Here is a 144,179-nt window from a genome sequence, read left to right as displayed (position 1 = left end):
TCTGTTCTTGCCTGTCCGCCAACCTGGGGGCTGTATTCCCAGGCCTGTCTGAACTATCTCTTAGCCTGTTTGTCCGCCTCTCTGGGGACCGTATATCCAGATACGCTCCTGTATCTTGTTGCAGTGTCAGTTCCTGTCTGAACACTCTCCTAGCCTGTTTGTCCGCCTCTCTGGGGGCTGTATACCCAGACTCGCTCCTGTATCTTGTTGCAGTGTCAGCTCCTGTCTGAACACTCTTCTAGCCTGTTTGTCTCTGTGTCCATACCTTCCCTTTTCCTGCAGTCTCTGAACCTGCACCTAACTCCTACTCATTGTCTCTGTACTTCTGTTGTGAGTTTAGAGTCCACTCGCTACTTCACTGTAAGTACCTTGTGTGTATCTGGTTCTGCTTTTCCCTTCCAGTCTGTTCAGTGTGAACAGAGCCCTGTCCTCTCTGCTTTGCCTTGTTCACCGCTCCGGCGGATCCTTCCTGCTCTGCCTTGCTCACCACTCCGGCAGTTCCTGCCTGCTCTGCCTAGCTCACCGCTCCGGCGGTTCCTGCCTGCTCTGCCTTGCTCACCGTTCCGGTGGTTCCTGCCTGCTCTGCCTTGCTCACCACTCCGGCGGTTCCTGCCTGCTCTGCCTTGCTCACCGCTCTGGCGGTTCCTGCCTGCTCTGCCTTGCTCACCGCTCCGGCAGTTCCTGCCTGCTCTGCCTTGCTCACCGCTCTGGCGGTTCCTGCCTGCTCTGCCTTGCTCACCGCTCCGGCGGTTCCTGCCTGCTCTGCCTTGCTCACCGCTCCGGCGGTTCCTGCCTGCTCTGCCTTGCTCACCACTCCGGCGGTTCCTGCCTGCTCTGCCTTGCTCACCGCTCCGGTGGTTTCTACCTGCTCTGCTTGCTCACCGCTCCGGGGGTACCTGTCTGCTCCGCCTTGCCCACTGCTCCAGCGGTTACTCTCTGCTCTGCTGGTCTACCGCATCTGCGGTTCTGTTCCTGAATCCCAGCCTGTACTGGACCCTATCAAGCCTGTGCTCCAACCTGCTAGTACCTCCCCGTCTGCACGCCAGCTGTACTTGTCAGTACCCCCCTGTCTGCATACCAGAAGTGCCTGCCAGTATCCTCCTGTCTGCACTACAGCCATGCATGCCAATACCCACCTGTCTGCATACCAACCGTGCCTGCCAATACCCACCTGTCTGTGTGCCAGCCTAACACGCCTGTTCCTGTATTCCCCGGTGTGGGTCAACAGTCGTGTCCGGGGTCTGGCCTGGAGTAGCACCTGGTCCCTCTGCTCAGTTCCTCCCTGGTGCACGGCGTCGTTAGCCATGGTGCGAGCTTGGTCGGATCAGGTTGATACTTAGTTACGCCGCTTCAGGCACTCTCCGGTTCATGGCACAGTGGAATCACTAAATCACGCACATGCCAGTCAGCCCGGGCGTGTGCATAACAGTAGTCAGGTACGGTCCGGGGTACTTGTAGGTGGTGTTCATTTCTGGTCTTGCTCCCCAGTGAGCGGGTGTAAGGCCTCCTTTCTGTATCTTCCTGTCTCTCTCCCTGGAGCTTCTGACCTGCCTGGAAAAGGGCCTAGCTCCCTTGATGTTTCTCTCACCCTTCAAGCTTGGCGGCGAGGGCTTTCCCAGTGGTTACCACGATCCCTGGACGCTGGGGCCTTCGTGGTACCTAGTCCTCTGAATGTGCGGTATTCTCGGGTGGACTGAGGGATATGAAATCCTCCTCAGTATGCCGGATTCCCTACTGGGCATAGAGATCCCAATAGGCTCGGGCCCAGTGCCCGGCTTGCATCAGGGGACGAACCCTCTGTGGTTCCTCTGTCTCTCATGGCTCTTCTCTTCTCCTTTCCTTCTAGCCCACGCTAGGCTCTCACTGGCCAGACTAGCCCGCAGCCTGGGGCCTAGCCTGGCTTTCAGCCACACAGACTTCAGCTTGTCTGGTGCTGCAGCATCATGTCACACTCACTGCTTCCCACTGACTGACTTCCTGAACTCCACCACCCAGTATATATATACCTGACAGGGCTCCATCTAGTGGACTTGGGTGGAGGAGTCTGCATGTATTGAGGCCACTGGGGAGAATCCGTCTGTGCAACACCCAGGAGTTCTGTGACAGACTGCAGCCGCAGGGCGTCACACACCACCAGTGGTCCCTCAAAACATACATACACTTCGCCCTATCGTCCAACAAAATTCTGTCACCTTCCTTCTCAGTTTGAACAGATACGGATGCAGCGACAGTGTTAAGCGTTTGGCCGGTCACCACCTCAGCTCCCTGAGCCGCTGAACTACCACCCGCTGACCAAACTGAGACTGGTGACCCCCCCCAATGTTCCTGTTATTTGAATCCAAATGCCTCAACAATTCCCTTACCTCACCAAACAAATGCCCTAGATGATCGGACCTAGGAGGAGGGTCTAGCCAGAGAGGCCCAAGACTGAAGAGAGAGAGGAGCAGGAGAAAGGCTCCAGGAACATGGAAGGGAACCCCAGGGGTACGGGTAGTGCTGTAGGCCCCCTGTACGCCCGAATCTGCCAGGAGGTGGAGGGGTCAGGTCACACAGAGGGGACCGGTCCCTAAACTAGCGGAGTTCTTTAAGACTCAACTAGGAAACCGGAGGCTGCAGTATTTCAGGTACTGCAGCCACAAGCCACATCTGTCTCACCAAGAAGGTCACTGGATTGGGACACTTGGTGTGAGGTGCAGGGAGACGGCCAGAAGGAACACACAGAAGGGGGTCCTGTTATGTACTCCGGAGGTACCTGAGGGTTGGCTGAGCCCCTGCCCGGTGAATGCAGCACAACCTGGGAAGCTATGATCTGCATTTGTAACCAGGAGCAAAGTGAGAATTGTGAGTAAATCCGGAAGACTGCACCCCACTGTCTCTGTCACTTCTTACTGCTGCGCCATCACCCCCTGCACTACACTGCACCACGAGTGCTACTTCCATAACAGCAACATCTACACTGCCCTGGAGCTAAGCTCAGCCTGTGGAGAGCTGAACCAACTCTGCTGCATTTACAACAGCTCCAGAGGTCCTGCTCCGCAGCGGCGGCTCCCTTTAGCCGCATACCACAGGTTGCGTCACAAACTGTATACAAGAACTATAAATCCCCTGTAAATAATATTCCCCTTTTGATTGACCACCCTGGGTCACGGACCGGGTCACAGCCACTTTGGCTTCACGAACAGGAAGAACGGGCGCTATTATGTGCGAGACCAAAGACAACAAGAAACCATCTCCCATCGTAGGCCGGGTTCCAGAATGGCGCCAAAAGCGGGGCCCGCCCCGAGCAGCAGTGGCCATGTATGTAGATGTGTCCATCAAGATGGGGGGGCCGCCCCTAGGTGTGGCCGACAGCAAGCTGCCATGGGACCGCCCCAGAAAGGGGAGAGGATAGAAGAAACCTGGGAGACAGGGAGGAGTCTCCAGCAGCCTAGACAGACTGCACCCGGTAGGCAGCATGGACGGGAGTCAGGACGGAGCTCCCGCCCATAGCCTGCAGCAGCCAGAGACACCCCTCACCTTGGAGGAGGTTGTCTCCAAGTTATCCCTGGAGGATGCGGAGTTCCTCCACGCCGAGATGCAAGAACTGGGTCGGCAGATGGAGAAGGCCCAGCAGGCTGCCAAAGCCAGCTGGAAGGCGGAGATGCTGGAGAAAATGGTGACTAGGCAGCAGCCAGTGCTGCGTGCTACCGGCAGCGCCCCAGCCCAGGCGGAACCTGATCAGAACCAGGAGGCAGCGTGCAGCACAGGAGCGGCCGTGGGAGCAGGTAAGAGGAGTCTCCCTGTCCCTGAAAGTGCTGACCTGCTCCTGGGCCCCCTGGCGGAACCTCCAGTCCCGGGAGCTGAAAGCGCTGACCTGCTCCTGGGCCCCCTTCTGGAACCTCCGTCCCCGGTGCCATCGACCCCCGGCGCTGCTGACGCAGACCTGCTCCTGGGTCCCCTGCAAGAGCCACCTACCCCTACACCCGATTGGGTGTACGGGCGTCTGCCCTGGGACTGGTCCGCGGAGGTGGAAGGCCAGAGCCTCCCACTGCTACCAGCTCCTGAGCCCTCAGCTCTCTACGGGAGTGAAGAGGACCAGTTCCTGTGGGATAACCCGGGGGAGGACCTCATGGGTTTTCCCCAGGAGACCCGAAGGGAAGCTGCCTGACGGGAGGAGCACTGTCGGAGGGAGCTCCGGCAGCTGGTTAAAGAGCGGCGCATCCGGCGGGTGCGCTGGGAGAAGATGGAGGCGAAAAATATGGAAGAGAAGGCCCGGGCCCGCAAGGCAAAGTCAGCCACGCCTGGGCCACGTGCAGAGGGGACCATGGCAAAGTTTGATTTAGAGGCCGGGTGGAGATTTATAAGAGAGCCCCACATGGCGCAGGACTTCTTCATCAATCGGCGGGACGTGGAGTCCCATCTCCAACAGGGACACCCCGACCGAAATTTGTACCCCGGTGAATGAGTCACTTATACCCGGCACAAGGGGGAACGGGGTTGGTACGCTCTCCGTGTACACAGGGTAATGGAGGAGGAGGAGAGTGTACCCTCGCCGTCTAAGGCTGATGACCTGGCTGGGTCAGCCTGCAGGAACCAGGTGTTCCCCAGGAGGGGGCACGACTGTTGAACTGTTTGTTTGAAAGGACTGTAAATAGTTACCTGGAAGGGTATAGCAGGAATTCTACAAGTTTGAAAAGTATAAAGTGTGTGTTTTGAAAAGTGTGTTTATTTAGAGTACCCGGTAAAGGTACAAAGACATTTAGCTTGTGGACGGTGAGCAGCTGAAAACTTTTAACTGTAAATAGTTTGCACTTATTTAAGTGCTTCTTATTGCTATTATACAACAAAATTGACCTTAGAACAAAAACCCGTTTGGCGTGGCTGAAGACGTGGTCCAACGACCGGATCACCGATGCCCTGCAGCCACGCCCAGGGCCTACGTTGAGGGTTTTCGGACGGGTCCCTCATGTTCATCAGAATTGCACCTTGTTTAGTGGAATGGACACCCGGTTACAGATGGCGCTGTAGCCTGCTAAAAATGTTTTATGTGAAAAATGTTTTATGAGTATAAAGAAAAGTGCTCTTTAAAAAGTTTTATATAGTAACCTGTAACGTTCAAGTAATGTGCCTCCCATAAAGGGAAGAAACAGTTTGTTTATGATCTTATATGTGAATGCATTCTAAAAATTTTTGTCTAAAAATGTGTTTTAGGCTATGTGCCCACGATGCAGAAATGCTCAGGATTTTTTCCTGAGCGTTTCTGCATCTCCCTGGCAGAAAAAAACGCATGTGGATTGTACATGCGTTTTCCTGCCAGGGACATGCGGAAGTGAAGTATTCTTCACATGCATTTCTGCATGCGGGTTGACAAGCGCTTTCCAAGCGATTTTAGCATTACTTGGAAAGTGCTTGTCAACTTGGTCACACTATATAAATCCATGCAAACGGCATGGATTTATATAGTGTGACCCAAAGAATGGTAAAAAATAAAAAAATAAAAATATACTTACCCTCTGATGGCCCCCGGTGTCTTGTTTCCCTCCGTCCTGGCTACCGGCAGCGGTACACTGAAGGACCTGCCGACGTCAGCGTCGCGTGACCTGTAACATGACTATGACGTCAGCGCAGGTCCTTCAGTCCATCGCGATTTGCCGGCATGAAAGGACGAGTGCAGCGGGGGCCGTCAGAAGGTAAGTATAATCTTTATTTTTTATTTTATTCTTTTTTTCACAGTTTCTATGGTACCCAGGTCCAGAGGAGAGTCTCCTCTCCTCTAGACCTGGGTACCATCCGCACATTGAACGCATGTATTCCGCATGTCCTTATCTAGTGAAGCGGAATGCATGCGATCTAATGCAAGTCAATGGCGGCAAAAACGCAGCACTTCCGCAAAATAATTGGTAGCGCTGCGTTTTTTTCCGCAATGATAATCCGCAGTGGAAATTTCCGCAGCATGTACACAGCACATGCGGATTATCATTGGGGAACATGGCAGACCTTCTACCATGCATTTTTAAGCGTTTCTGCAGCATTTTTGCCGCTGCGGAAACGCTTAAAAAACGCATCATGGGCACACAGCCTCTCTCTGTTCCAGCCCGCGGACGTGCTGTGTTTTACCAGGGGGGTATGTGGCGCCCCTGCGGGTTCAGTCGCCAGAGGTACTGCATCTCACCCAGAGGTGTGGTATCTCACTCTCAGGTGTACTGCCTGGGACCCTAACACCTGCATCCAACACTACACTACTCTAGACCAGCAGGAGGGGCAAGATGCGTCGCTTCCCTGCTGAGCCCTGTCCCTGGCTGGAGTGGGGGGAACCAAGAGAGGGGGAACCATGTAGTGGGTGTGGGTGGAGGAAGTAAATCAGGGGAGCACTTGTTAGGAATAGTATAAAGAGGGAAGCCATCTTGGGAGTTCGGTTCAGTCAAAGGAGGACAGTGAGAGGAGCAGGAGCTCTGTAGGAGCCCAGCCAGAGAGGCCCAAGACTGAAGAGAGAGAGGAGCAGGAGAAAGGCTCCAGGAACGTGTAAGGGACCCCAGGGGTATGGGTAGTGCTGGAGGCCACCCGTACGCCCGAATCTGCCAGGAGGTGGAGGGGTCAGGTCGCACAGAGGGGACCGGTCCCTAAACTAGTGGAGTTCTTTAAGCCTCAACTAGGAAACCGGAGGCTGCAGTATTTCAAGTACTGCAGCCACAAGCCACATTTGTCTCACCAAGAAGGTGGCCATAGAGGACCAAGGGGACAGAGAAGACGTCGCCTGGCAAGGTCCACGGTCACTGGATTGGGACACTAGGTGTGAGGGGCAGGGAGACAGCCAGAAGGAACACACAGAAGGGGGTCCTGTTATGTACTCCGGAGGTACCTGAGGGTTGGCTGAGCCCCTGCCTGGTGAACGCAGCACGACGTGGGAAGTTATGATCTGCATTTTTAACCAGGAGCAAAGTGAGAACTGTGAGTAAATCCGGAAGACTGCACCCCACTATCTCTGTCACTTCTTACTGCTGCGCCATCACCCCCTGCACTACACTGCACCACGAGTGCTACTTCCATAACAGCAACATCTATACTGCCCTGGAGCTAATCTCTACCTGTAGAGAGCTGAACCAACTCTGCTGCATTAACAACAGCTCCAGAGGTCCAGCTCCGCAGCGGCGGCTCCCTTTAGCCACATACCACAGGCGGCGTCACAAACTCTATACAAGAACTATAAATCCCCTGTAAATAATATTCCCCTTTTGATTGACCGCCCTGGGTCACGGACCGGGTCACCGCCACTGTTACATCTCCCCTAGCAATGACCAGCTCGGCACCGAGTACCCCACGGCCCAGGGGGCGTGTCACACATTTATACAGCTATGTATGCATCCATATACATTTAGCTCCCCCTAGTGGTGGCTGCATGTGATCTTAGTTATATTATTTGTCATGTAAAAATAGCTCCTTGTGTTGCTATCATCTGATTTACAGTGGTGGCCAAAAGTATTGGCACCCCTGCAATTCTGTCAGTTAATACTCAGTTTCTTCCTGAAAATGATTGCAATCACAAACTCTTTGGTATTATTATCTTCATTTAATTTGTCTTCAATGAAAAAACACAAAAAGAATTGTCCTAAAGTCAAATTGGATACAATTCCACACCAAACCTAAAAAAGGGGGTGGACAAAAGTATTGGCACTGTTTGAAAATTCATGTGATGCTTCTCTAATTCGTGTAATTAACAGCACCTGTAACTTACCTGTGGCACCTAACAGGTGTTGGCAATAACTAAATCACACTTGCAGCCAGTTAACATGGATTAAAGTTGACTCAACCTCTGTCCTGTGTCCTTGTGTGTACCACATTGAGCATGGAGAAAAGAAAGAAGACCAAAGAACTGTCTGAGGACTTGAGAAACCAATTTGTGAGGAAGCATGAGCAATCTCAAGGCTACAAGTCCATCTCCAAAGACCTGAATGTTCCTGTGTCTTCTGTACGCAGTGTCATCAAGAAGTTTAAAGCCCATGGCACTGTGGCTAACCTCCCTAGATGTGGACGGAAAAGAAAAATTGACGAGAGATTTCAACGCAAGATTGTGCGGATGGTGGATAAAGAACATCGACTAACATCCAAACAAGTTCAAGCTGCCCTGCAGTCCGAGGGTACAACAGTGTCAACCCGTAGTATCACTCGGCGTCTGAATGAAAAGGGACTGTATGGTAGGATACCCAGGAAGACCCCACTTCTTACCCTGAGACATAAAAAAGCCAGGCTGGAGTTTGCCAAAACTTACCTGAGAAAGCCTAAAACGTTTTGGAAGAATGTTCTCTGATCAGATGAGACAAAAGTAGAGCTTTTTGGGAAAAAGCATCAACATAGAGTGTACAGGAAATAAAAAGAGGCATTCAAAGAAAAGAACACGGTCCCTACAGTCAAACATGGCGGAGGTACCCTGATGTTTTGGGGTTGCTTTGCTCCCTCTGGCACTGGACTGCTTGACCGTATGCATGGCATTATGAAGTCTGAAGACTACCAACAAATTTTGCAGCATAATGTAGGGCCCAGTGTGAGAAAGCTGGGTCTCCCTCAGAGGTTATGGGTCTTCCAGCAGGACAATGACCCAAAACACACTTCCAAAAGCACTATAAAATGGTTTGAGAGAAAGCACTGGAGACTTCTAAGGTGGCCAGCAATGAGTACAGACCTGAATCCCATAGAACACCTGTGGAGAGATCTCAAAATGGCAGTTTGGAGAAGGCATCCTTCAAATATCAGGGACCTGGAGCAGTTTGCCAAAGAAGAATGGTCTACAATTCCAGCAGAGCATTGTAAGAAACTCATTGATGGTTACCGGAAGCGGTTGTTCGCAGTTATTTTGGCTAAAGGTTGTGCAACCAAGTATTAAGCTGAGGGTGCCAATACTTTTGTCTGGCCCATTTTTGGAGTTTTGTGTGAAATGATCAATGATTTGATTTTTGCTTCATTCTCTTTTGTGTTTTTTCCTTGCAAGCAAATTAAATTAAGATAATAATACCAAAGAATTTGTGATTGCAATCATTTTCAGGAAGAAACTGAGTATTATCTGACAGAATTGCAGGGGTGCCAATACTTTTGGCCACCACTGTATATGATACCCACAAAAAAGTACCAACTATGAGCCACAGATTTACTCAGTCTTACTTACAAACTATCTCAGAACATCCAGAAGGCTCCTTGAAAATAGAGAGATCTTCAGGGCTCTATCAACTTTCTGCATTGCTATAATCCCATGACTTTCAGAGTCACATCTAAGTGGTAGGTTTGGACATGGCTTGCCATAAAAAAAGTATACAAGTCTGCCTATAGTTCTCCCATATCCCATGATGCAAAGGTTCACGTTCATGGTCTGAGACAAGAATAATGGCACAACCAGGACAGTAGAAAAACTAACATTTAAAACTGGCACTGATGCTAACTTAACGGCACTTTTAATAACGTGCCTAGCTATTGACAAGTTGGTCATGCTCTCTGTGTGTGCTCCACCAAACATCCCAAATGTTTGACCTAAAACAGATTTTCTGGATGGGAGTGGGGAATATTCTGGAGTACTGTTATGGGGTGCTATGATATCTGTTTATGTTTCTAGCAAAGATTGTGTGAAACTGGTTCAGTGATGGGATTTAGCCATATTGTTCCAGTTTTTACAGTCCAGGTGTCAAGAACACAACTAGATCAAAGAACCAGTTGGTCTCTGAATCCTGGACCGGTGTCCAATACTGAGTTATCCATCAATGACTTACAGCTGTATAGTAAAATAGATGGTGCAACTAGCTCCTCCACTCCAATATTGTATTGTGGAAGCAGTATGTGTTAGAGTATATGTTGCGCCCCTGTGGGTCCAGTCACCACAGAGGTACTGCATCTCACCCAGAGGTGTGGTATCCCACTCTCAGGTAAGGATGGAGTACTACCCGGGACCCACACACTTGCATCTATTACACTTCAGGAGAGAAGGGTGAGATTGCTCCTAAGGGAGAGCACAGACCCAGGTCCCTGGCTGGAGGGTGGAACCATGTAGTGGGTATGGGTAGAGGAAGTAGTTTAGGGGAGCACTTCAGTGGGAGTATAAGAAGGGATGGAACTATATAGAAGGAGCCAGTCCTGCTCAGGAGGACAGTGAGGAGAGAGTGTGTGGAGCAGGAGCTCTGTAGGAGCTCTGCTAAGGAGGAGCGGGCCTGAGTTGAGAGGCCCAGGAGGAAAGGCTGAAGAGGAAGGGAGCAGAGGAAGGCTCCAGGAGTGAGGGGATCCCAGGGGCACAGGAAGTGCGGATGCCACCCGTGTGCCCGAATCTGCAGGAGCGTGGAAGGATCAGGCTGCAGAGGGGACCGACCCCTAAACTAGTGTAGAACTACAAGGCTCAGCTAGTAACCGTAGCCTGCTGTACTTGCAAGGTGCAGCTGCCGACCACCACAATTACATCGCCGAAAAGGCAGCCACAGAGGGTCCAGGGGACTGCAGGTCGCCCGACAAGATCCGGCGCTACAGGCTTGGGACACTGATTGTGAGGCGCAGGGCAGGAAGGTGAGAGCCAGCACAGGAAGACGACCGAGGAAGGAACATAGAACGGGGTCCCGTTTAAGTACTCCTGAGATACTTGAGAGATTGCTGAACCCCTTCCTTGGTGAACGCAGGACGACGTGGGAGGTTACTCTAGTACTGGTAACCTGGAGGTCAACAACTGTGAGTAAACCTTGAAGACTGCACCCCACTGTGTCCTAAAATTATTATCTGCGCCATCACCTGCACTACACTGCACAGTAACATCTACCTCATTAACCATCACTTACTGCCCTGGAGTTAAGCTCTGCCTGTGGAGAGCTGAACCAACTCTGCTGCGTCACCATCAGCTCTAGAGGATCTACACTGCAGTGGCAGCTCCATATAGCCGCATACCACAGGTGGCGTCACGAACATTATATAAAAACTATAAATCCCCTGTAAATAACCCCTTTTATCGACCGCCCTGGGTCACGGACCGGGTCACCGTCACTGTTACATCTCCCCTAGCAACGACAGCCCCGGCTACCGAGTACCCCGCGGCCCAGGGGGCAAGTCATATACAACAGCTGCAGGCTTATACTATAAAGGGACTGTCTTATGAAAACAGCCTATGCCCCTAAATCTGAAATTCTGAAACAGTAGGCATATTTTGCCAACTGTTTCAGCTGTTGCGCTGGATTCTAGACCTTTGCAAGGTTGAACTTAACATGTGCCATATTAGATGTCACACCTCCACCCAAACCTACACCTAGGGTGTGAGATTGCACACTGTGGTTCCATCTCATGAGTGAGCATACTGGCATCATGTGCAAGAAACCTTCTCTTCTCTCTGGTTTCCAAGAGGTTTCAGTGGCATCTAGGAGACTTGCCAGCTCTTCTTGTAGTCTGGGGATCTTTTTCATTTCTGGAAACCTTTTAGACACCTTGTGCGGGCTCACCTGGTGAGATGGATTCACTAAACTGCAGGTCGCGGGGGAACACATGGACCTAGGGCAATAGCATGTTGGGTTGGATTTGCCGGATGGCATTTGGAACAATGTAACAGTGCCCAGGGTGGTAGCCGTGGGCGAGTGCCTCATCTTCCACGCCTGGGTCCATCACAGAAAATTAAAGTGTTGTGAGTGTGAATTTGTGACGGTACTTCAGAGTCTGAGATCTCTGCAGTCCACTCTGATGAACTTGGTGCAAAACTGTCCCGTTTCAATCAGGAAACCAAACCAGCTTTTTCAAACAGTGTCCTTTTTATGCACGGCCAAATTGGTGAACAAAGAGTAACAGGTTACGCATTCTCCATCACTTTCCTAACAATCCACCGGCTCTTTCCCTGGAGATACAGATAGCATTTTGTTCCCAGCAACAGAGACAACAAAAGAATAGGGAGATAGTCGGAATGCCTGCATCTTCCTGGGTATAGAGTCATACGGGTCCCGGTATGTTGCTACGACTCTCATATCCCGTTTTCTTGCTTAGTCTAGTCCCAGGGACCACTCTTAACGTCAATGACTCCAATAACAGTGCCCACAGCAGGGCAATACATTCAGGGCTGGTTTTAGACAAAGTGGGGCCCTAGGCAAAAGATTAATGTGGGGCCCTAAATGCTCACACATTGCGCCATCACATTTAAACATTTTGGTTGTATTTACATTCCCTAAGTTCAGGTCGTTAAACAAGCGTGATCGACAATATTGAAGTCGTTCATCGCTTGTTTCCCGGCCTCTTTACACCGGCTGAGGAAGAATGATGGGCACAGAACGATCTAGAGCTATCTGGCCCCAGTGTCTTGTTATCAGCAGAATATCTGCAGTTTGCACCAGGCGATGTGCTGCTGAGAACAATGATTTTTGGTCTGCAATAAACAATTCAATCACCCAATGAATAGGCAGCATTTTGCTTGTTCGCTGGACAATTGCTGACATGTTTACACCTATGAGCTCTCGTCTGCACTGCCAGGATTTATAAATGTGGAAGCTACACACACACACACACACACACAGTGTGTCACATACTGCCACTGTGTGTCTATACCTGACCATGATCTACATATACTATTTACATATAGAGAAGTTAGAAAAATGCAATAAAATAAATAAACGTACACACACGTACACAGCACACACACACAAGTACAGGGCACACATGGCCCACACACACATGTACAGGACACACACAGCCCACACATATGTACAGGGCACACACGGCCCACACTTGTACACATACACGGCACACACTTGTACACATACACGGCACACACTTGTACACATACACGTACATATATGTACATAGCACACACATGCTGCACAACAACCAGCCTCACATACACACACCGCACACACATCACATAACACACTGCACACACCTCACATGCACACACTGTCCACACATCACATAACACACACTGCACATGTGACGCTCTCAGCCCTCACCCTGGGAAGTGGGGTTACTCGGAGCCGGGTCAGATGTTGGGGGGGATGCAGTCGTGGCCTAGACCCGTTCCGTGCCCAGGGCGGTCATATAAAAGATGTAATGGGCTTTCAGGGTTGAGTGGTATTTCGACTACGCCACCTACGGTTTCCGGTGATGGACACCAGTGCTGTTTCAGTCCACTGAGGCCGGTCTTGCTGACAGCTATGATGGAATGGCTCCCCGCAGGCGGAGCAGGCCTCAGGGCAGTGTGAGGAAGGATGGTGGGTGCAGTGCCGTGCAGTAAATAGCAGGCTGAAGCGGGGTGTGAAGTCATCCAGGGTTTTTACTCACATTAAGATGAACTTTAGCCGCAAAGCTTCCCTCTGCTCCTCGCGGCGTGCTGCGGCCACCAGGAAGGGGGTCCAGCACTTTCCAGATAAATCAGGAGCACCTGTCAAGACCCCGTTGGTGTGTTCCTCTCCTTCTCCCTCTCCTTCTCCTCCCGCTTGTGTCCCCCTCTGGGATCCACTAACTTAAGCCGCCGGGCTTTTCCAACAGTGACGTGAAGTACACAGTCAGACTTCGGGGGCCGGTCACCCCTCTTGCAGCAGGAATCCCTCTGACTAGGCCAAAATGAAGGTAGCAGGTGGCGTATGCCGCTCCATGCACATCCCCCGGGATCCTTTTGCCTGTGGAGCTCGTCTCCTCCGCTCCCCTCCAGGCCTTCTTAAGTAGGGACCTTGACCGGGTAGAGACAGCGGTTAACTCTTGCCCGCTCCTCGTCTCAAGGCAAGAGCACGAGGACCGTGTATCTCCAATCAGCTGCAGGTTCTAACAGAAAGCCACGTTCAGTGATGAAGATCACAATCAAAGACCCTGAATTTAAGATGGCTGAAGATTAAATATGATGCTATTAGTGCATCCTAAAAGTGTGTCCTCCACCCTCACCCACTACATGGTTCCCCCTATCTTTGGTTCCCCCCATCTCCTCTATTCCGGCTGGGGCAGCACCTTGGTGCCTTAAAGCCCCCCTCAGGACAGGAGTGGTGTAGTGTTGAATGGAGAAGTAGGGTCCTGAGAAGTGCTCCATCCTTACCTGGAAGAGGAGATACCACACCTCTAGCTGAGGTGAAGTACCCCTGTGGCGACTGAACCCTCAGGGGCGCCACACACACACATCACATACACACTGCACACACCTCACATGCACACACCTTACATAACACACTGCACACACCTCACATGCACACACTGCACACACCTCACATGCACACACATCACATAACACTCTGCACACACCTCACATGCACACACCTCACATGCACACACATCACATAACACACATCACATAACACACTGCGCACACATATCACATAACACACTGCACACACCGCAGATGCACACACCTTACATAACACACTGCACACACCTCACATGCACACACTGCACACACCTCACATGCACACACCTCACTTGCACACGCCTCACATAACACACATCACATAACACACTGCACACACCTCACATGCACACACCTCACATGCACACACCTTACATAACACACACTGCACACACCTCACATGCACACACCTCACATGCACACGCCTCACATAACACACATCACATAACACACTGCACACACCTCACATGCACACACCTCACATGCACACACCTCACATGCACACACCTTACATAACACACACTGCACACACCTCACATGCACACACTGCACACACCTCACACACACACACCTCACACACACACACTGCTTTATGCTGGAGGGAATGATGATCTTCCACACTATGTGCTGCAGCTTCTCCTGCTGACAGCAGCCCTGTCCCAGCAGACGCCTCCCTGCCTCTCCTCTGCTGGGACTGGGGACAGGAGCAAGAGGAGCAGACAGGAGCCGGAGCTCAGCATAGTACACAGGTGGACACAGGGAGACTTATCTGGCAGCTCATCAGCTCAGTAGGTGTCAGGTCTCTGGCTCTCCCTCCCCCACAGGCTCTGTGCAGGAGGACAGGAGCACTGGCCTATGAGCCCTTCTATCACTCTGATGGGGGAGGTTCAATGGCACGCTCCTCCTCTCTTAATGCCAGGCCCTCACCCAAGGTCCTGAAGTTCCCCAGAGTGCAAGGCCTGTGGTGACATGACAGGTCACATGATAATGATGTCACTACAGGTCCTTAACAAATCTCTACATCGGAAGCTTCACTGATAATGCTATGAAGGTGCTGCTGTAGAAGTTCGGAGCCCCCAAGAGGGTGGGGGCCCTAAGCAGATGCCTAGTCTGCCCTGCCCTAACGCTGGCCCTGACTACATTTTCCCTTAAGGTCCCTTTTCCACTGGCCAGCATGCTGTAAGCCCTTTCTTTGCAGGAGTCTCCACTTGCCTGTGATGCCGCCTCTATAACTTTTCCATGTTCATCCTGAGCTGAGTGTATTCCACCTCTGCTCCACCTGTCCTTTCACCTTCACTTTCTCACATAGTCTCCCAAACTCTCTTCCTATATCCCTGTACTATCCAGAGATCCCCAAAAGAAATCTCTCCACTATGGGCTGGCCTTGCAGTTAATCCTGTAGGAACCTAGCATAAACCATGGTCAGAGGGATAAAAACATTTCATAGTATATTAGCACACATAAGACACATCTATAGAAACCTATTGATGTCTTCAGGGGAGGGGGCATGACAGCTTGACCACCCCCTCACAACAGCAAGGACCTGGGCAATGCTGGATTTCAAGAAAACAAGAGAAGTATGACACACCAGAAACACAAAGCCAGGGGTGTAGACAACACATGATAACAGATGAAGGATTAAATGGCCGATTGGAACCAGGATGTAGATGCAGGTTGTTTGCAGATATGATTGCAGCATAATGTGAATAGTCTTTAGATAACAGTTTGTAATGCTTACAGCAGATAATGGGTTAATCAGCAGATCTGAGGAATAATAGCTGCAGGTTGCTGAAACTGCTACTGTTTTCAGAGATGATTGCAATTAAAGAACTCCAAAACAAATGCTGATTGACTACTCAGACACCACATGAATGTCTGATTCGACCTTAAAATGGTAAATTGGTAATGATGCTAGTGAGATAGAGTGGGGAACTTGTGAAGTCCGATGTGAAGCATAGCAAAAGATGGCAGACATTGGAACTGATCCTAACACTGAAGTTGAGACAAGTGCGTAACAAATCTATTAGTAAAACTTTTAATCCCATTCCGTTCACTGTAAAAATGAGCATCATCATAGTGAATTTACTTATTTTTACATTAAGGTTGGGAGAGGTTGAATTCTTCTTAAAATGTCTTATAACTCAGTAGTGGGACTGTGCTAACAGAGACCCAAAAGCAGCACAACAGAGATGGCGCCTGGGAAAGTTCCTTTGACCCGATTTTTGCTTATATCCAGGAGAAAGCGGCTGAGCCAGCAGTAAACACTGTATGCTACAGACCTCGTGAGATTTCACTTGTTGTAAGCCTCCAGGAAAGCTAGAGAGTGAATGCGCTGCCAGTTGTATTCCTTTTGTCCTGGGCTTTCAATTACTCCATAAACAATGCAGAACACGTGTCCTATTCACTTACTAATACGTCATGCAACAACGAGCTTCCAATACCCATAATGAATAAAATATGATATAAAAATAATCCAAGTCTTGACAAATGTTTTGGAAATTATGGAGCATTGTTTTCTTTTCACCATACATTCCTATGGTTTTCAAGATCTCTGTTTGCTGTCATTCAATAAAAACAATGTTTATCTGCATCTTGTAACATTACCATATAGCTGGTTATACAGCACACGATCGACCTGGAGGTAAAGAATAAATCCAATTCAATTTTAGGAACAGGGAAAATGAAATTCATGATTAGAGATAAGCGAACATTTCAATGTTCGGTTCGGGAAAGTTGGACGAACAAATAGACATTCGCCGAATTTATTTTCCGAATATTTGACGAACATTCCTGAACCCCATAGGAGTCAATGGGGGGACCAAAAAAATGCATATACAACACCTACAAACGTGCCCAAAAGCTGTCAAAACACATCAAATTAGGTGTAGACACCAGGGAAGTGCCATCAATTGACCCAGAGTACAAGTACTATAATTATTATTACTATGACAGCCACATTTATTCCATGGCGCTTTACATGACAAAAGGGGTCACCGACTAGTACAAGAGGAGAGAGGACCCTGCCTGCAAGGGATGGAGTAGGATACAGTAGGTCAGGGTACAGCTAGTCGTGCAGCGGTATGCTGGAGCGAGGGTTACCGCAGATTGTACGCTTGTCACAAGAAGTGGGTCTTCAGCTTCCTTTTCAAGGTTTCCACAGTAGGCGACAGTCTGATGTGTTGGGGTACAGAGTTACACAGGTGCGGAGATGCACCGGACAAATCTTTTATGCGATTGTGACAAGAAGAGATAAGAGGGAAGTAGAGAAGGAGATCTTGGAAGGAGGTTGCGTGCAGGTAACTAGTACAGGAAGACTAGGTCACACATGTATGGAGGAAACAGGTTTCTGATGGCTTGGTATGCCAAAGTTAGGCTTTTCAACTGGAGTGTCTGGGCAACAGGGAGCCCGCGCAGGGATTGACACAGGGGAGAAGCCTGGGAATAGCAGGGTGACAGGAGGATTAATTGGCCAGCACAGTTTAAGATAGATTAGAGGGGTGCGAGAGCGGTAGAAGGGAGGCCACAGAGCAGGAGCTTGTAGTAAAAGAGGCAGGAGATGATGAGGGAATGCACTGGTGTTTTTCTAGATGCATGGTTGAGGGATGTGCGGATCCCCGAGATACTTTGGCGTTGGAGTCAGTAGCAAGTGGAAAGGGCTTGGATCTGACATTTGAAGGACAGATCAGAGTCAAGCTTGCGGGACTGGGGAGAGTGGACAGCCATTCACTTTGATGGATAGGTCAGTTGGGGGGGGATGAATGAGATGGCGGAAAGACGATGCATTCCGTTTTATCCATGTTAAGTTTTACAAATCTAGCAGAGAAGAAAGATGAAATGCAGGACACACATTGTGGGATTCTTGTTAGTAAGGAGGTGATATCAGGTCCAGAGAGGTAGATCTTTGTGTTATCAGCATAGAGGTGATACTGAAAGCCGCGAGACCATGAGCTGTCCCAGGCCGAAGGTGTAGATGGAGAAGAGCCTGTGTCTCAGAACATTACCCGTGCCCACCCAAGTGCACTTACTGGGAAGGACCACCTAACCACAAATACGTGGACAAGTGAATGTGGCCAGGGACGGTACTGAGCCAGTCCACGGTTAAAAATCAGCCACAAAGTGTCGGGGAACCTTCCCACAGACTTTTCTTAGCCAGGGCTGCTTCTCGGCAGGGTTGGAAGGGCCCACCAGAGAAACGGAGAATCCCCTGGTGGGCCCTGGCTTCTCCATCAGGAGAGTAAATAGTGGAAACCTTCCAGGTTGTGATGATGATGAGGCCATCCAGCTCCCTAGTTTTCTGTTACTTGGAATGCAAGCGCAATATGCAGCTGATCTGCAATGCATTTTGAGAAATAACGTGCATAAGCAAAGCCACGGTTTAGGCCACTGAATGTCATTAAGCGAAACTCATAGAGCTTTCCCACAGACTGAAATAGGGGTATCAAGACTTCAAAGACAGGCAAGACTTCCCTGTCCTCCCCAAGAGGATGACTGTCCATGTTCTCCTCCTCATCCTCCCCCTCCTCATTATCACCCAATCCGCATTGAGATGAGGCTGGGCTGCATAGTTCCTTGCTCCGCCTGCAATGCCTCCTCTTTAACTGTGAGCAGCGAGCGTTTCAGTAGACAGAAAAGCGGGATGGTGATGCTAGTTTTGGAGTCATTGCCACTCACCATCTTGGTGGAGTCCTCAAAGTTTTGGAGGACGGCACAGACATCCATGCCCACTCATCAGCTCTTATGTGCGGAGGCTGACCTGAATGCCGATGGGCGTGTTGAAGCTGGTACTCAACAACTTCCCTCTGCTGCTCACAAATCCTTCCCAAAATGTGCAACGTTGATTACCAACATGTGGTGACATCGCACAACAGTCGGTGAGCTGGAAGCTGCAAATGCTGCTGAAGCACTACCAGGGTGGCCGAAGCTATAACTGACTTTCTCAAATGGGCACACACGCGTTGTACTTTCACAAGCAGCTGTGGCAGATCTGGGTAGGTTTTGAGAAATTGCTGAACCACTAAGTTGAGCACATTTAGTGCTCTCTCACTACTAATGTGTAACCCTGTATGGAGAACAATATCAGCACTGAAAAATTTAAAGATGAAATATAGACTGCTTTATATACCACGGTACTAAGAAAACCGATTTCGATTCTATCTTGTGTACCCCTGTGACAAAAATAACTGCACCAAAGAATTCATTTCACTAGAGTAGAACTAGTATAATGGTGACTGACAACTCTTCCACTACAGCCAAACCCGATGGAGACCCAATCAGGATACTCCACATTTACAAAACTAGTGGCAGACACCATTAAACTGGCATCGATTTCACCAGAGTAGAAGTAGTTTAATGGAGACAGAAACCTCTTCCACTACAGCCAATCCCAAGAGATAGAGATCCAATCAAGATTCTCCACATTTCCAAAAATTAGTGGCAGACACCAGCAAAGCAGCATCAATTTCACTACAGTACCAATAGTATAATTAGGACCGACGCCTCTTCCACTACAGCCAACCCAGTAGATGGAGACACAATCAGGACTGTTGACATTTAAGATAATTAGGGCTTAAGACCTTTCCATGGTCTATAGATTGGAGCTGGTGGAGTTCAACTTTTTAGCTTTATTATGTGTGGGAGTAAACAATCTTTTACGTGACCGCAACTGCGGGACCAAGGGCTGGTTGCAGTGCTGAGAGAGGACAAAGTACAGTGAAACGGACAAACTGTTGGATCGTGAGTGAGGTGCAGGAGGAGATTTTTCGGTGGATTGAGAAACATGTGGTGTGCTCAGTGACACAAACACAGCAGGCATGTCCGCTTCTGTTACAGCTGACGGACTCTCACTCAGCCTGACTGGAGCGAGCATACAACCGTAGCTTCTGTGGTCGGAGACCTGCGTTACAATACTTGGCGCGGTAACAGATGAGGAGGAAGCAGCAGATGCATTTGATGGGGCGGCTGATGGTAGTTTATTGAAAACCAATTTTGAGTTTATCATGTTTGTGTACCCCTTTGTGGAGAACAATATCTGCACCAAATAATTAATTTTACTACAGTATAACTATACAAATGGATGGAGACCAAAACCTCTTCCACTACGACCAACCCAGGAGATGGAGACCTAACCAATGGTGTTCCCATTTCCCTAAATTAGGGCCTAACACCAACAAAGTGACATCAATTTCACTAGAGTATAAGCATTGAAAAGGAGACCAAAGCTAGTAAAGGAGACCGACACCACTCCCACTACAGCCAACCCAATGGATGGAGACCCAATCAGGATTCACATTTACAAAAATTAGTGGCAGACACCAGCAAAGTGCAATCAATTTCACTACAGTAGAAATAGTGTAATTAGGACCAACACCAAATCCAATACAGCCAACCCAGGAGATGGAGACTCAGTCAGGAGTGTTCACATTTCCCTAAATGAGGGCCTAACACCACCGAAGTGGCATCAATTTCACTAAAGTATAACTATTGTAAAGGAGACCGACACCTCTCCCACTACAGCCAACCCAATGGATGGAGACCCAATCAGGATTCTCCACATTTCCAAAAATTAGTGGCAGACGCCAGCAAAGTGTAATCAATTTCACTACAGTAGAAATAGTGTAAATAAGACCCACACCTCTTCCAGTACAGACAACCCAGTAGATGGAGACCTAACCAGGACTGTTCACATTTCCCTAAATGTGGGCCTAACACCACTAAGTGGCATCAATTTCACTACAGTATAACTATTGCAAAGGAGACAAAAACCTCTTCCACTACAGCTAACCCAATAGATTGAGACCCAATCTGGATTCTCCACATTTACAAAAATGAGTGGCAGACACCAGCAAAGTGTAATCAATTTCACTACAGTAGAAAAAGTGTAAATAAGACCCACACCTCTTCCAGTACAGCCAACCCAGGAGATGGAGACCTAATCAGGAGTGTTCACATTTTCCCAAAATGAGTGCCTAGCACCACCGAAGTGGCATCAATTTCACTAGAGTAAAACTACTGTAAAGAAGACTAACACCTCTCCCACTACAGCCAACCCAATGGATGTCGACCCAATCAGGATTCTCCGCATTTCCAAAAATAATGGCAGACACCAGCAAAGTGTAATCAATTTCACTACAGTAGAAATAGTATAAATAAGACCCACACCTCTTCCTGTACAGCCAACCCGAGAGATGGAGACCTAACCAGGACTGTTCACGTTTCCCTAAATTAGGGCCTAACACCATCAAAGTGGTATCAATTTCACTACAGTATAACTATTGCAAAGGAGACCAAAACCTCTTCCACTATAGCCAACCTAATGGATGGAGACCCAATCAGGATTCTCCACATTTCCAAATATTAGTGGCAGTCACCAGCAAAGTGTAATCAATTTTACTACAGTAGAAATAGTGTAAATAAGACCACACCTCTTCCAGTACAGCCAACCCAGGAGATGGAGACCTAACCAGGACTGTTCACATTTCCCTAAATGAGGGTCTAACACTACCGAAGTGGCATCAATTTCATCAGACTACAAGTAGTTTAACGGAGACCCAAACCTCTCCCACTACAGCCAGCCCAATGGCTGGAGGCCCAAACAGGATTCTCCAATTTTCCCAAAATTAGGGCCTAAAACCTGCAGCAGCAGCAGCAGCAAGAGCAGGCACAGAAGCCATATCGCAGCCTGCAATTTCAAGAGATCAATGCAGCACACTAAAACCTACAACTTCGCCTACTCAGTACAGTCTGCAATTGGGGTGCAAAAGTCCTTGGAGATCCATGACTTGTTCATCTTGATGAAAGTTAGGCGGTCTACACTTTCATGGGACAGCCGGTTGTGCTTATCCGTCAAGACACTACCAGCAGCGCTGAAGACACGTTCTGAGAGAACGCTGGCTGCCAGACATGATAAAACCTCCAAAGCATGACAGGCGAGTTCAGGCCATTCATCCATTTTTGAAGACCAAAATGTAAAAGGGTCCAAATCCTCCCTGATGGTATTCATATTAAGTTCTAGATACTCCTCCACCATCCTCTCCAGTCGTTCACCACGTGTCAGAGTTCTACTCTGTTGTGCTGGTGCACGAGGTGGTCTAAAAAATGTATGACAGGACTCACAGGAATTGCTTCTGCCACTTACTCTGCTGCTGCTGCTAATGTTTTGGCGTTGACGAACTGACGTGCCAGAGGTTTAAAGACTAAAGCGGCGATGCACACTGTGTGCCTCACTGCTAACTTGGGAAAAAGCTCTATTAAGGTTGCTTAAAAGCTTGTTTCGATACTCCAACATAAGCGGGTCCCTTTCCAGGGAGGGAAGCATCTGGCAAACTTGACTCTTATAACGTGGATCTAACAGAGTGGCAACCCAGTAGTCAGCATTATTTTGAATCCTAACTATACCGGAATCATGTTGCAGATAGTGCATCAAGAAGGCACTCATATGTTGGGCTCTTCCAGGAGGTCCAAAGACAGTCTGTATTGTGGGCTGTGTAACACTGATGCTTGTTTCCTCCGTCCCCTCCTGCCAACCACGTTCAACCGAGAGAGGATGATTATCCTCTTCATCCTCTGACAGCTGCTCGCCCATCACCTCTTCCTCTTCCATTACTTCATCGGCTCTTGCACCTTCACTAACAGTTTGCCTGGTATCACCAAACCCCCTCGACCGCAGGAATCCACAGTCACTTGGCATCTGCCTATGTGATGAGAGTCTGGAACTTTGAGACATTCTCATCCCTTCAACATCCTCCTCTTCTTCTGGGACCATCACCTCCTGCCGCAGGTTATTCAAAGTCTGCTCCAGCATGTAGATGACCAGAATAGTGATGCTGATGATGGCATCATCAGCGCTAACCAGTTTAGTAGCCATTTCAAAACTGTGCAGAACGGTGCAGAGGTCCTTACTCTGTTCCCACTCCATAAACGTGATATGCCCCTTGTCCGTACTGCATTGGCCCAGGCTATACGACTTTGTGGAGCAGCTCATCCAGGCCAGGATAGTGGCGGAGAAATTGCTGTAGCACCAGGTTGAGGATGTAAGCCATGCAAGGCATGTGTGTGAGCTTCCCTCGGCCTAAGGGCGCTAACAGGTTTATACTGTTATCGCACACGGCCTTCCCTAGCTCTAGGTTCAGCGAAGACAGCCATTGCTCAAACTGAGCCTGGAGAGCTGCCCACAACTCTTCAACTATATGACTGCGATCTCCAAGGCATATCAATTTTAAGACTGCCTGATTGCGGTGAGCCCTGACTGCGCAGTACGGAGGTGGTGTGGATTCGCTCTGAACCCTTGGAAAGTGTGTCTCATCAAGACAGAGGTTGAGTGCACAGGTGGAGGCCCTACAGGAGGTGGAGGACGCAGAAGCAGTGGAGGAAGTGGGAAATTTAGAGGTTTCTTCTGCAAGCCTTGGGGATTCCAAGATTTGTGGAGCAGCCCCTTCACCGCCTGCCCCCACAACCAACAGATTCACCCAGTGCCCAGTCAGAAAGATGTAACACCCTTGGCCATGCTTACTCGTCCATGTGTCTGTGGTAAAATGCACCCTGGCAGACGTAGATTTAGACGAGGAACGGGTGATGCTGTCTGAGACATGCTGGTGTAGCACAGGCACAGCTTTCTTAGAGAAGTAATCAGCCTCAGGTATCTGAGTCTCATCGGGATCACCTTCCTCCCCTGTGGTTAACGTCTGGTGATGAGGGTCAGGAACCTGCTAGGACCCTATTTCATCCTGCCCCGAATCCAAACTAAATAAATTTTGGGCATCGGTGCACATGCTTTCCTCTTCTTGACTCTGTGACTGTTTGGAGTACACTTCTGATGCCCATGGTATAGAATGGGTGAACAGTTCTACAGACTCGCTACAGTCAGTTGGGCAGTTGGACTGTTGTGATTAGGAGGGAAGCATGGGTAATTGGGGTGCCACCTCTGTGGATTGTACTGCGTGTCATGTTGAGGTGGAGGAAGAAGAGGAGAGGGCACTTGAAGCTGGACAGCCAGGTCTAGGAAGACTTCTGATGGTCCCAAACTTCTTCCATTTAAGGATTATGGAGGATACTGTGCTCTTAGGAACCTTGAGTAATACAGAACTTCTTTTGTAAATTGGCCAGATCTGCGCCTTGCCACAATTCTGTCTCTGAGCTCCTTTGGCAGTTCCTTTGAGCTCATGATTCTCATTTGGTCTGACATGCACTGTGAGCTGTGAGGTCTTATATAGACAGGTGTGTGCCTTTCCAAATCAAGTCCTATCAGTTTAGTTAAACACAGCTGGACTCCAATGAAGGAGTAGAACCATCTCAAGGAGGATCACAAGGAAATGGAAAGCGTGTGACTTAAATATGAGTGTCTGAGCAAAGGGTCTGAATAGTTATGACCATGTGATATTTCAGTTTTTCTTTTTTAATAAATTTTCAAAAATTTCTACACTTCTGTTTTTTTTTCAGTCAAGATGGGGTGCAGAGTGTACTTTAATGAGAAAAAAAATTAACTTTTTAGACTTTACCAAATGGCTGCAATGAAGCAAAGAGTGAAAAATTTAAAGGGGTCTGAATACTTTCCGTACCCACTGTAAGGTACATCCAGACTATAAGACGCAACACTCACTTTCCTCCAAAATTCTGGAGAAAAAAGTGCTTTATATAGTTTGAAAAATATGGTATCTGTTCCTAAAATTATATTTCAGAATGTTCGGACATGTGAACAGGGAGGTCAATTCATTATTACATTTGCGCTTTTTTGTCTAGTTTTTGGTGCTTTTCACTTGTTTTTCATTCTTGCCTTATTCTTCATCGCCATTGTGATAAAGGTTTGAGGGTTCCAGATATTTTCGTCTGACTCTTCGAATTGCAACTTTTTAAAAAGTCACAAACTTTTTTGGAGCAAATATATTCCAGTTCCCCAGCCCCTAAAGAAATGTTCTTTTTTTGCACAATTTTTTTGACCTATTAACAAAACATGCGACTTTTTCCAATGCAAAAACGGATAAAGACAAAAATAGAAAGCATTTTTGATTTTAAGCAAAATTTCTACAACATGTGCGCCACTCATGAATAATTTGGTGCAAAAAAATATCAAGACAAGAAAAGGAAAGTGAATTAATTTCACCCTACACAAATGATAAATCGGGTCCAATCTTAGTTCCCCATTTTATACATATCATAATATAAAAACGTATAGCGTTTTTTGGCACAAGACATTGGCATAAAGCAATGCCAGCAATAGGATGACGTAAAAGAAGAGGTAAAATGTCTACCATGCCACGTGGTTTGCACCAGATATATCATTTTGCATTGTGATAAATTTGGAGCAATTTGCACCATTTTCCTTGCACTATAGACAGATGTAATTTCAGACACTGTTCGTAGATCATCTCCTTTTAAAGGCTGAAAGAGGTTTCTGCATTGGTAAAATGTCAGCTAAGTATATTAGTTCATCGATTCGGCAGGAGTAATGAAATGCAGGTTTTCGGTGGCTTTTTCAGCATTACAGCCATTCTTCTGCAGGTATACATGTACTTACATAGGAAGGATCATGTAATCCTAAGAGATCCATCTGTTCATGCTGCCAAGTGGACTAAAGCCAGGTAACTAAACATTTATGTCTCCTACGTGGACAGTTTTATACCTTATTCATGTTCGCCATCTAGTGGTCACATATATTTTTGCAATGCAGTAAAATAAAGCCGCCATCACTTAGGGCTCGTACGAGTTCCATTCTTGTTTTCCACGTACTTATGATAGTCTATGGGGCTATTCTCATGTCCGATTTTTTCCTAAAAATACACAGAGACCTGTCCGATATCGATCCGTTTGTTGGATCAAACTCGCCAATGCAAGTCTATGGGTCAGTGAAAAATTTGGACAGCACTCAGATGCCATCCATGTGCTGTCCATTTTTCATGGACTGTTTGATAGGAAAAGCTAGAGAAGCTTCCATCGGTAAGAAAAATTGACCAAATTCTGATGGTAAAAACCGTCGCTGACCAGACATTGATGCCACTCGGACCATTTTTAGTACAAAAAACCCCCACTGATGTCTGAACGAGCCCTTACAGTCACAGATTTAGGACATCCATTTTTCTATCTGTGGATTTCATGAATAGCACTTGTACCCAGTAATGTCTATGGGGCTATCCACACACATGATTTTTTGTTTTGCAGACCAAGCAGTCTAAGCAACATTGCAGAGACATTAGTGTTGGATTAAAATTGGTAATGAAGATCTATGGGTCCGTGAAAATATTGGACAACACTCAGATGCCATCCGAGTGCGTTCAATTGTCACGGACTGTTAGATAGGAGAAAGTAAAGAAATATTTTTTTTCTCATCCGAGAAAAACTGATGAAACTCAGATGAAAATCGATATAACCTATTATGGTTTTTCCAAGTAAATAAAAAACAGATGTAGGAATAAGCCCTAAGGCCACGTTCACACGTTCAGTATTTGGTCAGTATTTTACAATAGTATTTGTAAGTTCCTGAGCTGTCAGTGTCTTTAGAGACAGTTTAGCCGTCCAATCAGGACCAGGATGTGCCGGGGCTTCATCCATGTGGCTCTTGTTTAGAGTAATTACCTGGCTATTTAGCTAGCTCCCTGCCTTAGATTGCTGCCAATTGTAGCTGTGCTTAAGAGGTGTGTGTTTATTCTGTTCTCCTAGTCATATATTCTGATCTTTGCTGCTTGACTTTGTATTTGCCTTCACCATCCATTTGCCTAGTCCTTTTGTCGTGATCCGCTACGTTATTGGAATTCTGACCTCGGACTGTTACCTGACTATGTCTTTGTCTTACCCTTCTGTCTATGACGTGCCCTCCTGGCTTTTGACCTCGGACCTCTTGGCTACCCAGCCTCACAGCATGTCCATGAGTCACGCACAATAGGTCAAAGAAGAAGCTCCCAGTAGTAGGATTTATAAATGTGGAAGCTGCACACACAAACACACACACAGTGTTCATCTACATATACTATTTACATATATACAAGTTAGAATAATGCAATAAAATATATAAACATACACACTTATATACACGGCACACACTATACACACACATGTATATGGCACACACTCTACACACATGAACACGACACACACTATACACACACATGTACACGGCACACACTATGCACACACATGTACACGGCACACACTATACAAACACGTACATGGCACACACTATACACACACACATGTATATGGCACACATTCTACACACATGTACACGGCACACACTATACACACACATGTACACGGCACACACTATACATACACATGTACACGGCACATACTATACACACACAGGTACACGGCACACAAATGCTGCACAACAAATGCTCAGTAGATACACACATTACACACAGCACATGTATGTGGGACAACAAACATTCATATAAACACATACAGATATCTCACTGACAACACACACTACACACACCTCACATACACACACTGCACATACACACACTGCTTTATGCTGAAGGGAATAAAGATGTCCCCCGAAATTGTAAAGTGCTGCGGAATATGTTGGCGCTTTAAAAATAAAAATTATTATTATTATTAGATGTCCTCACTATGTGCTGCAGCTTCTCCGGCTGGCCGCAGCCCTTTCCCAGCTGACACCTCCCTGCCTCTCCTCTGCTGGGACTGCTGACAGGAGCAGGAGGAAGCTGACAGGAGCAGGAGAAGGCAGGCAGGAGCAAGAGGAGGCTGACAAGAGGAGGCTGACAGGGGCAGGAGGAGGCTGGTAGAAGCAGGAGGAGGCTGACAGGAACAGGCTGACATGAGCAGGAGGAGGCTGACAGGAGGAGACTGGCAGGGCAGGAGGCGGCTGGCAGGAGGAGGCTGGCAGGGCAGGAGGCGGCTTGCAGGAGGAGGCTGACAGGGGCAAGAAGAGGCTGGCATGAGGAGGCTGACGGAAAGGAGGAGGCTGGCAAGAGCAGGAGGCTGACAGGAGCCGGAGGAGACTGGCCGGAGGAGACTGACCGAAGCAGGAGGAGGCTGGCAGGAGGAGACTGACAGGGGCAGGAGGAGGCTGACAGGAGGAGGCTGACATGGGCAGGAGGAAGTTGACAAGGGCAGGAGGAGACTGACAGGAGGAGACTGGCAGGGGCAGGAGGAGGCTGGCATGAGGAGGCTGACAGAAGGAGGAGGCTGGCAGGAGCAGGAGGAGGCTGGCAGGAGGAGGTTGGCAAGGGCAGGAGGAGACTGACAAGAGGAGGCTTGCAGGAGGAGGAGGCTGGCAGGAGCAGGAGGAGGTTAACAGGGGCAGGAGACTGACAGGAGCAGCACAGCACACACAGGTGGACACAGGAGAATTTATCTGGCAGCTCAGCTCCATAGGTGCCAGATCTCAGACTCTCCCTCCCCTCAGGCTCTGTGCAGGAGGACAGTAGCTCTGGCCAATGAGCGCTTCTATCCCTCTGATGGGGGAGGTTCAGTGGCCGGAGCTCTTGTCTTCGCTAAGGTCTTGAAGGTCTTTATACTGCAAGGCCTGTAGTGACATCATGGTCACATGATTGTGATGTCACTACAGGTCCTCAACCAGTCTCTACATCAAAAGCTTCACTGATAATGCTATTATTAGTAAAGCTCTTGCTGTAGCCGCTGAGAGCCCCCAAGGGAGTGGGGGCCCTAGTCAGATGCCTAGTCTGCCCTGCTGTAACGCTGGCCCTGGATCCAGCCTGTCTGTGTATTACTTGCTATTTTAGGAGAAGAGCCAATTTGGATACCCTTTTCCCATGGAGCTTTGCCTGGCCTAAGAGTCTCTCTTCATCAGCTGGTGGTTTCCATCCCCTAGACGTCCATCAACCAGCGAACCAGTATTTTGCTATGCACTGATGAGGAGTAAGAATCCTGGAGCAGCTGTCTGCAGATGGGTTGCTTTTTCCTTGGAGTAGACACTGGTTTAGCTAATATTCTAAGTCATGTGACAAGTCTTGTTGAAAGTGAAACTCTTTTATAGAGTAAAGGTGCCACTAGAGAGACAGCTTTCTTTTTTCTATTGAGGAGGTATAATTTGCATATCTTTTTTTTTCACAGGATTCACTGCATGGCCTTTAAGTCTCCCTACAACATCTGTCCATCTCCACGGGGAGAAACAATGCCTCGCAGATCTTTGATTAGTCTGGAATGAAGGAAACATATGGCGACTGCTTCTCCGGCAAACCAGCTTAAACTCCTTTGATTACCTTTCCTGAGTACTCCTATATTAGTTAACCATAGCCTAAAAGGACACTGGAAAAGTTGTTTTCAAGAAGCTCACAGTGCACACGTTGTGTTTTTACTGCATTTTCCTGAGCAGATTTGTCACAAAATCTGAAGGTTTTCCTGATCCCAGCAAAGTGAATCAGACTCCTGAAGAAACTACTTAACGTGTGCATATACCTTTAAGGCCTGTTCACACACCATTTTTTGTAATGTACTTGCTGTATCCATTTGTACTGTAAAAAAAATATAAAAATATAATAAGAATTGGTTATGTTTATATTCACTTAGACTACAATACGGAAAACATAGATCAAATTGGCAGTGTTTTTTCATTCTTTAACAAATGGTTGAAAAAAATCAATTTTTTGTTGTTGTTATTATCAATAACATTGCAGTTATATTTTAGCCTCGTGGTTTTTCATTTTTATTTCCAGAAAACAAGTAACTTGATGTCCTGACTTTCCCCCTATGTCATTGAAAAAAATCATTTTTTTTTTGTTTTGTTTAAACAGATGCAAATGGATGCAACGAATATGGTAAAAATATAGTCAAGAAAATATGATAAATAAAAAAATAGCAAATAAATATAAATAAATATAATAAAATAAGCAAAATTCTAAAAATTCTTTACGATGCATCCGATTTTATCAGTTTTGTTTGTCCACAACATGTAGATATAAAAGGATTACAAAACAGGCAGCAAAGTATTAATGGCAGTCGGTGAATTAGGTCAGTCCGCCCTGGCGGTGGTGTATGTGCGGGGCGACATGGCGGGGTGACTGCAGCATGTGTCGGGGTGAATACATTAAAGTCTGTAGAACTCTTGTGAATTACAGAATCTCGGTTGGGGGGGGGGGGTGTTTATTCTCTGATAGGACACAAGTGGGATTAAGAGATCAGTCACATTGCTGCCTCCCCGTGCTGCGTCCCCCATCGCACATCTGTCTCTTTCTGTCTCTCATGGAAGATCTGATCGGAGATGGATTCGTCCCTCATACACCAAGGCTACCTCAAGAAATATGGTGAGTGGGTAGTGAGCGGACGTTGGGGGGCCGCACCGGATCAGGGGTGATAACACACAGGGATGAGGGGATTTCTGATGCAGATGTTACATAACCGAACTTTTTGTATAGTTGCATCTCTATAGTCTACATCATATATAGGGTTAGTATATGTGTGTAATATGTGTCAGTAGGTGAAAAATCTGCCTGCGGCTCTCAGGACCTGCTGGGGGTTGTAGTTCCGCAGTAACACTCTACATCCATGTAAGAGTGTACATGTACGGAGACTGCTCACTACAGCTGTCTATCTTGTGCTGTTGGGTATATGGCTTATGGGGTCTGCTTGTACTGTTGCTATTTTAAATAAGGTTTAGTTGCAATTCCGGACACAACCTACAGACACATGGTGGCGCTGTTTCGGAAAGGAAGCAGCTCTGTTTGTCTGTTCTCAAACAGCAACTTTAATTGATCACATCTGCAGATTTTACAACATATGTACATAAGATGGGAGATAGATAGATGATTGATAGATTTATAGATAAGAAATAGATAGAAAGATAATAGATAAATAGATAGATAATAGATAGAAAGATAGATAATAGATAGATAGATAGACACAGTTGAAAGTTTCCATACATTATATAAAAAGACACATATGAATGTTTTTCTCAATATCTGACATGAAATCAGAATGAACCTTTCCCGTTTTAGGTCAATTAGGATTACAATAATTTTTAATATTTGCCAAATGCCAGAATAATGAGAGAGAGAGAGAATATTTGAAGGCATTTTTATTGCTTACTGCAAAGTCAAAAGTTTACATACACTAACATTACTATGCCTTTAAACAATTCTGGACTGCCCATGTGATGATGTCATGTGTTTGGAAGCTTCAGATTTTTTGGCAACATCTGAGTTAATTAGAGACACACCTGTGGATGTATTTTAACCCCTTAAGCCCCAAGGGTGGTTTGCACGTTAATGACCAGGCCAATTTTTACAATTCTGACCACTGTCACTTTATGAGGTAATTACTCTGGAACGCTTCAACGGATCCCCCTGATTCTGAGATTGTTTTTTCGTGACATATTGTACTTCATGATTGTGGTAAAATTTCTTCGATATCACTTGCGTTTATTTGTGAAAAAAACGGAAATTTGGGGAAAATTTAGAAAATTTTGCAATTTTCAAAATTTGAATTTTTATGCCCTTAAATCAGAGCGATATGTCACACAAAAGAGTTAATAAATAACATTTCCCACATGTCTACTTTACATCAACACAATTTTGGAATCAAAATTTTTTTTGTTAGGGAGCTATAAGGGTTAAAAGTTGACCAGCGATTTCTCATTTTTCCAACAAAATTTACAAAACCATTTTTTTAGGGACCACATCACATTTGAAGTCACTTTGAGAGGTCTTTATGACAGAAAATACCCAAAAGTGACACCATTCTAAAAACTGCACCCCTCAAGGTGCTCAAAACCACATTCAAGAACTTTATTAACCCTTCAGGTGCTTCACAGGAATTTTTTGAATGTGAAAGAAAAAAACGCCTGGGGGTTGAATGTGAAACGCCTGGGGGTTCCAAGTGCTCACTATGCATCTAGATAGGTGCCTTTGGGGGTCTAGTTTCCAAAATGGGGTCAATTGTGGGGGTGCTCCAATGTTTGGGCACACAGGGGCTCTCCAAACACAACATGATGTCCGCTAACAATTTGAGCCGACAATTTGTTAGCGGATACCATGTTGCATTTGGAGAGTCCCTGTGTGCCCAAACATTGGAGCTCCCCCACAAGTGACCCCATTTTGGAAACTAGACCCCCCAAGGCACCTATCTAGATGCATAGTGAGCACTTGAAACCCCCAGGTGTTTCACAAATTGATTCATAAATATGAAAAAGTGTTTTTTTTTTTTCACTTTTTCATTTTTACAAATCAATTTGTGAAGCACCTGGGGGTTCCAAGTGCTCACTATGCATCTAGATAGGTGCCTTGGGGGGTCTAGTTTCCAAAATGGGGTCACTTGTGGGGGAGCTCCAATGTTTGTGCACGCAGTAGCTCTCCAAACGCAACATGGCGTCCGCTAACAATTTGAGCCGATTTTCCATTCAATTTGCTAGCGGACACCATGTCGCGTTTGGAGAGCCCCTGTGTGCCCAAACTTTGGAGCTCCCCCACAAGTGACCCCATTTTGGAAACTAGACCCCCCAAGGCACCTATCTAGATGCATAGTGAGCACTTGGAACCCCCAGGTGCTTCACAAATTGATTCGTAAAAATGAAAAAGTGAAAAAAAAACACTTTTTCATATTTATGAATCAATTTGTGAAACACCTGGGGGTTCCAAGTGCTCACTATGCATCTATGCATCTAGATAGGTGCCTTGGGGGGTCTAGTTTCCAAAATGGGGTCACTTGTGGGGGAGCTCCAATGTTTGGGCACACAGGGACTCTCCAAATGCTACATGGTATCCGCTAGCAAATTGTCGGCTCAAATTGTTAGCGGACATCATGTTGAGTTTGGAGAGCCCCTGTGTGCCCAAACATTGGAGCTCCCCCACAAGTGACCCCATTTTGGAAACTAGACATCCCAAGGCACCTATCTAGATGCATAGTAAGCACTTGGAACCCCCAGGTGCTTCACAAATTGATTCGTAAAAATGAAAAAGTGAAAAAAAAAACACTTTTTCATTTTTACGAATCAATTTGTGAAGCACCTGGGGGTTCCAAGTGCTCACTATGCATCTAGATAGGTGCCTTGAGGGGTCTAGTTTCCAAAATGGGGTCACTTGTGGGGGAGCTCCAATGTTTGTGCACGCAGTAGCTCTCCAAACGCCACATGGCGTCCGCTAACAATTTGAGCCGATTTTCCATTCAATTTGTTAGCGGACACCATGTCGCGTTTGGAGAGCCCGTGATGTGCCTAAACAGTGGAGCTCCCCCACAAGTGACCCCATTTGGGAAACTATACCCCTCAAGGATTTTATTAAGGTGTATAGTGAACATTTTGAACCCAGAGGTACGACACAGAATTTGTTTACATTAGGTCATCATATTGAATAAGTTGTCATTAGTCTTGAGCGCAAGTGCTCGCTACTTGAGTTTGCATCGGGTACTCAGGTATGCACCATGTACAGCGTGTGCTCGAGTGACATGCTCGAGTCCCTGCTCCGCATGTTTCACGGTTATTAGACACACAAAAAAAAACATGCGGGGATCGCTCGTGCATGGCAGGCAATCCCCGTAAAGTTTTTTTGGCCGCGAAGCATATGGGGCAGAGACTCGAGCATGTCACTCAAATACCCACGATACTCAATGCATACCAGAGCACCCAATGCTTCTCAAGTAGCGAGCACTTGCGCTCAACACTAGTCGCCATATCGTCATCTTTTTTCTTACTTTTGAAAAAAATCACAACCCTAACCCCAACCCTAACCCCAACCCCAGCCCTAACCGTAGCACAACCCTAACCGTAGCACAACCCTAACCGTAGCACAACCCTAACCGTAGCACAACCCTAACCCTAGCCCAATCCTAACCCAAGAGTTTATTTTTGACGCCGTTCCTCGTGCGGTATAAGTGATTAGACGACTTTATTCTTTGGGTCGGTGTGATTACAGCAATACCAGAATCATATGGGGTTTTTATGACTGACAGCTGTCACACACAAAAATACGCATTTTTTGTAAAATCTAGTTTTTGCATCGCCATATTTTGAGAGCTATAATTTTTCCAGATTTTGGCAGACAGTCATGTGACGGCTCGTTTTTTGCGGGATGAGTTGACGTTGTTATTGGTGCCATTTTCAGGCACGTGACATTTTTTGATCGCTTTCTATTCCGATTTTTGGGAGGCAGAATAAACAAAAACCAACAATTCAGGAATTGTTCTTTTTTTTTTTATTCTGTTCCGCGTGTGGTAAAAGTGATAAGGCAGCTTTATTCTTCGGGTCAGTACGTTTACAGCGGTACCACATTTATATCGTTTTTCTATGTTTTGCACTTTTACATAATAAAAGCAATTTTATAGAAAAAAATATTTTTTAGCATAGCTTTATTCTGAGAGCTATAACTTTTTTATTTTTCGGCTGATGGAGCTGTATGTCAGCTTGTTTTTTGCGGGACGAGATGTCGTTTTCAGCGGTACCATTTTTATTTATATTCGTCTTTTTGATCGCGTGTTATTCCATTTTTTATTTGGCGGTATGGTGATAATGCATTGTTTTTTGCTTCGTTTTTTTTTTTTTTTTTTACCGTGTTCACTGAAGGGGTTAACTAGTGGGACAGTTTTATAGGTCAGGTTGTTCCGGACGCGGCGATACCAAATATGTGTACTTTTATTGTTTTTTTTGTTTTTTTTTTATAATAATATTTATTGATGGGTACATTATATTTTTATTTTTGGTGGATTATTTTATTTTATTTTTTTTTTATATTTTTGCAATTTTTTTTTTTTTTTTTTTTCACTTACTGACAGTTTTTATACTTTATTACTTTGTCCCACTATGGGACTTTCACTTTTTTTTCTCTGATCGCCTGCATGGCACAGGAATGCAGCACCATCCCTGTGTCATACAGGCTATCAGCGCTGCACAGTGAGAAGATTGTTTGGAGATGCACTGCGCATGTCCAAACAATCTTCCTGCTGTCTGGTGACCCGGATGTTGTCATGACGACATCGGGTCGTCATGGCAACACCCGGGAAGCCTCTCCAGACAGCGCTGGAAGCTGGAAGAGGAGGTGAGTATCTGCGATCACCTCCCCTTGCCCCCGCAATGCTGCGATCGGCTGCGATCGACTTCGATCGCAGCATCGCAGGGGTTAATGTGCTGGGAGCGGTGCAGGACCGCTCCCTGCACATAGTACCGGGTGTCAGCTGTGACAATCAGCTGACACCCGGCGGCGATCGCGCCCGCACCGCCTGTGTGCGCGCGCGATCGCGATGACGTACTAATACGGGTCTGGCTCTTAAGTCCCAGGGCACAGATGCGTATTAGTACGTCAGATGTTATTAAGGGGTTAATGCACACCTGAAACATGCTGCTTCTTTGTGTAGCATCATGGGAATGTCTAAAGAAATCAGCCAAGATATCAGGAAGAGAATTGTGGACTTGCACAAGTCTGGCTCATCCTTGGGTATAATTTCAAGATACCTGTAGGTGCCTCGTTCATCTGTGCAAACAATTATACGCAAGTAGAAACAAGATGGGAATGTCCAGCCATCATACCGCTCAGGAAGGAGACAGGTTCTGTGTCCCAGAGATGAACATGCTTTGGTCCAACATGTGCATATCAACCCAAGGACAAAAGCAAAAGACCTTGTGAAGATGATGGCGGAAGTTGGTAAGATTGTGTCAATATCCACAGTGAAACAAGTACTGTATCAACATGGGCAGAAAGGCCACTCTGCCAGGAAGAAGCCATTACTCCAAAAGAAACATAAAAAAGCCAGATTAATGTTTGCAAATGGACACAGGAACAAAGACCTTCATTTTTGGAGACATGTCCCGTGGTCTGATGAAACTAAAATTGAACTTTTTGGGCATAATGACCATCGTTACGTTTCGAGGAAAAAAGGAGAAGCTTGGAAGCCTTAGAACACCATCCCAACTGTGAAACACGGGGGTGGCAGCATCATGTTGTGGGGTTGTTTTGCTGCAGGAGGGACTGGTGCACTTCACAAAATAGATGGCATCATGAGAAAAGAAGATTATGTGGCAATACTGAAGGAACATCTCAAGACATTAGCCAGGAAGTTAAAGCTTGGGTGGAAATGGGTCATACAAATGGACAATGATCCGAAGCATACTGCCAAAATTATAACAAAGTGACTTAAGGATAACAAAGTCAATGTTTTGGAGTGCCCATCACAAAGCCCTGATCTCAATCCTATTGAAAATTTATGGGCAAAGCTGAAAAGGTAGGTGCGAGCAAGGCGACCTACAAACCTGGATCAGTTACACCAGTTTTATCAGGAGGAATGGGCCCAAATTCCGACCAACTATTGTGAGAAGCTTGTGGAAGGATATCCCAAACGTTTCATCCAAGTCATTCAGTTTAAGGACAATGGCACCAAATACTAATGAAATGTATGGAAACTTTTGCCTTTGCAGTAAGTAATAAAAATGCCTTAAAACATTCTCTCTCTCTCTCTCTCTCATTATTCTAGCATTTGGAAAATATTAAAAATTATGGTAATCCTAATTGACCTAAAACAGGAAAGGTTTATTCTGATTTCATGTCAGATATTTAGAAAAACATGTATATGTGTCTTTTTATATAATGTATGTAAACTTCTGGATTCAACTGTAGATAGATAGATAGAAACAAAAAATGGAAGCAGCCCTCCACAAATAGTGAAAATGATATGACTTCAGTAGCCCATGGGGCGATGTGTCGGTAATAGTATGAACCTTTCTCACACTATGAACCGAATCATCATCACGTGGGTCATTAAATTCCTATAATTTGCGGAGAGCTGCTTCCATCTTTTGTTTCTACTATTCAGGTCAGGTTTATGCCTGGGAAGCTTTGCTCCCCCATTTGCTTTTTTTATATATATAACTGTTTTCTTTTTTCTAGCTAGATAATCAATCCTCCATTTTTGCATCTTTTAGCCCCAGCCCCTTCATATCTGTGATCCGATGTCTTATTTCAGAGAAATCAACATTTTCTTGATATGTAAATGAGCTGTTAAGATCAATGGGTTGGACATAGATCTCTCTTAGAATCTGGCTACAGAGTTTATTTTAGATTAAAGCGGACGTTACCAGCGTGAGACATGTAGATCAGGAAAGCAGACTATCAGTCATTACATGTCTCACACTGGTAACACCTCCTTCCGTTTACAATAAGCTTTGGAGGCAGATTCTCGGAGAGATCTATGTCCGGCCCAGCTAATTTACATATTAAGACAAACGTGGATTTCTCTGGAATAAAACATTGGATCACCGATATCAAGGTATCGTTTTATTCAGATTTCTATGGCCTACATGCCCATATAGACGGCTTAGGAGGGTTGATCCTACTGACAGATTCCCTTTAAATTTTTTGTTTTGTTATATATTATAGGTAGCTTAAAAAGTCATGGCCATTAGTTTTGAAGATGGCAGATAAGAGTTGGTCACAAGCTGCACAGAAAGAGTGGAGCTCGGACATACCGTATGTTATGTGCCATTCAGAAAGTCACTCTTTGCACGCACCGGAGGGATACATGCCCTTTAATCTATTTTTACCTCCTGCCTCTGCTCAGTGCCTGTGTATATTATGTGTTCTGCGGAAGATTAGTCTCACTGCTACGGATATAATTGTGTTTTAATCCATAGGAACTGCTTCTGAGCTCCGGGAATGTTTTGTAATCTGCGGGGCACGTCTGAAGGCTCAGATTTAATATGAGAAAGAGATGTACCACAGTGATGGACAGATGTGTTTGCAAATTCATGTGTAGATGCGTGCCGATGTTCAACACAAAGGGGAAGAAATTTAAAGAGACTAACAGAAAATGTTACATGTAGAAAAGACAAAAAGCAAACTAAAGGTTATTAATAGTGATGAGCGAGTATGTTCTGTTTACTGTTCGGATGTATCTTCAGCGTGCTCGGGTGTTATGTTTGAATCACGCTGTGTATATGATTCGCGACTGTTTGACAGCTTTAATACATGTCAGGGATGCCTGTTTCTTGACATGTATTAAAGCCTTCCATTTCATTGCAGTATGTCTATCAAGCTATTCACATTAGGTCTCTGTGAAGAATTGTATTATTCAATTACAGGTCTGCTATTTAAAACCGTGGTTCTCTGTCAGACGTATCACATATAACTGCGTTCCAAAATCAGACATTTCTCGTGAACGTGGTAAATATTGTTCTCCATTTAAAATGGGCAAGGTGCGTGGCAAGGGATGGGGAAGTGGACATGATGGTGATGGTGCATGCGGAGGTCGAGGACGTGGCTGTGGGCAAGCTGAAATTGTGCCACAAAAACACCCACATATTGTCACTCAACCTTTCTGTCCCAGTTACTAGGGGACCGCAGCACACCACTATTGAACCCAGAGCAGTGTCAAAAGATTATTGGTTAGATAGCAGATAATGCTTCCAGTCACTTTGTCACCACCACTAACCCACTGTCTTCCATACGGTCAAGTCTTGGTAGCCCTGAGTCTGGACCGCATATACCTCACCATGATCCTCCTTCCTCCCACCATGCCGAGTGCCTGGGGACAACTGATCCCACACTTGTTCACTCAGAAGAGCTGTTCACTTTTTCATTTGTAGATTTGGGCCTCTCGCCCGGCCAGCTTCAAGCGAGTCAAGAGGTGAACGCATGTAGCAATGCCCAAATATTGGAGCAGCCACGGTCACACGAAGGCGATGGTGGGAAAGTGCAATTACTGTCGCAAGAGGTGGATGATGATGATGAGACACAATTGCCAGAAAGTTAGGAGGAGGACCAGGGTGCAGAAGTGGAAGACGAGGTAGTGGATCATATAGTAACTGGCCCAACCTGGCAGGAGGACATGCAGGGCGAGGACAGCAGCACACAGGGGGAGGGAGGCATAGCACCACAACAGGCAGGAAGAAGTAGTGTGTTGGCCGCAGACACAAGGTGGGAAAGCGTTCCTCGTAACACCAACATGACGAAAGTTGCCAGTACAAATGTTAGGTCTTCCCGAGTCTGGTTGTTTTTTAAAGACTCTGCAGATAACCACAAAAAGGCCATTTGCACCACCTGCCAGGCCAGCATCAGCAAGGGTAGCAAAATTAGCAGCCTGACCACCACCCAGCATGATCAGGCACATGGCAGCAAAGCACCCGACTAAGTGGGCCGAACCCCAGGGTTCAGAAACAGTGTCTGTGGGTGACAACACTGCTTTTTCTGCTGTTGTGCGTGCATGCCACTCCCCTGTCCATGGCGCATGCGAAGATGCCTCCCTCCCTGCACCTGTCATTGCATACTCTTAACTAGCACCATCAGCAACCACATCCACATCCTTGTCCCAGCGCAGCGTTCAAGAAGTTGTACACTACTTTAGATTGCCCCTCTAATGTATCGCCCTGGGGCCCCTAAGACTTTTTGTAAATACCTTCGATTGCAGATAATACCTGTGAGCGGTGCTATCGGTGGCCGCTCACAGGCATCACGTGACCCCGAGCTGTTGTCACGTCAAGTGAGGCGTGACTCAGCCCTGGGGTCCCCACGGTGGCTGCTGGGTTGTAGGTGGGGTTATCCCCCCATGTCACACCCAGCATCCACCGTGCGCTTTCCCAATGAATGGGGAGAGGCACAGCGTGTGGTGGATGCCTGGTGTGATGGGGGTAACCCCTCCCACAGCCTGGCATCTACCGTGGAACCAGGAAGAAAAAGACCCCCAGCTGCTGACAGTGTGGCACCCCTGGGGTTCAGTCGCCACAGAGGTACTGCATCTCACCCAGAGGTGTGGTGCCCCACTCTCAGGTAAGGAGGGAGTACTGCCCCTGACCCACCCACCTGCATCCAACACTACACCATTCCAGACCAGCAGGAGGGGCAAGATGCCTGCGTACAGTGCTGAGCCCTGTCCCTCGTTGGAAGGGGGGAACCAAGAGAGGGGGAACCATGTAGTGGGTGTGGGTGGAGGAAGTAGATCAGGGGAGCACCGTCAGAAGGAGTATGAAAGGAAGGTAGAAGGCTATAGAACAGGCTAGTCTCCTGCTCCAGTGCTGGGAGCAGGAGGGCAGTTCAATCAGAGCCAGTCCTGCTCAGGAGAGCAGTGGAGGAGGTCCAGGCTCCTGGCTCCAGTGCTTGGAGCAGGAGTTGAGAGGAGTGGGGCCTAGTAAGAGAGGCCCAGGAGAGAGAGTGAGAGAGGACGGGAGCAGAGGGAAGGCACCAGAGACAGAGGGGATCCAAGGGGCATGGGGAGTGCTGGAAGCCACCACTGCGCGCGAATCTACACGGACGTAGAGAGATCAGGCCGCAGAGGGGACCGGCCTGTAAACTGTGGAGAAGAATCAGGCTCAGCTAGACAATCGGAGGCTACTGTACTTTCAAGGTGCAGCTGCCCACTACCACAATTACATCACCAAAAATGTGACCGCATAGGTTCCAGGGGACTGCCCGTCGCCCGACAAGATCCGAGGCTACCGGCTTGGGACACTGATTGTGAGGCACAGGGCAGGAGGGTGAGAGCCAGCGCAGGAAGACGGCCGAGGAAGGAACATAGAATGGGGTCCCGTTTAAGTACTCCTGAAATACCTGAGAGCTGCTGAATCCCTTCTTTGGTGAACGCAGAACGACGTGGGTGTTACGGATCCGGGTGGTGGAACCTCTGTACTGCGGTGCATGGAGGGACCAGAGGGGCGTAACTAGGTATCAACTCGGACCGACCAAGGTCGTACGGTGGCTCAATCGACTCCATGACCAGGGAAGGACCGAGCAGAGGGACCAGGTGCTGCTCTGGGACCAACCTTGTATGAGATGACCGGTACAGCAGATGAGCACGGCAGGCAGGCTGACGGGTGATCTGGGCAGACGGACTGGCAGATACGGCAGGAAATAAGCAGGAGTCTCCAGGTAGGCTGTCTGGTAGGCACGGCAGGTAACAGGCAGGTGCTTCTAGGTAAGCAGGTTGGCAGGCACGGCAGGTAACAGGCGGGAGCCTCGAGGTAGGCTGGCTGGTAGGCACGGCAGGTAACAGGCATGTGCTTCCAGGTAAGCGGGCTGGCAGGCACGGCAGGTAACAGGCAGGAGCCTCCAGGTAGGCTGGCTGGTAGGCACGGCAGGTAACAGGCAGGTGCTTCCAGGTAAGCGGGCTGGCAGGCACGGCAGGTAACAGGCAGGAGCCTCCAGGTAGGCTGGCTGGTAGGCACGGCAGGTAACAGGCAGGTGCTTCCAGGTAAGCGGGCTGGCAGGCATGGCAGGTAACAGGCAGGTGCTTCCAGGTAAGCAGGCGGGCAGGGCCTATAGACAGACTGGCGGACTGGTCTGTAGACAGACTATCGGGCTGGAGAGTAGACAAGCTGGTGGACAGGACTGGTAGTCAGGCTGGCGGACTGGACTTGTAGTCAGGCTGATGGACTGGACTTGTAGTCAGGCTAGCAGCGGGACCTGAGGGCTGAAGCAGAGTTTAACACACAAAGCTACAACCTTGCACGGGAACCTCCATTTTGGAGGAGGTGCCTTATATATGAGAGGTCCTCCGGCCATTGGCCGGGGACTCCTTAGGACGGCGCGCGCGGCCCCTTTAAGAGGGAGGGAGCACGCGCGCCCTAACCACAGTGCCCTGGAAGCTGTGCACACCGGCAGCAGCAGAAGCAGGAGCGCCAGAGGACGCCGGGCGGGGAGCGCGGCGGTAAGAGGGACGGCGTCTCTGCCTGTCAGGAGGCAGAGACGCCGATACTACAGTACCCCCCCATTACGCCCCCTACTTTTTTAGGCCTGAAAGAAATTTTTTAAGCAGAAGCGGGGCGTGGATGTTCTCCCTGTGTTCCCAAGTTCTCTCCTCTGGGCCAAACCCCTTCCAATCCACCAGAAAATAGGTTTTTCCTCTTACCCTCTTGGTGACCAGAATGCTCTCTACCTCATAGACGTCCTCAGCGGAGACCGGAGCTGGGGAGGTACCTAGATTGTCGGAAAAAGAATTAAGCACAACTGGTTTAAGGAGAGATACGTGGAAGGAGTTGGGAATCCGTAAGGTGGCCGGGAGTTTCAACTTGTAGGCTACTGGGTTGATTTGCTTGAGGACTTCAAATGGACCGATGAACCGTGGACCCAACTTATAGGAGGGTATTTTGAGACTAATATGTTTGGAGGAGAGCCAAACCTTGTCTCCTGGACATAATTGAGGCGGATTCAGACGTCTCTTATCCGCATGTCTCTTCATCCGCTCGGAAGATTGAAGAAGTGCGGATCTAGTGTCCTCCCAAATAGTGGAAAATTCGCTGACCAGAGACTCTGCGGCAGGGTTGTCCACTGAAGCTTAAACGGGAAACGGAATCCTGGGATGTTGCCCGTAGACCAAAAAGAACGGGGACTTGGAAGAAGATTCGCTCTCATGGTTGTTATAGGAGAACTCGGCCCATGGTAGGAGCTCCACCCAATCGGTATGGTGAGCGTTGACGAAGTGCCGGAGGAAGCTGGTAAGGATCTGGTTGATACGTTCCACTTGGCCATTGGACTGCGGATGGTAAGCAGAGGAGAAATTGAGGGTGACATCCAGCAGCTTACACGTAGCTCTCCAGAAGCGCGAAGTGAACTGGATCCCCCGATCAGACACAATGTGGAGGGGTAGGCCGTGGAGACGAATGATGTGATGGATGAAGTCCTTAGCCAGCACAGATGCTGACGGGAGACCAGGCAGAGGGATGAAGTGGGCCATTTTAGAAAGGCGGTCGGCGACCACCCAAATGACCATTCAACCGGCAGAAACAGGAAGATCAGTAATAAAGTCCATAGCAATGTGTAGCCACGGGGCAGCGGGTACTGGAAGAGGCAGGAGACGGCCGACTGGAAGATGTCTGGGAACCTTGTTGCGGGCACAGGACGAACAGGCCGTGACAAAGGCTACCACATCCTGGCGCAGGGTAGGCCACCAGTAATGCCAGGTGATGAGCAGGTAGGTCTTCTTCTGGCCAGCATGGCCGGCTAGTTTGGATGAATGACTCCAGTGAAGAACCTTCTTACGATCCGGAACCGCTACAAACGTCTTACCGGGTGGGAAACGAGACAGGTCCAAGGGGCCACATTCATCACTTTGGAGGGATCAATTATATGCATAGGCTCCTCTTCTTGATCGGAAGACAGGAAGGATTGGGACAAGGCGTTGGCTTTAACGTTCTTGTCCGCTGGGCGGTAATGTAGGGTAAAGTTGAAGCGGGCGAAGAACAAAGACCACCGGGCCTGACGTGGATTGAGTCTTTGGGCATTCTGTAGATAAGCCAGGTTTTTGTGGTCAGTATAGATGACCACCGGGTGCAGAGTCCCCTCGAGCAGGTAACGCCACTCCTCCAGCGCCAATTTGATGGCTAGCAGTTCTCGGTCTCCTATTGAGTAGTTGCGCTCAGACGAGGAGAAGAGCTTGGAGAAGAAGCCGCAGGTTACCATTCTCCCGCATGAAGATTTCTGGGTGAGCACCGCTCCTGCTCCGGAATAGGAAGCATCAACCTCCAGAAAGAACTGTTTGTTGCTATCTGGATGGTGCAGCACAGGGGCAGAAGAGAAGGCTTGTTTTAAGGAGAGGAAGGCCTCCTCCGCTTCGGACGGCCATTCCTTAGGATTTGCTCCCTTTCGGGTGAGCGCAGAGATGGGAGCAGTCCGGGAAGAGAAATGTGGGATGAAGAGACGGTAATAGTTGGCAAAGCCCAGGAATCGCTGAATCGCCTTCAACCCCTCCGGACGGGGCCACTTTAAGACGGCAGAGACCTTCTCGGGGTCCATCCGTAGACCTGTCTTAGAGATAATATAGCCCAGGAACGGAAGAGATGTCTGCTCGAAGAGGCATTTCTCAAATTTTGCATATAGGTGATTCTGCCTGAGCCTAAGCAGGACCTGACGAACATCTCTCTGGTGTGTAGGAAGATCCAGAGAGAAGACCAAGATGTTGTCCAGGTACACCACTATGCAAGAATATAAGAGGTCACGGAAGATGTTGTTAACTAATTCTTGGAAGACGAAGGGAGCATTACAGAGACCGAAGGGCATCACACGGTATTCATAGTGACCGTCCCGGGTATTGAATGCCATCTTCCACTCGTCTCCTTGGCGGATCCGGACCTAGTTATACGCCCCACGAAGATTGAGCTTGGTGAAGATCTTTGTGCCTTTAAGGCAGTCAAACAGCTCAGAGATGAGCGGCAGGGGGTATTTGTTTTTGATGGTAATTTGGTTGAGTCCTCTATAATCGATACAGGGGCATAGTGAACCGTATTTCTTTTTTTACGAAGAAGAATCCGGCTCCAGCCGGGGAGGAAGATTTCCGGATGAATCACCTAGCCAGATTTTCTTTGATGTACTCCGACATGGACCGGGTTTCGGCCAACGACACCGGGTAAATACGCCCACGGGGTGGAGTGGCACCGGGTACCAGGTCGATAGGGCAATCATATGGCCTATGAGTTGGCAGTGTCTCTGCCTCCTTCTTGTAGAAGACATCAGCATAGGACCAGTAAGGTGCCGGAAGACCAGGTAAATTAGCCGGAGTAGGTGGAGGTCGAGCCGGGCGAACCGGAACCAGGCAGGTCTCATGGCAATCCTGCCCCCAAAGGAGCACCTCACCGGATTGCCAATTCAGAACGGGTTCATGTCTCTGTAGCCAGGGTAGACCTAGCAAAAGGGGGTGAGAGAGTCCGGAAAGCACATGGAAGGTAATCCTCTCTGAGTGCAGCATTCCCACCTGCAGGGTTACGGGCTCTGTGACGAGCAAGATGGTCACCGGAAGGAGTCTTCCATCCACGGAAGCGACTACCAATGGTTCAGCCAGAGGTTTGGTAGGAATCTGATACTTCTCTACAAGGGACTGGGAAATGAGATTCCCAGCGGCTCTGGAGTCCAGATGTGCGGTTTCAAAGAAGCAGTTCTCCCCACAGGAGATAGAGACGGACAAAGTCAAGAACGGAGAGGATTTACTGTTGCCTAGGATGACCTCTTCGAGCAGTCCTAGACACTGAAGTTTCCCTGCTTCACTGGACAGGAGCTGATCAGGTGCTCCTTACTACCACAGTAGAAACAGCTCCCCTCGGCTCGGCGTGTTTCTTGGCGAGAATTGACCATCTTGGTCTGGTCGATCTGCATAGGTTCGGGAGAGCGTGCCCGGGGAGTTGCTGTTTGGGAAGCCGGTTTCTGGAAAACAGGAGCAAGACGGGGAAATCTTCTCTCCCGGGTAGTCTCCTTAGCACGTTCTAGGAAACGGATGTCAATCCAGGTAGCTAGTGACACCAGGTCATCCAGGGTGGTAGGAATGTCCCGGCTGGCTAACTCGTCCTTAATCCGAAAGGAACGACCCTCCCAGAAGGTGGACACCAGGGCCTCATTGTCCCAGGCAAGCTTAGAAGCGAGGGTACGGAACCGTATGGCATACTGGCCCACGGTGAGACTCCCTTGGCGGAGATGGAGCAATGAGGAGGCAGTAGAAATCCTTCGTCCGGGTTCATCAAAGACCCTCCGGAAGGCAGTGAGGAAAGCCAGAAGATTGGACACCAGGGAATCCCCTCTCTCCCATAGAGAGTTTAGCCATGCCAATGCTTCCCCGGTGAGGTGAGACATGATGAACGCCACCTTGGCCCAGTCGAAGGGAAACTGATGTGGCAGAAGTTCAAAGTGTAGCGTGCACTGGTTCAGAAACCCCCGACATAGGATGGGGTCACCTCCAAAACGAGGAAGCACAGAAAGCCGGGGTCCTAGGCTGGATGCCGTGGTAATGGTAGGCAGCGGTGCTGCCGGAGCGGGTGTCGCTCGACTTGAGGCGGACACAGGTGGAACAGACAGCGTGTCCAGGTGAGAGTTGACAGACCGCAGGTAGGTCAGCATGGTTTCCTGTTGGGATCTCTGACGAGAAACCTCCTGGTACAGGTCAGCAAGCGAAGGGGCCTGGGGGCCACCAGGTTCCATGGCCGGTGCAAACTGTTACGGATCCGGGTGGTGGAACCTCTGTGCTGCGGCGAAAGGAGGGACCAGAGGGGCGTAACTAGGTATCAACTCAGACCGACCAAGGTCGTACAGCGGCTCAATCTACTCCATGACCAGGGAAGGACCGAGCAGAGGGACCAGGTGCTACTCTGGGATTGACCTTGAATGAGAGCAGGTGACTCCCCCGGGTCAAAAGGCAGGGACTGACCGGTACAGCAGATGAGCATGGCAGGCAGGCTGACGGGTGATCCGGGAAGACGGACTGGCAGACACGGCGGGTAACAAGCAGAAGCCTCCAGGTAGGCTGGCTGGTAGGCACGGCAGGTAACAGGCAGGTGATTCCAGGTAAGCGGGCTGGCAGGCACGGCAGGTAACAGGTGGGAGCCTCCAGGTAGGCTGGCTGGTAGGCACGGCAGGTAACAGGCAGGTGCTTCCAGGTAAGCGGGCTGGCAGGCACGGCAGGTATCAGGCAGGATCCTCCATGTAAGCAGGCTGGCAGGCACGGCAGGTAACAGGCAGGTGCTTCCAGGTAAGAAGGCGGGCGGGGCCCATAGACAGACTGGCGGACTGGACTGTAGACACACTGTCGGGCTGGAGAGTAGACAAGCTGGCGGACAGGACAGGTAGTCAGGCTGGCGGACTAGACTTGTAGTCAGGCTGACGGACTGGACTGGTAGTCAGGCTAGCAGCGGGACCTGAGGGCTGAAGCAGAGTTTAACACACAAAGCTACAACCTTGCACGGGAACCTCCATTTTGGAGGAGGTGTCTTATATATGAGAGGTCCTCTGACCATTGGCCGGGGACTCCTGAGGACGGCGCGCGTGACCCCTTTAAGAGGGAAGGAGCTCACGCGTGCGCCCTAAGCACAGTGTCCGGGAAGCTGTGCGTGCCGGCAGCAGCAGAAGCAGGAGCGCCGGAGGACGCTGGGCGGGGAGCGCGGCGGTAAGAGGGACGGCGTCTCTGCCTGTCAGGGGGCAGAGACTCCGATAGTACAGTGGGTGGTTATAAAATGGCAGTTGTAACCAGGAGCAGTGTGATAACTGTGAGTAAAATCTGAAGACTGCACCCCACTGTGTCCTTGAATAATTGCTGTGCCATTACCAGCCCTGCACTACACAGCACCAGCAACATCTACCTCATAACATCACTATATCCTGCCCTGGGGCTAAACTCTGCCTGTGGAGAGCTGAACCAACTCTGCTATGTCACCATCAGCTCCAGAGGATCTGCACCGCAGCGGCGGCCCCATAGCCGCATACCACAGGTGGCGTCACGAACATTATCTCTTAAAACTTCTTTCTCCTATTACTTTATTCCCCCTTTTATTGACCGCCCTGGGTCACGGACCGGGTCACTGCCACTGTGACATCCCCCAGCATCGACCAGCCCGGCTACCGGGTACCCCACGGCCCAGGGGGCGCATCACCAGCACTTGTTGTGACATCAGTGGATGTCAGAGCTGAGTCACGTGATGCCTGTGAGCGGCCAGTGATAGCTCTGCTCACAGGCATTATCTGCAATGGAAGGTATTTACAAAAAGTCTTAGGGACCCCGGGGGGATACATTGGGGGGTAATCTAAAATAGTGGACAACCCCATTCAGTTGTCCCTACTCCAATCCTTGGAATGCAAGTGCAAATAGGCAGCCAGTGCCCCACAGGCCACACTACTAAATTCACACATTTTGCGAATGCTTGCGCTCGAAATGTTGCCTTTTAGGCTCGTGGAGACGGAAGCTTTCCACAACGTAATAGCGGCGGCTGTCCCTCGGTGCTCGGTCCCCAGCCGCCACTATTTCTCCCAGTGTGCCGTCCCCGCATTACACGAGCACGTGTCCCACATTAGCCATGCCCTCAACAACGCAGTTACTGGGAAAGTCCACCGAACCATGGACACGTGGACAAGTGCTTGCGGGTAGGGGCGATACATCTTGCTGATGACACACTGGGTTAATATAGTGGAAGCCGGAATCCAAGTTGGACCATGGGATGGAACATTCCTCCCGACGCCGAGGATTGCGGGCCGTGGCTCAATCAGAGTTGCCCCACATTCTACAGCTCCTGCTCCGCCTCCTCCTCCTCTTCAGCCTCCATCTCAGAAATTACCACATCAGTCAGAAGCTGGATGCACTGCCGCACTGCCTCGGCCAATCAGCAACAGGCTGTGCTGAAGCTAATATGCTTACTGTTATGATCTGCTACAAGCACTAAGGAAAGACAGGAGATCTGTCCCTACAATAGAACTAAGCTAGATCCCTACGATCTAACGGGGAACCTGATCCTGTGCTCAGACCCGCTAAAGTCCTCAGCTAGTCTGAACGAAGACCTATAGATGTGAGGGAGGGATCCCTACAAGAACTAGGGACTGGGAGAAAGATGGACACCTCCTAGCAGAAATTGTAGCAGTAAAAAGACAAACAAACAACATAGAACATAGAGGTCAAAAGACCTAGCTAAACTGACTGAGAAAGGTAACAAAGCACCTGGCTAGCTTAAGAGTAGAAATAACAATGAAGTCCAGCAAGGCCAGAAGGGCGGAGCAGGATTAAATAGGCAAAAACGGTCATGTGACCAGCATAATAGAACAAACCTAACAGGAGAGTTCTAACAGTACCTCCTCTTCTATGAGGATCCTCCGGATCCCCTAGGCCCAGGCTTATCAGGAAACCTCTTGTGAAACGCTCTGACAAGTCTGGAAGCAGAAACATCATCTGCCCTCACCCATGAGTTATCCTCGGGACCGGAACCCTTCCAAGCGACGAGATACTGCAAGCTCCCTCTATACCGTCTAGAATTAAGGATGCGGGAAATTTCATATTCCCCGTCCTCCACCACAGGAGGAACAGTGGCAGTGGCGTCTCTATCTGATACATAAGCTTTTTTCAATAGAGAAACATGAAACACCGGATTAATCTTCCAGGAGGTAGGAACGTCCAACCGAACAGCAGATTGGTTAACTACCTGAAGCACCTTAAAGGGCCCTACAAACTTGGGACCCAATTTTTTAGAAGGAATCCTCAACCGCAGATTCTTAGAGGACAATCAAACCATGTCACCAACCGTAAACAAAACCTCTTGACGCTTCCTGTCAAAGTACCTCTTAGATTTTTTGTTAGCCTCCTGAAGATTACCACGCACATCCGTCCAAACTCTTTCCAAATCACCGGAAAAACTCTCCTCCTCAGGCACAGCCGATACCAATTTGGAGAATGACCCAAAAGACGGATGTCTCCCAGAACAACAAAAAAAAGGCGAACACCCAGCAGAAGAGGATGTATGGTTGTTAAGAGCAAATTCAGCAAGCGGTAGAAACTCAGACCACCCCTCTTGATTGTCTGCCACAAAACAACGCAAGAACTGCTCAACATCCTGGTTCTTCCTTTCTGTCTGGCCATTAGACTCAGGATGATATCCAGATGAAAATGACAAATGAACTCCCAACCTGTCACAAAAGGCACGCCAAAAACGAGCCACGAACTGAGGTCCCCTATCAGAAACAATGTCAGTAGGAACACCATGGAGTCTGACAATCTCCTTGACAAAGGCCTTAGCGAGTGTCTTAGCGCAGGGCAGTTTGATGAAGGGAATCAAGTGACACATTTTGCTAAAATGGTCCACGACCACCCAGATGACCGTGAAACCCTCAGAGGGGGGAAGGTCAGTAATAAAGTCCATAGCCAGATGTGTCCAAGGTGCACTAGGAACCTCCAGAGGGCAAAGCAACCCCGCAGCAGGAGTATGTGAAGACTTAGATCTAGCACACACAGTACATTGATGCACCCACTTAATGACCTCCTTCTGCCATCCAGGCCACCAAAAACTGCGACCCACAAGTCTCTTGGTCTCAGAAATTCCAGGATGACCTGCCAACCGAGACTCATGACACTCAACAAACAAATCTCTCCTAAAGGTCCTAGGCACAAACAACCTCCCATGGGGAGTGTTAGATGGGGCATTCTCCTGTGCTTTAAGAATCTCATCTTCCAAAACGGAGTCCAATGCAGCAATCACAACACCTTCTTGTAAAATGCTCTCCTCCTCCTCAGCACCGACCATGGGAGAAAAGCTGCGAGACAAAGCATCAGCTTTAACATTCTTGGTACCCGGGATGTAAGTAATGGAAAAATTAAACCGCAAAAAAAAAAGTGCCCACCTAGCCTGACCGGCATTCAAGCGCTTGGCAGCATCAAGATAGATCAGATTTTTATGATCAGTGAAAACCTGAATGGGAAAATCAGCACCTTCCAAGAGATGACGCCAGTGTTCAAATGTGAGTTTAATAGCCAGCAATTCCCGATTACCAATATCGTAATTAAGTTCAGTCTCAGAAAAAAATTTTGAAAAAAAAGCACAGGGATGTACTCCATCCTTGTTTTCCTGAGACAACACCGCACTGACCCCCACAGAAGAAGCATCAACCTCAACCAAAAACGGCTTAGTCACATCAGGCTGCATAAGGATGGGGGCAGAACTGAACCTCTCCTTTAGAAACACAAAAGCTTCAATGGCCCCAGTAGTCCACTGAACCGTATTAGAACCTTTCCTGGTGAAATCGGTCAGTGGTTTAACAATAATAGAAAATTTTTTAATGAATTTTCTGTAATAATTGGCGAAACCCATAAACCTCTGTATCGATTTCAAAGCAATAGGCCTAGGCAATTCCTGCACAGCTTGAACCTTCACCGGGTCCATCTCAAAGCCCTCGCTGGAGATAATGTAGCCCAAAAAACTAATTCTCTGTACAGCGAACTCACATTTCTCCAGCTTAGCAAAAAGCGAATTGTCAATCAATAACTGCAATACCTCACGTACGCTCCGCCAATGAGACTCCAGGTCAGGCGAATAAATCAAAATGTCATCCAAATACACAACCACATTTTTGCCGATCAAAGGTCTAAGGATGTCATTAATAAGATTCTGAAAAAATGCTGGTGCATTGTTAAGACCAAAAGGCATAACCAAATTCTCAAAATGACCCACAGGAATGTTAAAAGCAGTCTTCTATTCATCACCCTCCTTCATGCGCAACAAATTGTATGCCCCCCGGAGATCAATTTTAGAGAACCACTTGGCCCCCACTAACTGGTTAAACAAATCAGGAATCAATGGCAGTGGGTAGGGATTGCGTACAGTAATTTTATTAATCTTGCGAAAGTCCAAACAAGGAAGTAAACCGCCGTCCTTTTTTTTAACAAAAAAAAATCCAACCGCCACAGGTGACTTAGAGGGTCTGATATGACCGGCGGCCAAGCTCGTCTGTATGTATTCCTCCAAAGCCTTTCTCTCAGGAATAGTCAGATTAAATAAACGACTTTTAGGAAGAGTCGCTCCAGGGACAAATTCAATGGTACAATCGAAGTCTCTATGGGGAGGCAAAATTTGAGACTCCTCCTCAGAAAAAACTTTCCAAAAATCCTGAATAGGTACAGGTAATTCCCCTTTATCCACAGCAGCAATGCGCCCGTTACAACACTTGTCATAACACTTAGGGCTCCAGTACTTAATTTCGTTGGTAGACCAATCCAGTACAGGATTGTGCAACTTTAACCAGGGCAACCCCAAAACTACTGGAGAAGGCAAATTATTTAATACCACAAAATCCAAATTTTCTTGGTGAATACCATTAATAGTGAGGGGAAATTCATAAACCTTGTGAGTAACACATTTCAAGGGAGAGCCATCGACAGAAACCACGGCAATAGGGGATGACAAAGGTTTGGGTTTTAAATTAAGTTTTTCCAAGAATCCCCCATCAATCACATTCAGAGTTGAACCACAATCCACAAATACCCGAAATTCAATTAATTCTTCCTGAGCTGCGGTAGTAGCAGAAAGAAATACACCCTTAGTGTTTAAACAGGCTATATGGGCGTAACTGACCCTTTTTTTTTCTTTGTTCATACGAAGCACACAGTTCTTAATGAAATGGTCAGATTTGCCGCAATAAAAGCACAAACCTTCAGAAAACCTGCGGTCTTTTTCCTGAGAGCGGGGTGACATTGCCCCAATCTCCATCGGCTCTCCAGTGTCAGTACAGACCCTCTCAAGACTCGGAGCTGACATGGCAGAGGATTTACTCTCATTAACCCTTGCACGCAGTCTCCTGTCCACCCGTATAGCTAATTGCATTGCCTCCTGCAAGTTTCCAGGTGAAGGATAAGCAATCAGCAGATCCTTAACCCTTTCACCTAGCCCAGCAAGAAACAAACTTTTCAGAGCAGAATCATTCCACCCCACCTGAGCAGACCACTGACGGAAGTGAGTACAATAATTTTCCACATTACCTGATCCCTGCCTCAAATGTCTCAATTCCGTCTCAGCTGATGAGACACGATCAGGATCATCATACAACAACCCCAAAGCAGAAAAAAAACTATCCACTGATCTAAAGCACGGATCACTAGGTTGGAGAGAAAAGGCCCATCCCTGAGGTTCTTTGCGCAAAAGTGACATTATGAACCCTATGCGCTGTGATTCATCACCAGAGGATCTGGGTCTCAAACGAAAATACAATAAACAAGCATTTTTAAATGAAAAAAAATCTTGTTGTTCACCAAAAAATAAATCAGGCAATCGTACCTTTGGCTCCACAAAATGCGCTCCAGAACAGCTATTCACGTGTTGTTGGAGTTCGGCCACCTCCAGAGAGAGTCCCTGCAGGCGTTGAGCCAAATCCTGAACCGACACCATGATGGAAACTGGAGGTCTTTCCTTAGAGAATTTTTTTGGGCTGGACTGACTGTTTTGATCTGCTACAAGCACTAAGGAAAGACAGGAGATCTGTCCCTACAATAGAACTAAGCTAGATCCCTACGATGTAACGGGGAACCTGATCCTGTGATCAGACCCGCTAAAGTCCTCAGCTAGTCTGAACGAAGACCTATAGATGTGAGGGAGGGATCCCTACAAGAACTAGGGACTGGGAGAAAGATGGACACCTCCTAGCAGAAATTGTAGCAGTAAAAAGACAAACAAACAACATAGAACATAGAGGTCAAAAGACCTAGCTAAACTGACTGAGAAAGGTAACAAAGCACCTGGCTAGCTTAAGAGTAGAAATAACAATGAAGTCCAGCAAGGCCAGAAGGGCGGAGCAGGATTAAATAGGCAAAAACGGTCATGTGACCAGCATAATAGAAAAAACCTAACAGGAGAGTTCTAACACTTACTTGACAAACCGCACACCGCTGAAGAGTTGTAGACAGCTCTGAAAGAGCAGGCAGGCTTACACCGCTGAACCTACAACCAGGCATGGTTGCGCGTGACAATTGCCGGAACCTGGTGGGGGCTCTGAAGCGAGGCGAGCTCACACACGTACCATGCCTTGCCTATGTGCTTAACCTTGTGGTTCAGCAGTTTCTCAAAACCTACCTGGAGCTGTCAGATCTGCTTGTCATAGTACGCCGTGTGTATGCCCATTTTAGAAAGTCAGCTACAGCTTCAGCTGCCCTTGTCGTACTGTACATTGCAGATGGATTTGTGAGAAGAGGGCAGTTGTTCACTACAAGCATCAACAGGGCCGTCGCTATTCAGGTCAGACTCCACACATAAGACCTCAGGAGTGGACATGGATGTCAGACATCTGTATCATCCTCCAAAACTTTGAGGTCTCCACCAAGATGGTGAGCAGCGATGATGCCATAATTAGAGTCACCATTCCGATTCTCTGTCTTCTGAAATGCTCGCTACTCACAATTAAAGAGGATGCATTGCTGGCGGACAAGATGAGATGGAGCAAGGAACCATACAGGGTGATTCCACACAGCCCAGCCTCATCTCATCCCAACGTGGATTGGGTGACAATGAGGAAGAGGAAGAACAGGAGCTAGTTTCCTGCGCTATAGACGGTACTACCTGCACAACTGTCATGCCGTCTGTTCAGCGTGGATGGGCTGAGGACAGGGAGGAGGAGGAGGATGAGGAGGAGAGCATGGTCAGTCGTCCTCTTGGTGAGAAAGACAAAAAGAAACAGGAGCGCAATGTGAGGACACCTGAGATTATATGAAAAGTAATTGGAGGCCAAAAGGCCACTCACCCCGACGGTTGTGCACCTTTTCACAACTACGGTGAAAGCCTGAATGCTGTGTTGTCTGGCTGGAGATGCAAAGGAGCCCCGCCGGTTAATGTGCCGCTCCCCAAACACTTCCTGGTTGGTCTCGTGAGTTAATGACTCGCCCAGGGGGATGGGGACGAATCGGTACCCGGGCCTTTGCCTGGCCTTGGGGATGTCGCAGTGGTCGGTGTTAGAACTCTCCTGTTAGGTTTTTTCTATTATGCTGGTCACATGACCGTTTTTGCCTATTTAATCCTGCTCCGCCCTTCTGGCCTTGCTGGACTTCATTGTAATTTCTACTCTTAAGCTAGCCAGGTGCTTTGTAACCTTTCTCAGTCAGTTTAGCTAGGTCTTTTCTATTATTGTTAAACCACTGACCGATCTCACCAGGAAAGGTTCTAATACGGTTCAGTGGACTTCTGAGGCCATTGAAGCTTTTGTGTTTCTAAAGGAGAGGTTCAGCTCTGCCCCCATCCTTATGCAGCCTGATGTGACTAAGCCGTTTTTGGTTGAGGTTGATGCTTCTTCTGTGGGGGTCGGTGCGGTGTTGTCTCAGGAAAACAAGGATGGAGTACATCCCTGTGCCTTTTTTTAAAAATTTTTTTCTGAGACTGAACTTAATTACGATATTGGTAATCGGGAATTGCTGGCTATTAAACTCGCATTTGAACACTGGCGTCATCTCTTGGAAGGTGCTGATTTTCCCATTCAGGTTTTCACTGATCATAAAAATCTGATCTACCTTGATGCTGCCAAGCGCTTGAATGCCGGTCAGGCTAGGTGGGCACTTTTTTTTTCGCGGTTTAATTTTTCTGTTACTTACATTCCGGGTACCAAGAATGTAAAAGCTGATGCTTTATCTCGCAGTTTTTCTCCCATGGTCGGTGCTGAGGAGGAAGAGAGCATTTTACAGGAAGGTGTTGTGATTGCTGCATTGGACTCCGTTTTGGAAGATGGGATTCTGAAAGCACAGGAGAATGCCCCATCTAACACTCCCCATGGGAGGTTGTTTGTGCCTAGGACCTTTAGGAGAGATTTGTTTGTTGAGTGTCATGAGTCTCGGTTGGCAGGTCATCCTGGAATTTCTGAGACCAAGAGACTTGTGGGTCGCAGTTTTTGGTGGCCTGGATGGCAGAAGGAGGTCATTAAGTGGGTGCATCAATGTACTGTGTGCTAGATCTAAGTCTTCACATACTCCTGCTGCGGGGTTGCTTTGCCCTCTGGAGGTTCCTAGTGCACCTTGGACACATCTGGCTATGGACTTTATTACTGACCTACCCCCCTCTGAGGGTTTCACGGTCATCTGGGTGGTCGTGGACCGTTTTAGCAAGATGTGTCACTTGGTTCCCTTCATCAAAGTGCCCTGCACTAAGACACTCGCTAAGGCCTTTGTCAAGGAGATTGTCAGACTCCATGGTGTTCCTACTGACATTGTTTCTGATAGGGGACCTCAGTTCGTGGCTCGTTTTTGGCGTGCCTTTTGTGACAGGTTGGGAGTCCATTTGTCATTTTCATCTGGATATCATCCTGAGTCTAATGGCCAGACAGAAAAGAAGAACCAGGATGTTGAGCAGTTCTTGCGTTGTTTTGTGGCAGACAATCAAGAGGGGTGGTCTGTGTTTCTGCCGCTTGCTGAATTTGCTCTTAACAACCATACATCCTTTTCTGCTGGGTGTTCGCCTTTTTTTTGTTGTTCTGGGAGACATCCGTCTTTTGGGTCATTCTCCAAATTGGTATCGGCTGTGCCTGAGGAGGAGAGTTTTTCCGGTGATTTGGAAAGAGTTTGGACGGATGTGCGTGGTAATCTTCAGGAGGCTAACAAAAAATCTAAGAGGTACTTTGACAGGAAACGTCAAGAGGTTTTGTTTACGGTTGGTGACATGGTTTGGTTGTCCTCTAAGAATCTGCGGTTGAGGATTCCTTCTAAAAAATTGGGTCCCAAGTTTGTAGCGCCCTTTAAGGTGCTTCAGGTAGTTAACCAATCTGCTGTTAGGTTGGAGGTTCCTACCTCCTGGAAGATTAATCCGGTGTTTCATGTTTCTCTATTGAAAAAAGCTTATGTATCAGATAGAGACGCCACTGCCACTGTTCCTCCGGTGGTGGAGGACGGAGAATATGAAATTTCCCGCATCCTTAATTCTAGACGGTATAGAGGGAGATTGCAGTATCTCGTCGCTTGGAAGGGTTTCGGTCCCGAGGATAACTCATGGGTGAGGGCAGATGATGTTTCTGCTTCCAGACTTGTCAGAGCGTTTCACAAGAGGTTTCCTGATAAGCCTGGGCATGGGGATCCGGAGGATCCTCATAGAAGAGGGGGTACTGTTAGAACTCTCCTGTTAGGTTTTTTCTATTATGCTGGTCACATGACCTTTTTTGCCTATTTAATCCTGCTCCGCCCTTCTGGCCTTGCTGGACTTCATTGTAATTTCTACTCTTAAGCTAGCCAGGTGCTTTGTAACCTTTCTCAGTCAGTTTAGCTAGGTCTTTTGACCTCTATGTTCTATGTTGTTTGTTTGTCTTTTACTGCTACAATTTCTGCTAGGAGGTGTCCATCTTTCTCCCAGTCCCTAGTTCTTGTAGGGATCCCTCCCTCACATCTATAGGTCTTCGTTCAGACTAGCTGAGGACTTTAGCGGGTCTGATCGCAGGATCAGGTTCCCCGTTACATCGTAGGGATCTAGCTTAGTTCTATTGTAGGGACAGATCTCCTGTCTTTCCTTAGTGCTTGTAGCAGATCATAACAGTTGGCTCCCGGGCCCGTACCCTGGGGTCAGCTTGTGAAAGGGTGGTTTGGTTTGCTAATTTTATGGAAGTTCGTGATGCCACCTGTGGTTTCTGGTGAGAATCACCAGCGCTGCGGCAGTCCACTGAGGCCGGTGATAAGGCAGCTCGATGGTATAGCTCCCCACAGGTGGAGCTAGGCCTCAGGGCAGCGTACAGAGAGGGGGATGCAGGACAGACGAGACCCAGCCGGGTCAGAGCAAGAACGGGGATGGACACGGTAGACACTTCAGTACCTTTTACTGATGGAAATTCAGGCAAGTCCCGGAGCACTGTAGGGTGAAGGGTGCACATCAGGAACCTCCCCAGTGAGCAGGTGTAGGGCCTCTTGTTTCTTGCCTTTGTGTGGTAAGTTTCTGACTTGCCTTGAGCTAGGCCTAACCTGGTTTCTGTACTGCACCGGCTGATGTTGTGGCAGGGCCTTCTCTTGCAGTGCACGCTCCCAGCATACGGGGCCTATATGTCTCCTGGCTCTGTTACGTAACAGCTCTCTGGTGAACCTGGGACCTGTAGTTCTCCAGGGATTACGGTTATGCCTTACTGGGTCGTAGAGATCCCGGTAAGCTCGGACCTGGTGTCCGGTATATTTTTCGGGGTGAGCTGGGTAAGCTCCTCTGCCCCCACTGCTACTCACTTTCCACTCGCCTTCGGCCACGCTCGGGCCCTCACTAGGTTACTCACACTAACGGCAGCTCACCGCTCTTCACCGCTTTTACCGGCGTCAGCACGCCTTGGGCTCACCTACTTGAGCTCCTGAGTCTAGACTGGGCTTCAGGACCGCTGGAGGCCTAGCTTGCCTACACATCAACCCATGTGCTTCTCCACACACACAGCTTTTCACTCTCTGTGCACGCCAGACTCACTAACTGCCTAGCTCCACCTTCCCTATTTATATCCCTAACGGGCTCCCTCTGGTGGTCTGAGGTGGAAGGTGGAGATGTGTGAATGTTTATGGGGGCCTCTTGTGGAGGATTCCATTAATGCACCCCTCTAGGATCTGTGGCTCCAAGCACAGCTGGGCGCCACATTCCCCGCTAGCAAAGCTCAGCACTCCCGGGCTGAAGTACATTTTAGAAAATGATAAACATTAACAATAACAATCTTCCCTTTATGGGAGGCACATTCTTAGACATTGCATAACATATTAAATAACAATTTATACGTATAGACAATAAGCAACCTCAGAATTTAAGTCTCCTTTGGTGAGGTTCCCCGAAAGGATGTCCATCTCACAAGGCAGAGTACTTGGTAGCTTGAGGGACCTGTCCCAAACCCTCAACGTAGGCCCTGGGGTTGCTGCAGGGCATGAAGATCCCGAGTTGGACCTCCAGTAGAGCCACTCCAGATAGGTTTTACTTCTGAGGTCACCTAGAAGGGCACTCCAGGGAGTGCAAATATGTACAAGAAATAGTTTTTGGGCTGCACATAGTCCTCAGCCACAAAGTTCTGTATGTCAAAAGGGAAGTGTCCGTATCACTTAAACTGTTCATCAATAAGGCAAAACACAAAGTAATATACATATGCACGAAAACACACAGAAATACAGTTCAATACCCCAGGGGTAACTATCTACACTTGTCAGAGTTTAGCTATCTTACTGATTATACCTGACAGGGGGTTGACCTTTAGTACTATGCGTGGACCTGCGTGGTACTGGAATGTGTGAGGCACTAATAGGTGCTCTACCTCCCAATGTGTCAGTACTAGGTGTGGAGGGGCTACTAGGCTGCATTGACTTCTCTACAGGACTGGCAAGTATACCATAGGCTGGGCCTTCTTGCTCTGCTCCAACCGGGGATCCTTCTTCCGGGGACACTTCCTGAGCTGGCTCCTCTTCAGCACTTACAGGTTCTTCTTGCTGTGGGTAGAAGGTAATTACAGGGATGATTACGGCCCCTCCTAGTTGGGGCCAATCTGCCGGGAAATCTACTAAGTCAGTGTGTATTGCTGCCTCTTTAGGCTCCTCCGGGATAATGAGAGGCACTTCTCCTTGGGGCTTTAGCAGGTCTGGACACAACTTTAGGTGATACCTGGATACTGTTGCAGTCGTCCTTCCTCCGTCCCTATTCATTATGCAGGTCTTCTTATTATCAAATCTTGAATTCAACACAGTGTAGGGTTCCCTCTCCCACTGGTCATCAAGTTTGTGGTTTCTTCTTTTCATTTTTAGTACTACTTCACCAGGTGTGAAGGGTTCTGCTTGGGCACCTCTGTTGTATTGAGCTTCCTGCTTGTCCCTCACCCGAGTGAGACTGTCTTCAACACAGGCTTGTACTCTTCTGTACTGCTCCTGTCTGGCCGTGTCCCAGTCCTCAGTGGTCACATCCGCTTCTGGTTCTACAACACCAAGCTCCAGGTCCATGGGCAGCTTTCCTGGCCTTGCTCGCATGAGATATGCTGGAGTACAGTTTGTGGAACTTACTGGTATATGATTGTACAGATCTACTAGGTCAGGAAGTAGGTCTGGCCACTGATTTCTCTCCTCAAGTGGTATGGTCTTTAGCAGGTCGATGATGATGTTATTCATCTTCTCACAGAGACCATTGGTTTGTGGGTGGTACGGTGTACTTCTTATCTTCTTACACCCGTATAGATGGCAGAACTCCTTGAACAACTCAACCTCAAAGGCCGGGCCTTGGTCTGTCAGCACCTGCTCAGGATAACCATGGGGTCTACAGAAATACGCTTGGAATGTCTTTGCTGCTGTCTCTGCCGTCAGGTCTTTGACGGGGGTGACCACCAGGAAACGTGAGTAGTGATCCACCATGGTCAGAGCATAAGAGTACCCTGACCTGCTGGGGGACAGCTTGACATGGTCCAGGGCCACGATCTCCAGGGGTCAAGTCATCTTGATGGATTGCAGGGGTGCCTTCTGGCTGCTGTAGTCTTTCTTCTGAGGCCACAGGGTCCAGAGTCCCGGCACCACCGCTCAATGGAGCTGCGCATTCCTACCCAGTAGAATCGACACTTCAGCAGGGTCTCTAGCTTTTTCCAGCCAAAGTGCCCCGCCTGATCGTGGTAGGCCTCCAACACCATTTGGATGTCGGTCTTGGGGACCACTATCTGCCATACCATCTCATGGGTTTTTGGATTGACGTACTTCCGGCACAGCTTCTCATGGTAGATAAACAGCCGGCTTCTCTCGTTCCACAGCTGCTTTGCTTGCAAAGACGCTTCTTTTTCCAGGGAGGAACCTTCTTGGGTTATCGGCTCCTTGATGCGGCTGACAACCGGGTCACTATCCTGGGTCTCTTTCCAGCTGTGGTGAGGCAGGGGGTTTAACGTCTTTCCACGCTGCCTCCTGGAGGCTCGTTGCTCGTGGATCATCCCATTCCGATGAAAGGCAGGTAGCTCAATCTCTTCCAGGTCATCCACTTCTTCTTCTGTGTCTGACTGGTGAGGCATCCTGGACAGGGCATCGGCGTTGGCGTTCTTGCGGCCCGCCCGGTATTTAATTGTGAATTGATAATTTGACAGCCGAGCCATCCATCATTGTTCCAGTGCTCCTAGCTTAGCTGTTTCAAGAGGGGTCAAGGGGTTGTTATCAGTAAAGGCAGTGAACTTACTGGAGGCTAGATAGTGCTTGAACCTTTCAGTGATGGCCCAGACCAAGGCCAGGAACTCCAACTTAAAGCTACTATAGTTCTCTGGGTTCCTCTCGGTCGGGCGGAGCTTCCTGCTTGCATATGCGATCACTTTCTCTTGGCCATTCTGCTTCTGACTTAAAACAGCACCCAGTCCTTCGTTGCTGGCATCAGTATACAGCAGGAACGGTTGGCTGTAGTCAGGGTAGGCTAGGATCTCATCGCCCATCAGGATCTCCTTCATCTCCTGAAACGAATCGGCTTGCTCCTTACCCCAGTGGAATGGAGGATTTCTGCCTTTGGGGGACTGCCCTACCAGGAGGTCTTGCAGAGGAGCTGCTTTCTTGGTGTAGTCTTTTACAAACCTCCGGTAGTATCCTACTAGTCCCAAGAACTGACGCACCTCTTTGAGGTTCTTCGGCTCCGGCCACTTCTGGACTAAGGTCACTAACTGCCTAGCTCCAACTTCCCTATTTATATCCCTAACGGGCTCCCTCTGGTGGTCTGAGGTGGAAGGTGGAGATGTGTGAATGTTTATGGGGGCCTCTTGTGGAGGATTCCATTAATGCACCCCTCTAGGATCTGTGGCTCCAAGCACAGCTGGGAGCCACATTAACAAGTGATGCAGGTCCTAGATGACGTGCAGGCAGGTCTTTGCAACAGCGGTGAATGGAAATATCACTTAGCTCCTCCAAAGTAGTAAGTAGTATTAAACAAAACCCAAAGCAGCTCCACCAGCAGTCCCGAAGGGACAAACAATAGAAAGAAATGTGAATATGCCTGTGATCTTAAGCGCTAGGGTGATGGGTGGGGATAAAAAAACACTGAATAAGACAGGGGTCAATGGTCAATTGAGACCTTTCATTAGAAGACCTTGTATAATCCACAATGCGTTTCGACAGCACGCAGGCCGTCTTCATCAGGTGAGGACATATAAGTCTTGCCTGTTAGCAGTCTGGCACACATGGCTGAGTTTATGTTACGCTGCCTTTCCTGTGACCTTCGCGTTGTCAAAATTTTGGGTGACAATCATTACTGGTTGGTGACACTTCTAGACCCACGCTACAAGGAGAACTTTCAGTCTCTCTATTTCCATGCCGGACAGGCCTAATAAAATGGGGCAGTATCAGAATGCCTGTAACGGGTCTGGGAGGTGGAACCTCTGAGCAACTATACAAGGGGGCGGTCCTTGTAAGGAAGCGGGTGGCTCCCAGGGAAGACGGGCAGGTAGTCACGGCAAGTGACAGGGACAGTCTCTGGGTAGAAGGGCAGGTAGTCACGGCAAGTGACAGGGACAGTCTCTGGGTAGAAGGGCAGGTAGTCACGGCAAGTGACAGGGACAGTCTCTGGGTAGAAGGACAGCAGGCAGGTGGCTGGTGAACGCTCCCAGGTGAGCGGGCGAGAGTCTCTGGACAGGCAGGTGGTCACGGCAAGTGACGGCAGAACCTCCAGGTAGACTAGCAGACAGGTAGCAGGTGGACGCTCCCAGGTGAGCGGGAAAGAGTCTCTGGACAGGCAAGTGGTCACGGCAAGTGACGGCAGAGCCTCCAGGTAGGCTAGCAGGCAGGTAGCAGGTGAGTGCTCCCAGGTGAGCGGGCAAGAGTCTCTGGACAGGCAGGTGGTCACAGCAAGTGACGGCAGAGCCTCCAGGTAGGCTAGCAGGCAGGTAGCAGGTGAGCGCTCCCAGGTGAGCGGGTAAGAGTCTCTGGACAGGCAGGTGGTCACGGCAAGTGACGGCAGAGCCTCCAGGTAGGCTAGCAGGCAGGTAGCAGGTGAGCGCTCCCAGGTGAGCGGGCAGGCTGGTCCATAGACAGACTGACAGGTGTCGGAAGGCAGACCGTCGGACCGCAGGCTTGCAAGCAGGTAAGCGGATATCAGGCAGGTATCAAGCAGGAATCTGGCAGGTGACTGGCAGGTAACAGGCAGGAATCTGGCAGGTAACAAGCAGGAATCTGGCAGGTGACTGGCAGGTAACAGGCAGGAATCTGGCAGGTGACTGGCAGGTAACAAGCAGGAATCTGGCAGGTGACTGGCAGGTAACTGGTAACGGGACCTGAGGGCTGAAGCAGAGTGAAGGCTTTGCAACAACATTGCTCGGGCACCTCCATTTTGGAGGAGGTGCCTTATATATGGTGAAGTCCTCTGGCCATTGGCCAGGGACTCCTTAGGACGGCGCGCACGGCCCCTTTAAGAGAGGGGGAGCGCGCGCGCGCCCTAAGCACCGTGGCCGGGAAGCAGCGCGCGCTGCCAGCAGAGCGGGAGGAAGACGCCGGGCACGGAGCGGAGAGGTGAGGGGAACAGCGTCTCTGCCTAGCAGGAGGCAGGGACGCCGACGCTGCAGTACCCCCCCCTTTAGGCCCCCCCCTTTTTTAGGCCAGAGAGAAATTTATCAAGGATGAGAGGGGCATGGATGTTCTCCCGGGGCTCCCACGTTCTCTCCTCAGGACCAAACCCCTTCCAATCTACCAGAAAAAAGGTTTTTCCTCTTACCCTTTTGGTGGCCAGAATGTTCTCTACCTCAAACTCGTTCTCAGCGGAAACCGGAGCAGGGGGTTTACCTGTAGACTTGGAAAAAGAGTTAAGTACCACGAGTTTGAGGAGAGATACATGGAAGGAGTTAGGGATCCGTAAGTTGGCCGGGAGTTTCAATTTATAGGCCACCGGATTGATTTGTTTGATAACTTCCAGTGGGCCGATGAACCGAGGCCCTAACTTGTAGGAGGGAATCTTGAGCCGGACATACTTGGACGAGAGCCAGACTTTATCTCCAGGACGGAATTGTGGAGGATCCAGGCATTTTTTGTCAGCGTGTTTTTTCATCCGCTCGGACGACTGAAGGAGTGCGGATCGGGTACTCTCCCAAATGGAGGAGAATTCGCTAATGAGAGATTCCGCAGCCGGATTGTCCACCGAGGTGGAGACGGGAAATGGGATCCGAGGATGCTGACCGAAGACTACAAAAAACGGGGATTTGGAGGAAGATTCGCTCTCGTGATTATTGTAAGAGAATTCGGCCCATGGTAGGAGATCCACCCAGTCTGAATGGTGGGCATTAACGAAGTGCCGGAGGTAACTGGTCAGGATCTGATTGATCCGTTCCATTTGACCATTGGACTGTGGGTGGTAAGCGGAGGAGAAGTCCAGGGTGACGTCAAGCAGCTTACATGTGGCTCTCCAGAAGCGTGAGGTGAACTGAACCCCACAATCCGACACGATGTGGAGGGGCAGGCCATGGAGACGGAAGATGTGGCGGATAAAGTTTAAAGCCAGTTCGGGGGCAGACGGGAGACCCGGCAGGGGAATGAAGTGCGCCATCTTGGAAAAGCGGTCAGCGACCACCCAAATGACCGTACAACCGGCAGAGACAGGGAGATCCGTTATAAAGTCCATAGCTATATGCTGCCATGGGGCAGCAGGTACTGGAAGAGGAAGGAGGCGACCGGCTGGCAGGTGTCTCGGAACTTTGTTGCGGGTGCAGGACACACAGGCTGAAACAAAGTCTATTACATCCTTGTGCAGGGTAGGCCACCAGTAATGCTGGGTAATAAGCTGGAGGGTCTTTTTCTGACCGGCGTGGCCAGCTAGCTTAGACGAGTGACCCCAGAGTAGAACCTTCTTCCGATCAGGTACTGTTACGAACGTCTTACCGGGAGAGAGACGATTTAGATTCACGGGAGCCACCTACATTACTCTGGCGGGATCAATGATGTGCTTCGGTTCCTCCTCTAGATCAGACACCAGGAAGGATCGGGACAAGGCGTCAGCTTTGATGTTTTTGTCTGCCGGGCGAAAATGAAGAACGAAATCAAAGCGGGCAAAAAACAAGGACCACCGGGCTTGGCGCGGGTTAAGTCTCTGGGCGCTCTGGAGGTAAGCCAAGTTCTTGTGGTCCGTGTAAATAATTACCGGGTGAAGAGCCCCCTCGAGCAGGTAACGCCACTCCTCCAGTGCCAGCTTAATGGCCAATAACTCTCGATCTCCTATAGAATAATTGCGCTCAGAAGAGGAGAAGAGTTTGGAGAAGAAGCCGCAAGTTACCATTCTTCCGGAAGGCGACTTTTGGGTAAGTACCGCTCCGGCTCCAGAGGAGGAGGCGTCAACTTCCAGGAAGAATTGTTTGTTGCCGTCCGGACGATGCAGCACCGGGGCGGAAGAGAAAGCCTGTTTTAAGGAAAGAAAGGCTTCCTCTGCTTCGGGCGGCCATTTTCTGGGATTAGTGCCCTTACGGGTGAGCTCAGAGATTGGGGCAGTCCGGGAAGAGAAGTGCGGTATGAAGAGGCGGTAGTAGTTGGCGAAACCCAGGAACCGCTGAATAGCTTTCAACCCCTCTGGTCGGTGCCACTTCTGGATGGCAGACAGTTTCTCAGGATCCATTCGTAGGCTGGTCTGAGAGATTATGTAGCCCAGAAACGGAAGCGAGGTCTGCTCAAAGAGGCACTTCTCATATTTAGCGTAGAGGTGGTTCTGCCTGAGCCTGAGCAGAACCTGACGAACATCCCTCCGGTGTGTGGGGAGATCCGGAGAGAAGACCAAGATGTCGTCCAGGTACACCACTACGCAGGAGTAGAGAAGGTCCCGGAAGATGTCATTGACCAACTCTTGAAAGACGGCGGGAGCGTTACAGAGACTGAAGGGCATTACCAGGTATTCATAGTGGCCGTCCCGGGTGTTGAATGCCGTCTTCCATTCATCCCCCTGACGGATACGGACCAGGTTATACGCCCCACGGAGGTCCAGCTTGGTGAAGATTCTAGCCCCCCTCAGAAGGTCAAATAATTCCGGAATGAGCGGAAGGGGGTATTTATTCTTCACCGTGATCTGGTTAAGGCCTCTATAGTCTATACAGGGACGGAGTGAGCCGTCCTTCTTTTTGACGAAGAAGAAGCCTGCTCCCGCCGGGGAAGTAGATTTCCGGATGAATCCCCGGGCCAGATTCTCCTCAATATATTCTGACATGGATCGGGTCTCAGCAGCGGACAAAGGGTAAATGCGCCCACGGGGAGGAGTAGCGCCGGTCATCAGGTAGATTGGGCAGTCGGATGGTCTATGAGGGGGTAATGTCTCTGCCTCCTTTTTATTAAAGACGTCCGCATACGACCAATAAGGAGCCGGAAGACCAGGTAGATTGGCTGGAGTAGGAGAAGGACGGACAGGATGGACGGGAACTAAACAAGTCTTATGGCAGTCCTGTCCCCAGCGAAGGACTTCTCCGGTCTGCCAATCAAGCACGGGTGCATGTCTCTGAAGCCAAGGTAGGCCTAGTAAGAGGGCGTGAGAGAGTCCAGGCAGAACATGAAAGAAGATGCTCTCAGAGTGCAGCATTCCCACCAGCAGGGTTATGGATTCGGTGATGAGTTGGATGGGATGTGGTAAGAGGCCCCCATCCACGGCAGCGACAGAAAAGGGTACAGCTAGAGGTTTGGTGGGAATGCGGTATTTCTCTACCAGAGACTGAGAAATGAGATTTCCGGCAGCTCCAGAGTCAAGTTGGGCTAGTTCAAAATAACCGTTCTCCCCGCAGATGATAGAGACCGACAGCAACAGAGATGGAGAGGGTTTACTCTTGTCTAGGACGACCTCTCTGAGCGATCCTAGACACAGGCATTTCCCGACCTCTCCGGGCAGGAACGGATCCGGTGCTCCTTACTGCCACAGTAGAAGCAGCTCCCCTCGGCTCGGCGTAACTCTTGACGGGTTTTGACCATCTTGGTCTGGTCGACCTGCATAGGCTCAGGTGAGTGCGCCTGGGTAGTAACGGGAGAAGTGACAGGTTTCTGGAAAGTAGGGGCTAGACGTGGAAACCTCCTCTCACGGGTGACCTCTTTGGCGCGCTCCTGGAACCGGATGTCAATCCGGGTGGCAAGTGTTAATAAGTCGTCGAGAGTGGTAGGAATGTCCCGACCGGCGAGTTCATCTTTAATACGGCCGGACAGACCCTCCCAAAAGACAGACACCAGGGCGTCGTTATCCCAGGCCAGCTCCAAAGCAAGGGTACGGAACCGTATGGCGTATTGGCCCACGGAGAGATTTCCTTGACGGAGGCGTAGCAGAGATGATGCGGATGAGGTCTTCCGTCCTGGTTCGTCGAAGACTTTCCGGAAGGCCGTGAGAAAGGCTGGCAGGTTGGACACCAGGGGGTCTCCTCTCTCCCATAGAGGATTTAGCCAAGCCAGTGCCTCTCCCGTGAGATGGGACATGATGAAGGCTACTCTGGCTCGGTCGCTGGAAAACTGGTGTGTCAACAGTTTGAAGTGCAGAGTGCACTGGTTAATGAAGCCCCGTGCCTGGCTGGGATCTCCGCCAAAACGAGGAGGGGCGGAGAGGCGGGGACCGGGAAGAGATGCCATGGTGTGGATGGGCTGCGGCGGTGCCGGGGTAGTAAGTGTGCGAGTGGAGGCAGCTCCCGAAGAGGTAGTCAATGTGTTCAGGCGGGAGTTAACACCACGCAGGTGACTCAGGATGGACTCCTGTTGGGACCTCTGACAGGAAAGTTCATGACATAGGTCCGAGAGCGAGGGAGCTTGGGTGCCACCGGGTTCCATGGCCCGAGCAAACTGTAACTGGTCTGGGAGGTGGAACCTCTGAGCAACTATACAAGGGGGCGGTCCTTGTAAGGAAGCGGGTGGCTCCCAGGGAAGACGGGCAGGTAGTCACGGCAAGTGACAGGGACAGTCTCTGGGTAGAAGGGTAGGTAGTCACGGCAAGTGACAGGGACAGTCTCTGGGTAGAAGGGCAGGTAGTCACGGCAAGTGACAGGGACAGTCTCTGGGTAGAAGGACAGCAGGCAGGTGGCTGGTGAGCGCTCCCAGGTGAGCGGGCGAGTCTCTGGACAGGCAGGTGGTCACGGCAAGTGACGGCAGAACCTCCAGGTAGACTAGCAGACAGGTAGCAGGTGGACGCTCCCAGGTGAGCGGGCAAGAGTCTCTGGACAGGCAGGTGGTCACGGCAAGTGACGGCAGAGCCTCCAGGTAGGCTAGCAGGCAGGTAGCAGGTGAGCGCTCCCAGGTGAGCGGGCAAGAGTCTCTGGAAAGGCAGGTGGTCACGGCAAGTGATGGCAGAGCCTCCAGGTAGGCTAGCAGGCAGGTAGCAGGTGAGCGCTCCCAGGTGAGCGGGCAGGCTGGTCCATAGACAGACTGACAGGTGTCGGAAGGCAGACCGTCGGACCGCAGGCTTGCAAGCAGGTAAGCGGATATCAGGCAGGTATCAAGCAGGAATCTGGCAGGTGACTGGCAGGTAACAGGCAGGAATCTGGCAGGTGACTGGCAGGTAACAAGCAGGAATCTGGCAGGTGACTGGCAGGTAACAGGCAGGAATCTGGCAGGTGACTGGCAGGTAACAAGCAGGAATCTGGCAGGTGACTGGCAGGTAACTGGTAACGGGACCTGAGGGCTGAAGCAGAGTGAAGGCTTTGCAACAACATTGCTCGGGCACCTCCATTTTGGAGGAGGTGCCTTATATATGGTGAAGTCCTCCGGCCATTGGCCGGGGACTCCTTAGGACGGCGCGCGCGGCCCCTTTAAGAGAGGGGGAGCGCGCGCACGCCCTAAGCACCGTGGCCGGGAAGCAGCGTGCGCTGCCAGCAGAGCGGGAGGAAGACGCCGGGCACGGAGCGGAGAGGTGAGGGGAACAGCGTCCCTGCCTAGCAGGAGGTAGGGACGCCGACGCTACAATGCCCTTGTTTCGGAATTATTAAAAAAATTCTCATCTGAAAACGCTGGCAGCAGAGGTCATAGTTCGTTCGAAAACCAAGGAGTACAGGCGAGAGAGAGACAAATACAATCCAGCAGAGGCAGGGGAACACTGTCAAAGTTCTCCGACAGCTTTCTCAGACCCTCCCATCCCACAGGCCCTGAGGCGCGGTGTACTCTCACAAAGAGGGAAAAGTTTCGGAAGATGCTGAGGGAGTACCTTGCTAACTGTACCAATGTCCTCCATGATTCCTCTGTACCTTATAATTATTGGATATCCAAGCTGGATACGTGGAATGAACTGGCTCTCTACGCCTTGGAGGTCCTGGCCTCCCCTGCCACTAGCGTTTTTAGTGCCACTGGTAGAATTGTAACTGATAGGCGCATCCGCCTGTCAACTGAAAATGCTGACAGGCTGACTCTTTTAAAAATGAACAAGGGCTGGATTTGGCAAGATTTCTCAACACCACCAAATGATAGCAGCGTAACATAAACTCAAATACACTGTCTTTTTTTGGGAGGTCTAACTCTATTCCCATGCACTGCCTACCCTATAACTGTATAGCAGACCCTCTCCTTTCCAATGGAAACATGTCGTTACTGTGGTCCAGCTCTATGTGTCTTTAAATTGTTACTGGGGTTTTTCCTAAATTTTGGAAGCTATTGGACTCACTGCATACCCTATAACTGTAAAGCAGATCTTCTCCTTTCTAATGGGAACATGTCGATACAGTGACCCAGCTCTATGTGTCTTTAAATTGTTATTGGGGTTTTTCCTAAATGTTGGCAACCATTGGACTCACTGCATACCCTATAACTTTATAGCAGACCCTCTCCTTTCTAATGGAAACATGTCGTTAATGTGGCCCAGCTCTATGTGACTTTAAATTGTTAGTAGGGTTTTTCATACATTTTGGCAGCTGTTGGACTCACTGCATACCCTATAACAGTATAGCAAACCCTCTCCTTTTCTCCTTTCTAATGGAAACATGTCATTACTGTGGCCCAGCTCTATGTGTCTTTAAATTGTTAGTGGGGTTTTTCCTAAATTTTGGCAGCCGTTGGACTCACTGCATACCCTATACCTCTATAGCATACCCTCTCCTTTCTAATGGGAACATGTAGTTACTGTGACCCAGCTCTATGTGTATTTAAATTGTTAGTGGGGTTTTTCCCAAATTTTGGTAGCCCTTGCATTCACTGCATGGACATTACCACTGTAGGAGACCCACTCCTTTATAATGGGAACATTTTTTTACTGAGACCCTCCTCTATGTCTCTTCAAAAGGGTATTGGGGTGCATCCAAATTGTTGGCAGCCCTTGCAGTCTCTGCATATGCAATAACAGTATAGGAAAGCCACTCTTTAACAATGGGAACAACTAAGCATTGCCGACTGCTGGCTCTTTAAGAATAGTAAGGGTCGCCTGATGGCCCTATAAAAATAGTGTTTGTGACCCTCCTTCATAAATGAAACAGGATGTTTCTGATCAGGTCTCACACACCACATGGCCAGATAAGGTAGCAAAATGTTAAAATGACATTTACCGGTGAATGTATTTTTCACCGTTGAAAGCAATGCAAAAGTGCAAAAACGCATCAAAAACGCTACGTGTGAACATAGCCCAAGGTGTAGAGGAGCATTTTTGTTTTTGTATATTTATTTTGCCTTACATACAAGTCATTATAATAATAATAATCTTTATTTATATAGCGCCAACATATTCCGCAGCGCTTAACAATTCACAGGTTCATATCCAACAGTCATAAGTAACATAGCTAAAGATAATACAATAATTACAGCAAAAATAATGACGACCCTGCTCGTAAGATCTTACAATCTACAATGAGGTGGGGGTGACACAAAGTACAATGGCTTATTTACAAGGATGGTCCAGCCATTTTGAGGGGATGAGGGATAGATAAAGGCTGCATGAGCTCATCACCAGACAGTATCTGTAGTGCTTTCTGGTTCGGTGGAGACTTATGTTTAGAGAAATAAGGGATGGGCTATGAGAAGATAAAAGGACTTCGATTAGGGAAGGTGATAGGCCGCCCTAAACAGGTGTTTTTAGGGAGCGCCTAAAACTGTGTAAGTTGTGGTTCATCCTAATTTCTTGGGGTAGAGCATTCCAAAGAATAGGTGCAGCTAGGGAGAAGTCTTGAAGCCGGGAGTGGGAGGTATGGATTAGTGTATATGTTAATCGAAAGTCGCTTGCGGAGCATAGAGAACGGGTAGGCCGATAAACAGAAATGAGGGTAGAGATGTAGGGGGGTGCCACACTGTGGAGAGCTTTGTGGGTGAGAACAAGCAATTTAAATTGGATCCTATAATTCATGGGCAGCCAGTGCAATGACTGGCACAGAGCGGAGGAGTCTGAATAACGGTTAGCCAAGTAGGTGACCCTGGCTGCAGCATTAAGGATGGACAGGAGGGCGGAAAGTCGAGTGAGGGGGAGGCCAATTAATAGAGAGTTACAGTAGTCAAGGCGGGAGTGGATCAGGGCAACAGTGAGGGTTTTTGTTGTTTCCAAGGTGAGAAAGGGGCGGATTCTAGAGATGTTCTTCAGGTGCAAGCGACAAGAGCGGGCAAGAGATTGTATATGGAAGGTGAAGGAAAGATTGGTGTCAAACACAACGCCCAGACAATGCGCCTGCTGGCTCGGTGTTATTGTGGTGCCACACACGGAGAGAGAGATGTCAGATTTAGAGAGGTGAGTAGATGGCGGGAGCAGAAGAAGTTCAGTTTTGGAAAGGTTAAGTTTCAGGTAGAGGGCGGACATGATGTTAGAAACTGCGGCCAGACAGTCACTGGTGTTCTGTACTACAGCAGGGGTAAGGTCAGGGGATGAGGTGTATAGTTGTGTGTCATCAGCATAAAGATGGTACTGCAAACCATAATAATAATGGAGTAATGATGGAGTGTTTGAAGGAGGAGGGGAAGATACAAGAAGAGAGGGAGAAGTTGAAGATTTTAGTTAGGTGAGTAGTGACGACTGAGGAAAGAGACTGGAGTAGATGTGAGGGGATGGGGTCAGTGGTACATGTAGTGGGATGAGAAGAAGAGAGGAGCCTGGAGACTTCGTCTTCTGTGACTGGGTCAAATGTGGGAGTGATCCAGAGGGGATGTGGGGGTGGGGGGAGTCACAGCACTTGGTGGCTGGGAGCTGATTTCCTGACGGATGGTGTCTATTTTCTCTGTGAAGTAGGAGGCCAAGTCCTCGGCACTAATGTCTGTAGTGGGGGCCTGAGCTTTAGGACTGAGGAGGGAGTGAAAGGTGTCGAAGAGTTTTTTGAGGTTGTTGGATAGTGAGGAGATCATGGTGGTGAAGTAGGTCTGTTTGGCTAGGTGAAGGGCAGAGTTATATGTCTTTAACATAAATTTGTAGTGGATAAAGTTTTCTAGTGTGCAAGTTTTCCTCCATAGGTGTTCGGGACTTCTAGAGCAACGCTGGAGAAATCTGGTTTGCGGTGTGAGCCAGGGCTGTTTTACGCTGTGTTTAGAGGTTCTGAGGGTAAGGGGCGCAACTTGGTTCAGCGTGCTTCTGAGAGTGTCATTGTAGTGGTTTACAGCCAGATCAGGACAGGAAAAAGAGGAGATTGGGGACAGTGATGAGTGAAGGGAGTCTGTAAGTGTATGAGGGTTACTGGCTTGTAGATTTCTAAATGTGTGATAGGTAGGAGTGTGCTGGGGCGGGCAAGGATTTGTGAGTGTGAAGAAGAGAATGTTATGATCAAAGAGGGGAAGAGGGGAGTTATTTAGGTGGGGGATTGAACTAAGCCGGACAAAGACCAGATCAAGGGTGTTTCCATCTTTGTGTGTCTCAGAGGTTGAAAGCTGTGAGAGGCCAAGAGGCGTGGTTAAAGATAGAAGCTGGGATGCAGATGAGGAGGTGGGGCTGTTTATGGGGATGTTGAAGTCTCCCAGGATAAGGGTTGGTAAATCTGAGGACATGAAGTGTGACGCCCAGCTGCGCTTGGTATCACAGATCCTGGAAGAGTGCATTGATGGATTCATCCACAAGAGGCCCCCATAAACATTCACACATCTCCACCTTCCACCTCAGACCAGCAGAGGGAGCCCGTTAGGGATATAAAGAGGGAAGATGGAGCCAGGCAGTTCAGTTCCTGCAGAGTGAGACACAGAAACAGGTCAGTCTGCAGTGGAGCTCAGTCTAGTTTAGAGAACTTGGCTAATAGTTCAGCAGTGGAGCACGAGGCTCCTGCCAGCTAGATTCAGGAAGCTCAGAATAGGGAGCTTAAGGTGTGCCGGCGCCATAAGATTGGTGAAGCGCGGCAAGCTGCTGTTAATGTGAGTAGCCTAGTGAGGGCCCGAGTAGGCTGAAGGCGAGTGGAGAGTTAGTACATATGGGACAGAGGAGCTTAACGAGCTCACCCCGAAACATTTACCGGACACTGGGTCCAAAGCTTACCCGGATCTCTATGACCCAGTAAGGCATAACCGGAATCCCTGGAGAACTAGAAGTCCCAGGATCGCTAAAGTACTGATACGTAACAGAGCCAGGAGACACATAGGCCCAGCAAGCTGAGGAGCATGTACTCCAAGAAAAGGCCCTACCACAAGGTCAGCCAGCGCAGGACAGAGACAAAGTTAGGCCTAGCTCCAGGCAGGTCCGAAACTTACTACGCAGAGACAAGAAACAGGAGGCCCTACACCCGCTCATTGGGGAGGATCCTGGCATACACCCTTCACCCTACAGTGCTCCGGGACGTGCCTGAATTTCCATCAGTAAAAGGTACTGAAGTGACTATCGTGTCTGTCCCTGTTCTTGCTCTGACCCGGCTGGGTCTCGCCTGTCCTGCATTCCCGTTTCCGTACGCTGCCCTGAGGCCTAGCTCCACCTGAGGGGAGCTATACCATCGAGTTGCCTTACCATCGGCCTCAGTGGACTGCGCAGTGCTGGTGATTCTCACCAGAAGCCACAGGTGGCGTCACGAACTTTTATAAAATTAACAACTATCAACGCTTTTTAAAGAGCGACCCCAGGGTACGGGCCCAGGAGCCGACCACCGCGACATCCCCAAGGCCAGGTTAAAGGCCCGGGTACCCGAGTAATCCCCATCCCCCTGGGCTAGTCAGAAGTGTGGCAGCCAGGCAGAAAAATGGTCAAGGAACTAGGTGGGTGAGCCTGGGGGACGGTATATGACCGCTACTCTGAGAGAGAGGGGATGGAAGAGCCTGATAGTGTGGACCTCAAAAGAAGGGAATGAGAGTGATGGTACTGGGGGGATGACCTGGAAGGTGCAATGTGGGGAGAGGAGTATGCCAACCCCACCACCATCTGTTTGCATGTCTCAGAGAATGGGAAAAATGTAGGCCACCATGAGAAATAGCAGCAGGAGAGACAGTGTTAGAATCCTGGATCCAGGTTTCAGTGAGGGCCAGGAGATTGAGAGAGTTGGTCAGAAAGTAATTGTGTAGGAAAGGAAGCTTGTTGCATACAGACCATGGATTCCACAGTGCATAATTGAAGGAAGGAGAAGAAGGAGTACAGCTGATGTTAATAAGGTTAGCAGGGTTTCGATGTGAGGTAAGGGAGAGGTTGAGGTTAGTGGAGGGTGGTCCGGGATTAGGAGAGATATCCCCTGAAATGAGTAGTAGCAGTAAAAAGAGAAAGAGCAGATCGTTTTTGGATTTGGGACATGGTTTGTTGTGCAATACCTTTGGATGAGACAGAGTGAGATTTTTAAGGAAGTTCAGAAGAGCATGGGAGCTGTACATGGGAGAGGGAAGGAGGGAGGGGCAGATAAGGATGAGTGGTGATGGAGGAGGTATAGGGCGGTCAATGTGGATGAAAAAAGCACTCAGGAATATGGGAATAAAGTACATAGTTAGAAGAGAGTATAAAGTGTGGGTTACCTGACTCCTGCCCTGAATGACTGCCATTGAAATGACTGTCAGACACTTGTCGAATAGGACATTTTGCTGAAGAGGACACGTGGTTCACCCCACACCACATTCACCCCTTATGATGCATCTAGATTTATAGGAAAGACTATAGCATCAGGTGAGAGGGATTGTGGGAGCTGCTTGTGACTAAATTGCCTGCTGCTCATCACACCAGGGGAGTGGAGAGCTGATCAAAGACACAGACCTAACACACTATCCTTGACACAGTATAACACCTTTCACCATCAGATAAAGTCTACAATGATGGAAGGACAGATAGTAAATACTGAATACAATGCATCAAATAACAGAGCACAGATACAGCAAGCAGACACATTATACCATAGAAATTGTTTCAAGATGACAGTTCAGCAGATGACATAGATACAGCAAGCAGAGATGTTATACCTGTGTGAAGATAGAAGAGATGGATGGACGTTAGTCAGTTGCCATTGAAATGACTGTCAGACACTTGTCGAATAGGGCACTTTGCTGAAGTGGACACGTGCATGCAAGTCAAGTCATTACCCTGGATAGGATGTTCCTTAACATTTTTCCCAGGAAAAACCATTTTGGTTTAGTTTTTGAATGTTTTATTGTGAGTCCGTAAAAGTGGTGTAATACTTCTGACAACATTGTTGACCGCAATGATCTGGGAGTCAGAAATGCTTCCAGGGGTCTTCCCCATGCAATTCCCATGTCAATTGAGCACTGTTCCCATCGATTTGGGCAATTTTTAGGCTCTGCAGACTGCCTGAAAAATGCTCAAATTTCCCATAGACTTACATTGGGCTCGTTACTTGGACCGAGCACTCGAGCATTCCAATTTGCTCGACCCGAGCAATGAGTACCCGAGCATTTTAGTGCTCTCTCATCACTAGTCACCATTTTTCCCATGTTAAATCCCCCTGTGCTGTTTGTCCTATAAATCATGACCATTTTACCTTATTTGTATAGAGGTCTCCTGACTGTCCTCTGACATGATATTGGAGGAAAAGAAGGATCAGGAACGTTGAATGTTAGTAAAGATCTTCCTCTTCAAAAAGCTGATTGGAGTTTCCTGGGAATTTGATCAACACCAATATTATATTGATGGCATGTCCTGTTGATAAGTTATCAATATCAAGGTCCTGGAAAAAGCCTTTAAGGCTCAAACAGTCTTGGCCATTAAAGGGTTATTCCCGATTTGGGAATCCTATGGACAATGAAAGAAGCTTTCATGACCAAATTCTAATGGGGCATTTTAGACAATCGTTCTCAAGATCAGTAGGGATGTGAGTTGTCAGACCCCTAGCAGCAAGTTATCACCCATCCTGTTGAGAGGTGATAATTGATAATGTGTTAAGTTTGAAATAGCAGTTAACATAGTGGCCATCTGAGACCCTCCCTACAATAGGGAACAGTTGATGCTCATTGTGCAGCCATACTGGTGGAACATTCTTACTTTAGCCCTGATTACAAGTGACTAGAAGTAAACTAATTGATTCCCAAGAACCTGGGCCATAAGTCATATCAGTAGTCCGTGGACTCCTACCTGCCAGAATTCTGATGTGTAGGCTTGGCATGACCTCATACCAAAAAATTACGTCGCACCGGAGTGACAAATCACAAGATTTCATTTGAATATTTGCTACTACCAGCAAGATCTGCACTCGCGGCGGCTCCATCTGGGCCCTCACATGGGACTTCAGCCCTCACCTCGGTGGCCCTCCTACTTGTCATGGCCTAGCCCCCCGTGGTAGTCGACAACTGGTGACAGCTGAGTTTGGGCCCGATGCTCCAGCGCCATTCATTTTCAGAGGTAGTAGATGCCAACAAATCAGACGAGGCACCAGTAATTTTGGCAAGATAGGAGGCGGTTCGCCAGACTCCCAACCAGAGGCCACTGATTGTCTCTGCTGATGCAACTGCTGGACTTGGTCCCACAAATGTAATTTATCATCTTTACAAGCAACAAACAGACTTTGTAGGAAGCTTGTACCTTATTGCAGGAATGAGAAAACATAAATAATACTCTATCCAACATGACGTAGCGTATGGAATCTGAGAGAAAAACTAGCTATGACACCAAATAAAACAACAGACATCCGGCAGTATGGTAAGAACCATAGAAGTCTGCATCTCCATACAACTTGGAACTTGTATGGAATTGGATACAATTATTGAATGCATTTTTTATAAGGGAGCGAAGCAAGGATGCAATATTCTCCTCTTAAATGTATTTTTTATACATTAAAATAAAAAAATATTTGTTCATTATTAAGCAACCATCTGTGTGGGGAGAATTGTCTCAGGTAACAAAATCATTGAGTAACCAAAAAAAAATGAACTAATCCCCCTATCTTTCCATCTGTTCGAACTATCATGATATTTATCAATTGAAAAAAAATATATATACACAGTTGTAATATTCTAGATATTACCCCCCAGGGCTCCTTCAGAGCCCATTTTTTGTGTATGAGGTTTTCACGGATGGCACTTGTACCTGTTAATGTCTACATGGCCATTCACATTTTTTGTGGACAGAGTGATCTGCGCAAAATCAGAGTCCTGTCTGATATTGATCCAAGGCTCAGATTAAAATTGTCAATGCTAGTCCCTGGGTCCATGAAAAATTCTGGTAACACTCAGATGCCATCCAAGTGCTGTCCATTTTTCTCGGACTGCTAAAAAAGGAGATTGTAGAGAAACTTTTATTCTCATCCGAGAAAAACTGATAGAACTTGCCCAAACTTGGATGAAACTTGGATGACACGAATGAATATCTGATGAAACACTGAACAAAATCACTGATGAAACTTGTTGAGTCCAAAAGGGTGCTTTGATTCTCCTATAGCCAAATAGCCAATTTTGTCTCCCATTTAGGATCCAATTTATTAACCATAAAAAATTGCCCATCCATAACACTGATTGTCCACTTGTCCCCTGGAGAATTTTTACAGTTTCTGGCTGAGGGTTCTAATGATGAGATTTCTCAAAAATTGAATTTCTAAGGTGGCCAACTCCTTTGCAACACCAAGAAGCCAACTAGACCACATTAAATAGTATTGACACCCAGGACAACCCTTAGGAAGTCCTATACAGAAAAATATTTTAGAATCTGTGGATTAACTCAAAAGTACTTCTATTTTCTATACTCATTAGTGTTGAGCGAGCACTAAAATGCTCGGGTGCTCGAAGCTCGGGCCGAGCTCGCCGTGATACTCGGGTGCTCGACCTGAGCAACGAGTCCAATGTTAGTTTATGGGAGACCCGAGCATTTTTGCGGCGGCACCCCCGGCAGTCTTTTAAAAGCCTAACAAGTGCCCAAAACGATAGTGACAGTGCTCAAATGACATGGGGACAGCATGGGGATCGCCCCAGGAAACATTTCTGACCCCCAGGTCACTGCTGTCAACAACGTGGTCAGAGCTATTAAGCCACTTTTAAGGGCTCACAATAAAATGTTCAAAAACGAAACTGAAACTGCTTTCCTGTGAAATATGTTAAGGAAGTTCCTTTCCAGGGTAAAGACTTGTGTATAAGGTAAAATAAATAACCCCCCCCCCAAAAAAATACTCCTCCACACCTTGTGCTATGTTCACAAGTAGCATTTTTTATGTGTTTTTGCACTTTTGTTTTGCTTTCAACCGTGACAAATGCATTAACCGGGAAATGTCATTTTAACATTTTACAAACTTATCTGGCCATGTGCTGTGTGACACATGCATACAGTGCTGAAAAGACATGGGAACAGCATGGGGAAGACCCCTGGAAGCATCTCTGACACCCAGGTCACTGCCTAAAAGTGTGCCCATCAGAAGTCATCCATGTCACATCAGAAGATGCAGACTTGCAACTATCCCCGTGCAAGTCCTTGTCCCAGGGCAGTGTTCAATTGTACCTCCCCCATTCCTTGCAATGCAAGCGCAAATATGCAGCCAACCACCCACCCACCCCCAGGTTGCAATACCATACTGCTTGCTTGCACTTGAAATTGGGCCTTTTAGGCATGTGGAGGCAGAATTTGGCCACCACGTCATGGCTGCATTGGCGGACTGGTATCCATACTCAGTCCCCAGCAGCCCAACGGCCGGGTGTCCACACTCAGTCCCCAGCCGCCAGGGGGCGGCCGGGTGTCCATACTCGGTTCCCAGCCGCCCCGCGGCCGGGTGTCCACAAACGGTCCCCAGCCACCTGGGGTCCGCCGGGTGTCCATAAACGGTCCCCAGCCACCCCTATTTCTCCTGTCAACTTCCCCCCACACACTATTCTTAGCCCAGCCTGCTTTAGGGGAGCATTGGACGAGCCCACCAGAGAACCAGACTCCTCCGGTGGGCCCTGGCTTCTCCATCAGGGGAGTTGAGAGTGCCAAGGTGAGGAGCATGATGATGATGATATAAGTTAGCATCTGCTTTGTTTTCTTGGAATGCAAGCGTAAGTGTGCAGCCTGCCATCCACCCACCCCCAGGCTGCAATACCATACTGCTAGCTTGCACTTGAAATGGGGCCTTTTAGTTTGGAGGAGGCTGAAGCTGGCCACTACCTCATGGCTGGTTCGGCAGCGAGGTATCCATACTCAGTCCCCAGCCGCCCGGTGGCCGGGTGTCCACGCTCGGTCCCCAGCTGCCAGGGGGCGGCCGTGTGTCCATACTCGGTCCCCAGCCGTCCCGCGGCCGGGTGTCCACACACGGTCCCCAGCCGCCTGGGGGCGGCCGGGTGTCCATAAACGGTCCCCAGCTGCCCCTATTTCTCCTGTCACCTTCCCACACACTTTTCTTAGCCTGGCCTGCTTTAGGGCAGCCTTGGACGAGCCCACCAGAGAACCAGACTCCTCCGGTGAGCCCTGGCTTCTCCATCAGGGGAGTTGAGAGTGCCAAGGTGAGGAGCATGATGATGATGATAGAAGTTAGCATCTGCTTTGTTTTCTTGGAATGCAAGCGTAAGTGTGCAGCCTGCCACCCACCCATCCACAGGCTGCAATACCATACTGCTAGCTTGAACTTGAAATTGGGCCTTTTAGGCACGTGGAGGAGGAATCTGGCCACCACGTCATGGCTGCGTTGGCGGCCTGGTATCCATACTCAGTCCCCAGCCGCGCGGCGGCCGGGTGTCCACGCTCGGTCTCCAGCCACCAGGGGGCGGCTGTGTGTCCATACTTGGTCCCCAGCCGTCCCGCGGCCGGGTGTCCACACTCGGTCCCCAGCCGCCAGGGTGTGGCCGGGTGTCCATACTTGGTCCCCAGCCGCCCCGCGGCCGGGTATCCACACACGGTCCCCAGCCACCTGGGGGCAGCTGGGTGTCCATAAACGGTCCCCAGCCGCCCCGATTTCTCCTGTCAACTTCCCCCCACACACTTTTCTTAGCCCGGCCTGCTTTAGGGCAGCATTGGACGAGCCCACCAGAGAACCAAACTCCTCCGGTGGGCCCTGGCTTCTCCATCAGGGGAGTTGAGAGTGCCAAGGTGAGGAGCATGATGATGACGATAGAAGTTAGCATCTGCTTTGTTTTCTTGGAATGCAAGCGCAAGTGTGTAGCCTGCCACCCACCCTCCCCCAGGCTGCAATATCATACTGCTAGCTTACACTTGAAATGGGGCCTATTAGTTTGGAGGAGGCCGAAGCTGGCCACTACCTCATGGCTGCTTCGGCAGCGAGGTATCCATACTTAGTCCCCAGCCGCCCTTATTTGTCCCGGTGTGCCTTATACATAAGATTAAGCGCACATACCAAAACATTACCTGTGCCCTCCCCAGTGCATTTAGTGAGAAGGACAGCCTATTCCGCTGTAGTGTGTGCATGCCAAACCCCTGTTCATGGTACATGCGAAGATGCCTCCCACCCTGCACCTGTTGTTGCAGACTTGCAACTATCCCCCTTCAAGTCCTTGTCCCAGGGCAGTGTTCAATTGTACCTCTCCCATTCCTTGCAATGCAAGTGCAAGTATGCAGCCTGCCACCCACCCACCCCCAGGCTGAAATACCATGCTGCTTGCTTGCACTTTAAATTGGGCCTTTTAGGCATGTGGAGGCGGAATCTGGCCACCACGTCATGGCTGCCTTGGCGGCCTGGTATCCATACTCAGTCCCCAGCTGCCCGGTGGCCAGGTGTCCACACACGATCCCCAGTCGCCTGGGGGCAGCCAGGTGTCCATAAATGATCCCCAGCCGCCCCTATTTCTCCTGTCAACTTCCGCACACATTTTTCTTAGGCCGGCCTGCTTTAGGGCAGCATTGGATGAGCCCATCAAAGAACCAGACTCCTCCGGTGGGCCCTGGCTTCTCCATCAGGGGAGTTGAGAGTGCCAAGTTGAGGAGCATGATGATGATAATAGAAGTTAGCATCTGCTTTGTTTTCTTGGAATGCAAGCGCATGTATGTAGTATCGGCTAGGCCTGAGGTGGTCAGCGTTTTGGCGCATATCCTACCTCCTCCGAGGATTGCTGGATGTTTTCCTGCTGCTATCCCAGTTCTATGACTCCCGTTAAAACAAAGCTTCAGGTGATAAATGATGGATGAGGTGGTGGCAAAGGAGAAAGAGCAGGAGGAACAAGGACCATTCACATCAATATCAGGCCAGTCAACCACATATGTCTTGTAGGATATGTTTCTGTAACAAAAGGAGCGGTTCGGCTACACAGTTATGTTACGGGTCCAGGGGGTGGAACCTCTGTGCTACGGTGCAAGGATGGACCCAGAGGGGCGTAACTAAGTATCAACCCGGACCGACCCTGGTCGTACGGCGGCTAATGACTCCGTGACCAGGGAGGGACCGAGCCGAGGGACCAGGTGCTACTCTGGGGACGACCTTGTAAGGGAGCAGGTGACTCCCATGGTACAGATGGCAGGGACTGACCGGTATAGCAGGTAGGCACAGCAGGCAGGCTGACGAGCGTTAGCCTCCAGGTAGGCTATCAGGTCGACACGGCAAATGATGGCAGTAGTCTCTAGGTGGTCACGGCAAGTGACGGCAGGAGTCTCTAGGTGGGCTGCAGGTGGTCACGGCAAGTGACGGCAGGAGTCTCTAGGTGGTCACGGCAAGTGACGGCAGGTAACAGGCAGGTCACAGGCAAGTGCTCCCAGGTGAACGGGCTGGCAGGCACGGCAGGTAACAGGCAGGCAACAGTCAAGTGCTCCCAGGTGAGCGGGCTGGCAGGCACGGTAGGTAACAGGTTGGCAACAGGCAAGTGCTCCCAGGTGAGCGGACTGGCAGGCACCGCAGGTAACAGCAGGTAACAGGCAGGTATGAGGTAGGTAACAGACTGGCGGGCAAGACTGGAAGTCAGGCTAGCAGCGGGACCTGAGGGCTGAAGCAGAGGTCAGAAACACTGTGCAACAACATTTGCTCGGGTACCTCTATTTTGGAGGAGGTGCCTTATATATGGGAGGACCCTCGGCTATTGGCCGGGGACTCCATAGGACGGCGCGCGCGGCCCCTTTAAGAGGGAGGGAGCGCGCGGGCCCTAAGCATGGTGCCCGGGTAGCTGCGCGCACCGGCAGCAGGAAAAGGAGCGCTGGTGAACGCAGAGCGGGGAGCGCGGGGAGCGAGGAGGTGAGTGGGACGGCGTCTCTGCCTGGCAGGGGGCAGAGACGCCGATGCTACAAGTTATAGGGCAAACAGTGAGTGCAATGCCTACCAAAAATTTCGAGGCACTCCAATGCCCCTTGGAAATGACATGGAGGTCAGAGGGCATTAACTAAACCGTTTTTTCCATTTATAGCAACTGGGTCTCCTGTAAACTGTTGGCCTAAGCAGTGAATGGAAGGCTTTCCAAAAATTATAAGGAACTGCACTGCCCTTTGAAAAAGACGTGGATTACAGCATACTAAAGACCTTCTACCCATTATTGGGGAGTGGGTCTCCCTTAGTTTTCGCCTTTGCATTGAAAAGCAAAAGCTGACTAAAATTAGGAGGAAATGCAATGCCTGTTGGAAGAGTCGTGGAGGTTAGAGGTAATTAAAAACAACATTTCAATGCCCCTTGGAAGAGTTGTGGAGTTCAGAGTGGCTTAAGAAGACGCTTTTAATGCCCCTTTGAAGAGACGTGGAGGTCACAGTAGCTTAACAAGACGGTTTTAATGCCCCTCGGAAGAGACGTGGAGGTCCCAGTAGCATAACAAGATGGTTTTAATGCCCCTCGGAAAAGTGGTGGAGGTCGCAGTAGCTTAACAATACGGTTTTAATGCCCCTCGGAAAAGTGGTGGAGGTCGCAGTAGCTTAACAAGATGGTTTGAATGCCCCTTGGAAAAGTGGTGGAGGTCGCAGTAGCTTAACAAGATGGTTTGAATGCCCCTTGGAAAAGTGGTGGAGGTTGCAGTAGCTTAACAAGACGGTTTGAATGCCCCTTGGAAGAGACGTGGAGGTCCCAGTAGCTTAACAAGATGGTTTGAATGCCCCTTGGAAGAGACGTGGAGGTCGCAGTAGCTTAACAAGATGGTTTTAATGCCCTTGGAAAAGTGGTGGAGGTTGCAGTAGCTTAACAAGACGGTTTGAATGCCCCTCGGAAGAGACGTGGAGGTCCCAGTAGCTTAACAAGACGGTTTTAATGCCCCTCGAAAGAGATGTGGAGGTCACAGTAGCTTAACAAGATGGTTTTAATGCCCCTTACAAGAGCCATACAGTACAGCATGTTACAAACATTATTCCCATTCTTGGGGAGTGGGTCTCCCATAGTCTTTGCTTATGCCTTCCAAGCAAAAGCTGCCAAAAATTAGGACGGAGGAACTTGCAATGCCCCTTACAAGAGCCATGCAGAACAGCATATTACAAACATTATTCCCATTATTGGGAAGTGGGTCTCCCATAGCCTTTGCTTATGCCTTCCAAGCAAAAGCTGCCAAAAATTAGGACGGAGGAACTTGCAATGCCCCTTACAAGAGCCATGCAGTACAGCATATTACAAACATTATTCCCATTATTGGGGAGTGGGTCTCCCATAGTCTTTGCTTATGCCTTCCAAGCAAAAGCTGCCAAAAATTAGGAGGAAATGCAAGGCCCGTTCAAAGAGTCGTGGAGGTTAGAGTTAATTAAAAACAACAGTTCAATGCCCCTTGGAAGAGCTGTGAAGTTTAGAGTGGTTTAACAATACGCTTTTAATGCCCCTCAGAAAAGACATGGAGGTCCCAGAAAAGTGGTGGAGGTCGCAGTAGCTTAACAAGACGATTTGAATGCTCCTTGGAAAAGTGGTGGAGCTCGCAGTAGCTTAACAAGATGGTTTTAATGCACCTCGGAAAAGTGGTGGAGGTCGCAGTAGCTTAACAAGACGGTTTTAATGCCCCTCGGAAAAGTGGTGGAGGTCGCAGTAGCTTAACAAGACGGTTTGATTGCCCCTTGGGAAAGTGGTGGAGGTCGCAGTAGCTTAACAAGATGGTTTTAATGCCCCTTACAAGAGCCATACAGTACAGCATCATAAAAATATTATTCCCATTTTTTGGGGGGGGTCTCCCACAGTCTTTGCTTATGCCCTCCAAGCAAAAGGTGACAAAAATAAGGACGGAGGAACTTTCAATAATGACAAAATGGACCACGGTCACCCTAATGGTATAGTGGTGGTGGAGGCTGAGGATAAGGAGAAGAACATAAAACAGACGAAATGAGGAAGCGTATACCCATGTGTGGGTGTGAAGCGGTGCATGTGAATACACCTCCTGAAATAACAGAGTGGATTTGACTTTATGTTACTCTGCTGTCATTTGGTGGTGATGAGAAGTCTGGCCCAATCCAGCCCTTGTTCATTTTGATAAGGGTCAGCTTGTCAGCATTGTCAGTTGACAGGCGAGTGCGCTTATCAGTTATAATTCCCCCAGCGGCACTAAAAACACGCTCCGATAACACGCTAGCGGCAGGGCAGGCCAGGACCTCCAAGGCGTACAGAGCGAGTTCATTCCAAGTGTCCAGCTTGGATACCCAATAATTAAAAGGCACAGAGGAATCACAGAGGACGCTGGTACGGTCGGCAAGGTACTCTCTCACCATATTTTGAAACTTTTCACTCCTTGTGAGAGTACCCCGCGCCTCAGGGTCTGTCCGAAGGGAGGGTCTGAGAAAACTGTCCCAGAACGTTGATAGTGTTCACCTGCCTCTGCTGGATTGGAGTTGCATCTCTCTCGCATGTACGCCTTGGTTGGGCAACAAACTGTGACCTCTGCCGGTAGGGTGTTCAGATGGGAACTTTTTTTATCAGTTCTGCAGCAAGGGCCTTCTTGTACTGCCCCATTTTTGTAGACCTCTCCACCTCAGGAATAAGAGAGTGAAAGTTCTCCTTGTAGCGGGGGTCTAAAAGTGTCACCAACCAGTAATGACTGTCACCCAACATTTTGACAATGCGAGGGTCACAGTTAAGGCAGCGTAACATAAAGTCAGCCATGCGTGCCAGACTGGTAACGGGCAAGACTTCCGTGTCCACACCAAGATGACGACTGACTATGCTCTCCTCCTCCTCCTCCTCCCCCCTGTCCTCAGGCCACCCACGCTGAACCGACGGTATGACAGTTGTACAGGTACTACCGTCTACAGCGCATGATACAAGCTCCTGTTCTTCCTCCTCCTCCTCCTCCTCCTCCTCCTCTCCCTCATTGTCCCCCAATGCACGTTGGGATGAGATGAGGCTGGGCTGTGTGTAATCGACCTCTACAGCTTCTTGATCCATCTCATCATATTCTGGCTGCAATGCCTCCTCTTTAATTCTCTGCAGAGAGCGTTGCAAAAGACAGACAAGTGGAATGCTGACGCTAATGATGGCGTCATCGCCACTCACCATCTTGGTGGACTCCTCAAAGTTTGTCAAGTTGGTACATATGTCAGACATCCAGGTCCACTCCTGAGGTCTTATGTGTGGAGTCTGACCTGAATATCGACGGCCTTGTTGCAGCTGGTACTCCACAACTGCTCTCTTCTGCTCACAAATTCTTTTTAACATGTGGAGGGTAGAGTTCCAACTAGTGTTGAGCATTCCGATACTGAAATATTGGGTATCGGCCGATATTCGCGGTATCGGAATCCCGATACTTAATTCTGATACTTTTACAATATCGAATACCGGAATCGGAAGTTCCCATAATGCCTGCGCTCTGCAGTGTCTCTGAAGGATGACAAGCTGGATGGCAGCGCTCAGCTGAGATCCAGCCTGTCATCAGAATGCCATCCCAGCGTGGGAGAATTCTCCTGATTGTTTAAAAGCCGGCGCGCGGTAAAAAGCCGCCGGCTTTTAAACAATCACACAGCCCCATACTGCTTCCCCGCAGCCTCCCACCCCGATCCTCCGCTCCCCTCGCCACCTCCCATCCCGATTGTAAGTTAGGACCGGGCGGGGAGCGCAGCACCAAGGAGCGGGGAGCGAAGAACCCGGGCGGGGAAGCCGGCAGTGAAAAGACTTCACCGCCGGCTTTCCCGTTCTGTGCTGCGCTTTCCCGCCGGTTATTTCAAATGAACAGCTGAGGTATCAGGTGATGCTGATCAGCTGTTCATTTGAAGTCGCCGCGGTGCCCTCAGAGGGTTCATGTGAGTTCATGCTTGACTGCATTGCATGAACTCTCATGAACTTTCCCACGGCCGCACAGGTCAGCCTCACCTCCCAGACCGGTCATGATTGGTGTGTGTGGGTGTGTGTGCGGTGTCTGTGCGGTGTCTGCGGGTGTGTGCGGTGTCTGTGCGATGTCTGCGGGTGTGTGCGGTGTCTGCGGGTGTGTGCGGTGTCTGTGCGATGTCTGGGGGTGTGTGCGTGCAGGCAGACATAGGCCGATGTGACACTACTACTCCCATCGGCCTATGTCTGTCCCCCGTCCACTCATGCCAGCAGGATCAGCTCGATGGGAGCAGTAGTTCCCATCAGCCTGATCCTGCTATTTAAATTGCCCTACTGTGTCCCCAATAAATTTTAAATACATGTCATTGGTGGCCAGTGGTTACCTACAATAAATTAGTTTATACATTACCTGTCCCCGCCGATCGCCACCTAAAATAAAGTAAAAAATAAAAAACTACACCTATACTCACCTAGACACCTAATTCCCCGAAGCCATCGATCTCCTGTAATAAAATATAAAATAATAAACCACAACCTTATCCTTACCCCTCCGTAGTAGTCCACGAGTGTCCCACGATGATCTCCAGTTTAGAGCAGAAACATAGAATGTGACCGCTCTGAACCGCTGCCGCCGCTAGAATGACGGGGCCGTAAAGCAGCCCCGTCATTGCATAAGCGTGTTCGCCGGAGTTCAGGCAGCGCTGCTCCGGTCAGCTCCTTTACGGCCCTGCTGTATCGTGAGAAATTCCCACGGTACAGCAGTGCCGTAAAGGAGGTCTCCGGAGCTGCGCTGCCTGAATGCACTCCGGTGACCTCAGTCAGTGGCTCATGCTGCCGGGAGCGGACGTGTTCCCGGCAGTGTGAGCTTACAGCAGCCATGCACAGCTGTCACCATCTCCAGATGTGACAGCTGTGCATGGGAGATTAGCGCAGGAACGTGGACAGGTAACTATTTTTTTTTAGTAAACTAAGAATTAAATAAAATGGTGTGTTTTATTTCAAATAAATTATTTTTTTCTGGGTGTAGTGTGTGTTTTCTTTTTAACACTTTGTAGGTTAGCAATGGGGGTGTCTTATAGACGCCCATCATTACTAACCTGGGCTTCATGGCAGCTGGCGCTGACATGAACCCCAGCCCCATTACCCCCTGCCACCGCACCAGGGCAGCGTGGAAGAGCGAGGCTAAGTGCCAGAATTGGCGCATCCTATGGATGCGCCATTTCTGGGGCGGCTGACGGCTGGTGTTTCTAGCCTGGGAGGGGGCCAATATTCATGGCACCCTTCCTGGGCTATTAATATCAGCCCCCAGCTGTCTGCCTAGCCTTTGCTAGCTATTAAAATAGGGGGGACCCCACATCATTTTTTTGGGGGGGTCCCCCATTTTAATAGCTAGTAAAGGCTAGGTATTCAGCTGGGGGCTGATATTAGTAGTCTGGGAAGCTCCGTGGGTATTACCCCCTTCCCAGGCTTCAAACATCTACCCCAGCCGTCGGCTTAACCTCCGCTAGAGACTAAAATTATGGGGCATCCCACGCCAATTTTTTTTTAAAATAAATTCTTTATTTTAACACTAAATGACATTTGAGAAGTTAATAAAGATGCAGTCCCTAAATTATTATTTATTTTTTAATTAATTTTTCCCAAAAATTTTGACGTGGGCTTTGCCATATTTTTGCATGCCAGCCAGGTACAGCATCCAGCTTCTATGAACGCGCCATTTTCCGGGGTGGCTGCGGACTGCAATTTGCAGCGGGGGGGGCCCCAGAAATGTGCCTGATCATGCTGGTGGTGGTCAGGCTGGTAGTTTTGTCACCCCTGCTGATGCTGGCATGGCAAGTGGTACAAATGGCCTTTTTGGGGTTATCAGCAGAGTCTTTAAAAAAATTCCAGACTCTGGAAGACCTACAGGTTGTACTGGCAACGTCCCTCATGTTGGTGTTACGGGGAACTGTTGCCTGCCTTGTGTGTGCGGCCACCACACTGCTTCTTCCTGCCTGTTGGGGTACTCTGCCTCCCTCACCCTGTGTGCTGCTGGCCTCCCTCTGCATGTCCTCCTGCCACGTTGGGTCAGTTACTAGATCATCAACCACCTCCTCCTCTTCCACTTGCGCACCACGATCCTCCTCCTCACTTCCTGGCAATTGTGTATCGTTCGTCCACCTCTTGTGACAAATTGCCAGCGTCGACTTCCTGTGGCCGTGGCTGTTTAAATATTTGGGCATCGCTACATGGGATCTCCTCTTCCACCACTTCAAGCGTATCAGGCGAGGGGCACAAATCTGGAAATGGACCAGTGAACAGCTCTTCAGAGTGTCCAAGTGTGGGATCAGTTGCTGTCTGACGACACTCGGCATGGTGGGAGGAAGGAGCATCAGTGTGAGAAGGAGTATGCGGTCGATACTCACGGCTACTAAGATTTGACCGTGTGGAAGACAGACCGGAGGTGGTGGTGCCCAGGTAACTGGAAGTATTATCAGCTATCCAATTAATAACCTGTTCACATTGATCAGTTCGCAATACTGGTGTTGTTCTGTGCTTCCCTAGTAATTCGGTCAAGAAGTGGGAGCGAGAAGATGTGGCTGTTGGTTGTGGCACATTTTCACCTTGGCCACGGCCCCCTCCTCTGCACGCACCATCACCAGAACGTACAGTTCCACGACCCTTGCCACGCGCCCATTGTAAAGGAAGTAAAATAGCTTACACTCGCACTATCAATGGAAAATGGGTAATAAAAAGTAGATTAGAACGTGGAAGAGGAAAACCACAGTTCTATTTCTCTGGCCTACACCCGACTCTTTTAAACAATCTGAACAATCAGGGAGAAACTATTACTGTTTTTCTTTATGGAAAAAATATCAAAAGCTGGATAATAGAGATTTTTTACCGTGGAACAGCAAAACCACAGTTATAATTTACTGGTGTATACCAGACTTTTTTAAATATATACATTTGCTGCTGAACAGTGAGTGAAAAACTCAAACTATTTTTTTTTAGATACAAATGGCCCAAAAGTGGATAATACAGAGGTTTGAACCGTGGAACTGCAAAACCACACTTCTTTTTCTCTAGCCTACACCAGACTATTTTCAACAGATATATTTGTGTCTGAAAAAATCAGGTAGACACTTAGTTTTTTTTTTTACGGCAAAAAATGACAAAAGCAGGATAATAGAGATTTTTTACCGTGGAACAGCAAAACCACAGTTATAATTTACTGGTGTATGCCAGACTTTTTAAAATATATATATTAGCGGCTGAAAAGTAAGCGACACACTCAAACTGTTTTTTTTTAGATACAAATGGCCCAAAAGTGGATAATACAGAGGTTTGAACCGTGGAACTGCAAAACCACACTTCTGTCTCTCTGGCCTACACCAGACTATTTTCAACAGATATATTTGTGTCTGAAAAATCAAGGAGACTCTATTAGTTTTTTTTTTACGGCAAAAAATGGCAAAAGCAGGATAATAGAGATTTTTTACCGTGGAACAGCAAAACCACAGCTATAATTTACTGGTGTATACCATACTTTTTTTAAATATATATATTTGCGGCTGAACAGTGAGCGACACACTCAAACTGTTTTTTTTAGATACAAATGGCCCAAAAGTGGATAATACAGAGGTTTGAACCGTGGAACTGCAAAACCACACGTCTGTCTCTCTGGCCTACACCAGACTATTTTCAACAGATATATTTGTGTCTGAAAAATCAGGGAGACACTATTAGTTTATTTTTTACGGTAAAAAATGGCAAAAGCAGGATAATAGAGATTTTTTACTGTGGAACAGCAAAACCACAGTTATAATTTACTGATGTATACCAGACTTTTTTAAATATATATATTTGCAGCTGAACAGTGAGCGACACACTCAAACTGTTTTTTTTTTTAGATACAAATGGCCCAAAAGCAGGATAATACAGAAGTCTGAGTTTTTTTTTTTTTTTTGGGGGGGGGGGAGGGACACTAAAAGGTTAATAAGATGGGTATTTGTACAGTGTGAAGGAGGAATAAAAAAAATAGGATTTAGATGAAAAAAAAAGGATATTTCCTGGCCCTCGAGACCTGGAGCTAAGTCCAGCAATTTCAGCAACAGGAGCACACAGGACTGTAATGCAGCGTTTGCTGGTATAACCACTGCATCTCCTATACAGCCTGCCTGCCTGATATCTGGGATGGATATTAGTCCTGAGAAGGGCTGTTTGTTTGATCTGGCAGCCTTTACAGACCCTACACTAACTATTTCGCAGTATATATCTCCCCCTAAATCTGCAGCGCTGTCCCTACACTGTCAGATCCCAGCCGTCTGTGTCCAAGATGGCGGCGCCCGGTTTTAAATACTCGAGGTGACGCTGTGCGGCCAGCCAATCAATGTAATGCCCACAACCAACATGGCTGCGGCATTACAGTGACTGGCTGGCAATCCCTGCATGTTCATTGGCTCTGTAAAGAGCGCCAAACATGCAGGGCGGAGACCCGAGCTCCCGCCCGAGTAACCCGGAAATGCTCGGTGCTCGCCGAACATCCCGAGTAGCGTGATGCTCGGACGAGTACCGAGCAGTGTCGAGCATGTTCGCTCAACACTAATACTCATGCATCGGAGGTGTAGGAACAAGTCATAGTGCTTAAACCATTTGAAAAGTATAGTGGCCAATTGACTTTAGATTTAGTGAGTAACTTAGGAGAGCGGCTAAGGCAATCATTCAAGTGTAGCCGTGTAGACCCCATTCAATGACCACAGTTGATGATTGCCTTTTAGACATATATTGGGTCCTTTTTGGATCCATTGGCCCAGGTCCCCGGCTGCAGTACCACCTTTACAGCCCTGATTCAATATTACTATTTACAATAGGATTACACATTAAATGGAAACTTTAAGGCTGATTTCACACATTAGTTTTTCTGTTTCATACATGAAAAAATGGTCCATGTTTCTTTCAACGTGCTGGATCCATTTTTGGTCCATGTGTCCGTTTTTGTAATCGTTGCTGCATCTGTTTTTCTTGCATGAAGGAAAAAATTACTTAAAGGGAATCTGTCAACAGGTTTTTGCTACCTCACCTGAGAACCACTTAACGTAGAGAAAGAGACCCTGGTTCCAGCGATGTGTCACTTAGTTTATTGGGTGCAGCAGTTGTGATACAATCAGGGTTTTTGGATGAAGCATGTATTGGAGCTCAGATAGCTTCCCCCGCACACATCAAAGCTGCCTGCGTACTTTGTCTATCGACAGAAGCTGCTAATCAGTGCTTGGTGGGACTAGGGTGCATATGTCATAATCTCCTGTTGATAAAACACTCATTGTATTGAAACAACAACACAAAGGCTAATAAGTGACACATCCCTAAAATCAGTGCCTCAGCCCTTTCTTCATGCTGCCCTCAGATTACATAGCAAAAACCAGCTTACAGGTTCCCTTTGACTTCTCCTACCCATTAAACATTAATATAAGTACGGCACACAGATGACATGCATGTGATATCAGTTTTTTTCACAAGCCATTTTCTTGCATTCACAAGTTTGATATGCAGCATGTATAAAAGTAGGACATGACTCCTTTTTTTTTTAAGCCAAAACTTGGTTCGGCAATCATCATGTGATTGGACTGTGTTAAAAAAAATAAAATATAGCAAATGAGACAAAAAAGCTGATGTATGACTGAGTCATTAGGGCATGTTCATGCTAGCTTTTCCTTACTTAGATTTTTCAGACTGAAACATCAACTCTAAAAAACACTTTAATAAAAAATTGATTCAGCAGTCAAACTCTGAGCATTTTTTTCAAGCAAAAATGCCTCAAGAACTGACATGTTGCTAATTTTCAAGTAATATAAAAAGACCCTAAAAAGAACACCATGTACTTTATTTACAGAGTTTCCTCCATTGAAATTGTTAAGAAAATTTTTCAAAAAAGTATTTAAAGCGTTTTTTTCATTTGGATTTTGTGCAAAGTTTGCTCCAAATACCACATAAAACAATTCAATTATAAAAAAAAACTCCAAAAAACTTTTATCCAGAATCTATTTTCTCCAAACTGGGCTCGGTTACATCATTTGGCATTTTACTGAATAATTCTATGTAAGACTTTTTCACAAAATATTTAGTGTCTTCTCATTTTTAGGTGGGTTTCTTTTCAAGCAGTGGAAGGAACGATACTTGCAGCTCACCCAGGAAGGTAGCCTTCTTCTATCTAAAGATACAGACTCTTCAGCAGATCTAGAAATTCCACTTCTTACTCGTTGTCAAGCAATACTGGACGGTACTGAGATTGGAGACCTACCCAAACTGCCCATTGGCATACAGAGAAACAACTGTCTAGGTCTCTCCTTGATTGACGGGAGAACACTTCTGCTTCTGGCCCCAGATTCCCAGGAGTGCAGGTATCTACATGTGCTCATCCCACCATCTCATAGTTCTTCAATCATCGGACATTTACAAACTGAATAGGCATAAGAACCAGGTAAACTATTTGCCAAGGACCACTGGGCTTGGAAATTTGGTTAAATATGCTTTATTGATCTGAGGATGGGGTGAACAATTGACTCCCCCGTGGCTTTCTCACACCTGATGCCAGACCTGAATGTCCTGCCTAGTAGCAGTTTACTCTATTCATCTTGTATTTATCTTGGATTTAAAGAACATGTGCACTTAAAGGAGTTGTCTAGCCTTAGGCTACTAGTCTGCAGTCACTCTAAGCGCACTGCGCACTGTTAGGATTCTCTGGTGTTGGATTGGGTGGGTGCATGACCACAAGTATGCGATTTGAGTTCTTCTGGCCACATTCCAACTAGCCGTGTCTGGGCTTCCTCAATGCAGTTACATTGAGCAAGGCCATGCACGTCTAGTCAGCATGTGACCATATGTATGCAAATCACATACTGTCGTTTACATGACCACCGCTCCTAGCGCCGGCATCGGAGAACCCTCACAGCATGCAGTGCACATAATGTGAGGATTCACAAGTCTGTAGCCACATCGAATGATTGCAGACTTGTAATTTAAGGCAGGACAGCCTCTTTAAAGGGGTTGTCAACATATAGGGAAAAAAAATTGTTACCTAAATAATTTAGGGCAAAAAATAATTTTTGCAATTGGTTTTCATTAAAAGTTTGCACCATTCCCTTTCTCTAGCCTCTGCATTAGGGCTCCGTCAGACGACTGTATCAACCAGACCGAGACTGGAAAGCAGTGCACAGACTGGACAGCGGCTCTCCCCACCTGAGCGTGACAGCTTCATGTATTTCTATGCAGCTGCTATGCTTGGGTTGGGGGTGCCGCCGGCTAGTCCATGCACTGTGTTCTGATATAGGTCCGATTTATACCGCCGTCTGATTGCGTCTTTACATTGTCTATTTCTACCTGCAGAATAAGTGAACTTAGAAAGTGTCAGTGAGCTCATTCATATTGGAAAGTTTGTAACTCTTTTATCTGTCTTTTTTCTGAGCACCTCTCAGCTTATTTATGGCCATAGATCACATCAAAGTTATATGTGCAGTGAAACAAAGAGTCTGTAAAAGCCGAACTGTGCAATTTTTTTTAATGAAATTGTCAAAATCATTTTTTGCTCCAAATACATGCATAGAAATAAATTTAAAAAGCCTCTGTCCTCAAAGTGATCAACCCTTTAATACAGGATTATCTAAAGGGGTGCAAAGGTAGCACCCAGGCCTTGCTGCTAAAGGGGAACATAGTATTACAAATGGCACATGTTAAGTTCGGGGGCTCCTCTTACAAAATTTTGAAATGATGCCCAGTTAAACATCTTTGATTTAGACTAGAAAGGTTTCAGTTTGATCACAATTGCCAACTTTTAAGGTAACACTGGTCGGGCAGTGACTGCAAAATTTGTTTTCACAGTAGCTACACTGTTTTTTTCCCCGGCATACCCCCTCCACATCTCTTCCATACCTCCACCTTGTCCAGGAGATTTTCCAACTCTTGTTTCTCGCGAGCCTCCTGGACTTTTTTCTAGAAGAGTTGGCAACTATGACTCAAGTTTGATTATAAATGATATTCTAGCTACTGAATATATTTTATTTGGCTTGTAACCATCTGTGATCTATTTACTTTTTGTACACGCCTAGAGCAGAATGTGATAATGTATTGAATCTGAAAATCCAACAAGATTATGGACATCATCATTCGAGAAGGGTCCGCTCCTTGAGTCCATGCATGTACCATAACTACAGAGGCTATAGGGCCTAGATACTAAAAAAACACTCAGGTTTTTTGTAGTTAAGCCAAATAGTGTCTTTCTACATTCTGATATGTCTATATGGGGTCTCCTTTGGGTAGAATATCTATTATACAAATCATTGCTGCCCAAATGAAATATAAAAATAGAGGTGGAACATCCTTGACTACTGTGGGGTCTTAATAATTCCTGTATCGTCCCCTCCATCATTTATGCATTTTTGTGATTTTTTTTTTTAGTATGTGATTATGAGTAACTTTTCCTTCTTTCATGATCTTTTTTTTGTAGCAAATGGATAAATATTCTACGAAAAGTGAAAGAGGTGAGTAAAACTCAGGAAAGGCATTATGAATAGGAATGAGCGGACCTGTGGAAGTTTGGGTTCTGATACCCAACTCAAACTTTATTCCAAAATTCAGTTTGGGTACCAGAACTGTACCCGAACTTGAACCAAAACTCGAACCCCATTGAAAACAATGGGGACCCAAACTTTTGAGCTGGAAAATTCTCTCTCTCTCGCTTTCTCCTCCCAGACTTCCCCGGAACTCCGAACATTACAACGGACTTCCGGGAGAAGTCCATGTTTGGCGTTTACCACCGGACACTAACTGTCTGATACGAACCCCAAACTTTTAAGTTTGGGTTTGCTCATCTCTGAATGTGAATGCAAATGATAGCTGTTTGGTCTTGTTGCTCTCCACTGAGTGACACGTATGATCACTATTAATATTATCCCATAACACTAACATTTCTTAAATTCAAACAGAAGGACATGTGGACTAAAAAACCAAAACTTCTCCCATTATCCCATTTCTTTGTACATAAGAATACAACCTCTTCAGAGCCTCAATGTCAAGGTTTGCTAGATCTACTAGATTCTTAGGGTCATTCTCTTGCTATTTATTACCATCTTTTCAGTTAGCCATTAAAAGAGATCAACCACTGAGAACTTTCAAATTTTAATATTTTTCTATCTACTGTATTTTCATTTTTAAAATCTGAGAATAAGTTCCAAATTGGACTCTGCTCACACGAGGCCAGAGGTGCCATTTATTTTCCCAGCAAAATTAAAGACATCTCACTTGTGTAAAGAATCTGAAATTACTTTTTGGCTTCTGTTACAAACAGAAGTAAAATGCTGATATGATTACAACCTAAGGCCGGGTTCACAACAAATCTGTTTTGACGTTCATGACTCAATTTGGGGCTTCTTTCTGAATCCCTGAAAATTGGGATTCAGAAATGCCCCCAAAAAAACCATTGACGTCCATGAGGCAAAAAGAGTCTAAAATATGAAACTTTGGACTCCATTTGACCCTCTTTCCAATGGCGTTTGTCACTTTAAACTGACACAATAGCATGGTCGGTCAAATCGAGTCCAAGGTTTCATATTTTTGACTCTTTTTGCCTCACTGAAAGAAGTGGCTTTCTCGGGGGTGTTTTTTCAGACGAGGCCCAAGATGGAGTCATTATCAGGGACACAGATGTCATCTGAATTCTAAGAGAACGTGAACATTTAAGATTTTTTTTTCAGTGGCTTGAGCGCTTTACTTAAAGAAGCACATCCATCAAAATGTTTATCCCCTTAATATATTGCAGTCATCATATTATATGGCACTGTGTACTTGCAATTGCTCATTTTGCCCTTCTACCCAGTTAATTCTATTTTCCAACAGACAAGCTAAATCCTTCTAAGGTCTTCACAAAAACATGAAGTCTCTTTTCCCTGCATGAGTCATTAATCACTGCAAAGTCCCTGGCAGGGGGAGGAGGGGGCAGCTGGGTCAGGAGTTGAAAAGGGGAATGATTTTTGCAGGGAAGAGATCTAAGGGGTAACGTTTCTCCTTGCAGAGAGTGACATACCAGCTCTGGCATGTCAAGATAAGGAGGCTTATTCGCTGTGCAATACTCCTCTGGGAAATTTAATATGCAAATTGACTCTTCAGAGAAAAAGAGGACTTGAACTCTATAGCGCCACCTATTGGAAGCAGCAATCCTACAAGTCACAATTGACCCTTTAATGAGACTTGCAATATGACTTTGGATAAAAGCCAAATCAGAATCTCAATTTGCAGACACAGTGTTTCGGGCTGCTCGCCCTCGTCAGTGCAAAGTATGAGAACTGATTTGCTTCCAATAGGTGGCGCTATAGAGTTCAAGTCCTCTTTTTCTCTGAAGAGGCAATTTGCAGGTAAGAGAGACTTCCTGTTTCTACATGGAGCAGGGAAAAGAGAAGAATTAGGGCAGAAAGGCAAAATGAGCAATTGTAAGTCCACAGTGCTGTATAATATGATGATTGCTTTGTATTAAGAGGATAAAATCTTTGATGGGAGTGTTTTTCTAAAACTTACTGACTTCCAAAACTCTAGTAGTCCACATATAACACATATTTCTCTCCACATCTTTTAGAGTTTGTCACAGCCTCCACTCTCCCCAAACAATTGTAGACTTCACAATGCGTCCCCTATCCGGAGATGCTGCTGGAGCGAGGTTTCCAATCAGCCCAAGGACAAGGTTCAAGGAAAAGAAGGTTTGCGATGTTCATTTTATCTATTAATGACAGTGGGAAAGATCTCTTCTCTTTATGGAAATCAAAAAGAGAGGGATCACATTTAGGCAGCGGTAAATTAGTTTTTTTCAAAACTAACCCTCTTAGGACCCACAAGGAGTTCATGCTTTAATCATAATTTTTGCACCATCTGACATCTAAAGCTAGATTACATATTTAAAGGTGATGTCCAGGACTGGAAAAAACATGGCGCTATCTTCAAACAAGCTTTATACCTGTCCACAGGTTATGTGTTTTATGACACATCCAATTGCCACATTCTTTAGAAGAAAACAGAAGGAGATTTTTCATCTCTCCGGACATATCTGTAAATAACTGTATTACCCATAATATAACAATTACGGCTTTTAATTATCTTTTCTTATTCTATGTTGTGCTGTTCCTCTGTTATTCCTCCTAAATATTTCCAAATAATTTGACATCTGGGTTTTACCATTTGAGGGCGTGTCCATGCAAAATCTGACACGTCCAATCAATGCTGACGCTGTCGGGTTATGCGTGGACACTCCCTCTTAACATGGAAAATAGGCACACCCAATTGTAAATGTATCCCTATATGACGAAGAGGTATAATAGAGGCACAGAAAAATGAAAATTTATAAGAAAAGATGCCACAGAATTGTTATTTTATGAAGAATACAAGTATTTATTAAAGCAAAAAAATTCAGGAAAACTAACAAATCCTTTTTTAAAATGATGTAGAATAGAGATGAGCAAATGTATTCAATGCCAACTTTTAGGAATTTGATGACCCACTGAATTAAAATAATTTGTGATTGGCTGCCGCTATTTTATGAATTGCAGAAGACAGTATCATTCAGAGAAGAATCACAAGACCTCTGGTCGGGCTTCCGTAATATGCATTTGCAGCTATAACATCGCATTCGGTAGTATGTTCAATGAGGAGGGACTATCAGAAGCTGTATAAAAGCAGAAGCCATTTATTGGTGATTCTGGATAGTGAGAAGACGTCACAGCTCACAGCTTAGTCTAGAGATACAGAGAATAATCAATAAAACACTAAAGAAACAGCACAGATTTGGTGTGATAGGATAGCACATCAGTGAAGAAGATTAGTGTGTAATGAAAAGAGAACAATGTTATACACATTTTCAGGCAAGTAGAGACTATTTATTATAACTGCTCAAATTTCCCAGGAAAATTAGGCGAATCTGGTGAATAAAATTTTCTAAGACTTGCTTATCTCGTGTTTGAATTGATGGTAGAGTCATCCAAAATTTGGGCTTGTTAAATCTTTTTAATTTTCCCAGCATTTTCTATTATCAAATACTATGCTGCCCTTTCCTGCTATGTTCCTCCTCGGCTAATGCATTAATTGTGCATGGGTAGCCTTTATCATCATTTCGTTACACATTCGTCATAGCAAAATATTTTTCAATACTTTAAATGGTGTTTCTCTATTTTTATTCTTCTCAGGTAGACCAGCTCATCGTAAGGAAAAGTGTCTTCCACACTGTCTCCGTCATGGTTCCCAGCTGCACTGGGGGGTGAAGACGGCATGTGTGCTAATGGGAGGAGCTGCTGCAGGTCCAACCCTGGGGTACATGGTGACCTCAAGTCATGGTGCTCGTTCTATTGACACTGCTCCACCAGATTTCCGAGAGCTGGGCTACCACCCATCGACAGATGTAGAGGGCTGCCAGTATGATGTAGATTTTGAAGGCATAGACCAGGATTTCAATGGTTTTGATTTTGGTGGATTTGCCTTTTAAACATCTTTTATTGTATACCTGTTACTCAAAAGTGAGACTGTTGTAACCTGTCCTTACCTCGAAAAACCTTAGTCAATGACCAAGCACTGCCAAGGAACGCCTGTAATACCATAACACTGTCCATGGAAATTCTCCATCCTATAGATACCATTGTCCTATATGTTTGTGACTTTGCACTTGTGTTTGAGGGTTTAGTGACACATACAGACCATTGTGTCAAAAAATAAATTTGTGAAGTCATTTTATCATTAAAAATTTGGCAAATCAATTTCCACGTATATTATCCTCTAACTCCCTGAACACAGAAGATAATTGTCAAGCTTTTTTGCTAAAGGAATTTTTCCACTAAATACATTTTAAAGGGATAGTCTGGTAGGATAAATGATCACTTGTCAAAAGGATAGGTGATTACTTCTAGATCGATGGGGTCTGACATCCACTAAACGCCATAATGGGGCACTATAGTGACTGCCGCTCCAATCATTTTGTATGAGACTACAGGCGGAGTGATATACTTGACTTTGTCCAGCAGGTAATGAATGAAGAGTCAGTCACTCCATTCTAATGTGTATAAAAGTGCCCAGTTATAGCCATTGGTGAGGGTCCCAGCAGTTGGACCCACATCAATCCAGAAGTTATCTATCCTTTGCATAGGTTATAACTTATTTGGGCTCTACAGGATATGTGGCAATTGTACAGGGTGATTCATGCACTACTTTATCCAGAAAAATTGCTATATTTTCTAAAATAGATGATCTATGGTACTGAAATTTGGACTCTACATACCTTGGTTCATGAGAAACTGATGCTTTAAAGCAGGTGTTGAAAATGTCCACTGTTCGCATCCAAGCACACCTGCACGCGCTGTTCCATATTGTTGAATGTATTCCACAGGACGTCTGGGTTCATAGCCTGAATGTGTGTTCTCTCAGAGTGCCCGCAATGTTCGTGGCTTGTCACTGTACACCCAACTCTTCAAATAGCCCCAAAGGAAAAAATATGGCAGTGATAAATCAGGTGATCTTGATGGCCACAGTCCCGTGGAGATTACTGTCTCATCAAAGAAAGCTTCAATACACGGTTTGGAAGGTGGATTTCGACCTCTAAACTTCTTTAGAAACTAACTTTGGCACCTCTTTAAGGACTCAGTTTTCCAATAAGTTTTCACAATGAAAACACACTCCTCAAAACGGTATCTGTACATTGTTAACAAATGAAGAAGGAATTCAGCAGAAGTGACATGTAATCACCACACATAAGCTGCCGATGAGCAAAAGGTGTGAAGCAAGTCTATCTTGTAGTGGAGATGACCGGTGGGGTGACAAGTCAGCGAGACCACTCAGCACGAGGATGTTTATCATCACTGTTGCTGAGGTTCATTGCACTCTCGCTTGTCATGAACCCAAGTATGTACAATCAAAATTTCAGTATGGTTGACCTTCTCTTTTAGAGGTTATAGCAATTTTTCTGGGTAAAGTAGCGAGTGAATCATGTATAAGTACTAGGTGTCCAACTGTTACGACCCCCACCGATCCCAAAGCTCCAGTTATGCGTGGGATCACCATTCCATTTTATTCCATAGGAATATTGAAGGACCCCAAAGTCATCATATACGTATCCTAGTGATTATCATCTATGCATGTAAAGTGTGTTTAATAAACTCAATTTTATATAAAACCTTCCATAGTGTTGTATGGTGGTCTTCTAAAAACAGCACCAAACTATGTTGAATAAATAAGACTGTAAAGAGCAAATAAAAAAACTTCTCTCTCTATTTCTCCAAGTATTTAGAAGAGAGAAATATATTCCAGGCAAAACAAATTTTGGGGGAAAATTTGGGAAATGCAGGGAATTCAAATTTTAGATCCTCAGCTAATTTATTTATTTTACTTATATAAATATAGCGCCATTAATTCCACAGCACCTTACAGACATCATCATCACTGCCCCCATTGGTGCACACAATCTAAATTCCCTATGAGTATGTCTTTGGAGTGTGGGAGGAAACCGGAGAACCTGGAGGAAACCCACGCAAACAAGGGGAGAACATACACAGAGAACATACATGCAGATGTTGTCCTTGGTGGAATATAAACTTATAACCCTGCCAGGCTATAGTGCAAACCACTGAGCCACCGTGCTGCCCATGCTGGATGGCTGTGATTTTTTGATAAGATGTCCAGAAAAAAAAATCAAGTTGTCAACTTTAATTACTACTTTAGTATTATCAGACACAACCAGGAAATTTAAAGAAGTTGTGAGGTGCAACAAGTGCCAATGCCAGCTGCCTGTGATCCTGATTGGTTTGGGCGCCATACACATGTAAGGTGGGGTCATTCCTGATGGGGCTGGCCCTGGACTTAAGCATCCCTAAATTATCAACATCAATGGTGGTAAGTTCTACATGACAACTATTTTTTCCCAAAAGTTGCTGAGCTAAATATCTCTTGAGGATTAGCTTCCTTACAACACAAATTGTGCCATACAGAATGAGATCGAGTACAGGAGATCAAACCCAAGAGGGTTATAAGGCTCATTCACATGTGCTTACTTATGCACTGGCTTTACTCTGTTCTTGCAGTCTATAACTATTGAGAATGCAATCGAGCATTCCTGGGAGGAAGAGATGTAGAGCCTAAAATGCTCCTTGATTTCTTATTACTACTATTTATTATTATTTTACCAGGATATTAATACATTGATCTACTTAAAGAGATTGTCCCCAACCTTGACTCAGTTACTAATTTTGCCATAAATGCTTAAAGATCATGCCCCTAAAAAACACTATATACCTATTCTACCACGTTTCATGTTGTTGTATGCCTTTCTGCTTCTCTTTCTGTGTCCGTGCACCAGCTGGGGTGTAATAGAAATCACTTCCTCTTCAAAATCCTCTGCTTCTGTGGCACCCTGATGTTCACAGGTACCACAGGACCCAAAAGGGTGCATGGATGGACTTCTCCACAAGAGGCCCTCGTTACAAACAAACACCTCCATCCTTCCACCTCATACCACCAGAGGGAGCCCCTTAGGGATATATATATGGAGGGTGGAGCCAGGCAGGGAGAGAGTTTAGTCAGAGAAGTGTGCTGCCACTGAGAGCAGTGAAGACGCAGCACGTCTTCAGCTGTATTGAGGGTCCCTAGTGTGGCCGGAGGCAAGGAGGAGAGGAGAGAGGAGTTGAGGGGGCAGAGGAGCATCATAGGCTCACCCCAAGACACGAACCGGACACCGGGTCCGCGCCTACAGGGTCCTTTATACCCAGTAGGGATCACCGGCATACCAGGAGGACTACAAGTCCCTGGTCGACCTAAAGCTAAACCCTTGACAGGACTAGGAACCGCGAAGGCCCCGGCGCCCAGGGATAGTGGTTGCCAGCGGAAGGTCCTACTACCAAGCGACAGGTGAAGGAACAGCACGACACAGAAGCTAGGCCCAGTTGCAGGCTCGCCAGAAGCTTAGAGAGAGGGAGACACGGACCAGGAGGCCTTATACCCGCTCACTGGGGTGAAGTCCTGAAGTGCACCCTTCCTACCGAGTACCCTGGACTGTACCTGACATCCGCACCAGTAAAGGTACTAAAGTGAATCTCCTGTCTCTGTCAGTTACTCCTGCTGCACCATCTCCGCTGCACTGCAAGCCCCAGCATCACCACCACTTGCACCTACACTGCCTCGGTGGCCTGCTCCGCCTGTGGGGAGCAGAAACATCCCAGCTGCCATCCCATCACCCCCCGGAGGTCTGCAGCAGCGCCGGTAACCATTACCGGAAACCACAGGTGGCGTCACGAGACAAACTGTATACTAAAACCCCTTTTTAAAGAGAGACCCCAGAGTACGGGCCCGGGAGCCGACTGCCATGACCTCCTAAACAATGTAAAAGGCCCGGGTACCGAGTCCCCTATATTCCCCCTGGGTGACACAGCTCTCTTTCCTGGCATCACGAACAGGATTTCGTGCCCGTTGCCACCGGGTACTGTGTGCCGTAGTTGAACTGTGTTTGTACTGTGGTGAATATCGCCACCATTACCGCGTCGCCGCGTGGAAAGAAAAGGGGCGTAACCGCGGGAATCAGAGAGGTGTGACCATAGGAAGCGTGCGAAGCTCAAGCCCCGCCTCGCGCTCTGAAGCAGCACCAGGAAGTGTCAGGTCCTGGAAGGAGACCGTCATCTGCGGAGCTGCGGCCTACCCGATAAAAGTAAAGGAGGTAGACTACGGTTCACTAGGGGGGCACAACCATGGCCGACGACCAGCAAAATGCCGGAGCACCAGTTAACGCTCCTGATGCTTAACTCGCGCCCGGCGCTGCTCAGGCCGGAGCGGCTGCCCCATCAGCAGGGGTCAGGACTCCGTTAATACCCATGGCCCTGCCGTATATCCCTGGAGCAAAATGGCTTCCCCAGTATGACAGCAAACCAGACACCCTGTCTGGATTCAAAAGGAAAATATGCGCTGTACTGGATATGTACTTAATGACTGGTAAGCAGAGAGCCGCTGTTGTGCTGGGACAATTGACTGGTGCCGCAGAGCGGGAAGTTGAAACCTGGCCAGCCACAGACCAGGAATCAGTATCCATTATCTTTAAGAGACTGCAAACTGTGTTTGAAAACCGCACAGAGAAAGATCTCCAGAAGAGGTTGTACCCAGAAACCTGAGGACAGTATCCGGGACTATGCCTGGCGCTTACAGGAAGCTCTGTGGGCCCTGAAACAGGTTAGTCCAGCCAGCATACATGGTGAGGACAAAATGCTGACAGAACAGTTCATCCGGGGGTTGAGGTCTCAGGAGTAGAGCAGAACCGTACGGTGGTGGGCCTTAGATAATCCAAATGCCACCTTTGACGCCCTGAAGGACATGGCTATTAAGGGTCTGCAGCCGCTGGAACCATCACATACTGCTATCCAGCGTTACCAGGGTGGGGCCACCCCAGTGCCCGCAGCACCCACTGCTCCTTCATTAACGGCTGAAACAAAGATGCAAACAATGCCCCCTAGCGAGCTGGACAGCCTGCGCTCTGAAGTGCGTCAGCTAAGTAAAACCCTGGCCACTGTCCTGAGCGCCCTGCAGCTACAGGCGGAGCCCGAGCTGGAAGGAAGGATCCTACTCGCCGACAGACCTGAGGATGTCCCCTGGATGAGGAGAAGAAGAAGGACAATGCCACCCCGTAGGAGGACAATGCCACCCCGTGGGAGGACCAACGACCAACGTCGCCCTCCGGGAGAATTCATCTGCTACCGTTGCCACAAGGCAGGCCACACCGTCCTTTAAACGGGCAAACCCTGGGGCTGAGGGCCGACACCCAGGAGTAGACCAACCAGGCCCATCAAGCTGGTACCACCGGTTTGTAGGAGGAAGGCCTTTCCTGTCCATCGTGCTGGATGGAATAGCAACACCTGCACTACTGGACACCGGGTCACAGGTAACCATCATACCTGACATCCTCTACAAAAGGTACTGGTCCCTAGATGAACTCCATCCGCCAGCCCCAAGTCTCTCTGTGTATGCATCCAATGGCCTTCCTCTTAACCTAGTAGGGGTTAAGGATGTGACAGTGAAGGTGGGGAGAGCGGAACTAAAGGACCAAGGGCTGATTGTAGTGGAGTCTAACCCTGGTGATACAGACTTGTATATGATACTTGGTACAAATGTAGTTGGTAACTGTTTGGGAGAAGTGTTGTTCTTACTCCAACAGATTGCTGACACTGCCAGACCGGGGCAGAGGAAGGTGCTCCAGAAGGATATTCGAGCCCCCCTGTACCAGCAGCAGTTAAAACTTACAGGTGGTGAGATTGGTAATGTACGGGTGACAGACCCGATACCCACTGTGATTCCCCCGATTAATGAAATGCTGATTTGGTGTAGGACAGCAATAGGTCTCAAGGGACAGAACTACCAGGCAGTAGTGGAGCCCATTAGCTCAGAACACAGACCTACACTCCTAACTGCTAGAGGGGTAGTTGATGTACGCAATGGGAGGGTACCCATACGTCTCCTAAATTGTGGGGAGGAGGAAGTTAAATTGCCAAGATACGCCACTGTTGCCAGATTGTATACTGTGAATGATGATGCCATACACACAGTGGAATCCTTGACCCCACCGGATACAGTTGAGGACAATGACTCCGAAGCTCAGCTTGAGGAATGGTGTCAACAGCTCCATGTTGGGACTGACGCCACTCCTGTCCATCAAAAACACTGTGTCTACAGACTGGTTCAGGAATATGAACAAGTGTCTAGTAAACACCCACTTGATTTTGGAAGGGTTAAAGGGGTACAACACCACATACCCACCGGAGGAGCGTTACAGACCCATACCACCAGCACATTACCAAAAAGCCAAGGAAATGTTGCATGACATGAAAAAGTATGATAACTACAAGAAAAAGAATTTTCCTGACAGGCCAATACATAACTGACCCCTCCGACTCATAATACATAACACCTACACAGAACTACTATGAGTCATAGGAGGTCAAACAACATATTTAGACAAAACATAATTTTATTGATTATTAGACAAAACATTAAAAAAGACATATAATAAAGCCCTGCCCCGTGGCATGGGCTCAAGAAAGGGGAAAAGTTCCCACACATTAATACAGAGGTATCAGTAAGGCTCACAGAAAGGCTCATTGGAAGGCTCACAGGTAATACGTTAATGTAGCATAATAATAGAAAAGAAAAAGAGGAAAAAAGGGGACAAATGTATAATGCCCATAGTAACCTCAGAAATCATGGTCTTCCCTGTTAAAAGCATATCGGTATAAATACAAAGCTAAATTGTACAGGGTAATTTAACCTGCCCTAAGGTTCACAGAATCATACATGGCCACATGTAGGCACCATGCTGCCCATAACATTCCTCTCCTCCAGTTCAATAACTAAGTCTAAATGTAAGAGAGTCAAATTAAATTAGCCCATAATAAATGTGATATAGTGAATACCTTGCTTCCACGCCAAAGATCTTGTCCTTGTTTTGTCTAATAATCAATAAAATTATGTTTTGTCTAAATATGTTGTTTGACCTCCTATGACTCGTAGTAGTTCTGTGTAGGTGTTATGACATGAAAAAGGCAGGGGTAGTAAGGGATAGCTGTAGCCCTTGGCCAACTCCCCTGGTCCTGGTCAGAAAGAAGGACAGTAGCATGAGGATGTGTGTAGATTATAGACATATTAATCGAATAACACATAAAGATGCATACCCTTTGCCCCATATAGAGGAATCCCTGGCTGCACTAAAATCTGCCAATTACTTCTCTACATTGGATCTCACTAGCGGGTACTGGCAAGTCTCTGTTGCTGAGGAAGACCGGGAGAAGACAGCATTCACCACCCCGATGGGATTATGCGAATTCAACAGCATGCCATTTGGACTCTGCAACGCACCCGGAACGTTCCAGAGGCTGATGGAGTGATACTTGGGACACCGGAACTTTGAGACAGTGCTGCTGTACCTGGATGACGTTATCGTGTACTCGAGGACGTATGAAGACCATGTGAAGCACCTGGCGGAGGTATTTGAAGCATTGTCCCGGTATGGTATGAAACTAAAACCTTCTAAGTGCCACCTGCTCAAGCAGAAGGTTCAGTACCTGGGACACATAGTCAGCTCCGAGGGAGTAGCACCAGACCCGGAGAAGGTCACTGCCATCCAGAAGTGGCCTGAATCGAAAAGCATCAAAGAAGTACGGCAATTCTTGGGACTGGTCGGGTACTACAGGAAGTTCATAAAGGACTATACCAAAAAGGTAGCACCTCTACAAGATCTCCTGGTAGGACAGTCCAAGAGAGGTGAAAGTCCCTCCATTCCAGTGGGGTAAGGAACAGGCTGAATCCTTTGCAGAAATGAAGGAAGTCCTAACTGGTGAAGAAATCCTGGCTTACCCTGACTACAGCCAGCCTTTCCTGTTGTACACCGATGCCAGCAACGAGGGACTGGGAGCTGTGCTGTCCCAGTAGCAAAATGGCAGAGAGAAGGTAATTGCCTATGCCAGTAGGAAGCTTCGCCCTACTGAGAGGAACCCGGAAAATTACAGTTCCTTCAAGCTGGAGTTCCTGGCCTTGGTCTGGGCTATCACTGAAAGATTCAAGCATTACCTAGCCTCAACCAAATTCACAGCCTTTACCAACAATAATCTCTTGACACACCTGGAGACAGCCAGGTTGGGAGCTATGGAACAGCATTGGGTGGCCAGACTGTCGAATTATCAGTTCACAATCAAGTACCGGGCGGGCAGGTCACAAGAATACCAATGCTGATGCCTTGTCAAGGATGCCCCACCAGTTGGACACCGAGGATGAAGTGGATGATCTCGAAGAAATTGAACTACCTGCTTTCCACAGAAATGGAATGGTCCACGAGCAACACGCCTCAAGAAGATGTCATGGTAGGACGCCAAACCCTCTACCTCATCACAGCTGGAAGGAGACCCAGGACAGTGACCCGGTTGTCAGCCTCATCAAAAGACTGATAACCCAAGAAGGTTCTCACATGGAGAAGGATGCTCCCCCACAAGCCAAGCAACTGTAGAATAAGAGAAGTTCATCTACAGAGAGAAGTTGTGCAGAAGGTATGTCAACCCCAAGACCCATGAAATGGTGTGGCAGATTGTTGTACCTAGGACAGATATCCAGATGGTGTTAGAGGCCTACCACGACCAAGCAGGTCACCTTGGCTGGAAGAAGCTGGAAACCCTGCTGAAGGACCGGTTCTATTGGGTTGGAATGCGGAGTTCCATAGAAAGGTGGTGCCGGAATTGTGGACCCTGTAGCCTCAGAAGGAAAGACAACGGCAGCCAGAAAGCACCCTTGCAGTCCATCAAAACAACCCAACCCCTGGAGATTATCGCTCTGGGTCACGTCAAACTGTCACCCAGCAGATCAGGCTACTCCTATGCCCTGACCATGGTGGATCACTATTCCCGGTTCCTGGTGGTAGCCCCTGTCAAGGATCTGACAGCAGAAACTGCAGCAAGAACGTTCCAAGCCTACTTCTGCAGACCCCATGGATATCCGGAAAAGGTGCTCACAGATCAAGGCCCTGCTTTCGAAGCTGAGCTACTCAAGGAATTCTGCCACCTGTATGGATGCAAGAAGATCCGGACTACGCCATATCATCCGCAAACCAACGGTATGTGCGAGAAAATGGACAACATCGTTGTAGACCTGTTGAAAACCCTACGTTTGGAAGAAAGGAACCAGTGGCCAGAAAAGCTACCTGACCTAGTGGACCTGTATGACAACATACCTGTGAGTTCTACAAATTGAACCCCAGCGTAACTCATCAGAGCAAGACCTGGAAAATTGCCCATGGACCTGGAACTCGGAGTGGTAGAACCTGCTGCAGATACGTCCACTGAAGATTGGGACACAAGTTGGCAAAAGCAGTACAGGAAGGTACTGGCCTGTGTCGAAGACAGTCTAAACAAGGTGAGGGAAAGACAGGAAGAGCAGTATAACGAACATGCACCAGCAGAACCCTTGGCACCTGAAGAGATAGTTCTAAAGCGGAAAAGAAGAGGTCACAAGCTCGATGACCAGTGGGAAAGAGAGCCCTACACTGTTAAACTCCAGATTTGACAACAGTAAAGCCTGCCTGATTAGTAAGGATGTAGGTAAGACAACCGCAACAGTCTCAAGAGACCACTTGAAGATGTGCCCAGGTCTACTGAGGACAACGGAGGAAGAAGTACCTCCTATAGCACCAGAAGAACCCAAGGAAGATGTGCTTCACACAGTTCTAGGAGATTTCCCTGCAGACTGGCCTCAACTTGATGGAGCAGTTATTATACCAATAATACACTTCTATCAACCACAAGAAGAACCTGCGGGCGCCCTAGAGGAACCTGCTCAGTGACAGGAAGAGTCCCCAGTCAGAGGAGGATCACCCGTTGAAGCAGAGCCTGAAGACACAGTGATCAGTGCACTTGCCAGTCCCATAGAGAGATTGCGGTAGTTTTATAATCTACCAGCACGTACACCTGATAGGTTAGCAGAGAGTGCATGCACAGACACCAGTATCACCCCAGTGCTACGAAGGTCCACATATAGCACACAAGGCCAAATCCCTGCCAGGTTTAGGGATTAAAATACAAAATGCCTAAAGTATAAATAGTTACCTAGTTGGGTACTGCTTATTGTTTATTGTGTAAATTGAAATTAATGTGTGCCTGTAGTTACCCATCAGGGTACAGAGACTTGTAGGCTGAGGACTGTGAGCAGCCAAAAACTGTCCTTGTAAATAGTTGCACTCATCAAAAGTGCCCCCTTATTTGACCACTGAACAAAAACCCATTTGGCGTGGCCGAAGACGTGTGTAATGCACACGCCCGGGCTGAGTGGCGTGTGCGTGTGTATGTAGTGATTCCACTGTGCCATGAACCGGAGAGTGCCTGGAGGGGCGTAACTAAGTATCTGCCCGATCCGACCAAGGTCGCACGATGGCATACGACGCCAGTGCACCAGGGAGGAACAGGGCAGAGGGACCAGGTGCTACTCCAGGTCAGACCCCGGACACGGCTGTTGACCCACACAGGGGAATACTGGAACAGGCAGGTTAGGCTGGCACACCGACTGGTGGGTATAGGCAGACATGGCTGGAATACAGACGGGTGGATGCTGGTGAGCACGACTGGTATGCAGGCAGGGAGGTACTGGCTGGTATGACAGGTAGGAGCACAGAGTGGATAGGACCCAGTACAGACTGGGACACAGGAACAGAACCGCAGATGCAGCGGACAAACACAGCAGAGTGAGACCGCCCGGAGCGGCGAGCAAGACGAGACCGCCAGTAGCGGTGAGCGAGAGTAGAGCAGGACAAGGACGCCTGGAGCGGTGAGCAAAGGGTCAGAGCAGAGCGAGACTGGCGGAGCAGTGAGCAAGGAGTCAGAGCAGAGCGAGACTGGCGGAGCAGTGAGCAAAGGAGTCAGAGCAGAGCGAGACTGCCGGAGCAGTGAGCAAAGGAGTCAGAGCGGAGCGAGACTGCCGGAGCAGTGAGCAAAGGGTCAGAGGGGAGCGAGACTGCCGGAGCAGTGAGCAAAGGGTCAGAGCGGAGCGAGACTGCCGGAGCAGTGAGCAAAGGGTCAGAGCGGAGCGAGACTGCCAGAGCAGTGAGCAAAGGGTCAGAGCGGAGCGAGACTGCCGGAGCAGTGAGCAAAGGGTCAGAGCGGAGCGAGACTGCCGGAGCAGTGAGCAAAGGGTCAGAGCGGAGCGAGACTGCCGGAGCAGTGAGCAAAGGGTCAGAGTGGAGCGAGACTGCCGGAGCAGTGAGCAAAGGGTCAGAGCGGAGCGAGACTGCCTGAGCAGTGAGCAAAGGGTCAGAGCGGAGCGAGACTGCCTGAGCAGTGAGCAAAGGGTCAGAGCGGAGCGAGACTGCCGGAGCAGTGAGCAAAGGGTCAGAGCGGAGCGAGACTGCCGGAGCAGTGAGCAACGGGTCAGAGCGGAGCGAGACTGCCGGAGCAGTGAGCAAAGGGTCAGAGCGGAGCGAGACTGCCGGAGCAGTGAGCAAAGGGTCAGAGCGGAGCGAGACTGCCGGAGCAGTGAGCAAAGGGTCAGAGCGGAGCGAGACTGCCGGAGCAGTGAGCAAAGGGTCAGAGCGGAGCGAGACTGCCGGAGCAGTGAGAAAAGGGTCAGAGCGGAGCGAGACTGCCGGAGCAGTGAGCAAAGGGTCAGAGCGGAGCGAGACTGCCGGAGCAGTGAGCAAAGGCTCAGAGCGGAGCAAGACTGCCGGAGCAGTGAGCAAAGGGTCAGAGCGGAGCAAGACTGCCGGAGCAGTGAGCAAAGGGTCAGAGCGGAGCGAGACTGCCGGAGCAGTGAGCAAAGGGTCAGAGCGGAGCGAGACTGCCGGAGCAGTGAGCAAAGGGTCAGAGCGGAGCGAGACTGCCGGAGCAGTGAGCAAAGGGTCAGAGCAGAGCGAGACTGCCGGAGCAGTGAGCAAAGGGTCAGAGCGGAGCAAGACTGCCGGAGCAGTGAGCAAAGTATCAGAGCGGAGCAAGACTGCCGGAGCAGTGAGCAAAGGCTCAGAGCGGAGCAAGACTGCCGGAGCAGTGAGCAAAGGGTCAGAGCGGAGCAAGACTGCCGGAGCAGTGAGCAAAGGGTCAGAGCGGAGCGAGACTGCCGGAGCAGTGAGCAAAGGGTCAGAGCGGAGCGAGACTGCCGGAGAAGTGAGCAAAGGGTCAGAGCGGAGCGAGACTGCCGGAGCAGTGAGCAAGGCAGAGCAGGGGGGACAGGTCTCTGTACACATGGAACAGACAGGAAAGGAAAGGCAGAACCAGATGCCCACAGGGTACTTGCAGTGAAGTAGCGAGTGGACCACAAACTCACAATCGGAAGTACAGTGACAACGAGCAGGAGTTAGGTACGAGTTCAGACACTGCAGAAAAAGGGAAGGTACGGACATAGAGAAAAACAGGAAACAGGCTAGGAGAGTATTCAGACAACAACAGACACAGCAGCAAGATACAGGAGCGGGTCTAGGTATGCGGCCCCTAGAAGGCGGAACGAACAGGCTAGGAGCGTGTTCAGACAGGAACAGGCAAGATACGGGAACGGGTCTAGGTATGCGGCCCCTAGAAGGCAGAAAGAACAGGCTAGGAGCGAGTTCACACTGGCCTGGAAATACAGCCTCCAGGATAGGCAGAAGACAACAGGCTAGAAGATAGTTCAGACAGGACACAGTTCAGACACGGGAACTGATACCGCAAGGCAGGAAACAGACAGGGCCTGGCACATCAGTGACAAGACGCCAACTGACAGAACACAATGCTCAGGCCGGGTTTCCTGGGAGGAGCTGGGTTAAATACCAGGTGACAGACAGCAATAGGCTGAGGACGCACAAGGGGTGTGCCCGCAGCAGGTACAAGAAACAGGAAGTGATCGGGTGCCGCCCTTAAGCAGCAGAAACAGAGGCAAGCAAACAGCATGGAGGGAAGCCAGGCTAGCAGACTGGACTGGAGATCAAGTGCGCGCTCTTGCACAGTGGGAGATGGACCACTATGCAAAGACGCCGCCAGGTATGTTACAACGTGGTCTAACACCTGGATCACCTATGCCCTGCAGCCTCGCCCAGGGCCTACGTTGAGGGTTTTCGGGCGGGTCCCTCATGTTACTCATTTTGCACTTTCATCGGTGAAATGGACACCAGGTTATGGGACTTACTGTAACTTTATTATTGTTATTGTTATTATAATTATTGTTATTGTTGTAACCTGTTATAAAATGCTTCAGTCCAGGAGTACTGAATTGTACTAGGGGGGACTGCGGCACCCTGCTGTTCACAGGTACCACAGGACCCAAAAGGGTGCATGGATGAACTTCTCCACAAGAGGCCCTCGTTACAAACAAACACCTCCACCCTTCCACCTCATAACACAAGAGGGAGCCCGCTAGGGATATATATATGGAGGGTGGAGCCAGGCAGGGAGAGAGTTTAGTCAGAGAAGTGTGCTGCCACTGAAAGCAGTGAAGACGCAGCACGTCTTCTGCTGTATTGGGGGCCCCGAGTGTGGCCAGAGGCAAGTAGGAGAGAGGAGTTGAGGGGGCAGAGGAGCATCATAGGCTCGGATCCACGCCTACAGGGTCCTTTATACCCAGTAGGGATCACCGGCATACCAGGAGGACTAAAAGTCACTGGTCGACCTGAAACTAAACCCTTGACATTACTAGGAACCGCGAAGGCCCCAGCATCCAGGGATAGTGGTTGCCAGCGGAAAGTCCTACTACCAAGCGACAGGTGAAGGAACAGCACGACACAGAAGCTAAGCCCAGCTGCAGGCTGGCCAGGAGCTTAGAGAGAGGGAGACACGGACCAGGAGGCCTTATACCCGCTCACTGGGGAGAAGTCCTGAAGTGCACCCTTCCTACCGAGTACCCTAGACCGTACCTGACATCTGCACCAGTAAAGGTACTGAAGTGAATCTCCTGTCTCTGTCAGTTACTCCTGCTGCGCCATATCCCCTGCACTGCACGCCCCAGCATCACCACCATTTGCACCTACACTGCCCCGTGGGCCCGCTCCGCCTGTGGGGAGCAGAAACATCCCAGCTGCCATCCCATCACCCCCCGGAGGTCTGCAGCAGCGCCCGTAACCATTACCGGAAACCACAGGTGGCGTCATGAGACAAACTGTATACTAAAACCCCTTTTTAAAGAGAGACCCAGAGTTCGGGCCCAGGAGCCGACTGTCGTGACCTCCTAAACAAGGTAAAAGGCCCGGGTACCGAGTCCCCTATATTCCCCCTGGGTGACACACTTCCTTTTTACAACATTTCCCAACATTCCTTGTGCTTGATTGCAAGCCAGCAGTGAGCACAGAGCTGTAACTCCACTTAAATCCCTCCCACCCCTTCCCCAAAGTCACATACAGTATCAGCACTGTGTCCTGTACTGGACCCTGTGCCAGAACACTAGCCCTGACAATAAGGGCTCGGTCACACTGCTGTATAACATGGCCAAGTGCTCTCTGATGTTTTATCGGACAGCACTCGGTCCAATGTTAAACTATGGGGCAGTGCAGATCTCCTCTTACTTTATCATGCCGATTTGGCAGCACTGTGTGTGTGGCTCCAATATTTTAATCATGCGCACCTAAACAAGTCTATGTATGAGTGGAAATGTCGGACTGCACTCTGATGTCATCCAAGTGCAGTCCTACATCCGAGGATAAAGACTATAGAGAAGATGGAGAAATTAAATTCTCCATCTTCTCCACACCTGTGCTGCAATTCCCTCATGCGAGAGAATCGGATCACACTCAGATGACACTCGGCTCAAACTCTGAAAGAATTTGATCTGAGTGTCATTAACATAAATAGCCCAATTCTCTCATAATAGAGAATTGATGCCAATGTGAGCTGACCCTAAAGATTATCCCCTACTTCCCCTCACTGACATGGAGGATGGAATGGATTAATGGATGGATGGGGAGAGATCTGAATGCAAAGAATATCTGCACTATTAGTATATGGCCACATATATGGCCACATATATTTAAGCTATTTTCTTTGGTGTGTGGCATTGCCTATCAAGCAGTTATCTTCACTTGGACACGTTCACACGTTCCGTATTTGGTCAGTATATTACATCAGTATTTGTAAGTGACGCACTCCCTGGGCCGTGGGGTACTCGGCAGCCGGGCCGGTCGATGCTGGGGGACGTCACGGTGGCAGTGACCTGGTCCGTGACCCAAGGCGGTTAATTAAAGGGAAAGTAAAAGGGGAATAAAGTTTGTAGAGATAATGTTTGTGACGCCACCTGTGGTATGCGGCTATATGGGGCCGCCGCTGCGGAGCAGTCCTCTGGAGCTGATGCTGACACAGCAGAGTTGGTTCAGCTCTCCACAGGCAGAGCTAAGCTCCAGGGCAGGAAATGATAAATTTTATGAGGTAGATGTTGCTGGTGCTGTGTAGTGCAGGGCTGGTGATGGCGCAGCAACTATTCAAGGACACAGTGGGGTGCAGTCTTCAGATTTTACTCACGGTTGTTAAATTCTCCAGGTTACAATGGCCAGTGTGTAACCTCCCACGTCGTCTTGTGTCCTCCGGAGTAGGGGTTCAGCAATCTCTCAAGTATCTCAGGAGCACTTAAACAGGACCCTGTTCTATGTACCTTTCCAGGTCGTCTCACTGCAGAGGCTCTCGCCCTCTGGCCCTGCGCTTCACAATCAGTGTCCCAAGCCAGTGGCCTCGGGCCTTGTTGGGAGACATGCAGTCCCCTGGACCCTATGTGACCACCTTTTCGGCTATGTAATTGTGGCTGTTGGCTGCAGCACCTTGAAAATGCAGCAGCCTCCGGTTGTATAGCTGAGCCAGGTTGTTCTCCACTAGTTTAGGGGCTGGTCCCCTCTCTGCGGCCTGATCCCTCCATGTTAGAGTGGATTCGGGCGCACGGGTGACATCCGCACTTACCGTGCCCCTGGGATCCCCTCTGTTCCTCCTGGAGCCCTCCTCACTGCTCTCCTTTCTTTCCTTCTCCTGGGCCTCTCTCACCGGGCACTGCTCCTTTCTCCACTCCTCATGAGCTCCTGCTCCCAGCTCTCTCTCCTCTGAACTGTCTCCTCACAACTGACTGCTTCTAGATGGTTCCCCTTCTTCTTATACTCTTCCTGTCTGTGCTCCACTGAACTTCTTCCTCCACCCACCTCGTCTACTTAGTTCCACCCTCCATCTAGGGACAAGGGACTGTGCTCTCCCTTAGGAGCAATCTCACCCTTCCCTACTGGAGTGGAATGTATTGGATGTGTGTGTGTGGGTCCCGGGTAGTACTCCCTCCTTACCTGCAAGTGACGTACCACACCTCTGGGTGAGATGCAGTACCTCTGTGACAACTGAACCCGCAGGGGCGCCACATAAGCCAAAACCAGGTGTTGGTGAAAAATGCAGAAGTGGTGACTAGTGTTGAGCGAGCACTAAAATTCTCGGGTGCTCGAAGCTCGGGCCGAGCTCACTGTGATACTCGGGTGCTCGACCCAAGCAACGAGCCCAATGTTAGTCTATGGGAGACCCGAGCATTTTTGCGGCGGCACCCCCGGCAGTCTGTAGAAAGCCTAAAAAGTGCCCAAAACGATAGTGACAGTGCTTAAAAGACATGGGGGCAGCATGGGGATCGCCCCTGGAAGCATTTATGACCCCCAGGTCACAGCTGACATTAACGTGGTCAGAGGTATTAAGCCACTTTTACGGGCTCATAATAAAACGTTAAAAAACAAAACTGAAACGGTTTTCCTGTGAAATATGTTAAGGAACATCCTTTCCAGGGTAAAGACTTGTGTATAAGGTAAAATAAATAAACAAAAACAAAAACACTCCTCCACACCTTGGGCTATGTTCACAAGTAGCATTTTTTATGCGTTTTTGCACTTTTGTATTGCTTTCAACCGTGACAAATGCATTCACCGGGAAATGTCATTTTAACATTTTACAACCTTATCTGGCCATGTGCTGTGTGACACATGCATACAGTGCTGAAAAGACATGGGAACAGCATGGGGAAGACCCCTGGAAGCATCTCTGACTCCCAGGTCACTGCCTAAAAGTGTGCCCATCAGAAGTGATCCTTGCCGCATCAGAAGATGCAGACTTGCAACTATCCCCGTGCAAGTCCTTGTCCCAGGGCAGTGTTCAATTGAACCTCCCCCATTCCTTGCAATGCAAGCGCAAATATGCAGCCATCCACCCACCCACCCCCAGGCTGCAATGCCATACTGCTAGCTTGCACTTGAAATGGGGCCTTTTAGTTTGGAGTAGGCCGAAGCTGGCCACTACCTCATGGCTGCTTCGGCGGCATGGTATCCATACTCAATGAACAAATAAAGTAGCACACCGTAACACTGAGTATATAGATATGAAATATGAATAGCATAACTGCTGTAGAAAATAGAAATAAATGAAAAAAAATTTTTGAACATTTTTTTTTAGCGCATGTAAATATGAAGTATGGAAAATGAATAGCATTACTGCTGTAAATAAATGAGAAATCTTAGCGCATAAATTGGCCAATTCATGTGTACCTGACAGCCACGGTAAGGCGTTTCTCGATGTCAGGACCTATCAATGTGAATACCTCTCTAAGAGACCTCCGTCTGCTTATGTGTGGGAAAGACAGATCCTGATGCATTTAAAACCACCTGCGGCATGGGGGTGGGGGTGGAGTTCTCAGTCAACGCTGAATCTAGTAACAAAGAAAATGACGGCACTTCCACTACAAAAACTAGGTGTGAACAGGTGCTTACTAAGAGCAGCTACCTCCATATATAATGAACAAATAAAGTAGCACACCGTAACACTGAGTATATAGATATGAAATATGAATAGCATAACTGCTGTAGAAAATAGAAATAAATGAAAAAACATTTTTGAAAAATTTTTTTTAGCGCATGTAAATATGAAGTATGGAAAATGAATAGCATTACTGCTGTAAATAAATGAGAAATCAGGATCTGTCTTTCCCACACATAAGCAGACGGAGGTCTCTTAGAGAGGTATTCACATTGATAGGTCCTGACATCGAGAAACGCCTTACCGTGGCTGTCAGGTACACATGAATTGGCCAATTTATGCGCTAAGATTTCTCATTTATTTACAGCAGTAATGCTATTCATTTTCCATACTTCATATTTACATGCGCTAAAAAAAATTTTTCAAAAATTTTTTTCATTTATTTCTATTTTCTACAGCAGTTATGCTATTCATATTTCATATCTATATACTCAGTGTTACGGTGTGCTACTTTATTTGTTCATTATATATGGAGGTAGCTGCTCTTAGTAAGCACCTGTTCACACCTAGTTTTTGTAGTGGAAGTGCCGTCATTTTCTTTGGTATCCATACTCAGTCCCCAGCCGCCCGGCGGCTGGGTGTCCACACTCGGTCCCTAGCTGCCAGGGGGCGGCCGGGTGTCCATACTCGGTCCCCATCCGCCCCGCGGCCGGGTGTCCATAAACGGTCCCCAGCCGCCCCTATTTCTCCTGTCACCTTCCCACACACTTTTCTTAGCCTGGCCTGCTTTAGGGCAGCATTGGAGGAGCCCACCAGAGAACCAGACTCCTCCGGTGGGCCCTGGCTTCTCCATCAGGGGAGTTGAGAGTGCCAAGGTGAGGAGCATGATGATGATGATAGAAGTTAGCATCTGCTTTGTTTTCTTTTAATGCAAGCGTAAGTGTGCAGCCTGCCACCCACCGACCCACAGGCAGCAATACCATACTGCTAGTTTGCACTTGAAATGGGGCCTTTTAGTTTTGAGGAGGCCGAAGCTGGCCACTACCTCATGGCTGCTTCGGCGGCCTGGTATCCATACTCAGTCCCCAGCCCCCCAGCGGCCGGGTGTCCATAACCGGTCCCCAGCCGCCCTTATTTCTCCTGTCACCTTCCCACACACTTTTCTTAGCCTGGCCTGCTTTTGGGCAGCATTGGAATGAGCCCACCAGAGAACCAGACTCCTCTGGTGGGCCCTGGCTTCTCCATCAGGGGAGTTGAGAGTGCCAAGGTAAGGAGCATGATGATGATGATAGAAGTTAGGATCTGCTTTGTTTTCTTGGAATGCAAGCGCATGTATGTAGTAGCGGCTAAGCCTGAGGTGGTCGGCGTTTTGGCACATATCCTACCTCCTCCGAGGATTGCTGGATGTTTTCCTGCTACTATCCCAGTTCTATGACTCCCGTTAAAACAAAGATTCAGGTGATAAATGATGGATGAGGTGGTGGCAAAGGAGAAAGAGCAGGAGGAACAGGGACCATTCACTATCAGGCAAGTCAACCACACATGTCTTGTAGGATATGTTTCTGTACCAAAAGGAGCGGTTCGGCTACACAGTTATAGGGCATACAGTGAGTGCAATGTCTACCAAAAATTTAGAGGCACTCCAATGCCCCTTGGAAGTGACATGGAGGTCAGAGGGCCTTAACTAAACCATTTTTTCCATTTATAGCAACTGGGTCTCCTGTGGACTGTTGGCCTAAGCAGTGAATGGAAGGCTTTCCAAAAATTATGAGGAACTGCAATGCCCCTTGAAACAGACGTGGATTACAGCATACTAAAAACCTTCAACCCATTATTGGGGAGTGGGTCTCCCTTAGTGTTTGCCTATGCGTTGAAAAGCAAAAGCTGACTAAAATTAGGAGGAAATGCAATGCCTGGAAGAGTCGTGGAGATCGCAGTAGCTTAACAAGACGCTTTTAATGCCCCTTGGAAAAGTGGTGGAGGTCACAGTAGCTTAACAAGACGGTTTGAATGCCCCTTGGAAAAGTGGTGGAGGTCACAGTAGCTTAACACGATGGTTTTAATACCCCTTGGAATAGACGTGGAGGTCCCAGTAGCTTAACAAGACGCTTTTAATGCCCCTCGGAAGAGACTTGGAGGTCGCAGTAGCTTAACAAGACGGTTTTAATGCCCCTTGGAAAAGTGGTGGAGGTCGCAGTATCTTAACAAGACGGTTTTAATGCCCCTTACAAGAGCTATGCAGTACAGCATCTTAAAAATATTATTCCCATTATTGGGGAGTAGGTCTCCCACAGTCTTTGCTTATGCCTTCCAAGCAAAAGCTGACAAAAATAAGGACGGAGTAACTTTCTATAATGGCAACACGGACCACGGTCACCCTGGTGGTATAGTGGTGGTGGACGCTGGGGATAAGGAGAAGAACAAAAAACAGCCGAAATGAGGAAGCGTATACCCATGTGTGGGTGTGAAGCGGTGCATGTGAATACACCTCCCGAAATAACACAGTGGATTTGACTTTATGTTACTCTGCTGTCATTTGGTGGTGATGAGAAGTCTGGCCCAATCCAGCCCTTGTTCATTTTGATAAGGGTCAGCTTGTCAGCATTGTCAGTTGACAGGCGAGTGCGCTTATCAGTTATAATTCCCCCAGCAGCATTAAAAACATGTTCCGATAACACGCTAGCGGCAGGGCAGGTCAGGACCTCCAAGGCGTGCAGAGCGACTTAATTCCAAGTGTCCAGCTTGGATACCCAATAATTAAAAGGCACAGAGGAATCACGGAGGACGCTGGTATGGTCGGCAAGGTAGTACCTCACCATCTTTTGAAACTTTCCACTCCTTGTGAGAGTACCCCGCGCCTCAGGGTCTGTCCAAAGGGAGGGTCTGAGAAAACTGTTCCAGAACGTTGACAGTGTTCCCCTGCCTCTGCTGGATTGGAGTTGTGTCTCTCTCGCCTGTACGCCTTGGTTAGGCAACGAACTGTGACTTCTGCCGCTAGCGTGTTCAGATGGGAATTTTTTTAACAGTTCTGCAGCAAGGGCCTTCTGGTACTGCCCCATTTTTGTAGACCTCTCCACCTCAGGAATAAGAGAGTGAAAGTTCTCCTTGTAGCGGGGGTCTAAAAGTGTCACCAACCAGTAATGACTGTCACCCAACATTTTGACAACGCGAGGGTCACGGTTAAGGCAGCGTAACATATAGTCAGCCATGCGTGCCAGACTGGTAACGGGAAAGACTTCCGTGTCCTCACCAAGATGATCACTGACCATGCTCTCCTCCTCCTCCTCCTCCTCCCCCCCTGTCCTCAGGCCACCCACGCTGAACCGACGGTATGACATTTGTACAGGTACTACCGTCTACAGCGCATGATACAAGCTCCTGTTCTTCCTCCTCCTCCTCCTCTCCCTCATTGTCCCCCAATGCACGTTGGGATGAGATGAGGCTGGGCTGTGTGTAATCGACCGCTACGGCTTCTTGATCCATCTCATCATACTCTGGCTGCAATGCCTCCTCTTTAATTCTCTGCAGAGAACGTTGCAAAAGACAGACAAGTGGAATGCTGACGCTAATGATGGCGTCATCGCCACTCACCATCTTGGTGGACTCCTCAACGTTTGTCAAGATGGTGCATATGTCAGACATCCAGTTCCACTCCTGAGGTCTTATGTGTGGAGTCTGACCTGAATATCGACGGCCTTGTTGCAGCTGGTACTCCACAACTGCTCTCTTCTGCTCACAAATCCTTTGCAACATGTGGAGGGTAGAGTTCCAACGTGTGGGGACTAGTGTTGAGCGAGCATGCTCGACACTGCTTGGTACTCGCCAGAGCATCACGCTACTCGGGATGTTCGGCGAGTGTGGCGCCCAGCTACGCTTGGTACCACAGATCCTAGAAGTGTGCATTATTGGAATCCTCCACAAGAGGCCCCCATAAATATTCACACATCTCCACCTTCCACCTGAGGCCAGCAGAGGGAGCCCGTTAGGGATATAAATAGGGAAGGTGGAGCTAGGCAGTAAGCAGTTCCTCTGGAGAGTTCAGCAAGTACAGACCTGAATACAGAGTCAAGCTCAGTCTAGTCTGGAGTCTACAGAGAGTCAAGTCTGAGAGAGGTCAGCCTGCAGTGGAGCCCAGTCCAGACGCAGTTGTAGCTCAAGTAAGTGAGCCCAAGGTGTGCCGACGCCTGTAAGAGCAGTGAAGAGCGGCAAGCTGCCGTTAGTGTGAGTAGCCTAGTGAGGGCCCGAGCGTGGCCGAAGGCGAGTGGAAAGTGAGTAGCAGTAGGGGCAGAGGAGCTTACCCAGCTCACCCCGAAACATATACCGGACGCCGGGTACCGAGTCATCCCCATCCCCTTGGGCGAGTCATCTTTCCTGGCATCACGAACAGGATTGCGTGCCCGCTGCAACGAGGGAGTGTTATGCCCATTGCCACCGGGTACTGTGCGCCTTTAATTAAAAACTGTGTATGTTAAACTGTGGTGAAGATTGCCGCCATTGTTGGGCCGCCGAGCGAGAAGAAGGGCGTAACCGCGGGAAACTGAGGGGTGTACCTGCAAAAGCGCGCGAAGCCCCGGACACGCCCCTCTCCTCAATGTCAAACCAGGAAGCGCCAGGTCCTGGAAGGAGCGTCGCTGAACGCTCTGACGCAGGACGCAAGCGACGCAAGGTCCTGAAGACGACCTTCACCTGCGGAGCTGCTGCCTACCGGAAGAAAAGAAAAGAAGGTAGGCCACGGTTTGCTAGGGGGGCGTCAGAATGTCCGAGGAACAGCACGACGCCGGAATACCTGTTAACGGCCCTGATGTTCAACCCGCGCCCGACATCGGGCAGGCCGAGGCGGCCGCTCCACCAGCAGAGCCTGTAACTCCTGTCATCCCCATAACTCTACCGTACATTCCTGGAGCAAAGTGGCTCCCCCAGTACAACGGCAAACCAGGTACCCTGTCTGGATTCAAACGGAAGATATGCGGTATCTTGGACATGTACTCTATGACAGGCAAGCAGGGGGCCACTGTTGTATTAGGACAACTGACTGGTGCTGCGGAACGGGAAGTGGAAACATGGTCGGCCGCAGACCAGGAGTCAGTGTCCGCTATCTTTAAAAAGCTACAGACTGTTTTTGAGGATCATACTGAGGCGGACCTCCGGATGAGGTTCTACAACTGTTCCCAACAGCCGGAGGACAATGTTCGGGACTATGCCTGGCGTCTACAAGGGCCCTGCGGGCTCTGAAACAGGTTAGTCCAACCAGCATCGAAAATTAAAACAAAATGCTGAAGGAACAGTTTGTCCGGGGACTGAGGTCTCCAGAGGAGGGCAGGACTCTGTGTTGGTGGTCCTTAGATCATCCAGATGCTACCTTTGACAATCTTAAGGACATGGCTATAAAAGGACTGCAGCCCCTGGAAACAAATGCCATCCAATGTTACCAGGGTGGGTGTTAGGTGTCAGTCTGGGGCTGGATTTGAAATGGGTCCACGACTTTCTGTGGTCTCCTATTCCAGGCCAGCCAGGGCTGATACTGCTCAGCATTGTTGACAGCCTCAACACCTAGCTGTTCCACGAGCCCTGCAGATTGTCTCCCAGGAATTTGTGCCTAGCAGTGTTAAGCATAGGCTGCAGAGGGAGACAGGGCTCGTGGAGTCCAAGTCCAGGATTCGCAGCACTGAGCATGTCCTTGACCTGGCGGATCATGATTGGTGGTTTGGCACCCACCTGACCCGGTGATCTGGCACCGCCTGATTGGTCACGGGTGTCATCACCAATGGTACGACAGTGGGGCAGGGCTTAATCTTTAAAAGGCCCGCCCACAAACATGGCGGTGCGCTCAGATCATTTGAGCTAGCTGTGCGTGGTGTGCACGCTGACTCCGGGCTCAAAGAGCCATAGTTTCCGCTAGGCAGGTTTAGCTCCATAGAGGCAGGTTAGCTTCATAGAGGCAGGTAGCTTCGCTTCGCTGACTGGCTCTAACCAGGGGGTTCGCCCTTACACCCCGGGCCGCCTGTGAATTAAATAGAGCGTGTTTGGTCAGTCCGGTGGCACGCCGGCTGAGTGCTCGAGTACCCGGCGGGAATCACCCGCACGCTAGCGCTGTCTCCTATAGCGTAGCGCCTGTACCGAAGACAGGGCTACCGCTCATAGTCCGGTCATACGTCTCCCTGCGGTTCTTGGAGATTGTGTGAACCGCTTTAGCGCCAATCCCCATAGCGTAGCGCCTGTATCAAAGACAGGGCTACTGCTGTTCCCACGGACGCATGTCTCCCTGCGGTTCTTGGAGATTGTGCGTACCGTCTTACCCTTCCGTGTGCGTTAACACGAAGGGCTAAGATATTTGTTAGGTGCGTCGCCGGTCGCTCTCTCCTCCGTGCAGTAAACGAAGATAGAGCGTACTGCTATACCCTGTCCGGTGTGTAGTTAACACGGAAGGGTTATCTTTAAGTTGGTTACTTTACTTTCCACCCGGAAAGTGTTCGGCAGCAGTCCTCTTGGCTGCATCACGGACCCCGGGGTCGGTTGCGTTCCATTTAATAAAGTTGTCTGCAACCGCCCTCCTAACAGTATCTGAGCGCCAGGGTCTTGCCGAAAATGTCCGACAACAAACAACTGCAGCGGTATATACAGCAACTGGAGGCCAGACTTAAAACTCTGGAACAAGCCCCGGTAGCTGATATCACTGCAGTAGCTACCCAGGCGGCTTCGCAAGCAGCCAATATGGTTAACTCGGCTGCGTTAAATGCTGTGACAGCTGCAACTGCCCCATTACCCCGTTTTGCTCTCCCGGAAAAATTTTCAGGGGACAGTAAACTCTGCAGGGGTTTTGTTAACATATGCTCCATTCATTTGGAGATGATGGAGGCACGGTTCCCCTCCGAAAGAGGCAAAGTGGGATATATCATATCATTACTCTCCCACCGGGCTCTGGAGTGGGCTACTCCCCTGTGGGAGCGAAATGACCCGGTAGTGGCTAATGCGGGTCTTTTTCTCAAGACCTTAAAGGGTATATTCCTAGGGCCCCAGGTCACGCATGATACGGCTCTTAAGATTCTCGCGTTGACCCAGGGTTCGGCCACCGCCAGTCACTATGTCATCCAATTCAGAACCCTTGCGGGTGAACTGGATTGGTCTGAGCGGTCGCTTATCCCGGTGTTCTGGAAGGGTCTGGCTGGGCATATTAAAGATGCTCTATCTACCCGAGAGATTCCAACCTCCCTGGAGGAATTAATATCTCTCGCTGACCGTATTGACTTGCGTCATGCGGAACACAAGTTAGAGCTGGAGGTTGCCAGACCTCAGTATCTGTTGGCACCATCCGCCTTTAGACACATTTTCAAACCCAAGACACCCGACCCGGAGCCTAAGGTTACGAGTGTACCCCGGTCTAAGTCTAGTTCCTCTCGTTCCCGTTCTGCACATCTCTCGGAGCACCCCGTAAATAAGGGCTCCAAGCAGCCGGTATAATGAGTAGGGCTTACCACCGCTGGTGGGGGTACATTAAATTCTTGGTTCTCTTCCTCCAAGCTATCATATAAGGTGATCTTGTCCTTCGGTAGATCTGCAGTTGCTGCCAAGGCGTGGGTGGACTCTGGTGCTGAGGGCAATTTTTTATCATCTACATTTGCCCAGAGACATGCCATCTCTACTGAGCCACTTTCTATCCCAATGAACATTAGTGCTGCCAATGGGTCACTCCTCGATGTGCAAATCACTCATCGGTCGATCCCTCTCACCATGTCATTCCCTGAGGGCCACCGGGAGGTTATTTCTTTTCTTATTATTCCCGGTGGATTAGACGAGGTGTTATTGGGTCTCCCCTGGTTACGCTGTCATTCTCCACACATTGACTGGAATTCGGGGAGAATTTCTTCCTGGAGTGAGAATTGTGCATCTCAGTGTTTGGGCAAAGTCACCCGGAGGGTAGGCTCTGATTAGAGATGAGCATTGTTCTACTCGAACTGTTCGCCAATCTCAAATTCGAGCTGTTTTGGGCGGTGTTCGAGCCGGTCGGCGAACACGAACAATTTGAGAAAAATTCGGCTGTTCGAGGTTATGTTCGATAACTGTTCGTGCACCAAAATCATAACTGGATTTTTTCTCAGTAATGATGAAAATTAATGTTAATACGCAGTTTGAGTGTACAGCGGGGCGGGGGGAGGGGCAGGGGATGGATCTCTGCAGGAACAATGAAGATCTCCATTTTTTTTTCTCTTTCCCGCATTTGCAGTGGGGAGGTGCAATCTGTCAGCCTATCAGCAGCGCACACACGGAGCGAAGTGCTTTTTTTCACACAAGCAAGGGCATGTGTGATTGGCAGTGTATGTCACATGTCCTTGCCCTATAAGACCAAGCCATTTTCCCCGTCGCCACCATTTTCTCACTGCTGCAGCTGCGTGTTAGACGGCACCGCTGTTGCTGTGTGCGCTATACCTTGTTAATTTCAAGCCAATTTTCGCACAAATATACAGATAGCTTGGGAGTAGGGAATAGTTGTGATTGCAGTCCTTTTAAGGACTAGGTTACAGCATTTCCTACGACTTTTATCAGGCAGGTCTGTGCTCTTAAATAGATAGATTGTGGGAGTAAAGACTAATTGTAATTGGAGTCCTTTTCAGGACTAGGTTACATCAGTTCCTATCAGTTTTTGCCAGGCAGGTCTGTGCCAGTGCTGTGCAAGTTTTTTTCACAGCATTTGGCTGAATCTAGCAAAGCTAATCCTTTTTGGCCTATTGCAGAGTGTGTTAGTCAGTGGAGTAGCCTATCTGTGTTGCAAGATATACCACCTGTGTATAGAATACCAATTTTTTTACTGCACCTAGTGAAGTAAAATCTTTTGGGCATAGCATCATTCTATTAGTCCATCTATACTGACCTCCATCAGGTTGCAAACTGAATATAATTTTTTTCTGCATCTAGCTCTGAAAAAATATTTGGGCTTCTAGCAGTGTGTGGGACTTGGTCTATTAGTCCATCTATACTGACCTCCATCAGGTTGCAAATTAAAAATAATTTTTTTCTTCATTTAGCTCTGAAAAAATATTTGGGCTTCTAGCAGTGTGTGGGACTTGTTCTATTAGTCCTTCTATACTGACCTCCAGCAGGTTGCAAATTGAATATAATTTTTTTCTGCATCTAGCTCTGAAAAAATATTTGGGCTTCTAGCAGTGTGTGGGACTTGGTCTATTAGTCCATCTATACTGACCTCCATCAGGTTGCAAATTAAAAATAATTTTTTTCTTCATTTATCTCTGAAAAAATATTTGGGCTTCTAGCAGCGTGTGGGACTTGTTCTATTAGTCCATCTATACTGACCTCCATCAGGTTGCAAATTAAAAATAATTTTTTTCTGCATCTAGCTCTGAAAAAATATTTGGGCTTCTAGCAGTGTGTGGGACTTGGTCTATTAGTCCATCTATACTGACCTCCATCAGGTTGCAAATTGAATAAAAAAATTTTCTGCATCTAGCTCTGAAAAAATATTTGGGCTTCTAGCGGTGTGTGGGACTTGGTCTATTAGTCCATCTATACTGACCTCCATCAGGTTGCAAATTAAAAATAATTTTTTTCTGCATCTAACCCAGCCAATAGTTTTGGCCTAATACCACAGTTTGGCCACTCAGCTCTGCTCGGTTACCATCCATTGTTTTTTTGTGCAAACAACTCCAGAGTTGTGAATTAGTTAACCACCAAAATGAGTGGAAAAAGGCCTGCTGCTGGTGGAAAGGGGAATAGGCGTGTTGGGAAGGGGAAAAAAGGTTGTGTCCGTGGGGTAGGTGCAGAAGAAAGACCATCTTCCAGCCAAACTAAAATGTCTACTTCTTTTAGCGGACAATGTGATAAGATCCCTTTCTTACGGCCACGCCAATCGCTACAAATTCCAGATGAGGCACAAAAACAGCAGGTGCTTCAACGGATATCAAGTGCTCCTTTAAGTGGGCTCTCCTCCACATCAACTTCAACATCACAAATACTCCAGTCCTCAAAGGTGTCACCCAAATCGCACTTGCTTCCTCACAGCTCCCAAATCTCCAGCTGCCCGTCTGAGTATGAGGTAGAACAGATGGTTGAGTCTGCAGAGCTGTTTACTCATACTATAGCCTGGGAATCAGAGGTCGACTCCAGCGCTTCTGTGAATCCAGACGAGGAAATGATCTGCACTGATGCCCAGAATCTTTATGAGTCGGATCCAGGACCAGACGCAGAAGGTTCTGACCATAATGTAGACCCTCATTCCCAAACTGTAACTCCTGTTGGTGGAGACAATGAGGAAGACGATGATAAGACTCAAATACCTGATTGGAGCGACAACTTTAGTTTTTTGTCAGGGCAGGAACAGGTTGGCTCTGAGGACGACGGGTGTGATAACGCACAGGGTGATGATGATGAGGTCGGAGATCCCACTTACTGTCAACCCACAGTCAGCCAAGAGATGAGGTCAGCAGAGGAGGTGGAGGAAGATGCTAGTGACGACGAGGTCAGGTTGCGCCTTCCTGGACAGAGACGTAGTACTGGAAGCACGTCAACAACTGCATCCTCAAACACAACTCTGCCTCTCACCACAAGTCGTGGTGGCTCTTCAGGTCGCATGGGTGCTAAGCCTTGCATAGCCTGGGCATTTTTTCAGATCGATAAAGATGACCCAACTCGTGTTATCTGTAACATTTGTCAGCAAAAGCTAAGTAGAGGCCAAAAAATACATAGTTTGAGTACTTCATGCATGAACCGGCACATGGACATGAAGCATAAGTTGCAGTGGGAAGCTCAGTGTGCTACAATGCGGTCTAGCCGGCCGGGCCAACCACCACCGTCTGCCATATCTTGTGCATCCGCGGCCTCTTCATCCTCTGTGACTGGGGGGACAGCAGTCACACCTGTTTTGGGGCGCAGACCTGCCACCTCTTTACCCGCAACAGCCAGCGTGATTGGCAGGTCATCATTTTCTTTGGAGGTGGTAACACCAGCTGGTCTTGAGCGCTGTCCGACATCGATAGCACCACCTTTGGATCAAGGCAACCTAACATGTCCGCCTGCATCTTCCTCACAGACCGGCAGTTTGCCGGGGACACCCTTATCAACCCCGTCTAAGCACAATAGCCAGCCCTCGGTCCCTCAGATGTGGACAAGTAAAAGACCATTTCCTCCTAGCCATGAGAAAGCTAAGAGGTTGAATTTCACCATCTGCAAGCTCTTGGCTACAGAAATGCTGCCTTTCCGCCTGGTGGACACAGAGGATTTTCGAGACCTTATGTCCGTCGCAGTGCCCCAGTACCAGATGCCCAGTCGGCACTACTTCTCAAAGAAAGGTGTGCCTGCGCTCCACCAGCATGTCGCACACAACATCACCGCTTCTTTGAGAAACTCTGTGTGTGACAGGGTGCATTTCACCACAGACACTTGGACGAGTAGGCATGGACAGGGGCGTTACATGTCGCTGACTGGGCACTGGGTAACTATGGTGACAGCAGGACAAGGGGCTGCTGTCCAAGTCTTGCCGTCCCCACGAGTTGTGCGTCAATCCTCTTTATGTCATTTTTCCTCCACTGCTTCTGCCTCCTCAACCTCCTCTCGGTCTTCCACCTGCACCCAAAGCCTGTCTGGTCATGCCACAAGCTTTCTAACTGCGCAGAAGGGATCCTGCACACCTCCTTACTATGCTGGCAGTAGGGCTCAACGTCATCAGGCGGTTTTTACATTGAAATGTCTGGGAAATGTGAGTCACACAGCTGAGGAGTTGTGGTCAGCTCTGGAGAACCAATTTCATGAATGGTTGTCTCCACTGGACCTGAAACCAGGGAAGGCCGTGTGCGACAATGCTGCAAACCTGGGTGCGGCCCTTCACCGGGGCAATGTCACACACGTGCCTTGTATGGCTCACGTGTTGAACCTGGTTGTCCAGCAATTTTTAGCCCACTATCCCAGACTAGATGGCCTTCTGCAGAGGGCACGGTCGCTGTGTGCTCACTTCCGCCGTTCGCATCCCGCAGCTCAGCGACTTACATCTCTACAGAAGTCGTTGGGCCTGCCACTTCACCGGCTAAAATGCGATGTGCCTACCCGGTGGAATTCAACTCTGCACATGTTGCAGCGACTGTGGCAGCACCGACAAGCCCTGGTGCAATACGTTCTGACGTATAGCCTGGGCCAACGAGATTCAGAGGTGGGGCAAATCACGCTGGAGGAGTGGTCTCAGATCAGGGACCTATGCACCCTTCTGCACAGTTTTGAAATGGCGACGAAGATGTTTAGTGCTGACGATGCCATTATCAGCATGACTATTCCGGTGATTTACATGCTGGAGCACATGTTAAACAGAATTCGCAGTCAGGTGGTGGCACAAGAGGAGGTGGAGGAAGTAGAGGAGGAGGAGTTGTATGCGGAAGGGCTAACATCTGCAAGGTCCAGACGGTCGGCAGCACCAGGGCGGCAGGCATGTGAGGGTGGGGGAGATGATTTTACCAGGGCGCATGGTAGCAGCCAAACTAGTGAGGAAGGTGCAGGAGCCCAGGAAGAAGTGGAGGACGAACTGATGGAAGACTCATCAGATGAGGGAGACCTTGATCACATTTCTGTTGTGCGAGGTTGGGGGGAGAGGACAGAGGAAGGAAGCATGATTGTTACCTCGCCACCAACACAACAGGGACTTGGTGCTCCTGGATGCGCAACACACATGAGTGCCTTCTTGCTGCACTACCTGCAACATGACCCTCGAATTGTGAGAATTAGAAATAATCCTGACTACTGGGTTGCCACTCTGTTAGATCCCCGGTACAAAAGTAAATTTGCAGAAATTATTCCTGCCATAGAAAGGGATGCACGCATGCAGGAGTATCAGCAGAGACTGTTGCAGAATCTTACATGTGCTTTTCCACAAAATACCAGTGGTGCACGTAGTGAATCTCACAGTTCCAACTTGCCAACCGTGGTCTGTATGGAATTGTTCAATAAAGGGCCCAAAATTAAGATAACATAGATGGGAGAGGTCTCTATGAATAGGAATTCCTAAGTATTTGATACCCTGTGAGGGCCAGGCAAAGGGAAAGTTGGACTGGATGGAATCCTATATGGATTTAGGGAGGGAGACATCGAGGGCCTCAGACTTCGCTGCATTGATTTTAAAATTTTACCATGTAACAAAGTGATCTATTTCAGCCATAACAGCAGGGATGGATATATGTGATTGAGTGATATATACTAGGACATCATCAGCAAATAGAGAGCACTTGTACTCGGTGCCTCCCACCTCAATCCACCTAATATTGGGGTTATGGCGAATTGATGAGAGCAGGTGCTCCGTCACTAGGATGTATAAGAGAGGGGACAGAGGACATCCCTGCCTTGTCCCATTGGTGATTGTGAAAGGTGATGAAAATGTTCTGACGCACCCCCTGGGCCTTGGGACACCCGGAGCCGGACCCTTTTTGGTGGATGCTGGTGGTTGTAGTCTTCGTGGCGGCGATCCGGTTCCGTGGCTCAGGGCGGTCAAACCAGTGGCGGAACTATTTATGTGGTTTTGATGTTTAAATGTCCGACTACGCCACCCGTGGATTGCGGTCAGAGTGAACCGCCGCTACAGGGCAGACCGCTAAGGCTGGTGTTGTGGGTGCAGCAGAGCGTAGCATAACTCCCCACGGGAGGAGTATAGCCTCAGGGCAGTGTATGCGGAGGATGGGGGTGATGGTGCAGGGCAGCAGCAGTAACGACACGGAGTCAGTGATGCAGTTCAGGGCCTTTACTCACAGTTCTTATTATCCAGACCACGTCTGCAGGTAACGGCTGCCCACGTCGTACTGTGCTCACCAGGTGAGGGGCTCAGACAACTCCCAGATAACTTTGGAGCGCTTCACAGGACCCCCTTTGTGTGTCCTTTGTCTGGCCTTTCTTACCAACACTTCTGTCCGGCTGCCTCGGGCCTCCTCTTGGTAAACTTGGCGCCAGTTTCCCTGACCCTATGTGGTGCCTTCCTAGCGGGTGGAGCAAGGGGCTGCGCCACATAAAATGTCAGAGCCTCCGGTTTCTAGCTGAGGGTCGTTTCCTGCCTCCACTAGTTCGGGGACCGGTCTCCCCCTTTGGCCTGACCCCTCCACGCAGGTGGATTCGGGCGTGCGGTGGCGACTCGCCCGTCCGCACCCCTGGGATCCCTTCATTCCTCGTTCCTGGAGCCTTCTCCGCTCCTCTTCCTTCCTTCTCCCTCTTGCAGGCCTGGGCCTCTGTTACTAGGCCCGCCTCCGGAGCAGAGCTCATGCAGAGCCCCTTCTCCCTGCCACTTCTGCTCAGACTTCATTGCACTGAACTAAGATGGTGCCCACCTTTTATACTCCCTTCTCAATGCACCCAGGAACTGCTTCCTCCCTGCTCCTGCACTGCAGGGTTCCCCTTCCTCAGTGATCCCTCCCCCCACTCCAGCCAGGGACAGGGACTGTCGTGCCCATCTCAGGGGCATATTGGTCGCCCTGCCCCACGGCAATGTTGTGTAATGCATGCAGGTGTCGGGTCCTGATCCACACTTCATCCTTATCTGAGAGTGAGATATCACACCTCTGGGTGAGGTGCAATACGTCTGTAGCAACCGAGCCCTCGGTGCTACAGTTCCATTTAACTTCAGCCTAGGTGACGTATTGTGATACAGGGCCGTGATTTTGGCTATAAAAGGGTCCCCTAGACCCCTACCCCAAGCTTTTTAAGAGAATCATATATGGCGTGCCAGGAGACTCTATGGAATGCTTTCTCAGCATCCAACGAGAGTATCTACTTACAAATTTTTAACTGCATCTAGCCCAGGAAATACTTTGTGCCTAGTAGCAGTGTCTGCTAGTCAGCGGATTATCCCGGCTGTTAAGCAAGCTACACCACCTGTAGTTTGGACACTTAATTTTTTCAAAGGAAATGCTTCGGGACCACGGGATACTTAGTGAAGAGCATCAGGAGGCACCCCAAGGCATAGGGGCTGGGACTGGCACTAGGATGCCTTGCGGTGGACAGCCAAGCTCGATCCTTATAAAAGCTTTTTAACTGCAGCAGCTTTAGTGGACGCTACTGGAGCTGGAATTACGCGGCTGCTGGCATGAGACTTGCCCTCCAATAGATCCTTGTAAATGGATTTAAAGTGTATTCATTCAAATTAGAGGGACAATTTAAATTAAAAAGCTTAGAGCTGCCTCCACCACAGGGGGGCTCTCTCGACCCACCAGCGGACAGGCACCAGTATTGGGAGAGGGGGGCTGGCCGTCAGGGTTCACCGCGGCTCTGGCACAAACCCGGCGACACGGAGGTGGCACGGGCAGGAGCGGACTGGCCATCTCGGCTTCTCACTTTTTGGATTTTAGAAGGGCATGACATGCCTATATCTGTGTCTCCCCCTCCTTTTACTCCTCCACCTCTTTTCTTTTCGCATGACTATATGTACTTGTCACTTTTCCATGTGTTAGTTGTGTCTTCTGAGCAGTTTGTCAGCTTTTGGACACCTTTGAAGGTGTTTTCTATGTGTTTCTATGTGTTTTTGTTTGCCTGCCATTGGTTTTAACGGTGTTCGAAGGTGTTCGACGAACAGTTCGACGAACAGTTCGGCGAACACACGGGTGTTCGACGAACCGAACCGAACTCGAACACTACGGGGGTGGCTCAACACTAGCTCTGATCCTCCTATCATTGCGACATCCGGTACAGATTCCTTGTCAGTAGTGTTGAGCCACTCCCGTAGTGTTCGGGTTCGGTTCGGTTCGTCGAACACCGGGATGTTCGAGGAACTGTTCGTCGAACTGTTCGTCGAACACCTTAGAACACCGTCGAACACCGTTAAAACCAATGGCAGGCAAACAAAAACACATAGAAACACATAGAAAACACCTTCAAAGGTGTCCAAAAGCTGACAAACAGCTCAGAAGACGCTCTCTTTAAAAAAGCCGGCCGGCAATTCAGCAGCGGCATACACCGGTACCCGACAATTTAGACAAGAAGGAATAGAGCTTCACACATAGATTAGATAGATAGAAACATGTCAGTCACACATATAAGAAGCACAGTGACAGTGTTGCTTACTGTACTTGTCATTTAGTGTAAAGGATTTATTTAAAAAAATAATAGTGTTTTCGTGCACCGTCTCTTTAAAAAAGCCGGCCGGCAATTCAGCAGCGGTACCCGACAATTTATAACAGAAAGAATAGAGCTTCACACATAGATAGATATAAACATGCCAATCACATATATAATAAGTACAGTGACAGTGTTGGTTACTGTACTTGTCATTTAGTGTAAAGGATTTATTAAAAAAAATAATAGTGTTTTCATGCACCATCTCTTTAAAAAAGCCGGCCGGCAATTCAGTACCCGACAATTTAGAACAGAAAGAATAAAGAATCACACATAGATTAGATAGATAGAAACATGTCAGTCACATATATATGAAGTACAGTGACAGTGTTGCTTACTGTACTTGTCATTTAGTGTAAAGGATTTATTAAAAAAAATAATAGTGTTTTCATGCACCTTCTCTTTAAAAAAGCCGGCCGGCATTTCAGCATCTGTACCCGACAATTTAGAACAGAAAGATAGAGCATCACACATAGATTAGATAGATAGAAACATGTCAGTCACATATATAAGAAGTACAGTGACAGTGTTGATTACTGTACTTGTCATTTAGTGTTAAAATAAAGGATTTATTAAAAAAAAAATTGGCGTGGGGGTCCCCGTAATTTTAGGCTCTAGCGGAGGTTAAGCAGACGGCTGGGGCAGATGTTTGAAGCCTGGGAAGGGGGTAATACCCACGGAGCTTCCCAGGCTACTAATATGAACCCCCAGCTGAATACCTAGCCTTTACTAGCTATTAAAATGGGGGACCCCCCCCAAAAAATGACGTGGGGTCCCCCCTATTTTAATAGCTAGCAAAGGCTAGGCAGACAGCTGGGGGCTGATATTAATAGCCCAGGAAGGGTGCCATGAATATTGGCCCCCTCCCAGGCTAGAAACACCAGCCGTCAGCCGCCCCAGAAATGGCGCATCCATAGGATGCGCCAATTCTGGCACTTAGCCTCGCTCTTCCCACTGCCCTGTAGCGGTGGCAGTGGGGTAATAGGGCTGGGGTTGATGTCAGCTTATAATGCCAGCTGACATCAAGCCCAGGTTAGTAATGGAGAGGCGTCTATAAGACACCCCCATTACTAACCCCATAGTGAAAGTTACAAAAAAACACAAACACCCAGAATAAAATCCTTTAATTGAAATAAACACACAATTCTTTATTGTTCTAAATTAAACTGTACTTACCACCACGCCCATTCCAGCTGAAGCCAACGATCTCCTGCAATAAAAGAAAAATAATAAAGCAACCTCATCCTTACCTTTCCATGGTTCCCACGACAGCTTCAGCTCTGCTACATCGAGATGACAGGCTGGACCGCAGCAGAACGCTGCCATCCAGCCTGTCATCCCGCAGACACTGAGAAGCGCAGGCATGCTTGCGCTCCTCAGTGTCTCGCTGTGACGGCATAAAGATGAGCCGACAATGAACTCGGCTCACCTCATGCACGTCACTGACAGCGTGGGAAAATTCTCCTGCACTCAGCGCTTCAGCGTGAGAATTTTCCCACGCTGTCAGTGACGTGCATGAGGTGAGGTCATGTCCAATGAACTCAGCTCACCTCATGTACGTCACTGACAGCGTGGGAGAATTCTCACGCTGAAGCGCTGAGTGCAGGAGAATTTTCCCACGCTGTCAGTGACGTGCATGAGGCTGATATTGAAATTTGGCGCACAAATCGGTGATTGGTCGCGGGCAGCGTCCGCGACCAATCATCAGGGTAGTGTTTAACTTTGGCGGCAAGATCAGTGATTGGTCGAGCGCCAAGACCGCGACCAATCACCGATTTGGGCGCCACATTTAAATATCGGCCGCGACCAATCAGCACAGCGTTGTTTAAATGTGGATCCAAGATCGGTGATTGGTCGCGGCCGATATTTAAATTTGGCGCACAGTAGTGTTTAACTTTGGCGGCAAGATCAGTGATTAGTTGCGGTCAAGACGGCGACCAATCACCGATTTGTGCGGCACATTTAAATAGCGGCCGCGACCAATTGGATGTCAGCGCCGCTCCCCGGTCCTCCCTTCACACCCTAGCCGCATGGATGTCAGCGGCGCTGCCTGTGCGGATACTTCCGCTGCGAGAACCCGGGACATGAGCGGGCGCTCGCAGCAGAAGTATCCCGACCCGCAGCGCCGCTCCCCGGTCCTCCCTTCACACCCTAGCCGCTGATGTCCCCACAGTATCCGCATGGTGTTACAAAGGTCCGGACATTTGTGTTAAAAATCGCTGATTGGTCGCTGGCGCTGCCCGCGACCAATCACCGATTTGGGCGCCAAATTTAAATATCAGCCGCGACCAATCACCGATTTGGGCGCCAAATTTAAATATCCTCCGCGACCAATCACCCATCTTGGCTCCGCATTTAAACACCGCTGTACTGATTGGTCGCGGACGCTATTTAAATGTGGCGCCAAAATCGGTGATTGGTCGCGCCCAGCGTCGGCGACCAATCAGCACAGCGGTGTTTAAATGTGGAGCCAAGATTGGTGATTGGTTGCGGCTGATATTTAAATTTGGCGCCCAAATCGGTGATTGGTCGCGGGCAGCGCCAGCGACCAATCAGCGATTTTTAACACAAATGTCCGGATCTTTGCAACACCATGCGGATACTGTGGGGACATCAGCGGCTAGGGTGTCAAGGGAGGACCGGGGAGTGGCGCTGCGGGTCGGGATACTTCTGCTGCGAGCAGTCGCTCATCTCCCGGCTTCTCGCAACGGAAGTATCCGACCAGGCAGCGGCGCTCCCCGGTCCTCACCAATACGATTAGCTGATTGGTCGCGCTCTCCACACGCGACCAATCAGTGATCTTGGCGCTAAAGTTAAACACCGTTCTGCTGATTGGTCGCGGACGCTGCCCGCGACCAATCACCGATTTGGGCGCCACATTTAAATAGCGGCCGTGACCAATCAGCGAGCTTGGCGCCAAATTTAAACAACGCTCTGCTGATTGGTCGCGGACGCCAGACGCGTCCAATCTGTGAGATTGGCGCCAAATTTAAACAACGCTCTGCTGATTGGTCGCGGACGCCAGACGCGTCCAATCAGCGAGATTGGCGCCAAATTTAAACCCCGCTCTGCTAATTGGTCGCGGATGCCGGCCGCGACTAATCAGCATTATTGGCGCCAAATTTAAACACCGCTCTGCTGATTGATCGCGGTCACCGTCCGCGACCAATCAGTAGTATTGGCGCCAAATTTAAACCCTGCTCGGCTGATTGGTCACAGTTGCCTTCCGCGACCAATCAGCGATTTTGACGCCAAATTTAAACACCGCTCTGCTGATTGGTCGCGGCCGGCGATTGCGACCAATCAGCATTATTGGCGCCAAATTTAAACCCCGCTCTGCTGATTGGTCGCGACCGCCGGCCTCGACTAATCAACATTGTAGCCGCCAAATTTAAACACCGCTCTGCTGAATGGTCGAGGTCGTGACCAATCACCATTATTGGCGCCAAATTTAAACACCGCTTTGCTGATTGGTCGCGACCACAACCTATCAGCATTATTGGCGCAAAATTTAAACCCCGCTCTGCTGATTAGTCGCCACCGCCGGCCGTGACCAATCAGTGATAAAAAAATCGCCAAATTTCAACACCGCTTTGCTGATTGGTCGCGGTTGCTGGCCGCGACCAGTCAGCGATTTTGGCGCCAAATTTAAACACCGCTCTCCTGATTGCGCCGGGTCTGCCGCATACATATTCTAGAATACCCGATGCGTTAGAATCGGGCCACCATCTAGTTTCATGAAATAATTAAAAAAAAAATTGACGTGGGGCTTCGCACTATATTTGTGTCCAGCCAGGTACAGCAGGCAGGAACGGGCTGCCCCCAACCACCAGCTGCCTATTTGTACCTGGCCGGACACAACAATATAGGGAAGCCCTTTTTTCCTTAATTATTTCATGAAATAATTTAAAAAAAAAATACGTGGGGCTTCGCCCTATTTTTGTGTCCAGCCAGGTACAACTAGGCAGCTGGGGGCTGGAATCTGCAGCGCAGGGAGGCCCAAGCTTTCTGGGCCCCACCCGCTGCAAATTGCAGTCCGCAGCCACCCCGGAAAATGGCGCGTTCATAGAAGCGCCATCTTCTGGCACTGTACCCAACTCATCCAGGGCCCTGGTGCGGTGGCTCACTGGGTAATAAAGGGGTTAGGGCCAGCTTGGCATTATCAGCTGGCCCTAAGTCCGAAATTCATGGGGTCACGCCAATATTAGACATAACCACTATGAATTTCTAGTAAAGTATTTAAAAAAAACACAACACCCAGAAAAAAGTCCTTTAATTGAAATAAACACACAATTCTTTATTGTTCTAAATTAAACCATACTTACCGTCACGCCCATTCCAGCTGAAGCCAACGATCTCCTGCAATAAAAGAAAAATAATAAACCAACCTCATCCTTACCTTTCCATGGTTCCCACGACAGCTTCAGCTCTGCTACATCGAGATGACAGGCTGGACCGCAGGAGAACGCTGCCATCCAGCCTGTCATCCCGCAGACACTGAGAAGCGCAGGCATGCTTGCGCTCCTCAGTGTCTGGCTGTGACGGCATCCAGATGAGCCGAGGTCATGTCCAATGAACTCAGCTCACCTCATGTACGTCACTGACAGCGTGGAAGAATTCTCCTGCACTCAGCGCTTCAGCGTGAGAATTCTCCCACGCTGTCAGTGACGTATATGAGGTCAGCTGAGTTCATTGGACATGAATGAGCTCACCTCATGCACGTCACTGACAGCGTGGGAAAATTCTCCTGCACTCAGCGCTTCAGCGTGAGAATTTTCCCACGCTGTCAGTGACGTGCATGAGGTGAGCTCATTCATGTCCATTGAACTCAGCTGACCCCATGTACGTCACTGACAGCGTGGGAGAATTCTCACGCTGAAGCGCTGAGTGCAGGAGAATTCTCCCACGCTGTCAGTGACGTGCATGAGGTGAGCCGAGTTCATTGTCGGCTCATCTGGATGCCGTCACAGCGAGACACTGAGGAGCGCAAGCATGCCTGCGCTTCTCAGTGTCTGCGGGATGACAGGCTGGATGGCAGCGTTCTGCTGCGGTCCAGCCTGTCATCTCGATGTAGCAGAGCTGAAGCTGTCGTGGGAACCATGGAAAGGTAAGGATGATGTTGCTTTATTATTTTACTTTTATTGCAGGAGATCGTTGGCTTCAGCTGGAATGGGCGTGGTGGTAAGTATGGTTTAATTTAGAACAATAAAGGATTGTGTCTTTATTTCAATTAAAGGACTTTATTCTGGGTGTTTGTGTTTTCTTTTAACTTTGACTATGGGGTTAGTAATGGGGGTGTCTTATAGACGCCTCTCCATTACTAACCTGGGCTTGATGTCAGCTGGCATTATAAGCTGACATCAACCCCAGCCCTATTACCCCACTGCCACCGCTACAGGGCAGTGGGAAGAGCGAGGCTAAGTGACAGAATTGGCGCATCCTATGGGTGCGCCATTTCTGGGGCGGCTGACGGCTGGTGTTTCTAGCCTGGGAGGGGGCCAATATTCATGGCACCCTTCCTGGGCTATTAATATCAGCCCCCAGCTGTCTGCCTAGCCTTTGCTAGCTATTAAAATAGGGGGGACCCCACGTCATTTTTTTGGGGGGTCCCCCATTTTAATAGCTAGTAAAGGCTAGGTATTCAGCTGGGGGCTGATATTAGTAGCCTGGGAAGCTCCGTGGGTATTACCCCCTTCCCAGGCTTCAAACATCTGCCCCAGCCATCTGCTTAACCTCCGCTAGAGCCTAAATTTACGGGGAACCCCACGCCAATTTTTTTTTAAATAAATCCTTTATTTTAACACTAAATGACAAGTACAGTAATCAACACTATCACTGTACTTCTTATATATGTGACTGACATGTTTCTCTCTATCTAATCTATGTGTGATGCTCTATTCCTTCTATTCTAAATTGTCGGGTACCGCTGCTGAAATGCCGGCCGGCTTTTTTAAAGAGACAGTGCATGAAAACACTATTATTTTTTTTAATAAATCCTTTACACTAAATGACAAGTACAGTAAGCAACACTGTCACTGTACTTCATATATATGTGACTGACATGTTTCTATCTATCTAATCTATGTGTGATTCTCTATTCTTTCTATTCCAAATTGTCGGGTACCGCTGCTGAATTGCCGGCCGGCTTTTTTAAAGAGACGGTGCATGAAAACACTATTATTTTTTTTGATAAATCCTTTACACTAAATGACAAGTACAGTAAGCAACACTGTCACTGTACTTCATATATATGTGGCTGACATGTTTCTATCTATCTAATCTATGTGTGAAGCTCTATTCTTTCGGTTCTAAATTGTCGGGTACCGGTGTATGCCGCTGCTGAATTGCCGGCTTTTCATGTTTCACTGTTGGCACTGTTCCCATCGATTTGGGCAATCACTGTAATGCCACAACCACCATGGCTGTGGCATTACAGTGAGTGGCAGACAATCCCTGCATGATTGGTGCTCTAAATAGCGCCAGACATGCAGGACACGCTTTTGGTGCACGAACAGTTATCGAACATAACCTCGAACAGCTGAATTTTTTGCAAATCGTTCGGGTTCGCCGAACAACTCGAACACCGCCCAAAACAGCTCGAATTTGAGATTGGCGAACAGTTCTAGTCGAACACCGCTCATCTCTACTTGTCAGTTTCTAGGACCCGGTCCTTGTCAGACTATGTCACAGAGAATTCTCAGGAGGAGAGAGTGGCTGCAGTGTCCTCCAACCCGGTTCCACCGGGGAAGATGTTTGTTTCCCCTAATCTGCGGAGTATGGTGCTCTCCCGGTCTCATGCCCCTAAGTCCAGAGCTCACCTGGGGGTCAAACGTACCACTAAGTCCCTTCTACCGTCCTATTGGTGGCCCTGGTGGCGCCAGGACGTGAAGGACTTTGTTTTCGCATGTCCCGTCTGTGCGAGAGATAAATCTTTTCGCCAGAGACCGGCGGGTCCTTTCTCTCTGTCACCCGTGAGGGATCCTACGCATAGAGAACCAGTTGTCACTGCTTCCCGTCCCAAAAGAAGTTACCCTGTACACCGGAGGGGTAACTGTATCGTGGGTCCCCTCTGTGACCCGTTGGACCACATCCTTGCCCCCCGGCCCATGGAGAAAAATGAGCGTCAAATGGAGGAGGATGTTAAAGGGGGTGTAATGTTAGGCGTCGGTCTGGGGCTGGATTTGAAATGGGTCCAGGACCTTCTGTGGTCTCCCATTCCAGGCCAGCCAGGGCTGATACTGCTCAGCATTGTTGTCAGTCTCAACGCCTAGCTGTTCCACGAGCCCTGCAGATTGTCTCCCAGGCATTTGTGCCTAGCAGTGTTAAGCATAGGCTGCAGAGGGAGACAGGGCTCGGGGAGTCTAAGTCCAGGATTCGCCGCACTGAGCATGTCCGTGACCTGGCGGATCATGATTGGTGGTTTGGCACCCACCTGACCCAGTGACCTGACACCGCCTGATTGGTCACGGGTGTCGTCACCAATGGTGCGACAGTGGGGCACGGCTTATTCTTTAAAAGGCCCGCCCACAAACATGGCGGTGCGCTCAAATCATTTGAGCTAGCTGTGTGTGGTGTGCACGCGACAGGGCTACTGCTCATAGTCCGGTCACACGTCTCCCTGCGGTTCTTGGAGATTGTGTGAACCGCTTTAGCGCCAATCCCCATAGCGTAGCGCCTGTATCAAAGACAGGGCTACTGCTGTTCCCACAGACGCACGTCTCCCTGTGGTTCTTGGAGATTGTGCGTACCGTCTTACCCTTCCATGTGCGTTAACACGAAGGGCTAAGATATTTGTTAGGTGCGTCGCCGGTCGCTCTCTCCTCCGTGCAGTAAACGGAGATAGAGCGTACCGCTGTACCCTGTCCGGTGTGTAGTTAGCACGGAAGGGTTATCTTTAAGTTGGTTACTTTACTTTCCAGCCGGAAAGTGTGCGGCAGCAGTCCTCTTGGCTGCATCGCGGACCCCGGGGTCGGTTGCGTTCCATTTAATAAAGTTGTCTGCAACCGCCCTCCTAACAGTGGGGCTACCCCAGTGCCTGTTACACCCACCATTTCCCCAGTGGCTGTTGAAGCCAAGTTTCCAGCAACGTCCCCTAGAGAGCTGGACAGTCTGAGCTCTGAAGTGCGCCAGTCGAGCAAAACCCTGACCACTATGCTGAGTGCTCTGCAGCTGCTGACGGAGCCCGAGGAAGGGGGGAAAATCCTGTTTGCCGATAGCCCTGAGGATGTCCCCTGGATGTGAAGGAGGAGGAGGACAACACCACCCTCTACGAGGATCAGTGACCAGCGCCGTCCACAGAAGGACCCTGCCTGCTACAGATGCCGCAAGACCGGACATACAGCCCAGAATTGTCCTTTAAACGAGAGAACCCTGGGGCCGAGGGCTGACACCCAGGAGTAAACTCCCCAGGCCCTTCAGACTGGTACAACAGGTTCGTCAGAGGAAGACCTTTCCTGTCCATTGTGCTGGACGGCATCCCGACGCACGCTCTGCTGGACACAGGATCTCAGGTAACCATAGTGCCTGACGTCCTCTACAAGAGGTTCTGGTCCATGGACGACCTAAGTCCGCCAGCTCCAAATCTTTCTGTTTATGCCTCAAATGGACATCCAGTCTGGGAACCTCACCATAAGAGACTTGAATTCTGAGGACGCTTTGTACCTGTTTATGTTATTATGCAACATTTAAGAAATGTGCCTCCCATAAAGGGAAGAGTTATTGCTTTGTTAATGTTTACTATTGTTGTTTTAAAATGTCCTTCAGCCCGGGAGTGCTGAGCTTTGCTAGGGGGGAATGTGGCGCCCAGCTGCGCTGGGTACCACAGATCCTAGAAGTGTGCATTATTGGAATCCTCCACAAGAGGCCTCCATAAACATTCACACATCTCCGCATTCCACATCAGGCCAGCAGAGGGAGCCCGTTAGGGATATAAATAGGGAAGGTGGAGCTAGGCAGTAAGCAGTTCCTATGGAGAGCTCAGCAAGTACAGACCTGAATACAGAGTCGAGCTCAGTCTTGTCTGGAGTCTACAGAGAGTCAAGTCTGAGAGAGGTCAGCCTGCAGTGGAGCCCAGTCCAGACGCAGTTGTAGCTCACGTAAGTGAGCCCAAGGTGTGCCGACGCCTGTAAGAGAGGTGAAGAGCGGCAAGCTGCCGTTAGTGTGAGTAGCCTAGTGAGGGCCCGAGCGTGGCCGAAGGCAAGTGGAAAGTGAGTAGCAGTGGGGGCAGAGGAGCTTACCCAGCTCACCCCGAAACATATACCGGACGCCGGGTACCGAGTCGTCCCCATCCCCCTGGGCGAGTCACGAGCACCGAGCATTTCCGGGTTACTCGGGCGGGAGCTCGGGTCTCCGCCCTGCATGTGTACAGCTCCTGCACATCATTCTCCTCCTCCTCCTCATGCTCAGCCTCCATCTCAGATATCACCCCATCAGTTACAAGCTGGAAGCACTGCAGTACTGCCTCCGCCAAGCGGCAACAGGCTGTGCTGAAACTCATAAGCTTAGGTGATAAACCTCCCACTGCTTGTGAGTTGTGGACAGCTGTGAAAGAGCAGACAGATCTGTGGCTGAGACTGCTGAACCTCCATCCAGGTATGGTCGTGTGTGACAATGGCCGTAACCTGGTGGCGGCTCTGAGGCGAGGCGAAATCACACACGTACCATGCCTGGCTCATGTGCTTAACCTCGTGGTTCAGCGGTTTATTAAATCGTACCCCGAGTTGCCAGATCTGCTCGTGAAAGTACGCCGCCTGTCAGCTCATTTTCACAAGTCGGCAACAGCTTCCGCTGCCCTTGCTGTGTTGCAGCAGCGTTGGCAGCTTCCGGCACACCGACTGGTGTGTGATGTCCCCACACGTTGGAACTCTACCCTCCACATGTTGCAAAGGATTTGTGAGCAGAAGAGAGCAATTGTGGAGTACCAGCTGCAACAAGGCCGTCGATATAAAGGTCAGATTCCACACATAAGACCTCAGGAGTGGACCTGGATGTCTGACATATGTACCATCCTGACAAACTTTGAGGAGACCACCAAGATGGTGAGTGGCGATGACGCCATCATTAGTGACAGCATCCCACTTGTCTGTCTTTTGCAACGCTCTCTGCAGAGAATTATAAAGGAGGCATTGCAGCCAGAGTATGATGAGATGGATCAAGAAGCCGTAGTGGGCGATTACACACAGCCCAGCCTTATCTCATCCCAAAGTGCATTGGGGGACAATGAGGGAGAGGAGGAGGAGGAGGAGGAAGAACAGGAGATGGTATCATGCGCTGTAGACGGTAGTACCTCTACAACTGTCATACCGTTGGTTCAGGGTGGGTGGCCTGAGAACAGGGGGTGGGAGGAGGAGGAGGAGGAGAGCATGGTCAGTCGTCATCTTGGTGAGGACACGGAAATCTTGCCCGTTACCAGTCTGGCACGCATGGCTGACTTTATGTTACGCTGCCTTAACCGTGACCCTCGCATTGTCAAAATGTTGGGTGACAGTCATTACTGGTTGGTGACACATGTAGACCCCCGCTACAAGGAGAACTTTCACTCTCTTATTCCAGAGGTGGAGAGGTCTACAAAAATGGGGCAGTACCAGAAGGCCCTTGCTGCAGAACTGTTAAAAAAATTCCCATCTGAACACGCTAGCGGCAGAGGTCACAGTTCGTTGTTGCCCAACCAAGGCGTACATGCGAGAGAGATGCAACTCCAATCCAGCAGAGGCAGGGGAACACTGTCAACGTTCTGGGACAGTTTTCTCAGACCCTTCCTTCGGACAGACCCTGAGGCGCGGGGTACTCTCACAAGGAGTGGAAAGTTTCAAAAGATGGTGAGGGAGTACCTTGCCGACCGTACCAGCGTCTGTACCTTTTAATTATTGGGTATCCAAGCTGGACACTTGGAATGAACTCGCTCTGTACACCTTGGAGGTCCCGGCCTGCCCTGCCACTAGCGTGTTATCAGAGCATGTTTTTAGTGCCGCTGGGGGAATTATAACTGATAAGCGCACTCGCCTGTCAACTGACAATGCTGACAAGCTGACCCTTATCAAAATGAACAAGGGCTGGATTGGGCCAGACTTCTCATCACCACCAAATGACAGCAGAGTAACATAAAGTCAAATCCACTGTGTTATTTCGGGAGGTGTATTCACATGCACCGCTTCACACCCACACATGGGTATATGCTTCCTCATTTTGGCTGTTTTATGCTCTTCTCCTTATCCTCAGCCTCCACCACCTCTATACCACCAGGGTGACCATGGTCCGTGTTGCCATTATTGAACGTTCCTCCATCCTGATTTTTTTCTGCTTTTGCTTGGAAGGCATAAGCAAAGACTGTGGGAGACACACTCTCCAATAATGGGAATAATATTTTTAAGATGCTGTACTGTATGGCTCTTCCAAGGGGCATTAAAAGCGTCTTGTTATACCACTCTGACCTCCACGTCTCTTGTAAGGGGCATTAAAAGCATCTTGTTATACCACTCTGACCTCCACGTCTCTTGTAAGGGGCATTAAAAGCGTCTTGTTATACCACTCTGACCTCCACGTCTCTTGTAAGGGGCATTAAAAGTGTTTTGTTATACCACTCTGACCTCCACGTCTCTTGTAAGGGGCATTAAAAGCATCTTGTTATACCACTCTGACCTCCACGTCTCTTGTAAGGGGCATTAAAAGCATCTTGTTAAGCTACTGGAACCTCCACTACTCTTCGAACGGGCATTGCATTTCCTCAAAATTTTTGGAAGCTTTTGCTTGGAAGGCATAAGCAAATACTATGGGAGACCCACTCCCCAATAATGGGACTTATGTTTGTAATATGTTGTACTGCATGGCTCTTGTAAGAGGCATTGCAAGTTGCTCCATCCTAATTTTTGACAGCTTTTGCTTGGAAGGCATAAGCAAATACTATGGGAGACCCACTCCCCAATAATGGGACTAATGTTTGTAATATGCTGTACTGCATGGCTCTTGTAAGGGGCATTAAAAACATCTTGTTAAGCTACTGTGACCTCCACGTCTCTTCCAAGGGGCATTAAAAACGTCTTGTTAAGCTACTGTGACCTCCACGTCTCTTCTGAGGGGCATTAAAACCGTCTTGTTAAACTACTGTGACCTCAACGTCTATTCCACGGGGCATTGATATTGTCTATTTATTCCACTGTAACTTCCACCACTCTTCCAAGGGGCATTAAAACCGTCTTGTTAAGCTACTGTGACCTCAACATCTATTCCACGGGGCATTGATATTGTCTTTTTATTCCACTGTACCTTCCACCACTCTTCCAAGGGGCATTAAAACCGTCTTGCTAAGCTACTGTGACCTCAACGTCTATTCCACGGGGCATTGATATTGTCTTTTTATTCCACTGTAACTTCCACCACTCTTCCAAGGGGCATTAAAACCGTCTTGTTAAGCTACTGTGACCTCAACATCTATTCCACGGGGCATTGATATTGTCTTTTTATTCCACTGTACCTTCCACCACTCTTCCAAGGGGCATTAAAACCGTCTTG

At 48.6% G+C, this 144,179-nt stretch overlaps 1 protein-coding gene across 1 annotated transcript; it reads left to right on the top strand.

The window, feature by feature from the left end:
• Positions 1 to 30,167: 30,167 nt before the first annotated feature.
• On the top strand, positions 30,168 to 99,559 carry LOC141153264 (uncharacterized). The gene is made up of 5 exons (XM_073637969.1): positions 30,168 to 30,291; positions 91,508 to 91,766; positions 93,869 to 93,902; positions 95,990 to 96,110; positions 97,587 to 99,559. The coding sequence occupies exons 1-5, from the start codon at positions 30,249 to 30,251 to the stop codon at positions 97,880 to 97,882; spliced, it is 753 nt and encodes a 250-aa protein (XP_073494070.1). The 5' UTR covers positions 30,168 to 30,248; the 3' UTR covers positions 97,883 to 99,559.
• The last annotated feature ends 44,620 nt before the right edge of the window (positions 99,560 to 144,179 follow it).

This window comes from Phyllobates terribilis, unplaced genomic scaffold (assembly GCF_046119375.1).
Source record: "Phyllobates terribilis strain yellow unplaced genomic scaffold, ASM4611937v1 Scaffold_7__3_contigs__length_470593459, whole genome shotgun sequence".
Classification (NCBI taxonomy): domain Eukaryota; kingdom Metazoa; phylum Chordata; class Amphibia; order Anura; family Dendrobatidae; genus Phyllobates; species Phyllobates terribilis.
Note: the sequence above shows the minus strand (reverse complement) of the source record. Positions and strands in the feature narration are given on the sequence as shown.

Coding starts and splice junctions, on each gene's coding strand:
- LOC141153264 (XM_073637969.1), top strand. CDS start 30,249: ATGGATTCGTCCCTCATACACCAAGGCTACCTCAAGAAATATG. Junction 91,767..93,868: donor CCAGATTCCCAGGAGTGCAG/GTATCTACATGT, acceptor TTTTTTTTGTAG/CAAATGGATAAATATTCTAC. Junction 96,111..97,586: donor CAAGGTTCAAGGAAAAGAAG/GTTTGCGATGTT, acceptor TATTCTTCTCAG/GTAGACCAGCTCATCGTAAG.